We start from the raw sequence: 144,179 nt of genomic DNA, 5'->3' as shown, positions 1-144,179 counted from the left end.
AAAGTACAAGCTTGTGATGTGGACTTTTAATAATATGGACAAATGCAGAATTCCAAAATCTTTTCATTTTAATGGACTGATTTTTGAGGAACATTTCTAAACAGGTCTATGACATTCAGTTTGCCAGAAGAGAAAGATAAAGAGTGGGCAGAGGATGGGAATCCATTAAAATAATAAAGTATTCCTGATATTATAACCAAGTCCGTGAGGAAGATTCATCATCCATTCATTCATCATCATTCATTCATTATCCCCTATAATATGTGGGTCCTCCTGGGTACCAGGCACCACTCAAAGAATGGAGGATCAATCATCGGACAACACAGACAAAAGCCCTGCCCTCCAGAAGTTATATTCCAGTGGAAAACACCATGGAATTTCTAAATGTTTTGCCATGAATGTAAACAGTAGAAATGAGATTTAATGACAATTCAGGTTTCTTATCTTGTAGCTAACTAGCTGCCCTCTCATGCTAAGACTACTCAGCATTTCTTTTTCTTCATCTACAAAGTGGGAGCATTGCAGTTCATCCTTTGTATTGCACTGAGTTGTCATGCAACTCATTCTGCTTGAAAAAGCAGAGACTGCTTTACTCCTGAATATACCAAACAGGAGAAGGAGGAGGGGGCAGGGGAGAGGGAGAGAGAAGGGGAGAGGGATAGGAGAGGAAGAAGCAGCAGTAGCAACAGCAGTGGTAGTAGTCACAGAAAGAGTAGTAGTAGTAGTAGTAGCAACAGCAGCAGAAGTGGCAATAATAATAGTAAATGTTCTCAAAGAAAGAAATTTATCAATGGAACAGACTAGAGAGTCTAAAAATAGACCTACATATCTATGGTTGATTGATTTTTAATGAGCAGGCTGAGAAAATTCAACAGAGAAAGAATAGCTTTGGAAAAACTAGATATCCATATGAGAAGAAAAATAAACCTTAAATCTAAACTTACACCATAGACAAAAATTAACCCAGCATCGGCCAGAGAGCCAAATTTTATAAAGGCTAAAACCATCAAAAATTTTGGAGGAAAAATAGGAAAAAGTCTTTTTGACTTTGGCATAGGCAAAGATTTTTTAGAAAAAATGCAAAATACACTATCAAAGAAGAAAAAAAATGGATAAATTTGACTTCCTTAAAATTAAAAATATCTGCTCTTCAAAGACACTATTAAAGAATTGAAGAAGAAAGCCACAGACTGGTAGAATACACTTGAAATACAAACATCGGACAAAGCACTTGTATCCAGAAATATATGAAGAACTCTTATAACTCAATAATAAGCAAAGAAATGACCCAATTTTAAAAATAGGTAAAAGGGGCTTCCCTGGTGGCGCAGTGGTTGAGAGTCCGCCTGCCGATGCAGGGGACACGGGTCCGGAAGGATCCCACGTGCCGCGGAGCGGCTGGGCCCATGAGCCATGGCCGCTGTGCCTGCGCGTCCGGAGCCTGTGCTCCACAACGGGGGAGGCCACAACAGTGAGAGGCCCGCATACTGCAAAAAAAAAAAAAAAAAAGGTAAAAGATGTGATCTGATATTCCCCAAAAAAAGACATATTAGCGACCAATATGCACACAAAAAGTGATCGATGTCACTGTCAGAGATGCAATGAGATATACTACACAGGTATTAGAAGATTTATATACTTCAAAAGACTAATCATTCCAACAGTGAAGAGGATGTGGAGTAACCTGAACTCTCACATATTTTCATACATAGTTAGTGGAAATATAAAATGACAAGACCACTTTGGAGAACAGTTTGACAATTTCTTATATAGTTGAAAATATACTTACTTACAACCCCATGATTTCATTTCTTACTTAAAAGAAGTCAAAACGTATGTTCACACAGAGTTATAAATGGATGATCACAGGAGACTTATTCATAATGTCCGCACATTGAAAACAACCCAAATGTCCATCAACAGGTGAATGGATAAACAAATTATGGTACATCCATACAATGGACTAATACTGAGCAATAAAAAAGGAACAAACTAGACACAAAATAGAGATAAATCTCAAAAACTACACTGAGTCAAAGAAGTAGACACAGAAGAGAACATACTCTGTGATTCATTTATCTGAAATTCTTGAATTCTTGACTATAGTGATCTTGCTCCCCTGGGGGGCATTTGGAAATATCTGGAACAATTTTTGGTTTGTAACAAGTTAGCATATGCTACTGGCATCTAGTGAGTAGAGGCTGGGAATGCTGCTAAACATCTCTCTTTTTTCTTTAACATCTTTATTGGAGTATAATTGCTTTACAATGTTGTGTTAGTTTCTGCTGTACAACAAAGGGAATCAGCTATATGCATACATATATCCCCATATCCCCTCCCTCTTGTGTCTCCCTCCCACCCTCCCTATCCCACCCCTCTAGGTGGTCACAAAGCACTGAGCTGATCTCCCTGTGCTATGCAGCTGCTTCCCACTAGCTATCTATTTTACATTTGGTAGTGTATATATGTCCATGCCACTCTCTCACTTCGTCCCAGCTTACCCTTCCCCCTCCCTGTGTCCTCAAGTCCATTCTCTACCTCTGCATCTTTATTCCTGTCCTGCCCCTAGGTTCTTCAGAACCTTTTTCTTTTTTAGATTCCATGTATATGTGTTAGCATGCAGTACTTGTTTTTCTCTTTCTGACTTACTTCACTCTGCATGACAGACTCTAGGTCCTAAAATGCACAGTTCAGCCCCCCACAGCAAAGAATTATCTGATCCAAAATGTCCACAGTGCTGAGGTCAAGAACCCCCGGTTAATAATTCGAAAAGACACATGCACCCCAATGTTTATTGCAGCACTATTTACAATAGCCAAGAAATGGAAGCAACCTAAGTGTTCATCGACAGATGAATGGATAAAGAAAATGTGGTACATATATACAATGGAATATTACTCAACCACAACAAAGAATGAAATAATGCCATTTGCAGTATGAGATTATCATACTGAGTGAAGTAGGCCAGACAGAGAAAGACAAATATCATGTGATATCGTTTATACATGGAATCTAATAAACTGATACAAACGAACTTATTTACAAAACAGAAATAGACTCACAGACATAGAAGACAAACTTATGGTTAGCAAAGGGGAAAGGAGGGGATAAATTAGGAGTTTGAGACTGACATATACACACTACTATATATAAAACAGATAACTGACAAGAGCCTACTGTATAGCACAGGGAACTATATTCAATATCTTGTAATAGTCTACAAAGGAGAAGCATCTAAAAAAGAATATATATATATATATATATACACACATATATATGTATATGTGTGTATATATATATATACATATATATATATGGATCATTTTGCTGTACACCTGAAACTAACATAATATTGAAAACCAACTATACTTCAATTAAAAAATTTTTTTAAATAAAGAAAGTAAGATTGGTGATTGCTCCTGGCTAGGGGTGGAAAAGTGAAGCTTGACTGCAAAGGAGCACGAGCGTGAAGAAAATGTTTTATATCTTGATTGTGGTAAAAAGAAGCATTTTATTTGATGCAAATTGTACAGCCATAAAATTGATTTTAATAAATAGTAAATGCTCATCTTAAATGTCACTGCTTTAAACCCTCACTTTAGACTTGGTTCCCTTTTGTGCAATCTCAGAGCACCATGAACATTTCCTCGTAATTACATTTATTCGGGAAATCGTTTGTTGAAAGACTGTCTCCCCTGCTAGACCTTGCAGGTCAGGACATGCCTGTGTTGACAGTGCCAAGAAGAGGACCTGGCACAATGCAGGGTTTCAACACATGTTTCTTTTTCGTGAACAAACAAGTGAATAATTCCCATCCTTGTTGTTGTAAAGTCATTTGCCCTCAGGGATCTCGGATCCCTGATATCAGCACCCTATTCTGTTGAAATTTTGTTTTGTTTATTAAAATTGCTGTTCTGCTCTCTTGAATCTAGCTCATTTAAATCCGAGTTCCCTTCCACTGCCCCCAAACTCATGTGGGACAGAACTTAATGAATGCAGTTGACTTTATTTATTTATTTATTTATTTATTTATATTTTTTTGCGCTTTGTGGGCCTTTCACTGCTGCGGCCCCTCCTGCCGCGGAGCACAGGCTCCGGAGGTGCAGGCCCAGCGGCCATGGCTCACGGGCCCAGCCGCTCCGCGGCACGCGGGATCCTCCCGGACCGGGGCACGAACCCGCGTCCCCTGCATCGGCAGGCGGACTCTCAACCACTGCGCCCCCAGGGAAGCCCTGCAGTTGACTTTAGTAAGCACAGTTCCAAGGTCATTGATCTCTCTACTCTATCGGGGTGGCCGTGTTATGAAGGGGCAGGGGCATCGGTGTGCTGTAACAGTGATTAGTACTATTATTACCATTTGAAACAGAAGCTACCTAAAGCAGTTTCTGGAGACTTAGAATGTGTCTGGGTCTGTTGCTCGCTTTTAAATTTTATTCTGGAGTCTCCTAGATCCAATTGCCCTGAGACAGTAGAAGGACCCTTGTGAAACATCGTCAGCCTTGAGGCGTCTCATGACTGACACCTCTTTGCAGATAAGGACCAGCAGCCATCTGCCAGGTGGCCCCGGGGGCTCCTGCCAAGAGAAGAGGGAGCAGGAATTGAAAATAGCTGAGTTTACACAAACACACACATTCTTACCAACCCCCCCACCCCAGCATGCCAAGATGTCGAGCTGGAAAGACCCAATCTTTTCAGATTGGGTCTGAAAAGGGTATTTCAGAAATAATTGCACTGGAGCAGGCCCGTTGGGTCCATGCCCCTTAAAATCAACCTCACCCCCCATCACATATCCTTATCCATAAAGAATAGATGGGGAGCTCAATAGAAACCCAGTCTGTTTATACTGATGCTTTGCTCCCCTTGACAGGACTCTCCAATACCTGGTGGGATTGTCCTTTCCCTTGAAAGTGACTCTCAAGCCTGGAATTTCTGGGAAACAGCAGGAAGGTGGGCAGAGCTTCCTCCAGTCAGGCTCGCCTTCAGAGCACTCAAACCCAGGACCCTGTTCCAGTTCCCCTGGGTCCCCACTGAGGTGCCCACTGCAAATGGGTCATGCTCTGTATTTAACAGGTGTTGTCTTCATGCTGCCACCAGGACCAGCCCAGGCCTCCTGGGCTCTTCAGACATGTTGAGAACACAGACCAGTCAACTTCATATCTTCTGCAGATTTATTGACCTTCAGTACTTCCTAAAACCATGGAGGCAGGCAGCACTCCTTCTCCAGCAAGACCAAAAGAATCAGGAATATAATACCAATTGTGTATTTAATGCTTCAAGCAGTTTTCTAAGCATTTAATAAGCTTTGCCTTTCATTTAAATTCACAAAAGCCCTGCAAGTTATATATTTATTGCTGTTGTTATTGTTGTCATTTTACAAGCAGGTAGACTAAGGTTCAGAGCAGTTAATGAACTTGCCCTTCCATTGCCAGGTAAATGACAAAGCTTTATTGGAGCATGTATCTGCCTTGACTCCAAAACCTGAGCCCTTAAATGTATCAAAAATAACAATAGCTGACATCGAATGATCACTTTACCATATGCCAAGTGCTAAGCTAAGCATTTAACATGCCTTTCTCACTTCTTTCTTGCTAATATCCCGGGAGGTATGTACCATTATATCCATTTTAGAGATGAGGGCACTTAGGCCCACAGCAGCTAAGCATGTGGTCCAAGATTTCATGGCTGGTAAGTGGAGAAGAAAGTTTTCAGACGCCCAGAGTCTAAGCTCTTAACCACGGCCCTATGGAGACTTCTACGAAGTTTTCATAGAGAACTCTGGTCTACTGAAGTGTCTCAGAATGTCTCCCCATACAGCCCAATTCCTGTCACCAAAAAGCTTACATCCAATAAAAATAGCAAGTCAAAAGAAAGGAGAGAGAAAGAATTTGATACTTGTATCCTCAAGGATACAATTCAACCAGATGTATATGATGTGTATGATTCCTGATACTGAGGTGCATTTCCGATACCCCAGCCTAGGAAGTCATGGTTCTTGGAGCTGAAGAGAATGGTCCAGGTGGCCAGGTGAATGGGCATTGGGACGGGAGTTCCAGCGGTCCTGACCAGTGGCCTCTTAAAACGTCTTTCTCTTAAAACCCTTCACATATATTGAAACAACCTCCGATGGAGCCAAGTCCCAACAGCCCCAGCTATTGCCATACTTCTGTCTCCGAACTGTGAGTCTCAAGGATGCTTGCATTCTCCTCCAGCGTCCTCCATCAGAATCCCAAGTTCCTCATGATTTATATAACACTCAGAAAGCAATGAACCCCTCCTCTTTTCCCTACCTGTTACCCCATCACAAGTTCTAGAGCCAGTTCTAACTGAAAGAGGACACCACGTATCTCCAGCCCTTGTTCTGGATGAGTAGAAGTCAGCAGGAGAGAGAGCAGGGAGGTGAAGAAGGAAAGACCAGTATGTGCAAAGCCCTGATGCCTGGAACCACTAGGACATCAGCATGACAGAAGGGGGGTAAGTGGGCTGGGAGTGCCTTGCCATTCCTTTGTGGAAGTGCAGACTGCCGTGTGGTTGTCCCTGGTGTCATCGCTCTTGGTTAGGAACAGATTTCGCATTACTCACTCCGTCCATGCCTGGGCAGCTCTTCTACATAGCACCCGGCAGGAGTGACTGTCATGACTGTTTCCAGGGCGCCTGATTCGGCTCGAACTCTATACTCACCAGAGGCCACTGGTCAGGACCACTGGAACTCCTGTCCCAATGCGTACTCACCTGGTGATCTGATCAATTCTTTTCAACTCCAAGAACCATGACTTCCTAGGCTGGGGTATCAGACATGCACCACAGTATCAGGAATCATACACATCTTGTTGAAGTTGTGCCTCTTTCCCTTGCCAGCTGTATGACCTAGGACAAGCCACTGTCCCTCTCCAAAATCCAGTCTCCTTACAATGAATGAGGGATTATATTGGGTTGGCCAAAAAGTTCATTTGGGTTTTTCTGAACGAATGGAATGGACTGTTTACGTGGAATGTTTCGAAGATTCAGGTAGCCCAAGTACCTGGTGCAAGAAGATGCCAAATATATGGTACTTAAGACCTCTCCTAGAGAGTCTGGGATTGACATATACACACTCCTATATTTAAAATAGATAACCAACAAGGACCTACTGTATAGCACAGGGGACTTTGCTCAATATTCTGTAATAACCTAAATGGGAAAAGAATTTGAAAAAAAAGATAATATGTATATGTATAACTGAATCACTTTGCTGTACATCTGAAACTAACACAACATTGTAAATCAACTACAGTCCAATATAAAATAAAATTTTTTAAAATAGAAAGAAAAAAAAAGACCTACCCTAGATGACCCAGTGCACAGAGGGAGTGAGATAGAGATTTAGACTTTCTGAGGCTCGGGGCAATCTCCTCTTAGAAGGGGACACAGAGGCTTTACATCCCTTTTTAGACTTTTTTTGAACTTTGATATTTTTTAAATATTGTTATTATTTATTTATTTATTTATTTATTTGGCTGCACCAGGTCTTAGTTGCAGCATGCGAGCTCTTAGTTGTGGTGTGCAGGATCTAGTTCCCTGACCAGGGGTTGAACCTGGGCCCCGTGCATTGGGAGCTCAGAGTCTTAACCCCTGGACCACCAGGGAAGTCCCCCTTTTTAGACTTTCTGATGCATGGAAATCTTCTGTATAAATTTCTGAATGAAAATGGGGAAACAACTTCCTTTCTTTTCATACATGTCTTTCAAACATGCATCCCAAAAGACCATTGCTGTAAACCTGTCATAATATTACAGCACCTATCATACGGTCCTCTTTGTAATTATCAGTATATAACAGCTGTGGCAAAGAATCCAAATGGCTTGCTTTAGGGGACTCCAAAGGCAGCTCCCAGTGCTGTCAGAACTCCCTGAAGGGTTCCACTGGTGGAGAGATTGCCAAGGGAAAGGCACATAAAACCATGGCCTTGACCTTTCACTTGTCCCTGTTCTTTATATGGTGTCAGGAAGATGATAGTGATGAGTAAGGCCACAGAACAAGCTGAAACAGCATGGGGAGAATGCTAGCAGCAACGCAGGGTGTGTGGTGGGGTCTAGGTGAGTAATTGAGCAGGTGTTCCATGAAGGAAGACATCTCTTGGAGGGCCAGCCCTCCAAGGACCACCTTGTCTCCCTAATCCCAATAGAGTCTTGAAAATCAGATACTTCCTTCACATGCTGTGCTCCTAAGAGTTTGTAGGAGCCCTCCAAAGGTCAAGAAATTGTAAAAGTCTTGATAGACTCTGAAAGAAAGGAAAGCATTTTAAATCTCACAGAACTTGCAGTTTCTCAGAGCAACTGGAATCCTCTCCATGGTGACACAAGACCAGCTCCAGCAGCTCCCTTCACTTGGGATGGTCTGCAGCTGTTCTGGTCTCCCTCTCTGCCTCCTTTTCTTCCTCTCCAGTTGTCAAAGCTCCTGTCCTTGCACTGGGGTACAGGAACCAAGTTCTCTGCATTCAGACAGACCTGGAGTCAAACGGCCAAGGCTCCACCATCTCCCAGCTGTGCATCCTCAGGTTAGTTACTTCATTTCCCTGAGCCTCAGATCCTTATTTGTAAACACGCAGAGCATAATCATGGCATCACCCTCTTGGCTTGTTGTATGGATTAGATAAAATATGGATGAAAAATCAGTCCTTAATACATGCTAGTCTCCTAAGTACTCCCCCCAGGACAGTATTCAGTATCCATAATAGTGACGGTAATCTAGTATTAAGTAACCACTATGTACTAGGCTCTGTGCTAAACACGTCACAGTCTATTGTCTTACTAATTCTCACAACAGCCCTATGATACAGGTGCACTTTTAGAGTTGGGAAAACAAAGTCCCAGCAAGGTTATGTAATGTATCCAAGGACACAGATGGAAAATGACTAAGTAGGGGTTTCAACCAACCATCCGACTCCAGACCCCCTACCCTTAGCCACTACCATCATGGTGCATAAGGAAATAGCACTCTCTTCTCTTCCCTCCTTCCTTGATTTTCTTTCTTCCTTCTGATTTCCTCTAATCTACCTTCTTTCCCCGTGTTAACTATTGATCCAGGCGTCCTTTACACCTATAAAGCACTTTGGGATTTTTAAAAAGAATTCATGTAAAGTTACATTATTTGTAAATCATTCAACACACTTTTATGAACCATCTTCTGGCTGCCTGGCACTGTCTGGAGGCACTTAGTGACATCTGAGCCCCGACAAGTCTCCTGTCAAGCAAACAGAGCCAAACTCAAGATCCCCATCGGACAGAATTTAAATAAGAACTAAACTCAGAGAATTTGAGTCTCTAAACCACACAAGCTATGTGCAAGTTTGCAAGAATTTGCATTCTTTATAACTGACACCTGGATGCCTGGCTCTCCTCCCAGCATTTTTCACAACCATATCCACACAAATTAACAATAATGACCTAAACAACAAGGTCAGCTAAGCTCTCTTAAGCATCAACAATGTGCAAGAATTGTTCTAGCCACTTTAAATCCATTATTCTCCCGCAAAGAACTCCATGAGCTAAGTACTCTTTTTATCCCCATTTTACAGAAAAAAGAAACAGGCTTGGAGAGGTTAAATAGCTCATGGCTTATGTAGCTACTAAGAGGTAGACACAGCATTCAAACCCACATCTCCCTGATTCGAAAACATCCTTTTAACCTCTACACTCTGCCACCTCTCCAAAGCAGTTAAATAAAAGATAAGACTACATCTTAGTAAGCACCAAACGAAGAGACAGGCAATTTATATTCTGAAAATTCAAAGAGAGGAGACATGAGTGAAAGATGGCAAAGGTTGGAAACTGGCTCTGTTACCTGGGAAATTTTATTTCATCTCTAGGATTCTCAGTTTCTTCAACTGGGAAATGGAAATAATAGTACCCATCTCAGGAGGTCAGCATGAGGATTTAAGAGGGTAACATATGAAAGAGCACAGAGGGGCTTGGTGCATGTTTTGACGTAGAAGATTTGCACTGGAGAGCCTCTCTTTGGTCTAAGAAGCAATTTTTCTTTGGGGGCTGCCTTTCCCTTCCTGTAGCTGTGAATCCAAGTTAGGGACGAAAGGAGCCCTAAGACATGTCTGAATATGAAGATGTGTCATCTGACTCCCTCAGCTTGCCTGCGGGAGCAATCTGAAGGCCTCAAATAATTGTCTCGAAAGAACCAATCCAGAGAAAGTACATTACGGGAAGCAAGAAAATTGTCTCATCCTCGTGCTGCTGAGTCCTCAATTTGCAGAAGCTCAGAATCAAAATAATGAGTAAATAAGCATTGGAGCCATTCCAAGCCAGTTCCCCTGTGAATGCCTGCCTGTGAGTCACTTACCAGAAGGCTCCACCTTTCAGAGCAGAGAAGTTCTTGAGGCCACCTGGGAACAGCTATGAGGTCAGAAAAAGCAGAAATGGAGTGATAAGAGCACATATGGAGCCAGTAGAAAGACTTGGGGTCTGAGGGGGCTAAAGTCACAACTCAGCCACTCACCATCTGTGTGACCTCCAGATAATACTCTCCACCTCTCTGGGCCTCCCTGCAAAAGGATTATGTTGCTAAAACATAAAAGGAATCTGAGCACAGAGGGTGCCCGTGGTAGGTGTTACGTAATTATCAATGCAGCACTGTGATTAAGATGAGAGGCTCTCAGGTCCACATCCTCTCCCACCCCTTATTAGCTATGCAACCTTGGGCAGGTCACCTGTGCCTCAGTTTCCTCATCTGTAGAAGGAAGGCAGGATGTACCTACCTATGGGTTGTTGAGGGCATTAAATGAGAAAATGGGGGTAAACAACTTAGTAAAATGCCTAGCATATTGCAAGTAATCAATAGACAGTACTTATTACTGTTGTTGTTTTCATTAACCATTGAATCTAAATCTTAAGTCCTTTTGGTTAGTGGTTAAGTGCATGAATTTTGAGATCAGATCAACTCAGGTTTGACTCTAGGCATCACCCCTCCCTAGGTGGGTGAATAACTTAGGACAATTAATTTCTTGAGACCTTAGTTTCCTCATCTACAGAGGTGGGAATGATATTACTATTACTACCTTGTAGGGTTACTATGAGACTTTCATGGGACCATCTATGAGAAACCCAGGGTGGCTGTTGTTAAAAGGGGGGTTGGGCTTCCCTGGTGGCGCAGTGGTTGAGAGTCCGCCTGTCGATGCAGGGGACGTGGGTTCGTGCCCCGGTCCGGGAAGATCCCGCATGCCGCGGAGCGGCTGGGCCCGTGAGCCATGGCCGCTGAGCCTGTGCGTCCGGAGCCTGTGGTCCGCAACGGGAGAGGCCACAACAGTGAGAGGCCCGTGTACCGCAAAAAAAAAAAAAAAAAAAAAAAAAAAAAAAGGGGGGGGGGCTGCTCCCAGGCAATTCAGACCTCCTAGGTGAGGTTCCATAATGAGGGGAGAAAATCTCAGCGAGGTGGGGCTCAGGAAGGAGGATAGGGCTGGACCCTCTGTCCTTTGGAAAGTGACAATGTCTGCGTGTCGCTTTTGCAATTCAGTTCAGCAAACATTTATTGAGCACTGACTATGTGCTAGGGTACTAAGATGGAAACAAGGAGCTAGCAAGCAGTTCCCAGAAGCTCATGGGAACAATAAGACCCATAAGGATTATGGGCAGGAGGGAAACTAGAGCACACTGAGTGTCCACTAAGGGCTTGTACCTTGCTGGGTGTTTTATGTACTATGACCCACTGAATTCCCATAATAACCCTTTGAGATGGCGTGTTATTCTCCTAGAGTTGCCATAATAAAATGTCACATCATGGGGGGCTCACATGACAGATATTTATTTTCTCACAGTTCTGGAGGCTGAAAGTCCAAGATCAAGGCATTGACAGTGTTGGTTTCTCCTGAAGCATCTCTTCTTGGCTTGCAGATGGCCACCTTCTTGTTGTGACCTCACAAGGTCTTTTCTCTGCGTGTGCACACTCCTAGTGTCTACTGTACCCAAATTTCCTCTTCTTAAAAAGATAGCAGTCCAATTGGATTAGGGCCCACCCATATGACCTTGTTTGACCATACTTACATCTTTGAAGGCCCTATCTCCAAATACAATCACAATGTGAGATGCTGGGGGTTGGGACTTCAACATATGAATTTAGGGGGATATACATATATGTCATAAGAGGTGAGAAGTACTATTATTTCCCCATTTTACAGATTGAAAACAGTCTTGGAGATGCATAGGAACTTGCATCCAGTCACATGGCTGGAAGTCACAGCCAGGTCTTTATCATTTCAACTCTTGAGTTTGTTCTTTACATCCCTGACACTGCTCAAGTATGAAGGTTAAGGGGACACATATCCTAAGAGATGTGCAAATAGCTGTGATTTGAAGGGACCTGAAGAGCGTTTCTTTTCCCCCATGGCTGGGCACAGAGGCTAAAATACTTCTATGAGTGCACTTATAGGGATATCTGAGTTCACTTGGTTTTATCCCAAAGGAGTTACCAGAAGGCTGTCCTTGATTACCTCCACTGACATGGAGCTCATTTCCTCACAAGATATAAGGTCTATATCTTATCCCAGAGACCCCAGAGAAATTATAGCATTTAAGTAGGAAACTTACCAACATATTAGCAGGTTCTCACTCATCAACCCCCTACCTCTCATTAAGTAGCAGCACATTGTCACCTATCCGGGAAGTGTGGCCAAAGATTTCACAAAACTGACCATCAAACCCTCCTCATGTGAGAAAGAACAAGTGGTTGGGAGCCAGAACCACTTAGGTCTGAATCCTGGATTTGCCACTTAGTAGGAAATTCCCATGACCCTATTGATGGGAATGTAAAATGATGCAGCCTCTGTGGAAAACAGTATGGCAGTTCTTAAAAAAAAAAAAAACAGAACTACCATATGACCCAGCAATTCCACTTCTGAGTGTATACCCCAAAGAATTGAAAGCACTATATCAAAAAGATAATTGTACACCCATAACAACATTATTCACAATAGCCAAAAGATGGAAGCAACCCAAGTGTCCATCGACAGAAGAGTGGATAAACGGACCATGGCATGTACATGCAGTGGAATATTATTAAGCCTCAAAAAGGAAGGAAATTCTGACACCTGCTACAGCATGGACAAATCTTGAGGCCATAATGTTAAGTGAAATAAGCCAGTCACAAAAAGACAAATACTATATGATTCTACTTCTTAAATACAAAGTTGGGGGAAAAAAAATCCCATGACCTTCCTCAGTCTCAGTTTTCTCACCTGCAGAAAGGAGCCATGGAGTCATGGAATGGGAGATTGAACTAAACGACTTGTTGGAGTTAAAGAACTTGGTGGAGAGGGGATAATTTCCCCTCCCCCACCATGCTCTCTCTCTTTCTCTTTCTCTCTCTCTCCTCTCTTTCCCTCCCTTCTCTCCGCATCCCAGACACCCTCTGCCAGAGCTTCTTGCCTCACACCACGCATGCATATATCCTCTGTCATCGATCATTTCTCTACCTTGTACTCTCCTACTCTCCGACGCTATCTGAACGCTCTGCTGCTTGGCTGGCAGAGAATCATCTTAATCTCTCCATCACCGGTACATGGGCTGAGATTTGAATTATGGCAGGTGAGCACAAGCAGCTGGGATCAAAATCACAGGGCTTTGAGGGAAGGTTTTATTTTTTATCATGTAACAAGGACAGACATTTGAAATAAAGCTAGGAATATTTTTTAAATTCTATCCACAGAGATATGAAAATTGATTTAGTGTCCAATTAAAACCCCATAGGTTCAAAGTCCTCCTATGGACGGGGAAGTTTTACAGATGTGTATTTAATGCATAATTCATGGGAAAGTGGTATGATTTATTTTTGTTTATCTGTGAGGATGGGCTGAGCAGGAGCTACTTTAAACAAATAGTTTTATGGCCTTGAAAAATAAAAGAGGCTCCATTTATACATCCATAATTAAAGGGCCACCGATGACTGAGGATAATGTAGGCATGCCTCAGCCTGTCCATGTGGTTTGTGAGGAATGGTTCTTCTGGATTCCTAGGGATTCTGAGAATGGCCCTGGAGGGCTCCCAGGCTCACAGGTGACCAAGTGGCATCACATGGAGCTTTGCTGGAGTCTCTTTACTAAAAACACTGGGAGGTAATTTCAGAATCTGAAGCAGGAAAGTCCACTGGTTTGAGGTTAGGTCTGCAGGTGGGGATAACATCAGTGCCTGGACCTCATGGGACAACGTGGGGAAGATGCCAGCAGGCAGCCAGCACTCGGTACATGTGGCATAGAACTTGGAAACCTGGCAGCCACCTGGCAGCGCCGGCAGCACCGGCAGCACTGCCCCTCCCCCCACCTTCACAGCATCACCGTCAAGAGCACTGAACACATACCTGGATGTAAGCAAGTTCTTGACCCTGAGCCCGACATTGAACTTCCCTCAGTGCCAAGTTTACTCATCTGTCAAGTGGGGTAATAATAGCAATGATCTCATAGGATAATTGCAAGGATTAAAATAGGAACATATGTCTTAATTTGGGTCCCACTACATCACCGTTAGTATCCCCCCTTAGCAGATGGGTAAGGGAACCTCATGCCCCAGTCAATGCCATGATTCTGGCATAATTTAACAGTGTCCCATTCATGCCCCCTGTGTCCCTGTTCAGATAATTAATCATATGATTGTCCTCCAGAGAAGAAAATCGAGGTGAGAGAAGTAACTTGCCCCAAATTACATGATAAGGCCTGACGTTCAACTCCATTCCTTTCTGCTTCCAGTTTGGAAATGACCTCCCAGTGTTCTTGGTAAAGAGTTTCCAGCAGGGCTCTGTGCAGTGCCGGTCACCCGGAAGCCTGAGAGCCATGCAAGGCCATCCTCAGAACCGCTGGGGTTCTCGAAGCTTCACTCCTCACACGCCACATAGGTGGGCTGAGCCATGTCTACATTATGCTCAGCCACTAATCACCCTTCCCTTCAATTATGAACGTAAATACAACCGCCATCCCTCACCTGTTGAGGATTGTTCCTGGAGCATTAAATCTCCAGCATATTTGCCCACGAATGGCACAGGCCAAGGATGCCCCAGCGAGTGGATAGAGAAGTACCCCAGGGCACCAGAGGAAACCATCAGGACACACAGAGGCAGAGACCCCAGCCAAGGCCGAAGGGTGCGTGCAGGGCGCCTCCAGCATCTGCTACAACAGGTCCAGTGGCAGCATCTGTAGTCCAGCTGTTGTAGCTCCCCGGGAAGTACCTGTGACCTGAGCTACTGTCTTAAGTATTCCCTGAGCCAGCATTTATCTCACGTGATCCAGGGAGACCGTGGCCTGAGATGCTGTTGAAAGGACAGCAAAGCCTGGGAAGGCATTGATGGAGCTTCTGAGTTTATCCCAAGGGCAGTGGGGAGCAACTGATGGGTAAACCAGGACTGCTCATGATCTGATGTGATTTCAAGCAATCACTCTGCCTGTTGCATTGTAAAAGCAAAAGCCGGGCTTCTCTGGTTGCGCAGTGGTTGAGAGTCCGCCTGCCGATGCAGGGGACACGGGTTCGTGCCCTGGCCCGGGAAGATCTCACATGCTGTGGAGCAGCTGGGCCATGGCCGCTGAGCCTGCACGTCCGGAGCCTGTGCTCCGCAGTGGGAGAGGCCACAACAGTGAGAGGCCCGCGTATCGCAAAAAAAAAAAAAAAAAAAAAAAAAGCAAAAGCCCTAGGGATGATCAGTGCTCATCGAAGTGAGGAGGAACAAGGAAGAAGAAGGTGACCAGGCAGGAGATTGGCACGTGTGAAAGTTCTGCCTCTCCGTCACTACAGAACCTCATACCTGGGAGACCAGAGAACACACACAGCCCCAAGGGGCCCAGAGTTCAAGGGAAAGGAGCACCTGGAGATGGTCCATGGGCAGTCACATCTCCATGGCAACACACCAGCCTTCCTGGGCCCCAAAATCAGGAGGATGAGTTTGGACCTTCCAGTACCTTCTGGAGAATCATTCATTCATTCCTTCATTTGTTCGTTTGTTCATCCAATAAATATTCACTGAGCTTCTCCTAGGTCCCAAGCCCCATGAGAATTCTGGGGATACAATGACAAACTGAACACATAAGGTGTGTCCTCATGGAGCTCAGAGTCAGCCTTCACATCCCCACTGACGACAAGCCCATCTTCTAGGCCAGGATCCTGGAAGCTCCCAGGAGAGGGGGAAAGTCAGCCGCTTTGGGAACAAACTCCTGGTGCCTTTTTTTTTTTTTTTTTGCGGTACGCAGGCCTCTCACTGTTGTGGCCTCTCCCGTTGCGGAGCACAGGCTCCGGACACGCAGGGTCAGCGGCCATGGCTCCCGGGCCCAGCAGCTCCGCGGCATGTGGGATCTTCCCAGACCGGGGCACGAACCCGTGTTCCCTGCATCTGCAGGCGGACTCTCAACCACTGCGCCAGAAGGGAAGCCCCCTGGTACCTTTAATAGACTTCCCTGTGCTTCCTGAGGCTCCAGCAGCCTATCTTGCTGACCCAGCACTTTTTCCAGAAAGGGACAAAGTCTGAGCAGGGGCCTCAATGTCATGTGGACATTCAAAGGGCTCAGCACACGCGCCTGCTCTTGGAAATAATCAGTCAAGTCCCAGGCAGCATTCAGCCTAGTGAGGATGCAGAATCCAACTGCCACAAGGAAAACAAAACAGCACATGAGACGCTAGTGTGTGCCATGCTCTATGCCAGCCATCTGAGGCTCTTGACTGCATTTAGTCCCCCTAACTCACCCTGGCTGGTGCTGTTGGTGGATGCTGTGTGTACTACCCAGATCTCTCCTTCAGGGCTGAGGCACACATGCCTCCAGCTACTGGGGGTATTATTGGCCAAGTTCTTTCCCAGGAATCACATGTCAGATGGAAGAGAACGAGCTCATCCCTGGGAGCAGCCTGTATCCACTGCCTGGCCCAGCCCTCCTGCCTCCAGGTGGGACAGCTCTGCAGGGTCATCCCAGCTCCAAGTAGCTGATGATGTTACCAAACCAGACCTGAGTCCACTTGCCCACGCACAGTAAAGCCAATCTACTGACACCGCGTAGACGGAAAGTGCAGCATTTGCTGTAAAGGCGTCATACAAGGAAAAGGAGTGGCTCAAAAACCCTCAACTCCCCGAAAGTTTTCAGCAAAGCATTTTTTTTTAAGGCCAGGTGAAGGAGGAGCATCTCAGGGTAAGGGATCAGCTCGTGCACATCCTCTGAGTGGCTGGTGGAGAGGTAACAGGCCAGTGTGATGGGGGTAACATTATCAGTCCTTAGGTGCCAGTAGGTCTGGGGGCTGTGTGCTCATGGTCATCAAGTAGTTAATTTCTTCCATTTGTTGGTGGTTTTAGCATCTGTAAAACAACTCAGGAAATATGCCTCAGATACTATTATCTGATACTTCAGAGAAGAGCTAAAGCAGAGGGTATGGGGGGAGGGGTCTGCTCTGGGAAAGCCCCACAGGGTCCCGCTCAGTTACAGTGATGCTGTAATCTCCTGAGGTGCCGGCTGCAGCCGCCTAACAGTTCAACTCCTGCTGCCAGATCCTGCTTCCTTTACCCCCCAAGCAAGTGTTGAGCCCTAAAATTCTCCCCAGTAAACCTCCAGGCAAATCTCCACCTCAGAGTCTGTTTCCTAGGGAACCTGATCCTCTTATTATATCTATTCTGCACAAAAGAAAGCAGAAGCTCAGAGAGATGGTATGATTTGTCCAAGGCCACACAGCCAGGAAGTATCCATGGTGCTTGGGGTACTGGACCCCAAGTTCAAAACTCCTTCAAAGGGCTCCATCCTCTCACTGGAATCTACTCCTTTCCTTCTTATTCCAATAAATGCTGGTTCAAAGGCCCATGAGTTCCCTCCAATGCAAGGAGGAGTTCCCTCCTCCTTGCTAGCACTTCTGCTGGAAGAGCAAAACAGGGATGCCCTTTCTAACTCTCCTGGCCATCGGGTTATCAAGACAGATGCTTGGCAGACAGGAAATAATGTCAAAATCAGGTTCAGAAACGCTCTGCAGCCCTCGGGGGCAAACCGGTCAAAAAAATTTTATTTTTTCCAAATCAAATTGAATCAGACTCTGAGTTCCATTGGCCGAGGTAGTGAGAAATGAAGTCTCGGTCATGATTTGCTGTCCTTCCACTCCGTGAAATCCTCCAAGTTACTTGGTGCCCAGAGAATGCAGGAGAGGCATGGACCTGAGAAGGACGTGGGTTTTAGAACCAGTGCCAAGTTTTTTGTTTTGTGATGCCTGTTGAACCCAGTTCTCAGTGATCTTTGGATGCTGATGCCTCAATGGGCTCAAAGCAGCCATTGCCAGAGGTCCCCTCTCACAGACCACAAGTCCGGCCACAAAGGCTCTCAACACTTCTCTCATCTTTCACCCTTGCACAGGCAACCTGAGGGGGTCATAGATCTTCATCACCCACGGAATTGCCCTCAAACCCCGTCCCCTCTCTCATCCAGGGGCACCAACCCCATCACTACCCCCAGAGCCACTTCCATCTCATCCAATCCTTAAGACTTTTTCCCTTTTAGGGACTTCCCTGGTGGTCCAGTGGTAAAGAATCCGCCTGCCAATGCAGGGCACACGGGTTCAAGCCCTGGTCTGGGAAGATCTCACATGCCACGGAGCAACTAAGCCCGTGTGCCACAACTACTGAGACTGAGCTCTAGAGCCCACAAGCCACAACTACTGAACCTGCATGCCACAACTACTGAAGCCCGTGTGCCTAGAGCCCATGCTCCACAACAAGAGAAGCCACAGCAATGAGAAGCTTGTGCACTGCAACGAAGAGTAGCCCCTGCTCACCACAACTAGAGAAAGCCCGTGCAGCAACAAAGACCCAACGCAGCCAAAAATAAATTAATTAGTTAATAATTTTTAAAAAAACCACTCTGTCACCTCAAAAGGAGTTAGATTTAGAAAATAAAGTCTTTCCAGGAGCAAAGAAGCCTCACGCCTCCATTATTCAAAGGCTTGGTTGGTGTCTCAGTTTCTTATAACTGCCATAATACAGTATCACAAACCTAGTGGTTTAAAAACAACACAAATTTATTATCTTACAGTTCTGGAGGTCAGAAGTCTGAAATGGGTCTTACCGGGCTAAAATCAAGATGTTGACAAAGCTATATCCCTCCTGGAGGCTCTAGGGAAAATCTCTTTCTTTTTCCTTCCAACTTCTAAAATCCACCTGCATCCTTTGGCTCGTGGCCCCTTCTTCCATCGTCAAGGTTGGCAGTGTAGCATCTTTCTCGCTTTCTCTTTCTCTCTCTCTCTCTCTCTCTCTGTCTCTCACTGCTTTTTCCCTTGTAAATTATGGACTTTGGATGATGATGATGTGTCCATGCAGGTTCATCAGTTGTAACAAATGCAGGGGATGTTGATAATGGGGGAGGCTATGCATGTGTGGAGACAGAAGGTAAATTGGAACTCTCTGCACCTTCCTCTCAAGACTGCTGTGAACCTAAAACTATTCTAAAGATACAGTAAGTCCCCTACCTACATACCTTCAAGTTGCGAACTTTCAAAGGTGCGAATGTGCATTCACATGTCCAACCACATAAGTTAGTTCTATTTGAGAAGGCACTGTTAGTTTTTGAGGCACAGACCCCGAACGTAGAACTGTACACGAAGGTGGCAGCAGCCGTTCAGAATGCAATCCAGTGCTACTGTGTCATCTATGACGGGAAAAAAAAGAGCTACTAGCCAGACATCACTGTATCGTTTTTTCAAGAGCGTAGATAGAATTGAATACAGCAAGGAACCAGAACGTGTGCCATCACCGTCAGGCATGAGTGGAACTGCAGCTCGCCCTCCGTCTCCTATTGCTGTCGATCCTTCAGCTCTACCATCTCCCACCTCCTCTCCCTCCTCCAGTCAGTAACTCTTCTTGCCTGTTCACTCGATGATGCCAGCCCCCGTATGCCAGCTGTACTATCGTACTTTTCAAGGTACTGTACTGTAAGATTAAAAATGTTTTCTTTATTTTTTGTATTTGTTTTTTATGTATTACTTGCGTGAAAAGTATTATAAACTTATTATAGTACAGTACTATATAGCCGATTGTGTTTGTTGGGTAGCTAGGCTAACACTGTTGGACTTACGAACAAATTGGACTTATGAACGCACTCTCAGAACGGAACTCATTCATATGTCGGGGACTTACTGTAATGTCGATTAAAAAAAAAACAAACTATTAAAAAAAATGAATGATACCTCGTTGGAAATCTTTTATGTTGGTTCCATGTGGAGATGATAATATTTTAGATATATCAAGCTAAATAAAATACATTATTTAAACTTCATCTGTTTCTTTTTACTTTTTTCATGTGATTAAGAAAATTTGTTACTGTATAAAATTATATAATTCTGTAAGGATCTAAAATTACATTTGTGGCTCACTTTATATTTCTGTTAGTGCTGGCTGATCAACTGATTTCTACAGAGGCTTGCTTTACCCATAGGCCGCGCAGGATGCTGGCTGCTTCACTCATCTGTAACCCAATGCCAAGCACCGTCCCTGGTACATAACAGATGTTTTAGTCAATATTTGCTGAATGAAGGAGAGAGTAAGTGGGGGAGCACTTGGCCAGGCTGGGAATGGTTCTATGATGCTGCAGCTCCTGCTGTCGCTCATCTGAACCTTCTGTCTTCAACTCGCATCCTCTCTATGAAATCAGCATTCTGCATACTGGAAGGATGGAGGGATAGTTTGACATCCTCTTCAGGATCTATCCTGGAAACATGTCTCCCACTGCTCAGTCCAAGGAGCTTCCTGCACCCACTCCCACCTCCAGCAGAGCAGCCCCCAAAATTACCTAGTCCCTTCACACTCAATATCACATTGATGGCCCTTTCTACTCTCCTTCCAGTTCTGAATGGTACTCACATAGGAATTCATCTGTCCACGTATAAGGGAAAGACCCAGAAGAGAATTGTCAAGGAGCTTGCTGCAAGATCACAGGGCGTATTGAATTTCCCAGATCCCATGCCCAAGTGAAAAGTGCAAGCAGTCAAACATCTTTGTTCAACCAGAGAGAAGAAGATAGAGTGTAGTCAAACCAGATCTGTTTTGCTATATTATATTTTATTTCATTTTTCTGATGATAAAAGTAATACATCATCATTATAGAAAATTTGAAAGGTAAAGAAAATGTGAGGAAGCAAGGAGAAATATGCCCTTCAATCCCATCATCCAGTCAGAGTCAAAGGGTGGCATATTTCCTTCCAGGTTTTGTACTTAGGGTTCTTTACATAATTTACAGAGTGTTTTTCACACTTTTGCCATCCTATATTTGCATTCAATGTTGTAGCAAAAAAAAAAAAGGGGTCTAAAAAAGAGTGGATATATGTATAACTGATTCACTTTGCTGTACACCTAAAACTAACACAATACTGTAAATCAACTATACTCCAATAAAAAAATTTTTTTAATGTTGTAGCAAAAATATGTACAATATCATTTCAAACTCTTCATGGGACAAGTTAGATGCCATATATGGAGGAACCACAATTAATTAAATTTTGTCCAGATTGTGGGTCCCTGGGTTGCTTCCAGCTGATCAGTATGATAGAACCTGGCTCTGCATCTTTATTGAGAAATCTTTGTTCCATCTTATGCTATTTTTAGAGTAGAGAAGGATAGGATCATGTGTGAAGCCCTTGATATCCAGCAAGACTTGTAAGAAAAGAAATGGCCTTGCCAAAATCTGCCCAGTTGTCATATTTGTCCTTCAGTCTCCATCCCTAGGGGCGGCCGAGGACACTCATAAAATGAGTAAGAAATAACTAATTCTGCCTTTTCACAGGCCACACAAAGATCTCCTGGATCACTGTGCTCAGGACAAATCACTCCTAGAGAACAGAGGGGAGTGTCTACTCACCCTCAAAATGCATAGGGAAAATTGTGAGAGAAGCCAAAACTTTTTGTTGCAGGAAATGGTACCAAAACTAAACTCAAACTATCCTCAGGGGAATGGAATTTATTGGTTCACATGGCTTAGAAAGGATACTTTGGAAAGAGAAAGAAGAGCTATAGGAATGAAGAACCAGGTAATGGGACTGAGCTTTGACACTGCAAAGTACCTCTCTCTCTCTCTCTCTCTCTCTCTCTCTCTCTCCTTCCCTCATCAACTTCTCACCTCCATTTTTCTCTCCTTGGCTTCATTAACTTCCACTACAGTATGGGTCTTCTCTACATGACAGGAAAAAACGATACCTGCTAGCCCCTACAACTTACTCCTTGATATTTCCACCAGAAAAAAGACTGTCTTTCCTTCAGCATCAATTCCAGGAAAGAATGTCCATTGGCTCTGCTAAGGTCACATGCTCACCCACTGAGCCAATTACCAATGTCTGAGGAATAGAGTTCAATGATTGGCCAGACCTGAGTCATATGCCAATCTCATTGGCCAGATCTGTTATCCCAAGGAGAGAGATGCAAAAACTTGCTGGGTGGTCTTTCTTTTTTTTCTTTCAGTAGCTACTGTAGTTAAACATGCTCACCTGTACCCAGAGGCTCCAAGAACATCAGGTTATGACAACAAGGGCATAGACAGTTGATGAGAGTTGTCAAAGCTAGAAGATTTTCTTTAACTTTGAATTTCACTTTTAAAAATGAGAAGATGTTGGAAGTGTAACTGATAAACATCCGGACGTCCACCTTCAGTTGATTCCAAGCAGATAGCACATAATTATGCTATTTACCTGGAGATATCATGTGCCAGAAAACAAATGTTTCTCTGCAATTATCTGATTTTGTGCTGCCTAATTTAGATGTTCAAGTTGTCAGGAAAGAGCACGTATCTATACATATAAAATTATGTATGTATATCATCCGGTTATAAGACAATCAGTAAACAGGGTATTTAAGAAAAGTAATTACTAAGGCATGCTGTTTGGAGGCATATTACCTAACCAGGTAATGAAATAACTGAACATGAGTTTCTATTTAAATGTCGTTCATCTGCAGATAAGAAGATATTCTGCAGCTTTTAATTAAGTCATAAAATTTCTCAGCTTTACTGTGCATTAGGTGGAAGGTGGTTCTAGTTCTTTCTCTTGCACAACGGGAAGAACTGAGGTTTACTTCTCTGGCACAGAACCCAGAAAGAAGAGTTATGAAATCTTCAATAAAATTTTCCACATCCCTTTCACACTGGCCTTACACAAAAAATGAAATAACTTTTATAAAAATAAAAACCTGACTTAGAGTTGACCTCAGAACTGAGACAGAAGAGTGGAATGGGCAGAAATGTTTGCTGAGTGCCTACTATGTGCTGAGTACTGTGCAAAGAAAGCATTTCCCATATGTTATCTCACTATAACTACCCTGCCTTTTTACCCAAGCCTCAAAAGGTCACACAGCTTGTGAGTGGCAGAGCTGGACTTTGAAATCAAGCCTACATGGTCTCCAAGGCCCATGTTTGAGCTGCCACAGCATGGGTTCCTAGGCTGGCAGCTAAAAGGGATGGATGCCAAAGTTTCCTTCTAACTGTCAGTTTCCATGATTCTAATTTTTGTGGCTCTACCCATAAATGGCACCAAAATAGCATCTGTGAATCAGGGCTCAAGGGAACCAAATTCTGCTGGATAGTTCTGTCATCTGTTGTATTTTTCAAGGCAAAGCCTGTCGGAGCTATGTCATTTGCTGCAGACATTACACCCTCCCTTGAGGATGGCAGGCGGTAGAGCTTAGTGCATGGACCAGAGTCCACAGAGTATGGATTTTGGACTCCGACCACCCAGACTCCACTATTTCCCATCTGTGACTATCGCTGGGAATACAGGCAAGTAATTTCTCCCCTCTAAGTCCCAGAACTCTCACCTGTAAAATGAGGTCAAATATATTCCTCACCTCATATTTACTACTCTGAAATTACTAGACACAGTGCTAAGCCTTGAGTATACTGACATACATACTAGTGAACAAACAGATGCAGCCCTGCCTTCATGGAGCTTACAATCCACATGGTGAGAGAAATGTATGGGTTAGAAATGTGTTTGGCTTTAATTAATTGTTTTTAAAATCCCAACATTATCTTAAAACATAAGTGCATTTGTGGCTTGCAAAATAAGCTCATAATAAGGAAACCTAGCAGCAGCTCAGTGATATCATGGATCTTCCTGTCTTCTGTTATTCTCAGTGTGAGAATGAGGTCTTGCTTCATGGTCACAATACAGCTGCCACAACTCCAAGTATCACATCTCCACATGACTGTTTTCCAAAAAGAAGGAATCTTTTTTTTAATGAGGGAGAAAAATCTTTGCCAGAAACTCCTGGTAGAACTTCTCCTTAGATGTCATTGGCCAGAACTGGGTCACATGCCCACCCCAAAACCAATCCCAGGCAAAATGAATTGGAATTTCCACAAATAACTTGGACCAACTCTGATTCATCCCCTGAGGCTGAACATGCTGCCTCTTCCTTTTGCAAGAAAAAAAAATTAAAAAGAGGGAATGTTTGCTGGGCAATAAAAAACAGCAATCCAGCAGTACCTGCCACAATGGGCAGATGAGATGTGGCAGATGCAGCCTGGGTTGAGTGTGAAACAATCACCTGGAGATGCTGAGAAACAGGCTGGCTGAGGTGCCAAATGATCAGTGAGAAAAGGAGCCCAGAATATGTACCTGGCAGTCAGAAGCAAAGGAACAAGACAGGGAACATCAAACTCAGATGCCTACAGGGGCCAGGTTGGTAATAATACTTGGCGGAGCCCCTGGGCAGATGTCAAGGCAAAGAAAGGGGGCCTATCCCATTTGTCTGAAGGGGGCAGCAGCTATTCAATAATAGCCAATTACTGCCAGTGGGAATTCTGGCCCAGGGCTGCTAGAGCTTCTGAATTTTCAAGAGAAGCCAGAAATCTAGACTTCTAAAGGAAATCTCCCAATTTTTAAGTGTTGGTAACGAATTTTAAATAACATTAATAAATTGGCGATCCAGACAAAATATCTGCAGGCTAGATTCTCTGCATGGTCCTACAGTTTGCAGCCCCTGGGGCAATCTTATCTCGTCTTTTCCTGAAGGCACGCTCAGAGCAAAGCTGAGTATAGGTGCAAGGGTTCCCATCTCCTGCGTCTTAAATGCCGTCATGTTCCTGGCCCATAGTGATGCCCGGAAGTTATGTATTTCCACTCTTTTTAGCACCTCCCAGCCATAGAGCTATATTCCACTTCTGTATCATTCTTATCCTGATATCCAGAAGAATCAAGAAGGAAAGTCCTGGAGGCCACTCATGACAAGCTCTTGAAAAACCATAGTTTTTTTTAAGTCCTTTCATCATTAATATAACAAATATTGATGCAGCACCTGCTGTGTACCAGGCACTGCCCCAGGAGCTGGAAATACAGTGAAACCAAGACCAATGGCCCCTGCCCTGCCAGAGTTTTCTTTCTCTGTGTCTTTGGGGGCCCCTGACTCAACTCTCTGCATCATTTTTTCCAATGTGGTATGGTGCCCACCCAGGAAGCCCCAGGTTCTGACTCTCTCCTTGCTATCCCAACATCACTTCCTTGGTTTCCTGGAGAATTCTTTACCTTCTGGTCTACCTTTCTATGCTCATCTTCCTAACTTGGGAAAACATAAAGTGAATTTTTTTTTAATAAAAAGCAGAAAGGCAGGAGGAGAACATTCTTTCCATCACTCCTGGTTGATGCCAAGCCACAGGGGCCATCGTTATTCTTAAAGCCCATCAGTGCTCTGGGAAGAGACGCAAAGTGTGCTCCTTGCCAGCACTGCTGCAGCTCAGTGCAAGGTGTAACATCTACCGCCCGCTCATGGTTTAATAGAGCACAGCTGACGGAGTATTTGCATCTCGCTGGGGGATTCTCCAAGTCAGCAAAGACTTAACCCAATGCATCTCGACACTGACTGCACCTTGGAATCCTAAACTGATGCCCCACTGACATCAATTAAATCAAAACCCTTGAGGATGGGGCCTGAGCATCAGCATTGTGTAAAAGCTCCCCAGGCTGAGAACCAGGTTGCAAACCCAAGAGAATGAACCTGTAACAAAGCTGACATACATGAAGAAGAGGTTTACGGACTGGGGGCTTCCCCTCACTGAGAGTAACCTTGGAATTGCAAATCAGGCACAGATTGGACCAAGCAATTAACCTCTCTAGACTCAGTTTTACCATCTGTAAAATGGGGATAGTAATAAATAATAACTACCTTGCCAGATTAAGTGAGGTGATGAATGTGAAGGTCTTGATTCATGATGAAAACTATTATTAATTGCTTATTAAGTGGTTATCTCCCTACTCTCTTCATGGGGAATCATCTGTCAGGTAAGACCAGTCTTAACTCCCACATGGCTTAGGTGTGAGTTCCAGGCTCTGTGAGAGAGAGAGAGAGAGAGGGAGAGAGAGAGAGAGAGAGAGAGAGAGAGAGAGTGTGTGTGTGTGTGTGTGTGTGGTCTTTTATGCCTGTCTTTCTCCCTGATGCACCTCAACCAAAATTTCATCAAGTCCTGTCACAGGGAGAGGTTTGGATAATTTGGAAGATGCTCACGATTCAATGTGTCTGCTGAGATATAAGGCAGAGTTAGGAAAGTCTTTTCCCCTCCATTTGAAACTCTTTCTAGAATACGATCATGTTTTCTTTAAAATGAAAAGTGAAGAAAACTGCAGCTCAGTTATTTTTAGTCACCTCTACTGTCTACAGAGACTCTGAATGGTTTTGTCACCTCCAAGCAGAACTAAGAGAAGTCAGTTTTCTCCCAGAGAGTCCCGAGGCAGCTGGGGCTGATAGTTCTTAGCCAGCAAGGATTCTACAAGAGTGTGTGGAGTGACATGGTCGGGGAGAGGCCATTATTAAAGTCCAGTGTGAAGATTTTCAAAAAAATACACAATATTTTGGAATAAAAAGAGGAAAGAAAAAATTAATAGCTTTCTATACTTCCTGCTGCCTCTAATGTCACCTCTCTGATGACTCAGTCAATTTGGTGAAAAATTAGAGTTTGAAGTTGGCATTCCAGAATCCTCAAAGTCCAAGGGCAGAAGGTCTGCCTCACACAGGCCAGTGAGAGGCAAAGAGCATATTGGCCTTGGAGACAGACGGGCTTGGGTTTCAGTCTCAGCTCAACCATGGACCAAGCGAACCAATGAATCTTCCTAGACTGTCAGTCTCCCCATCTATAAAATGAGAACAGTTATAAATCATACCTACTTTCCCAGATTAAATGGGATGATGAATGGAATGGCCTTGACTGGTATTCATTGTTCATTTGTTCATTTATTCAACAAATAATTACTGAGGGCTGATATTCAGCATTCTTCCAGAAGCTGGGGCTTATAGCCATGAACAAAACACAGTGGTGGGGTGGAGGATTTTAGGTAACGTGGCCAGAGAAGTCTTCACCAAGAAGTGGGAGAGTGGGTCTTGCAGAAATCTGGCCAAGAACATGTCAGGCAGAGGAATCAGCAAAGATGCTGAAGAGGAAACAGATTAGGAGAGTGTGAGGACCAGCCGAGACCAGAGCGGATGAGGGAGGAGAGAGTCAGGGAGAAAACAGGGGGCGGGGCTCCATGAGGCCCACGAGACAGTTGTAAGGATTTGGCGTTTATTCTGAGCCGGGAGCTGTTGGAGGAGTTTGAGCCTAGGAACAGTGTGACCTGCTTACACTTTCATGTGGTCCCTCGGGCAGCTGTGGAGAACAGAACAAAGGGAGGCAAGGGAGGAGCCCACTCTAAGAATCCAGACAAGAGATGCTGGTGGCCAGGACCAGGGTGGTAGTCCAAGAGATGGCGAGAAATGGTCAAATTCTGGATATTTTGCAAATATAGGGTATGAGGAAAAGAGAGAAGTCAAGGGCAACTCCAAGGTTTGGGACTTGTTTTTATCTTTTTAAGTATTATTCAGAAATCTCTCAGCCAAGATGGAGCTACGTGAGCTGTTTATATATTTTAGAGATTAATCCTTTGTCTGTTGATTCATTGGCAAATATTTTCTCCCATTCTGAGGGTTGCCTTTTCGTCTTATTTATGGTTTCCTTTGCTGTGCACAAGCTTTTAAGTTTCATTAAGTCCCATTTGTTTATTTTTGGTTTTATGTCCATTACTCTAGGAGGTGGGTCCCCATGTGATCTTAGATGTGTTTCTTTAAACTTTCTGAGCCTCATTTTCTCCAGTTATAAAATGGGAATAATACTGAAGATAAAATAAGCCTCTAGTGGTGGTTGTGAGGTTAAGATGGGAAAATATATGTGAACTGCCTAGTACGGTGTCTGACGCATGGTGTGGATCAGAGAAAGGTAGTTGTGATGATCATGAGGATGAAGATGATGATGACATTTAAGGCAACCTCCAACATTCATACTTCCTAGGTTTGAACAAGCTGCACTTTCATACATTGTGCATCCCTATCCCTAAGTCAAATGTGTCCGCCAAACGTTCACTTTCACACATCATGGGACAAGTTACCTCTTTTCAGTACCTCTGCTTGCCAGCCAGCAGCTCCAGCACCATCACTGTCTTTGCTGAGATGATTATTTAGCTCTTTCATTAAAGTTTACTCTTATTAGTCTATAAAAAGTGATTGAAGACAGAAAACTAAAAGCAATATTAACATGGGATCATATCTCCACTGAGACTGAAATGAGACAATATTTAACTTCATCAGATTGAAGCCAGCTAATCGTGCCTTCAATTGTGAAGGAAGAGGACGAAATTAAAGGATATATTGATGCTGGAAATATTGCTTCCGAGTGTGTCTAATGAATGAAACGCAAAATCGTTATGCTAAGGGAAAGAAAAACAGACACAAAAGACCACACATTATATGGTTTCATTATATGAAATGTCCAGAAAACAAAAACCTATAAAGACAGAAAGTAGATTAGTGGTTGCTTCAGGCTGGGGGAAGGAATGGAGAGTGATGGCAAATGGGCATGAGGTTTCTTTCCTGGATGATGGAAATTATTTAAAATAAGAGGGTAGGACTTCCCTGGTGGCGCAGTGGTTGAGAGTCCTCCTGCCGATGCAGGGGACACGGGTTCATGCCCCGGTCCAGGAAGATCCCACATGTGGAGCAGCTGGGCCCGTGAGCCATGGCCACTGAGCCTGCACGTCCGGAGCCTGTGCTCCGCAACGGGAGAGGCCACAACAGTGAGAGGTCCGCATACCGCAAAAAAAAAAAAAAAAGAATCCACCTGCCAATGCAGGGGACACGGGTTCAAGCCCTGGTCCGGGAAGATCCCACATGCTGCAGAGCACCTAAGCCTGTGCGCCACAACTACTGAGCCTGTGCATTAGAGCCCGCTTGCTGCAACTACTGAGCCCATGTCCTGCAACTTCTGAAGCCCGCACGCCTAGAGCCTGTGCTCCACAACAAGAGAAGCCACCACAATAAGAAGTCCCCGCACCACGACAAAGAGTAACCCCTCCTTGCCGCAACTAGAGAAAGCCCATGCGCAGCAACAGAGACCCAACGCAGCCAAAAAAAATAATAATAAAATAAGAGTGTGATGCTGGTCGCACAACTCTGTAAATGTCCTAATAGTCACTGAATGGTACACTTAAAATGGGTACCTTCTATGGCATGTGAATAATACTTTGATAAAGAAAAAAAGCAAGGGGACAAACACACAAAAAAGTAGTAACTAAAAAATGTCATATTCATAAATTCTTTAGGGAGTGTCCTTATACATACACACACATATACATAATCTTATACCATTATGTCTGCTACCTGTTTTCCACATTTGGCGTTGGCAAGTGTTGGGCAGGGAAGTATTTATGTTGTCTTGGGCTATACATTTCTGGAGGGCAAGAATCTAGCTTTTTCAATTCTGGACCCCTAGCGCATTGCCGGACTCAGTAAATTTTGCTGAACTGAAGATAAATGAACTCCCTTCCTGTCAAGAATTGCTGACGGAGAGGCTTCAGACAAACAGGACTGTCGGTTCAAAGTCCGTGGTCTGCCCCAGTGTAGCTCCCTCATCCCAGTTCAGGTGGGTTTGCTCTTTAATTCAAGCACCAGGAGCAAATGCATTTGCAACAGCTTGGTTGGATCTGGCAGCTTTCTGGTTGTTTTATGTCCTGCCAAGCATAATCACCAAATGGACAAGTCACTTGCCTTCAGTGCTTCCATAAATGGTGGGTTTGCAAACAGCTTCCAGAGGCCACCATTTGGTGTCCATGTGTTGCAGGAAGGGGGACCCCTTCCAAGGCCCCAGGGTGGGCTCTTGTCTAACACTCGGAAATGAATTGTCCGAGGAGACACATGTGCTGACAAAGCAAGAGACTTTATTGGGAAGGGGCGCCCGGGTGGTGAGCTGTGGAGTCTTAACCCAGGAGAACTGCTCTGCCACGTGGCTCAAGGTCTCAGGTTTTATGGTGATGGGGTTAGTTTCTGGGTTGTCTCTGGCCAATCATCTTGCTCGGCCCATATTTGGTCTGACTCAGGGTGCTTCCTGGTGGACACACGTGTGTGTGCATCTCTCAGCCAAGATGGATTCTAACATGAGGACTTCTGAGAGGTTGCGAGGACATATCATCTCCTCCCTCCTCCTTTTGGCCCCTCCTGAATTCTTCTGGGTTAGTTTTACAAGATAAATTATGGGCTGATGTCTCCCCCCTCCTTTCAGCCCCTCCCAGATTCTCCCAGTTAGTTTTTGGTGGCGGCACCATGTTCATTATTGGGACCTCCTGTTGTGAGACAACTCATGCAAGTGGTTGTCATCATGCCTGGCCAAGGCGGGCGGTTTCAGTCAGTGGTTCCCTAACCATTCTCCATGGCTCCCCAAGCTCCTGTGAGCTTTGGATGGGCTTTGGGGAGCCTTTAAAGTGCCATGTTTGACTTTCAGGATCGACCACACCCCTCATCAGGCCCCCATCCCAGACCTGCCCAATCCCAACAAGCTCATCTGTTGCCATGAGGGCCCCATTCAATGATGTCTGATTAGGAAGGGACTTGTCTTAATTCTCCACCCTGCGCACCATTGAATCACAACCAGAACACACTCCACAGTAGCTCGTTTGCATGCTAACGGGGACTTCTGGGCCCAATTCTGTGGGAATTGCTCTAACAGAGCCGGGGCATTCTCTTTAAAAGATTGACATGGAGGAGAGACCAGTTGGTAGTTGAGAACATGCAGGATTTACACAAAGGAGTTACAAAGTTTAGCTCAACGTAAGGAAAAGTCCTCGAAACCAACAGATCTGTCCCCAAACTCAGGAATGCAGAGCGAGGACCAGGACCCCAGGGACGTGTGTGGTTTCACACTCCCCAGGCAGGTGACACGGGGCAATTCAATCCCCATCCCTGAGCCGCCACCTCCTCTTCCTGATAATGGGCGTGATGTCACAGCCCAGAGATCGATGCCCGGATGTTTCTTCATTCCTTTGTTCAAAGCGGGGCAATGTCTTTAGCAACAAAGCACTACTGCTCTCTGAGGATCAGCAGGGGATTAAGAACCCAGAGATTTATAAATGTCATGGCTCGCTCGGCCTGGCAGGAAAGAACCTGGGACTGAAATGTGGCCTCTACAGACGCAGCAGGATCTGTACCCACGCGTGTGTGCTGGCAAGGACTCCCAGGGGGAAAATAGTTGACTCAAACTCAGAGTCACTTCAGACAGAAAATTTGGCAATTAAGGAGCTCATTTGAAATAAGTAGTGATAATAAAAGCGAACATTGATTACACCACTCATACATGCCGGGTCTTGAGCACTTAATAAGCATTATATCGTTTACATCATCCATATTTATGGAGGGCCTGCTATGTGCCAGGTACCGTCTGCAGAGGCAGCCATGAACAACACAGACAAATATCCCTGCCTTTGGGAAGTTTATATTCTCCTGGTGTATTTCAGGAATGGGGAAAAGGAGAAGAAAGGAGTGGATAATAAAGAAAGTGCACAACCAAAATATGAAACATGTCAGGTTGTTCCAAATGCTAGAGAAAATATATCAGGAGAGAGGGACCAGCAGGGTGCAGTGCAAGTTTAAATGGGGTGTTCAGGAAAAGCTCACCCTGTTTAAGCAAAAACCTGAGGTAAGGGGCAAATATCTGGAGGAAGAAGATTCTGGGCAGAGAGAGCGTATAGTCACAGAATTGTGTGACCTTCATCACAATCCATTTTAGAATACTTTCTTTAGCCCAGAAAGAAATATTATGCTTATTAACAGTCCCTTCCTGTTTCCTCTCTCCCATCCAGCTCCTGGCAACCACTGATCTGCCTAAATGGACACGAGATTTCTTTCTGGATGACTTTTGTAGTTAAAGGATGACTCTAGCTGACATGGAGAGAAGAGATGGTGCGGAGGTGCGAGGTTAAATCTAGGGGACCAGTTACAAGGCTGTTGTAATAAATCAGGCAATCCTCACCTCAGGGGAGATGGGGACTCTTATTATGCCCATTTTACAGATGAGCAACCTGAGGTTCAGAGAGGTTGACTTACCCCAAGTCTCATGCTACGAAAGGGAAGGGAAACGCCAGGAATTGGCACCCAGTCTATCATCCTCTGGCACCTGACCATCACTAGTCTTGCCCCGAGGGCTGCAGCAGATTAGATCAGTGTTCCCAGTTCCCCCCTCCCTCGATCATGTGATTGGCAACGGCCAGTGGGCAGCTGGACTTTAAAAATATTTAAAAGTGGGCTTGTCCTCTTCCGCCTCTGCCAGCACAAATTGGATTAAAATTCCAGGTAGCTACTGGTCAAGGAGCACATGGAGATGTGCAGAGTCTCCAGTCTGGAGGCAGGCTCAGCCGAATCCAGCCTCCATTCGCCAAACCCGAGCGACCTACTGACCTACCTACTATTTTTCTAACAGAGTGAGAAAAATAATATTTGAGATAGTAAACTACCAAGATTTGGAGCATGTTTTTTGCATACAGTTATTGCAATAGACACTGTCTAATCGAAGAACAAACCCCAGATATTTGCAGCCTGTTCTGAATAAGAAAACCTCCAGCTTGCTAGTGGTGGGTGGTTTCCAGAGCTCTTTTGGACCCATTTTCTCACCTAGCCTGAAGAAGCAAACCTAGGAAGTAGTTGTTTCTTATTCCCTGTTTTATAGGTCGGGATGCTCGGGTCAAGGACAATGCAGCTGCCCCCCCCGCCTTTCATCCAGATTGACTGGGCAACCCAGGTCTCTAACTGCACATCTTCCAACCTTATTTCCAGCTCTCTTCTGCCTTTCAACCCCTTCCCTTCCCCTGAAGTGTTCATTATAATTATTTTATAATTAGTTAGCTAACATGCCAAAAGGAATCCAGCACAAATGTCTGATGGCTCAGACCTTAACAACTCCCACTAAACTCCATCATCCCCCCCACCCCGAGCTCCCACGGCTCCAAGGAATTTTCCACACAGCGCTTATTGCGCTGCATTTTAATTGCTTGGCTTCCACATCCACCTCCCCCACCAGACTGGGAGATTTTGAGAAGAAGAACCCAGCACTCTTCATCTCCAATACCCCGTGATTTTCACACAGTCTGACCCAGAGAGAAGACCAAGTACCATTTTTTAATAAATTCACACCAAGGCAGTAGCTGGCTTTCCAATGTTCAGTTCACCTCAATATGCATTTAATTAAGTACTAGTTGTAAAATGGAGACACCAACAAGCCAAAGAGGAATGTGTTAAGCCTGCTGTTTTGGCCCTGCCATTTTTATTTCCTTATTCTAGCACCAGAGACATTTTACTCTACACTGCAGTAAAGAGTTTACCAGTCAATATGCCAGTAAACTCTATGTGTACATGTGAGAATCTGTGTATGTGTTTATATATGTACCTGTCTGTGTTTGTATGTGCATTCATGTGCATGTGTGTACAAACATGTGTGTATATATGTGGCTATGTGCATGTATGAGTATTGCATTGTGTGCATATGCACATCTGTGTGTGCATACGTGTGTAGCTGTGTGTATATATGGGCATGTGCATATCTGTCTCTGTGTGTGCATATGCATGTCTGTGTACACACACATATGCACACCTAAATATGTGTGACTTGTGTGTGTATACACATGTGTGTCTCTGTGCATATGTATATCGGTGTGCACATGTGTGTTTGTGCCTACACATGTGTGTCCATGTGCATGGGTGTGCATGTATGTTCATACTCTCTCCATCTTCTCTTTTCTCCTCCCTTTCCCACCTGCCTCCACCTGTCTCTGTCCCCTAAAGTTGCTCATTGTTCCGATCAGACACAATCAGACAAACACAAACCATCAGTCTTTGGTTCAATTGTTAGTGAATTTTATTCATTCTACGTACAAATGTTTGTGGAGAACCTACTATGTCCCAGGCACTGTCCTAGGTCCTGAAGACAAGACCGGGTTGGGATGGGGGTGGTTAAAAAGATAGAAATCCTTCCCTTACTTGCATCCCGGTGATTATTTCTGCCATAGATTACTGGTAGAAAATAATAAGCCACAAGTAAAACTAATAGGACTGAAATGACACACACTAGAATTTGTAATGGGCTGAAAGTTGACAGAAGAAAAGTATTCTTGATACAATTTAGATCTGCAAAATTTGACCCAGGAGATTTGAACTGGATAGAAAGGCCACAAAAGAAGGAAACAAACAAACAAAAACCTTAAAACAGCAGAAGTTATCAGCAGCAGAAAGTCAGTATGAGGAAAAAGATGGAAGAATCACATACTTGTTGTAATATTTAAACAGAAGATAATTGATCCCATGAAAATAATGTTATGATAAATAAATATTTGATGGGGAAAAATGGAAATGTTTTAGTTGAGCTGTAGAGAAAATTAAACCCTGGATTAAAATGGCTTAATGGAATTTGCTCCATGAAACACTTTGTTGCAGAAAATTAATGTTGCAAGAATTGCCACATGGGTGTGTGTGTAAAAATGCACATGAGGTCAAAACAAAGGGGTGAGAATGGGGAATGGCACACAGTATTCTTCACCTATGTCACAAAATTCATTGATAGTCTCAGCTCCTTGGAGGACTCACAGCATGGGATTGGAGCATGGTCAGAGGCTACTAGTTTAGCCTCTCTACTCAGCACTTCTCAAAGGTTTTTGTGCATTCAAGTCACCCTGGGGCCTTGTTAAAATGCAGATTCTGATACAGCACGACTGGGGCCCTCAGGAGATCTTGCATTTCTAACAAGCTCTGAGGGGATTCAGAGGGCACTGGTCTACAGACCACACTGTGCATTGAGGTCTCTGTAGACACTGCTGCTCTGGGACCAGAGCACCCCTCACCCCTCCCAGGGTTCAGATCAGCTGTCAGCATTGAATCATCCATTCTTGGAAAAGCAGCTGCTGTAAAAAAGTCTGCTTTGGAGAGACCGGAACCAAGATGGCAGAGTAGAAGGACATGCTCTCACTCGCTCTTGTGAGAACACAACTAGCTGCCGGACAATCATCGACAGCAAGACACTGGAACTCACCAAAAAAGATACCCCACATCCAAAGACAAAGGAGAAGCCACAGTGAGATGGTAGGAGGGGCACAATCACAGTAAAATCAAATCCCATAACTGCTGGGTGGGTGACTCACAGACTGGAGAACACTTATACCCCAGAAGTCCAGCCACTGGAGTGAAGGTTCTGAGCCCCACGTCAGGCTTCCCAACCTGGGGGTCTGGCAATGGGAGGAGGAATTCCTAGAGAATCAGACTTTGAAGCCTAGTGGGATTTGATTACAGGACTTCGACAGGACTGGGGGAAACAGAGACTCCACTCTTGGCGGGCACACACAAAGTAGTGTGCTCATCAGGACCCAGGGGGAAGGAGCAGTGACCCCAGGGGAGACTGAACCAGACCTACTAGTGTTGGAGGGTCTCCTGCAGAGGTGGGGGGTGGCTGTGGCTCACCGTGGGGACAAGGACACTGGCAGCAGAAGTTCTGAGAAGTACTCCTTGGCGTGAGCCCTCCCAGAGTCTGTCATTAGCCCCACCAAAGAGCCCAGGTAGGCTCCAGTGTTGGGTTGCCTCAGGCCAAACAACCAACAGGGAGGGAACTCAGCCCCACCCCTCAGCAGTCAAGCGGATTAAAGTTTTATTGAGCTCTGCCCACCAGAGCAACAGTCAGCTCTACCCACCACCAGTCCCTCCCATCAGGAAACCAGAGGGGCAGACAGCAGAAGCAAGAAGAACTACAATTCTGCAGCTGGTGGAAGGAAAACCACATTCACAGAAAGATAGACAAAATGAAAAGGCAGAGGACTTTGTACCAGATGAAGGAACAAGATAAAACCCCAGAAAAACAACTAAATGAAGTGGAGATAGGCAACCTTCCAGAAAAAAAATTCAGAATAATGATAGTGAAGATGAGCCATGACCTCAGAAAAATAATGGAGGCAAAGATCTAGAAGATGCAAGCCATGTTTAACAAAGACCGAGAAGAATTAAAGAATAAATAAACAGAGATGAACAATACAATAACTGAAATGAAAACTACACTAGAAGGAATCAATAGCAGAATAACTGAGGCAGAAGAACAGGTAAGTGACCTGGAAGACAGAATGGTGGAATTCACTGCTGTGGAACAGAATAAAGAAGAAAGAATGAAAAGAAATGAAGACAACCTAAGAGACCTCTGGGACAACATTAAACACAACAACATTTGCATTATACAGGTCCCAGAAGGAGAAGAGAGAGAGAAAGGACCTGAGAAAATATTTGAAGAGATTATAGTCGAAAAGTTCCCTAACATGGGAAAGGAAATAGCCACCCAAGTCCAGGAAGCACAGCAAGTACGATACAGGATAAACCCAAGGAGAAACATGCCAAGACACATAGTAATCAAATTGGCAAAAATTAAAGACAAAGAAAAATTATTGAAAGCAGCAAGGGAAAAACGACAAATAACATACAAGGGAACTCCCATAAGGTTAACAGCTGATTTCTCAGCAGAAACTCTACAAGCCAGAAGGGAGTGGCATGATATACTTAAAGTGATGAAAGGGAAGAAGCTACAACCAAGATTACTCTACCTGGCAAGGATCTCATTCAGACTCAATGGAGAAATCAAAAGCTTTACAGACAAGCAAAAGCTAAGAGAATTCAGCACCACCAAACCAGCTCTACCACAAATGCTGAAGGAACTTCTCTAAGTGGGAAACACAAGAGAAGAAAAGGACCTACAAAACCAAACCCAAAACAATTAAGAAAATGGTAATAGGAACATACATATTGATAATTACCTTAAACGTGAATGAATTAAATGCTCTAACCAAAAGACACAGGCTTGCTGAATGGATATAAAAACAAGACCCATATATATGCTGTCTGCAAGAGACCCACTTCAGACCTAGGGACACATACAGACTGAAAGTGAGGGAAGCGAAAAAGATATTCCATGCAAATGAAAATCAAAAGAAAGCTGGAGTAGCAATACTCATATCCAATAAAATAGACTTTAAAATAAAGAATGTTTCAAGAGGGCTTCCCTGGTGGTGCAGTGGTTGAGAGCCTGCCTGCCGATGCAGGGGACACGGGTTCGTGCCCCGGTCCGGAAGATCCCACATGCCGCGGAGCGGCTGGGCCCGTGGGCCATGGCTGCTGGGCCTGTGCATCCGGAGCCTGTGCTCTGCAACGGGAGAGGCCACAACAGTGAGAGGCCCGTGTACCGCAAAAAAAAAAAAAAGAATGTTTCAAGAGACAAAGAAGGACACTACATAATGATCAAGGGATCAATCCCAGAAGAAGATATAACAATTATAAATATATATGCACCCAACAGAGGAGCACCTCGATGCATAAGGCAACTACTAACAGCTATAAAAGAGGAAATTGACAGTAACACAGTAATAGTGGGGGACTTTAACACCTCACTTACACCAATGGACAGATCATCCAAAATGAAAATAAATAAGGAAACAGAAGCTTTAAATGACACAATAGACCAGATAGATTTAATTGATATTTATAGGACATTCCATCCAAAAACAACAGAATACACTTTCTTCTCAAGTGCTCATGGAACATTCTCCAGGATAGATCACATCTTGGGTCACAAATCAAGCCTCAGTAAATTTAAGAAAATTGAAATCATATCAAGCATCTTTTCTGACCACAACGCTATGATATTAGAAATCAATTACAGGGAAAAAAACATAAAAAACACAAACACATGGAGGCTAAACAATATGTTACTAAATAACCAAGAGATCCCTGAAGAAATCAAAGAGGAAATCAAAAAATACCTAGAGACAAATGACAATGAAAACACGATGATCCAAAACCTATGGAATGCAGCAAAAGCAGTTCTAAGAGGGAAGTTTATAGCTATACAAGCCTACCTCAAGAAACAAGAAAAATCTCAAATAAACAATCTAACCTTACACGTAAAGGAACTAGAGAAAGAAGAACAAACAAAACCCAAGGTTAGCAGAAGGAAAGAAATCATAAAGATCAGAACAGAAATAAATGAAATAGAAACAAAGAAAACAATAGCAAAGATCAATAAAACTAAAAGCTGGTTCTTTGAGAAGATAAACAAAATTGATAAACCATTAGCCAGACTCATCAAGAAAAAGAGAGAGAGGACTCAAATCAATAAAATTAGAAATGAAAAAGGAGAAGTTACAACAGACACTGCAGAAATACAAAGCATCCTAAGAGACTACTACAAGCAACTCTATGCCAATAAAATGGACAACCTGGAAGAAATGGACAAATTCTTAGAAAAGTAGAACCTTCCAAGATTGAACCAGGAAGAAATAGAAAATATGAACAGACCAATCACAAGTAATAAAATTGAAACTGTGATTTAAGATCTTTCAACAAACAAAAGTCCAGGACCAGATGGCTTCACAGGTGACTTCTATCAAACATTTAGAGAATAGCTAACACCCATCCTTCTCAAACTCTTCCAAAAAATTGCAGAGGAAGGAACACTCCCAAACTCATTCTACGAGGCCACCATCACCCTGATACCAAACCAGACAAAGATACTACAAAAAAAAGAAAATTACAGACCAATATCACTGATGAATATAGATGCAAAAATCCTCAACAAAATACCAGCTAACAGAATCCAACAACACATTAAAAGGATCATACACCATGATCAAGTGGGATTTATCCCAGGGATTGAAGGATTCTTCAATATACGTAAATCAATCAATGTGATAAACCATATTAACAAATTGAAGAATAAAAACCATATGATCATCTCAATAGATGCAGAAAAAGCTTTTGACAAAATTCAACACGCTTTTATGATAAAAACTCTCCAGAAAGTGGGCATAGAGGGAAACTACCTCAACATAATAAAGGCCATATATGACAAACCCACAACAAATATCATTCTCAATGGTGAAAAACTGAAAGCATTTCCTCTAAGATCAGGAACAAGACAAGGATGTCCACTCCCACCACTATTATTCAGCATAGTTTTGGAAGTCCTAGCCAGGGCAATCAGAGAAGAAAAAGAAATAAAAGGAATACAAATTGGAAAAGAAGAAGTAAAACTGTCACTGTTTGCAGATGACATGATACTATACATAGAGAATCCTAAAAATGCCACCAGAAAACTACTAGAGATAATCAATGAATCTGGTAAAGTTGCAGGATACAAAATTAATGCACAGAAATGTCTTGCATTCCTATACACTAATGATGAAAAATCTGAAAGAGAAATTAAGGAAACACTCTCATTTACCATTGCAACAAAAAGAATAAAATACCTAGGAATAAACCTACCTAGGGATATAAAAGACCTGTATGCAGAAAACTATAAGACACTGATGAAAGAAATTAAAGATGATACCAATAGATGGAGAGCTATACCATGTTCTTTTATTGGAAGAAACAATATTTTGAAAATGACTATACTACCCAAAGCAATCTACAGATTCAATGCAATCCCTATCAAATTACCAATGGCAGTTTTTACAGAACTAGGACAAAAAATCTTAAACTTTGTATGGAGATACTAAAGACCCTGAATAGCCAAAGCGGTCTTGAGGGAAAAAAATGGAGCAGGAGGAATCAGACTCCCTGACTTCAGACTCTACTACAAAGCTACAGTAATCAAGACAATATGGTACTGACACAAAAACAGAAACATAGATCAATGGAACAAGATAGAAAGCCCAGAGATAAACCCACACACCTATGGTCAACTAATCTATGACAAAGGAGGCAAGGATACACAATGGAGAAAAGACAGTCTCTTCAATAAGTGGTGCTGGGAAAACTGGACAGCTACATGTAAAAGAATGAAATTAGAAGACTCCCTAACACCATACACAAAAATAAACTCAAAATGGATTGGAGACCTAAATGTAAGACCAGACACTATAAAACTCTTAGAAGAAAACATAGGAAGAATACTCTTTGACATAAATCACAGCAAGAACTTTTTTGATCCACCTCCTAGAGTAATGGAAATAAAAACAAAAATAAACAAATGGGACCTAATGAAACTTCAAAGCTTCTGCACAGCAAAGGAAACCATAAACAAGATGAAAAGACAACCCTCAGAATGGGAGAAAATATTTGCAAACGAATCAATGGACAAAGGATTAATCTCCAAAATATATAAGCAGCTCATGTAGCTCAATATTAAAGAAACAAACAACCCAGTCCAAAAATGGGCAGAAGACCTAAATAGACATTTCTCCAAAGAAGACATACAGTTGGCCAAGAAGCACATGAAAAGCTGCTCAACATCACTAATTATTAGAGAAATGCAAATCAATACTACAATGAGGGGCTTCCCTGGTGGCGCAGTGGTTGAGAGTCCGCCTGCCGATGCAGGGGACATGGGTTCGTGCCCCGGTCCGGGAAGATCCCACATGCCGAGGAGTGGCTAGGCCCTTGAGCCATGGCCGCTGAGCCTGTGCGTCCGGAACCTGTGCTCCGCAACGGGAGAGGCCACAACAGTGAGAGGCCCGCGTACCGCAAAACAAACAAACAAACAAACAAAAAAAGGACTCATTTGGTCTTTGCAAGGACAAAACAAAGCCAGTCTCGGCAGACACCAGCACCCATATCTTTAGACTGAAACTGACTAGTCCAGGGGCCTCAGGTTTGCTACCAAAATGACTTTAGAGACTCTTTATTTTTAATTAATTTATTTTTAATTTATTTATTTTTGGCTGCATTGGGTCTTCATTGCTGCGCATGGGCTTTCTCTAGTTGCGGCGAGCAGGGGCTACTCTTTGTTACGGTGCACGGGCTTCTCATTTTGGTGGCTTCTCTTGTTGTGGAGCACGCGCTCTAGGCGCACGGACTTCAGTAGTTGTGGTTTGCAGGCTCAATAGTTGTGGTACACGGGCTTAGTTGCTCTGTGGCATGTGGGATCCTCCCGGACCAGGGATTGAACCTGTGTCTCCTGCACTGGCTTGAGGTTTCTTAACCACTGCACCACCAGGGAAGTCCCTAGAGTCTCTTTAAGAAAGGGAAAAAAAGAGCAAGTCAAGCATATTTTTCCCTTTTCTCAGCTTCCAACAAATCTCAAATTAGTTTCAAAGTACTCAGACTTCAGAAGGGTGGGAAGCTCAGAGCCCTTGGTGATGGGTCTGAGTCTGCAGTTTTAGAACATCAGTTCCCCCCCGGGGGGGGTGGGCGGGTAAGGGGAGGCAGACGCAGGCCATAGGTGCAGGACAAAGGCAGTGCTCACTTGTGAAACTCTTGGTGAGAGGGTCCTCCATAGACCAGAGGACACACCTCCAGCACAAACTGGGACCCACTGTGCTCTGGTGGGGAATGTGATTCCAGGCAGGAAAGCAGACTCAGAGCAAGGCCTATGGAGTTAGACTGACCCAGGCTCAAACCCAATCCTGCCACTTCTGGGCAGTGTGACCTTGCCTGAATCACTTCTACTGTGAGCCTCTGCTTCCACAACTGTAAAATGGAGATAATAGAACCTACCTCATCAGGCATCATGAGAATTGAATGGGTTATTGCTATCTGCTGAAGATTTGTGTCTCCCCCCACGCCAGATTCATACATTGAAACCTAATCCCCAGTGTGATGATATTTGGAGGTGGAGCCTTTGGGAGGGGAATAAATCATGAGGCTGGAGCCCTTATGAATGGGATTAGTGCCCTTATAAAAAAATCAGCACCCTTATAAACGGGACCCTAGAGAGCTACCTCGCCACCTTCTACCATATGAGGACACAGTAAGAAGATGGCCATCTGTGAGTCAGGAAGTGGGTTCTCACCAGACACCAAAGCTGTTGGTGCCTTGATCTTAGACTTCCCAGCCTCCAGAACCATAAGAAATAAATTTCTGCTCTTTCTAAATCATTCAGTCTCTGGTATTTTTGTTATAGCAACCTGAATGGGCTAAAACAGTTATTATGCACAGAACGCTTCGTATAAGACCTGATCCATGGACGGACACTATCTCAGCCAGAGTTCCCACTCTGCCTGGAAGTAAACTCTGAAACAAGAGCTTTCAGGTAGGCCATTTATTTGGAGAAGTGACCTTAAGGAACAAGAAGAGAGGACAAAGGGTAGTGAAACAGTGAAGGGGAGAATTCTATAAAGTGTGTGTCCTCAGGTTGGTCACCACCATGCAATAGGGTTCAGTGTCACTGTGCTGCCAGCAGCCAGTTAAACCCCCATCCATGGATACCCCAGTCCAATGTCCAGTTCCTGCATGAGACCCTACAGTTTCACCCCCACCTTTCATGTCCCTATCTGCTCACCTTCAGAATCTGCCTGACTTCCAACACAGATGACAAAGAGGAAAAGGAATTAATATGAATTGAGCACGTGACAACGTGTCAAGTGCTTTATGTGTTTTGCAAAATAACACTTGCAGGTATTAACAATTACGTTTCCAACCCCCTCCCCAAACTTCTGTTGATCCTTCTGCAAGTCCAGGATGCTAAGGCTTGCCATGTTCATTGCTTTGGGAAAGGAGGTTATAGCGGAAATCCAGGAAGGGGAGAAGAATCTGTTCTCTGCTTTGGAGTTTCAGCACAAGATTTTGAATCTCGTGGCAGAAACAAGAGTTTGAGAGAATCATTTTCTGAGTTTCAAAATCCTAGGTTTTGAGCATCAGAAGTCAGGCCCTTAAAAGACTCTGGGCATATAAATGATGTCATTAATAATAGATTTAGGGGAATTTATAATCAATCGGAATGAGTTTTCCTGCCTTCAAGAAGTTGGAGATTGTCAGGGTCAAGGAAGGCAAGGAAGATTTTATGTTGCTGTATCTCTGAGAATGGGTCTTGAATCCTGCCCTATTGCTTTCCCAGGTCCAGTCCCAGGGGAATAGGATCAAACGAAAGAGGACTGGTTTGGGAAACTGAGAGCAGAGACCTATATCTTGCTCCCCAGGTGAAGGTTGGGGAAAAGCAAGTCCTAAAATGACCCCCAATAATTCTTACCTCCTGAAGGTCATGCCCTTGTGGAAACCCCTCCTCTTGACTGTGCGTTGGGATTATAGACTCATGTCTCATGAACAGAATATGGCAGAAGCAACGAGATGCCACTTCCAAGGTCAGGTTACAAAAAGACTTGCTTCTGTTCTGGGCTCTCTCTCTCTCAGAAGACAGCTGCCATGTCGTGAGCAGCCCCACGGAGAGGTCCACATGGCAAAGAACCGATGCCTCCAGCCAACGTCAGCAAGAACTTGAGGCCCACATTCCGTCAATGAGGTTGGAAGCAGAGGTTTCTGCAGCCCCAGCTGACACCTTGATTTCAGCTTCTTGGGAGACCCTGAGCTGGAAGTACCCAGCTAAGCTGCATGCAGATTCCTGACCCACAGAAACCATGAGTTAATAACTGTGTAAGTTTTTTAACTGATAAATTTGGGGCAATATTTGATGCAGCAATAGGTAACTAATACAGCATAAAAGGTATCCAGACTGAGGCTCTGAAGCAGCCTACGAGCCCACATTTTCCTGGGTTTGGCTCTGGAAATAGCCAGATCATTTCCTTTGGGATAAGATCAGTATAAACATGTCAATCAGAACAAGGAAAGTGAAGAGGCTCTGCCATCAGTATCAGGCGTGTGAAACAGAGACGCAACTGAGATCCAGAGAGGGAAAGGGGTTACAATGACTGCATGGTCAATTCCTAGTCTGAGATTCCCACCTGCCCCAAAGACATCATCTCTTTCACATCCTCAACAGTCCAAGGAGGTCGGTTTTATTAGTTTCACTCTTAAGGAAACTTTGTTCAGAGAGTTAAAGCAACTTCCCTAAAATCAATAGCTAGGAAGTGGGGAGCTGTGATTCAAACAGAGGTCATTGGCTCTGAACTCAAGTGCAGACCTGCTACACCATGCTGCTTTACTTTCCTTCCCTGGTCCTTAATGTCTGAGGGGTGAGGCTGGAATCTGGCTTCCCTATCCTGACTCTCAGGGTTATGCTTATGCCCAGACTCGATTTGGACTCTCATTTGAGGCACTAGCTTAGCTCCAGGCCTGAGACTCCAACTCTTGTTTTCTGGGACCGTTATTTATTGGCTAGCTGATTTACTCTTTTGTCAGCAAAATTATCCCCCTTTTCAGAAAGGAGAAGTAACTCCCCAGACACTCAGAAATCAAGCAGTTGCCTGGTTAGAATGATAATGGTCTTTGAACTTATTAACAGGGAACAGATCAAAACTACTGACTCGAAGGGTGATGTCCCCCAGAACTCGCTTGGTTCGTCTCTCCCAGTTCCCTCCTTGCCCCTTTTCAGAAGCCTCCTTGTCTAACTTCAGCCATTGACTGATGGAAAGTAGTGATAGATTATCAAGGCATTTGAGAGCTGCTCTAGCTGCAGCATGAAAAATATCTCTGTATAGAGTTCAGGGCTTTCAAGCTTATTGGAAAAGTGCCAATAAACCATTGCATGACTCTATCAGTCAGCATGGGTTAGATTTTGCTACAGTAACAAACAGACCCAAATTGCAGTGGTTTAACACGAGAAAATTTTATTTCTCTATCATACCACGTGTTTCCATGGGTTAGCAGGACTCTGCTCCATACAGTCACTCAGGCACCAGACTGTTGGAAGCCCCACTAGCTAGTAGCTTCACCATCTGGAATGTGAGGCCTCCTCATTTGCTACAGCTGAGAAAGAGAGAGAAGCACATTCCATCTCTAAAGCACTCAGCAAGCAGCATGATCCCTGCCAGCTCCAAGCAGTCTGGGAAATGTGGTTTTCCATGTGTCCAGGAAGGACAGGAGAGCCTGGCTTTGGGGAGCACCAGCAATACTGGCCACAGTGCCACCAGCATCTCCACCAGAGTCATAACCCTGCCTCATGAGGTGGACACTGCACATGCACGGGAGACATTCATAAACCTGAAGTTGCCCTAAAAGACCTTCTTTTTCTTTCTTTTTTCTCCACAACAAAACAAAATATCTCCTATCCTTGTGGAGCCATGGAACACACCCTCCATTGATTCAAGGATACAACCGTGCTTAGGCAACTGGCACTTTGTAAAATCAAAGAATGTTGCCACTTAGGGGGGCCCCCAGGATTATTAAGGCTTAAGTTTTATTGGGGGCAGTTGAGGACATAAAGATCCAGAAACAGATAGAACAAATCCAGAATTAAACTTTTATTCATCCCTTTAGCAAACATTTTTGAGAGGCTGCTACATCCCAGGAACTAAGTTTTAAAAATAGGGAGACAGAAATAAATAAGAGACTAGCCTTGTCCTCAAAAAGCCCGTGGAGGCAGGGTGGGGAAGATTGACATGGGAGCAAATAAATAACAGTGAACAGCACTGTGTGTGTGCATGTGTATGTGTGTGTGTAAGAGAGAGAGAGACCAATTCTAGGTCCCATGATGGAACAACGGAAGAGGAAGGAGGAGGGTACATCTACCCTTCAGGATGAGCATCAAGGGAGATTTGGGGGAAGAAGTGATGCCAAGTGAAGTTTTGAAGATTAGCAGAAGCTTGTTAGGTGGAGGTGGAGCCAGCAGTCTAAGCACAGGGCATGATGTGAGTAAAGGCAAATTTCAGACCCAGTTATTACATCCAGGTTTCTGACATCACGTTTGACGTTCCTTCCCCTACCTCCCAGGATCTAGCACAGTGCCTGATACACAATAAATGTTCAATCAACACATGTGAATATACCTCATATTTATCCAGCAAGTTGTTACTCTCGTGTTGTAGCCACAGGGTAAAGGATCTGAAATCTCATGACCCTAGCCTTCCCTATCCTGCAAGTTGCTTCTCAGGTGTCCTGGGCAGGTGAGGCTGGGGGAAGAAGACATCCCAAAGTGCTGGTCTGGGCATTTCACAGCATCCTGAGGCCTCACCTCTGGCAATCTCCCCAATCCCAGGGCTTCCATACTAGAAACTCAGCATGGACCACTCATGCATTTTCCTCCAGTGGAAAGGTGACTCATTTACTCTCACCTCTGTCTGCTTGTTAAGCCTTTTGTATCTGTATTTGCTGCAATTTAACACAAAATGTGTTGTTTAAACAGTGAAAATATAACACAGAAAGGAGGGGAAAATCTCAATTCAATCACATTTAGTCTGGTTGGACAGAAAAAAAAAGTGTTTTAGCTACTGAAGGTAAGAGAAAGGGAAATTGTTTTCATCACTGATTTTTTAAAAAATATCTTTAAAGGGACTCCCCTGGTGGTGCAGCGGTTAAGAATCCTCCTGCCAACGCAGGGGACACAGATTCGATCCCTGGTCTGAGAAGATCCCACATGCCACAGAGCAACCAAGCCCGTGCACCACAACTACTGAGCCTGCGCTCTAGAGCCCGCGAGCCACAACTACGGAAGCCCTCGAGCCTAGAGACCATGCTCCGCAACCAGAGAAGCCACCGCAATGAGAAGCCCGCACACTGTGAAGAAGAGTAGCCCCCACTTGCTGCAACTAGAGAAAGCCCATGTGCAACAACAAAGACCCAACGCATCCATAAATAAATAAATAAATTAATTAATTAATTAAATATCTTTAAATTATTCTTATTAGGAGTAAAACACAGTTGTTTCCTTCGTGCCAGGAGTAGACTAGAGGATGCAGCAGGCTGTATCTTTAGGACAGCAGAGAAAAGGAAACCCACTGCTTGGTTATTTAAAGGAAAAAACAATTCCCCTCTAGACTGAAGGGACTCAGTGCTGTGTGTCTACCTGAGCTCCAGGTAGGGTCTAATCTGTGTTAAAGGAGTTATTGACTTATAGCGATGATAGATGTTTATGGTGAGGGGAGGGGTTATTTCTTATTTAGAAGGAAAAGGAAACCCCTGTCCTCACGCCTTCATAATTTAGAAAGTGTCTCTCCCATCCCTCCCCATCCTCCACTTCATGTCTCTACCTCTGTCGTTTCTGGGCCATGTTCCCTACTCAGAATAGCCAGTACAGGTAAAGAGGTGTTATTGTTTTAAAAGAAAGAGATGAAGAGGATGCAAGGAAGGACAGAAAGACAAGGAGGGAAGAAAAGGGGGAGGAGAGAGGAGGAAGAAAGAAAGGGAGGGAGGGAAGAAAACAGAGAAGGAGGCGGGGAACTTACCACTTTTCAGGATCTACTGGAACCCAACAGTGTACATTGTACATTAAGTCCCCTACATATGAACCTTCAAGTTGCGAACTTTCAAAGATGCAAACATGCATCACTTGTCCAATCACATAAGTCAGTTCACATGTCTGGCGTACATTGTCATGTGCGTGCATCCTCTACAAGCGGTCGTGCTTTTGTGCACTTTACTGTACAGTACTGTACAGAGTACGGTAGTACAGTATCTTTATTTCAAGCCCAGGATGTGTGGAAACAAGCGTAAAAGCAGCAGTGATGTATTGATAGCTGGTACTGTACTATACTTTTCAAGGTACTGTACTGTAAGATTAAAAATGTTTTCTTTATTCTTTGTGTATGTTTTTTATGTATTATTTGTATGAAAAGTATTATAAACCTATTACAGTACAGTACTATATAGCCGATTGTGTTAGTTGGGTACCTAGGCTAACTTTGTTGGACTTATGAACAAATTGGATTTACAAACGCACTCTCGGAACAGAACTCATTCGTATGTAGGAGGTTTACTGTTGTTTAGAGTAGAGAGGTGCCTCTTGGCCCAGGCTCCAAATGACCTGTCAGTTACTGGCTGGTATCAAATGAGTCAGTAGCAACAAGGGCACAGCTGATGAACGGGTGTCTCTGCACATACTTGGCACACATACTGCCCTAGTGAGAGACATCGATATGCTTAACACAGAGTACACAATGACCACACTGGTGATTTCCACACCTGTCTTGCTCACGAGACTGGAAGCTCCTGGAAAGTAAGAGGATGTGTTACAGAACCAAACTTGGATCCGCTCGCCTATACACAGTAAAGTCAATCTACTGACACCAGGTTGTGATTAAGGAAAATGCAGCATTTATTTCAGGGCACCAAGCGAGGAGTCCAGGCAGCTAGTACTCAAAAAACCTGAACTCCCTGACAGCTTTCAGAGAAAGGTTTTTATTTTATTTTATTTTTTAATTTTTTTTGGCTGCACCACGCAGCTTGTGAGATCTTAGTTCCCCAACCAGGGATCAAACTTGAGCCATGGCAGTGAAAATGCCAAGTCCTAACCACTGGACTGCCAGGAAATTCAGGGAAAGGTTTTTAAAGACAGAGTGAAGGAGCGAGGTTACGGGGTGTGTGATCATCTCGTGCACATTCTTCTGATTGGTTGGTGGTGAGGTAACCAAGAGTCAACACCATCAACCTTCTGCTTCCAACCAGTCTGGGGTCTATGTGCTTGTGGGCAGCATTCAGTTAACTTCTTCCACCTGGTGGGGGTTTCCATATCTGCAAAACAGCTCAAAGGACATGGCTCAGAATACTATCTATAGTCCTTGAGGAGGAACTAAAGGTGCTTGACTTTGTTTGTTTGTTTGTTTATTGGAGTAAAATTGCTTTACAATGTTGTGTTAGTTTCTGGCGTACAATGAAGTGAATCAGCTATATGTATACATATATCCCCTCCCTCTTGGACCTCCCTCCTACCCCCCATCCCCCCCATCTAGGTCATCACAGAGCACCAGGTTGAGCTCCCTGTGCTATACAGCAGGTTCCCACTAGCTATCTATTTTACACATGGTAGTATATTTATGCTTGACTTTGTTTAATGGCTAAACTATTATTATTATGTTTAGCTTGACTGTTTTCCTTTGTTTCTGCATTTCCTCGCTTCTCTAATTAAATTTATTCTCTGGAACTTGGGGAAGGCCTAGGAGGCTAAAGTTTTTCCATAAACAAGAGGTGGGCAAGGACATGTGGGCATCTGTCCTGGAAGGCCCCTGAGGTCCTGCTTGGTTACAGATGGTCTTCCTCTCTGATTTGCTTAAGCTCCCTGAATGTCTCCAACAGCCCATGTCTCTTGTCTCAGCCCTGGCTGGTCCTTCTATCTGGGCTGACTTCCTTCTTCCCATCTTTGCCGCTGAGTTTTAAAATTCAACTCACTCATCATCACTTCCTCCAGGAAATCCATTCCAATCTTCAGGCTGAAAAGTGGACCTTCTGTGTTCTTGTTCCTACAGCACGTCAGCATGACCAATTTATTGTTCTATTTCCCCATCTAGACGATGCACTTGCTGAGAGCAGTGGCTGAATTCTATCTATCCTTTGGTGCATCGCTCCTAACCAGCTTGAAGCCCAGGTAGACACCTGATAAATATTTATTGAATGAGTAAATGGTGTCCTTTTCCAATGTTCTTTTTTCCCCAACTTTTGAATTTCCCTTCCTCTTGTCTGCCTCTCTTGCCCTCACCAAAATCAACCTAAAATTACCCTTTGTTGTGAAATTTGAATTCAAGATGCCTTCTCCGGTACCTTGGGGTTCCAGTCATTGGGAAGCTGGAGACCTTGTTTTTTTACAGACTTGGCTTATTCCATGTTCTTTATATGGGATGATTTTAGCAACATCCTTATCACGAGCCCACTTTCACTCTAAGGCTCCTCCAGCTCTGCAATTATTTCACAACATTTTTCTAATCAACGTGGGGCCCACAAGGGCTCATAAAGGACATTTGTCTTTGTGTTGCTCCTTTTCCTGAGTTTTCAGAATTAAACTCCTCTTGGAGTTCCAGCCCTTGTGGGGGAGAGATTACCTTCCATTCAGTGAGAGAATAAAGGTTAATCAGTAAATGGGTCTTCTGAATTAAGAAGATATTCACAGGGGAAAAGAAAACAGAATCCACGAAACAGAGAGTACATTTCCAGATTGATGAACTGCGCTTGTGAGCCTCAGAGAAAATGACGATGTCAGAAGCCCTTTCTGACTGTGTATGAGAGATTTAGCAATTGTCATTAAATAAAGATAAGGGCTAAAGGAAGGAATTGGGTGTCTGCTATGTGCCACGCTGAGATAGAAGCTTACAGACATTATTTTACCTGGTTATGATAGCCTCCAAAGTGGCCCCCAATGTTTCTTGCTTCCTGGCATTTATGCCCTTGTCCAGTCCAATCCCATATTGAACAGGCTGACATGTATGACCAATAGGGCTTTGAAGAAATTATGGAATATGACTTACAAGGCTGGATCTTGAAAGGTATTGTGGCTTCCTCCTCACTTTCTCTTGGCTCATTCACTCTGAAGGAACCCAGACACCGTGTTGTGAGGACACCCAAGCACAACAACCCGCAAGGGGACTGTCAGAACCAACAAAAGAGACTTGACCTTGAAAATACCTCCTTTGTTTTCATTTCAGGAGTATTTGATTCTGGATAATATTTTCTTCTTCTTATGAGCTCTTAGAATTTTCAAACTTGCAGTCTCTGAGCCCTGAAAAACTTCAGATGGACACAGATGTTACCCAAAATTTTGACTCCAGCATCATAGATTGATGAAACATGAAAATTACATAGATCCCACAAATTAGCTAAAATAAATAGGAAAGAAGAGTTTTATAAGACAGCAGAGGTACCAGCTAACCTTCTTTAATAGTGATTATCTATAAACAGTGCTAATCCTGTGAACTGAAAGGAGAAGAAAAATTCAACCAGAAAGCACTCAGTCTGACTCCCTGTTGCTTTATCAGATGGTCCAGGTTAGCTCCAAAATTATCACTGGATCTTCTTTAAATACATTCCACTACACCAGTAACTCTCAATCCTGGCTGCACATTGGGGATCATCTTGGAAGTTCTTTTAAAAACACCAGTGCCAAAGAAGATGTGGCATATATATACAATGGAATACTACTCAGCCATAAAAAAGAATGGAGTAATGCCATTTGCAGCAACATGGATGGACCTAGAGATTATCATATTAACTGCAGTAAGTCAGAAAGAGAAAGACAAATATTATATGATATCACTTATTTGTGGAATCTAAAAAATAATACAGATGAACTTATTTACAAAACAGAAACAGACCACAGACAGAGGAAACAAACTTATGTTTACCAAAGGGGAAAGTGGGGGGAGGGATAATTAGGAATTTGGGATTAGCAGATACAAACTGCTATAAATAAAATAGATAAACAAAAAGGGCCTACTGTATAGCACAAGGAACTGTATTCAATATACTGTAATAAACTATAATGGAAAAAAATATGAAAAAGAATATATATATATATATATAACTGAATCACTTTGCTCTACACCAGAAACTAACACAACATTGTAAATTAACTATACTTCGATAAAAATTTTTTTAAAGATTTCAAAAAAACACCCCACCAATCCGTGGTCCTCACCTCAGATCAATCAAACTAGAATCTCTGGGGATGGTGCCCCAAATCAGTATTTTCAGATTCCCCTGGAGAGTTTAATGCATGGCCAACATTGAGAATCTCTGCACCCTAAGATTGGGGTTGATATCTCTAAAAGGATAATTTCATACTGATTCCCTTTCTCTGAGAACTACCTCCCACCTCTAAGGTGAGCTGCTGGCAGCACGTGGCCCTGATAATTATCATACCAGGGGCAGACATCAGGCTCAAGCAGGACCAAATGGATTCTCTACCCCAGGAATCTTGATTTGGGATTGGGAAACAGTCACGTGACAAAGGCTGGGGGAGTGGCCGTCTTCTACTTTGAGCTCCTGACCTCAGACCTTCAAGTAGCCTTGCTGTGGTTGAATCCAAGAGATTTCCTGGGATCCTTCAGCATTCAATGGCATTCTTTGGATGGAAAGTGATAGAATTCAAACCAACTTGAGCAAAATGACGGAGTTACTGATTTACACACCCGTAAGTAGAGAGAAGGAAGTGACCTCAGGCACAACTGGGCTCAGAAAGGGAACAAAGTTATAATCTCCATCACTCGCTCATCTGTCATCTTTCCAATACCTATATCCGTGTGTGGGCTTCATGTTCTCTTCTGACAGACAGGTTTGACCCACATGATAGGAAATAGGCTGCAAGCAACAACACCCCATCATTTTAGCTCCAGAACCCCAGAGGAAAGCCCTTTCTCCAGCTCCACATCAAAAAATCCACAGAAAGTCTTTGGACCAGAATTGGAAATATGGTCACCCACCCATCCACCCACCACCAACCCCTGTTAGCAGGGAAATGGCTTATGGTGATTGGCCGGGCTTGGGTCACCTGACCAATCTCTATGGCAGTGGGAGAAAGATCTGTGATTGACAGCCTCACCAGAGTCACCTAATTCTTTTTTTTTTAACATCTTTATTGGAATATAATTGCTTTACAATGGGGTGTTAGTTTCTGCTTTATAACAAAGTGAATCAGTTATACATATACATATGTTCCCATATGTCTTCCCTGTTGCGTCTCCCTCCTTCCCACCCTCCCTATCCCACCCCTCTAGGGAGTCACGTGATTTAAAGAGAAGAAATAGAACAGGAGATGATGAGCAGATATTAATCCTTCTTTGAAGAAATCCCTTTTTTCCCTTGCTTAAGCTCTCCTGGGTGACTTTATTCCTTGCAATCAAAATACCTTAACTGGGTATGGCTATGAAACTATATCAGGAAGAATCCTTATGATAGAACTGTTCTACCAGTGACTCCATCAGGTCAGTATCCTGGTTGTGATTTTGTTTGAATTTTGCAAGGTGTTATCAGTGGGGGAAAGAGGGTGGAGGACACATGGTATCTCTCTGTATCATTTCTTACAATTGAATGTGAATCCAAAATGATCCACCCAAAAAGTTCAATTCAAAAAAACCCAAAAAACTAGAAAACAACATAAAACAAAATCTTGAACAAAGACCCTGCCACCAAAATTAAATCCAGGCAGAGACTGGCCTCTTGATGGAATCAAATGGAAACCAATTCATGGGCAGCAGAATACCACCAATCATCGGAAAAACCAGATCCTTTTTTCTCCTAGATCTTTTTCTTTAATGACAAAAAAATGAAGTCCTGACAGGCTCCCTGCATGGCAGCATCAATTCACATCCACACAGTGATAATTAGAGGGAAAAGTTCAAGAATGTCCCGAAGGCCACAGTTCACATGCCATAAGACATGCCAGAATGTGATAATCAGCTCAGAATTAGCACTAATCCTTCATACGTTTCTAAGCACATCAAATATTAAAATACAATTAGGCACTGGGTAAGGGCCTAAAAGTTTTGGTGTTAACTTTTAACTGGGTCAAGGAACCAACCAAAAGAAAAAAGTTAAAAGTTGAGGGACTTCCTTGGTGGAGCAGTGGTTAAGAATCTGTCAACGCAGGGGACATGGGTTCAATCCCTGGTCCGGGAAGATCCTACATGCCACGGAGCAACTAAGCCCGTGCGCCACAACTACTGAAGCCCGTGCGCCTAGAGCCCGTGCTCCGCAACAAGAGAAGACACCGCAATGAGAAGCCCGCGCACCACAACGAAGAGTAGCCCCGCTCGCCGCAACTGGAGAAAGCCCGCGCGCAGCAACGAAGACCCAATGCAGCCAAAAATAAATAAATAAATTTATTTTTTTTTTAAAGCTGATAATGAAGGATCAGTTTTTCCTTCTTAATTCGGGGGCAGGAAGGAGTGACAATTTAGTGGCAAGCAAAGATTTTGAAACCAAAGTCTTGGAGTCAAACTTTGACTCTCTCCTGGGCAAGTCACTGCTATGAATCTCAGCCATAAAATGGACATAATGCTAGTGATCCTTACCATAGGTCTATCATGTGCACCTAAAGCAGTTAATATATGTGTATGTATGTGTGTGTAAAATAATGTGTATATTGTATACACATATATATAATATATGTGTATATGTGTATGTTTGTTCATATATGTATATATATAAAATGCTTGGCACACAGCAGGTCTTCAGAGAATGGTTAGTTTTTCTCCCACTGGGAAATAGCACAAAAAGCCTCTTGATGTGATGAATGTGTTTTATGAAAACATAAAAACTGGGGTTACACTTCCCATTTAATTAGGAAAGATGTTAAATATCCCTGTTGCAGATATTCACACATATGACATGAAATATTATGATGGCATTTGGTCTTCTCCTCTTGGCAAGGAAAGAAGGAGCGTATACCAGTAAGAAAAATTAAGAGACTATAAATCCTTCTAAATACTTGCATAGCCATACAACTGGCCAGCAGAAAGGTTCTTAGTGAATAGCCTCTTAAGAAATTAAATAGTTGATGGATGATGCAGATGTCTTTGTGGCTGACTTATTTACAAGGGGAGAGAGCCACAGGTAGGACTTCTGCATACTTTTCTTGTCCCCAAATTTTATTGGAAACACTGCAAGTGAAGCAGTGGCACTGCCATTTCATAGGAGCCAAGTTGCTGCCTCTCTACCCCAAGTTAGTAAAGAAAAAAAATGAAAAGGGAGGCGCCATCCACAAACCATTTTCAACTCCTTGAAGCACCGTGCTTTAAGAAATAGAATAAAGCAGCAGGAAAGAAATTTCTTAATGCATCATACCTTTTCCCCTTCTCCTCACTAATAGGGCCCTAACTTTATCCAGATTGGCCACCTGCCTGGTTTAAAACTACATTCCCCAGCCTCCCTTGAAAGTGAATTGACCATGTGACAGTCTAACCAATAAGAAGTAAGCAGAACTTACTGGGTGGGTGAATTCATCTCTTGCTGGATAACAAATTACCCTCAAAACTTAGCAACTTGAAACAATGAACATTTATTATCTCATACTTTCTGTGGGTCAGGGATCTGGCAGCAGCTTAGCTGGATGCTTCTGGCTCAGTCTCTCATGAGGTTGCTGTCAGCTGAATATATTTATATATATTCGTATCTGTCCTGCAGCTAGAGGTTATTCTACCCACTTTACAGATGAAGAAACTGAGGTTCAGATGCGTTGTGACTCACCTAACTAATAAGTTGTAGAACCTGGATGCTAACTCAGGTCCATGTGACTGCAGTGTTCCTTCTACTACACCAAGCAGTTGATTTGGGACTGAAGCAAGTACTTATCAATAATCACAAAAAATTGCCATTTACTGAGCCCCCACTCTTGGTCCAGCAATGCACTGGCTTATTGTTTTATTTAATCCAAACCACAACTCTGTGAAGTAAGCACTATTTTTATCCCCATTTTGCCAATGAATAAACAGAGGCTCAGACAAGTTAAGTGAATTACACAAATCCTCACAGCTTTGCAGGGCTGCAGCCGGGATTGGATCCAAATCCATTAGATGCTCACAGACCAGGGCTCATGTGGCCCTCGTGCCAGTATCTGGGGTGTGGCAGCCACAGAGGGACAAGAGGAGGCGAAAGTCTGCTTAGCATGCAAGCTGTGTCCTAGCAGGCTCTTTGTTCGTGGTGACCACCTGTTTACTGATGACCAAAGCAAGAGGTCAAGGTGCCCAATCCAGCCCTAGTGAGAAACCATCAAGACCACATCTGAGAAGTTTAATATGTGTTATGAGGTAAGGAAAGAACTTGTCTATCAATGGCTTTATTATTATTATTTTTGGCTTGTATAGGGTGTTCTGAAATTTGACCTGCTCTTGACTTCCCATGTCTAAGCAGGAGACAGAAATAGATCACTGAAGACACCAAAGAAACACAGGTGGATTCAGCTCCTCTAAAAGGGCATTTTAAAGTCTGCATGTTAGCAGAATTTTTCTCTGACTTTTTTTTCAAGCCCACCCTTCTTCCTATGATTTACTGATTGCCTATTGGGAAGAATTCCCAATCATGTGTCAATCCCAATCCACTGTAGACTGCTGAGGTGGGGTACAGATCCAGCTTGCATATCCAAGTGCAGCCTCTTGAACCCAGACCAGACAATCCCATTCTTACTCCTGAAGCCAAAGGGCACATTGGGAGGCCAGGTTCAGGGGGCAGCAGGGGCATCGCGTGCTCCTACCCTGTGGCTGTGGTCACTTCTCTCCAACCTCCGAAGCATCCTTGGTTCCCACCTACATATCCACTTGGTCTTCTAATTCTGTGAGGCCCTGGCATCCTTCAAAAGGTTAGTCTCTTTGCTTAATTCAGCCAGCAGGTATTTCTGTTGCTGGCCTCCAAGAAGGCTTGTTGATAGAACGTTGAAGCTGGACAGCACACGTCTTCCTTCCTGGGAGCCAATTCCCTCTCACAAGTCATGACGCGGCTGCCCCTCTCCCGCACTGAACCAGTGGCTGAGTGTGTTTTCCAAGACTCTTTAGTTACACAAAATAGAAACCAATGCAAGCAAGAGTAAGCACAAATACACGACAGGAACATTTATTAGAAGGGTACAGTGGTGTATCATGGGTGCCGGTGGATGGCAAGTCTTCGAAAGCTGTTCAAATAAGACATCGCTTACTGGTGAATTTCACTCAATGATTCGTTTTGGCTCCACCCCCTCCAGGAAGTCTTCCTTGACTCCAGAGATGCTATTCTCTGTCTCTGTCATTCCTTGGATACTTCCCAGCCCATTCAAGAAAGCACAAGATCTGTTATCTCATATGTATATGTGTATGTATATGTATGTATATGTGTGTATGTGTGTATGTGTATGTGTGTATATGTATATGTGTACATGTTTCTGTGCATATTGTATATGTGTGTATGTGTATATGTGTACATGTTTCTGTGCATATTGTATATGTGTGTATGTGTATATGTATATATGTGTATTGTGCATATGTGTGTGTTGTGTGTGTATATATGTATACATGTGTGTGTATATGTTTGTGTGTGTGTGGCTTTGTCTATCATCCAAATTACCCTGTGACTCCCCTCAAGCCACAGTTTCTCGTGTGAAGAGTTTCAGGGCTGTGACACATACGGATGGGGTTATAAACCTCACAAAGTGTGGAGAAGGGAAAATGCAGGGGCCCCTGAGAGCATATAACAGGGAGACCCGGCTCAGTTTAAGAGGAGAGGGAGCCTTCTAGGAGGAGGTGATGTCCCCCGCTCAAGCTTGGAACAGCAAGTAGGAGGCGGAGGGGGAGGGGATGGTGTCACACGGAGGAGATGGATGGTGGAAAGACCAGGATGCCATCAAGAGAGAGGATTGCATGTCTTCACCTGGAAGCAGTGTGCTGAGGCTGGCGCCCAGGCACAGAAGGGAAAGGGGTGAGGGGTCGGCTTGGGAAGGGCGGTAGGTGCCGTCAGGGAGTGTGGAGCAGTGCGTTCACGTTTGCATTCTAGAGAGTTTGCTCCGCCTGCCTTTCTGAGAGCCGATGAGAGGGGAGCAAGGCTGGGGGGACCCAGGGGAACATGGGACCTCCCGGGACCCAGACCCGCAGCCACAGAAGCAAGGCAGGGAGTGCGCCCCCCGCACATGGTGGGTTCTATGAAAGGTCTGATGTTCCTGCTACTGGAAACCTTAGCAAACTTCTACTTTTACCAGAAGCAAGCCCACCTTGTCCAGAGAGCACAGAAGTTCAGCTGCCGCTGGTCCCCAAGGGACAATGAGAGGAAGCCTGCCTGCTTCCCCACAGCTGCGGGGAAAGGCTCTTGGAGACTGCTGGGTTTCACTGCACCTCTATAACCCTCTGTACCCGCCCACCGAGGGGTCCCCGATCTGGCTGCCTGGCCCCAAGCCTCAGCTGCTCAGCTGTTTCCTTTCACCTGAACAGTGTGTATGATGTGAAAACGTCGGCAGGAGAGCGGGGTGGGGAAAAGAGCAAGTGGTAAAATCGGACGTGAGACAGAGCCCCTGGGGTCCAATCCTAGCTCTGCCACGAGTTCACTGAGTGACATTAGGCAAGTTATGTACCCTCTCCATCTTCTCGTTTATCAAATGGGGATAATAATAGTACCAACCTGTGGGGCCGTCGTGCAAAGTAAGCCGTACATGAGAGCACTTCGAATGTGCCCGGCATTCAGTAAATAAATGCTCAATAAATGTTAGCTACTGGTAAACAGGGGGGAAACGAGGAGAGAGACAAAGACAGAGAAAGAAGAGAGAGAGAAACTACATGGGAATGGTACATATTGCATTTAAGGAAAAAATTTTGCTTCTTCCAACACATGGGTTTACCACATTTTAATTCAGTGAGTACTTTATTCAGTATCTACTATGTTCACATGTGTTATTTAAGTTATCCTTCTAAACAACACCTGTGGACGAGTTTTATTATTTCTATCTTACCACATGACCACACTGGGACACAGACAGGTACGGTGCCCAGGGCCCCATAGCTCAGGAAGATCGGACGGGGCATTCATGCCCTCCAGAGCCTGGCTGTGTCCATTGCTGGCTGGTACCACGATGCTTCAGAGAACTGACACCTAGGTGGTTCTAATTCCTCAGCAAGTGAGCAGGGATATACTCTAACCTGTCATTTTGTCACCAGCATCCCTGAGCACTGGATTGGTCATTGGTCCATGAGTCCTCTCCCAAACCCCACCCCCAGCCCGTGAGCCTCAGGAGGGCAGGGGACTACAACGGTTCCATCTGGAATTCCCTACAATCTAATACAAGGTAGAGGCTGAATTGACATAACAGACTTGAGTTGAACAACTTCTTCAGAGTCAGAGTCAAACAACAACATCCATCTGTTAATTTGCCAATCTCCATGGTATGAATACTCCTGCTGTGGCCATTTCAAGCTACTTGATTTTGGTACTTACCAAGCACCAAATAATTGTGTGCCTGCCCCTGAGCCAGAGACAGAGCATCACCCAGAAGTCAAAACGGACATGAAGTCCATCCTCAAGGAGCCTAGTTATAGCCTGATTGTAGTCTTTGCCAATTTCCATGGTGTGAATGCTCCCACTGTGGCCATTGCATGCTACCCCTCACCAAAAACAGAGTTGGGAAGAGCTGCTGGTTCCAGCACACCACCCCTTTACAGGCTTGTGGGGGAGATAGACAATAAACAAGCAAGTGAGGAAATTAAATGAAATTAACTAATAACCAGCTGGTCTATGAAGGACGTACACAGGGCACTATGACAGAGAGAGGGACGTCGCATTGAAGCTGAAAACTATGCAGATGACTCTTTACTTTTCAAAGAGGCCATAATGCAGTTTTTCAATCCAAATTATCCTCTGCTATTTATCACAGAGACTTATTGGAACCGACAAATCCTTTTTCCATCCTCCCTCCAGCGGCCGCCTCCCCAGGTGGGGCTGTCATGGAGGACCCGACACCTGTGGGCTCTGTCCTAGAGGAGAGAGGATCCCTTCCCCCCACAGGACTTGACAGCTGAGGGATGTTAAACTGATTATGGTCCCCCCCAACCCGCTTCCTGCCCTTCCTCTTTCGCACCGACTAATGTCTTCCTCTGATGGCCACGGTCGTGGGACTCGCGATGAATCAAATCAATAGTGTCACTGATTAGACTGATGTCAAACCCGAGAGGAGCTGGGTTTTCTTCCTCTACTTTTAACAGGTATCATGTAACTATGGGGTCCCAGAGAAACGCTTTATATGATTTAATCTTATGTATTTACTAGCACTGGGAAATGTTCCCATTGGCCTTATTCTGTTCAGATTAATCCAAAATGAAGACTCAGAGAAACAGTGAAAACTTTGATTTTTTTTTTATTCCCTGTGAGAGTCAGTGGCCTGAGTGGTTACTCCTGTGGATGCTGGCAGCACATGATCTAGGTTTTCATTCTGGCTCCACCCCTTACTCATGGTAAGGATGTGAGTAATCCTTTCCCATCCTCATGCCCTTGTTTTCCTCGTCTGTAAAATGGGGATCATAAAATCCAGCTCATAGGGCTGTTGGGAGGATTAAATGAAATAATACATGCACAGTCCTTAAAAGAATGCCAGACATATTTGGTATTATTATTCCATTTCCCTTCTTGAGTTTGATTTCTCGAATACCTACTACATGCCGGGTCCTGAACTAGGAGCTTTGCTTATATTATCTTACTCAAAAGTTTGATATTTTGTTCATCATGGCTTTTTCTGCATGAATTTTTTTTTTTTTTTTTTTGCAGTACGCGGGTCTCTCACTGTTGTGGCCTCTCCCGTTGCAGAGCACAGGCTCTGGACGCGCAGGCTCAGCGGCCATGGCTCACGGGCCCAGCCGCTCTGCGGCATGTGGGATCTTCCCAGACCAGGGCACGAACCCGTGTCCCCTGCATCGGCAGGCGGACCCTCAACCACTGCACCACCAGGGAAGCCCTCTGCATGAATTTTGATTTGTTAAAATATTGCATGAAAGTATGATTTCTCTTGATTGCTGAGTTTGGGGGCACCTCCTTAAATTCTGCACCCAAAACAAGTGCCTCACCCACCTCCCCCTCATCTCGGCCCTGGTAGGTACACAGTGAATTTGAGTCTGCATTTCGATGCCTCTGCATTCCCTCTCCCCGCTGCCGTCTACTCTTCAGACACAATTTTATTAATCACACCGAGTTCCAGGTATGAGAAGAGAATCGACAGTGAAGTTGGAGCGGGCAGAGGAAAACGTTCATCCTTGGCTCCCTGCTCCCAATTCGTTGCTGGGAGCTTCAAGAAAAGGTGACTTCGAAGGCAGAACTCCTGCCTGATGGGGGTCTTTGCTGTGATGGATGCGGCTGCAGCACAGACAGCCCTGCCTGGAGCCGGGCACAGCCCTCCCTCCACGAGGGGGTGTGTGCAGGAGACCCAGAAGTCTCTTTTTCCCTCTCAGGTATAGTCGGCACAGGGCCGATGGTCATGGCCTAGTGGAATGTCAGAGTTCTTAGGATGTAAAGAGATGGTCGTGGCCAACAGTAGGGGCTCATTCATTCTCTGGTTCATTGTTTGCTGCTCCGTGGAATGTAGGCTCCGGACAAATAGGGACTTGGTCCGTTGCATTCACTGTCTCAGCCCCCAGTTGGCTCCCTAGAGTATGGCACAGAGCAGAAGCTCATATATTTCCCGAGTCAATGTTGAATGAATCGTCCAATCATAAGCAGAAACTAACAGAGTTAAACATGGGTGTGGGACTTCCCTGGTGGTCCAGTGGTTAAGACTCCACATTCCCAATGCCGGGGTCATGGGTTCAATCCCTGGTCAGAGAACTAGGATCCCCCATGCAGCACCATGCAGCCATAAAAAAAAAAAAAAAAAGTAAAATAAATAAATAAATAAATCTTTTTTAAAAGACCCCAAAAAACATGGGCTGGATCACACAAGGCCATGTAGGTGGAGGGCCTGATGTGCCCTCAACATCCCCACCACGCACACCTCCCCCAGTCTCCTTATAGGGCTTTGTGTGGGGAGGTTCATAGGATGATGCGACAGAGCTTGGGAACTGATTATAATTGGGAAACATAGAGTCTTTAGAAAAGGCTGCCTCTGTCCACAGTTTAGTCCAGAACGCTACTTTGACTCCCCATATGGGAAGGTCATCACACAACCACTGAACCCTCCTAAGAGTCTGCCAGTGAAATAGTCTGTCTTCACCTGAGCCCCAAGGTGGGATGGATTCCATCAGTGCAACCCTGGGTGGGCTTCACAGGTGATTTTGTCCATCTTTAAAAGGATGAGCTTGAGCCCACATCTTAATACACATAAATGCACCAAACACAGCGTGTGCCTGTAAGACGAATGAAGCTGCTCTCTTCACATTATTATGCGTACAGTAGGGCCTCAGGGGATACTTGTGGGAGGCATGTGTCATGGGTTGAATCGTGTCCTCCCCAAAAGATATGTTAAAGCCTTAGCCCCCAGTACCTGTGATGTGACTTTATTTGGAAATAGGGTAGTTGCAGATATAAGCAGATTATGATGAGGTCATTAGGTCATATGATTTAACTGTATTTATAATTATCCAATACTGGTGTCCTTATAAGAAGGAAATTTGGACACAGACACCAACACACAAGGATAGATGCCACGTGACGACAGAGGCAGAGATGGGAGTGAGTGATGTGTCCACAAGCTAATAAGGAATCCTGAGGATTTCCAGTGACACCAGAAATGAAGAGAAAGGCACAGAGCAGACTCTCCCCTAGAGCCCTGAGAGGGAGCACAGCCCTGCTGACCCCTTATTTCAGACTTCCAACCTCCAGAACAGACAGAAAATAAATTTCTGTTGCTCTAAGCTACCTTGTTTGTGGTCATTTGCTATGGAGCCCTGAGAAACTCATACAGCATGTGAGTTAATATTAGCTCTTGTTAGGATTTGCGTGTGCGATACACGCACTGCTTCAAATGACCCCCACAAAGGCCAGGACACAAATATTCACGCCTTTGACTCCTCCACAACCTTGAGGCGTAAATTCCTGACACCAAAGCTAATTTTACCTTTTGACCTGCATGAAGCTATTTTTATTCCAACTTCCAGGCCTGGTTTTGCTGGGCTCGGGTTAACGAGGTAGCTGAGCGCTTCCAGAAGGTCTCTACAGAACTGCATAATTAGTCTCCTATGTTTGCTCGAAGGCAGCATTAAACAGAGCTCCCACCTGGCGTCCTCACTGTGGGGTTGGGGGACCACCTACAGCAGCGGCCTCTGGGATGCTTGCTCCAGCAGGGACCCCTGTGTGGATGCCCTGGACCAGTGTCTAAAGGGAGAGTTCAGGCAACAGCATCTTCAACAGATTCCCCCGGAGATTCTGGGGCTCCCCAAAGCCCCACCTCATTAACCCTCATGCACAGAGCTGCCCAGACCTGGTGCCATCTGGGCTCTGGCCACAGCTCATGCACTTTTGGAAAAGAGGATTCTCCCCCAGAGCTTTTCCTTCCTCCCTGTGGTACTGGCGTGGATGGTGGGGCGGGCTGTTTCCGAGGAGTGACCAGGCTTCCCCAGCACGGTTTACACCGCGGGAGGCTGGAGACGTGCTCAAGGTGCCATGAGGGGTGAGATGGTGAGAGGGGACGAACAAGGCAGGACCACCTCCAGCGCCTTCCCAGCCTCCCTTTGGGAGAGCGCCTCTACCTTGTCCTTACAACCAGCCAGTAAGAATGCTTTCTAGACCTGGCTGATCCTTTGATTAGATTTCCAAAGATCTGGGGCGGTGAGCAGGCTGGGGGTCGCTTGTTTGTTTGGTACCGTGTCTGTACAGCCACTGTCTATCGGAGGCAGAAGAATCCACCCAGTAAATCCATCCGCTTAGCAAATATTTGTGGAGGACTAAGAACATGTGAAGGCCTGTCCTAGATACAGTGGACACACAGTGAACTGGTTTATCCAGCCTTTGCTTTAGTTGGACAATGGCGGCAGAGGACACAGCCTGATTTCTGAGTGAGAAGCGCTGGGGGAGGGGATGGAGTCACGGGAGGGGCTGGTCTGGAGGGTCTCGCCGAGAAAGTGACACCTACCAGAGACCTGGATAAATCGAGGCTGGGGCCCTGGAAATATGTGGCTGAAGAGAATTCCAGCATCAGGGAAAAGCCAAGTGAGGGCCCCGAGGAGAGAGCCCTGGGCATGTCTGGGGACCAGCAAGGAGGCACGTGGCTGGTGAGGAGTGAGGTGGGGAGAGGCGGGGAGGACGTCAGGTCCCGGAGTGGACAGAGCTCAGACCACGAAGCGTGCACTCGTCTGGGTTAGAGGCCGTCCGGGAACGGGCGAGGACGGGGGTCACGGCGAGCTGGCAGAATGGATGGATTCGGGATGGATCTTGAGTTGTCAGGAAGCCAGGCAGGACTCGCTGATGAATGTGGGAGGACGATAAAAGAAGAGGAAGCAATTAGAGTTCCCAGACACTGACAGGCTATGGGATGATATTAACGAATTACTAATTTCTTAGATGTGATCATGGTAGTGTGGTTATGCATTCTTCATTGTTCTTACCTTTTTGAGATCCACACTGAAATCTTTATACATGAAATGACATATTCTGGGATTAACTTCAAAATTATAGTGGAGGGGAAGACTTTAGGGGGGTGGACGTGAAACAAGATCGGCCATACGCTGATCACTGCTGGAGCTGGGTGATGGGGTCATGAGTTTGCCTTGCACTCTTCACTCCATTTCCGGGATGGATAAGCCAGGGGAAGGAGCTGGTTAAGGTCCTCCTGTAGCATAAATTCAAATGCTGGTCCCAGACCTGAGACATCAGAGAGAGGGTTACGCACCTCCCCCACTCTCCCCAGATGCTTCAGCCCGCCGCCCCTTCTAACCCCATTCTCAGAGGCTTCATTGCTCACAGCCTCCTTCACACCCACACCCCAGGACCAGCCACGTAATTTGTAGGACCCAGTGCAAAGTGAAAATGCAGGGCCCTTTTTCAAAACTTATTAAAAATTTCAAGATGAAAAAAAAAAAAAAAAAAAAAAATTTCAAGATGGTGTTAGCATAGCGCTCGACTGACCCTTCTAAGCCTGGGGTCCTGTACAACCGCACCAGTGCCACGCCCACAAAGCCAGCCCCGCCCCACCCTCCACGGATTTGGAGAAGTTGCTCCTGGGTGCCCATCTAAGAAGTACTGGCACCCCTGGCCACCATGACTGAGTGACTTCTTTTCTTCATCCACGTATTCAACAAGCGTTACAGTGTATCTATTATGGGCAACAGCTACTGGGTGAGGGAGTTAGAGCAGGGTTCCCCCGCCTCAGCACTAGTGACATTTGCGACCAGACACTTCTTTATGTGGTGACTGTCCAACGCACTGTAGGATGGTAGCAGCATCCCTGGTCTCCATCCACTAGATGCCAGTAGCACCCAAACCCCAGGTATGACAACTAAAATGTCTCCATACACAGTGAAGTGTCCCCTGTGGACAAAATCACCCCCTGCTGAGGACCTTGGTTACAGTAATTTTTAAAACTTTGCAGGAGCTCATGGTAAACTTTTCCTTTGTTGAACTTTTCACACTTATAAATGATTTGTGACTTACTTATTTGTTTAATGTCTGTCTCCCCCAGATAGACTCTCGTTTCCAAGAAGACGGAGATCCCATACCTGTTTGTTCTCAGCTGCATCTCCAGCTCCCAGTACAGTTCCCCTGATGTGGTAGGAACGCCACACATATTTGTTGAATGAAGAATATTGGAGAGAGAGGCAGATGTCAGACAGAAAGAGTCGAATGTCTCAACATGGGAAACCAGAACAGATGAAACATGTACGAGGGAGCATGCGTACAGGGAGGGATTTACTCCTGGGAGAGAGAAGGCTCCAGGAGTCTACACAAAAGACTGAACAAATTTTTTAAGGGCAAATAGAGGTTTGGCTGGTGGACTAAGGGGATGTGCATCCTGACAGTGGGAACACATCTGCAAAGGACGAAGGTGAGAAACAACAGATGTGAGCAGGGAGGTGCCCACAAGGGCGGAAGGGAGTGAGCCGGAGAGTGGACAAGGCATGTCCAGCCCACGGGGGGCCTTGAATGCCACGCCGAAGTGCTTGCTCTGAACTCTGCAGGCGCTGAGCACCCAGTGAAGGGATTTAAGGGCTCTGTGTTTGCAGTCGTGTGCAGAACAGCTCAAGAAGGTGAGCTGTACGCCGGCAGGCAGCCTGGAGACGCAGTTTCATTAGGAGTCAGAACTGGGGCACTGCCGCTTCACCTCCCTCCCAGGCCGTGAGGTCCTGGAGCTGCTCTGTCCTTGACCTTAACCAATCTTAGTAGGTGCTTGAACCAGTGGTGGAGGCATCCCAATCAGGGAAGGAAGAACTTTCGACACAGGATGTTGGAGAAATCTCCAGATCCATGTGATCCAATGAATAGACAGAGAAAACAGATCTAGAACGCCATGGGAAGGAAGGCAAGGGGTCGGGGAGAGGTGTTCAGGCTGTGGTTTTCCAGGGATGGGTGCTCATGAGCCACAGGGACCATTCCGTGTCCAACCAGCAGCACTTTGGAGAACAGTCTCTGATTGGAGGAGGGGGGTGGGTTACAAGCCTCGTTTTCCTTGAAACAGCTGTGACATCGCAGTCTAGTTGCTCCTTTAGGTGGTGACCTGCGGCTCGTAGCTATCTGGAGACCTGGAAGAATATCTGAGGTGGGGAAATGTCAGGCGGGGATGTGACGATGTTTGTTTTTTGCTTTTTATTTCCCCATCCCACCACCACCACCAGAGAGCTATTGCCAGTGGGAAGCTTTGCTCCGCCCTGAGCCATGATAACTTCAGCAAGCCAGATCCGATCCGGGGTGAGGGTGCCTCTTGCTTGGATCAACCACCTGAGAAAAACTGGCAGGGCAAGGGGAAGGGATCACAGGATTTGACGGGCAGTTTCCTTTACAATGGGCTTTGCTAAGGCGGGGAGGAAGGAGGCGGTATCATGGAATACGAGTCACCGTGGAGCAGGCAACGATATACACTTGTTATAACATCCACCTCCGTCTGTCCAGTATAATGCTTACTGGTGCCAGACCCCAGGATAAACACTTTACAGAAACCCGCTGTATAGCTTTGCTCGGGCTGCTAGGACAAAGTACCACAGACTGGGAGGCTTAAACAACAGAAGTGTATTGTCTCACAGTTGTGGAGGCTGGAAGTCCAAGATCAAGGCGTCAGCAGGGTTGGTTCCTTCTGAGGCCTCTCTCCTTGGCTTGCAGTCGGCCGTCTTCTCCCTGTGTCTTCACACTGTCTTCCCTCTGTTGCGTCTGTGTCCTAGTTTCCTCTTCTTATAAGGACACAGTCATATCGGGTTAGGGCCCACCCTAATGACCTCATTGTAACTTGATTCCCTCTGTAAAGACCCCATCTCCAAATAAAGTCACATTCTGAGGTCCTGGGGGTTAGAATGTCAACGTATGAATTTGGGGAGGACACATTTCAGCCTGTAACACCCTCTTATTTAATCCTTACAACAACGGCAAGAAGAAACTCATATCAGAGTCATTTAAAGATAAGTAAACTGGGGGTCATAGAAGCTGCGATGCTGGCCTCAAATCATGCCAGCCTCCCTTGCTTTATTTTTTTCTATTTGCATACTACACATGCTACTTGTTTATTTTTATCATATGTTATACACACACACACACACCCCACACTAGCATTTAGGCCCCAGGAGGGCAGGTTTTTTCCATTTTGTTCACTAACGTGTCTCTAACATCTTCCACAGTGCCTGGCCCATAGAAGTAGCTCAATAAATATGTGTTGAATATTGGCATTGCACTTAAAGTCCCAACTCCACACCCCAGCTCATCTGACGCTATGTGACTCAGCCCTCATCCTCCCGTCCCACCTCATCCTCCAGTGCTGCCCTGTCTCTCACCGTGCTCCACAGTCACAGGCTCCTCAGTGTGGCTCAAACACATGAAGCGCATCCTGACCTCAGGGCCTTTGTACTTGCTGCCTAAACATTCTCTTCCCCTGCCACCCTCATGGCTTATTCCCTCCCTTGTTCATTCAGGCCTCTAGTCAAAAGTCACGTTGTCAGAGCAGCCTTCCCTGACCCCTGCATCTAAATAGTCCCCCCAGCCCTAACCCCTCCCCCTTTCCTGTTTTATGTTCCATCCAAGCGCTTATGTCTCACTAACCTTAATGGACTATATGAATATGTATGTTTAGCATATCTCCCCTTCCATTCGCTACCAGAGACACGAAAGCACTAAGCTGGCAGAATTTCTCATAATAAAGTGCAAGATGCTAAGACTCCAGAATATCCTGAGCAGGACCTCTCCCCTTGTTATCCTGCTTCCATAAAGGATGTCAGCGGAAAGGTTGTCTGAGCCTCTCCTGGGGAAGATTTGGCCCACCGTATTCCACAGATTGTCAACATGGTCACGTGGAAAGTGGTCCAGCGCCCTTTTGCTGCTTCTGCAGGACTGCCCAAGGGCCTCTGGCAGCCACTGCTCAGCCCCAGCCATAATGGAATATGCGTGCAAGGTTGCCAGATCTTTGGGCTTGGGATTTTTTTAAGTTTGCAAGTCTAGATTTTTATGTGGAATCTTCTAATTTTTAATGCTGAACCTACACACTGCAGGGCAACAATCAGCTGGAACTGAGAGCTGTTGCCTGCTCTGAAAGGGGCATGAACTCTTCAGTCTACCACAAGCCTCACCCAGAATGTTTCACTCATTTGCCTTACCTGTCTGACCTCTGACAGTATTTGTCCTTTCAGCTCCTGATTTAAGAGTCTTAGTCAATGCTAAGCTAGACATGAACTAGCCATATAAAATGGCTGCCACTAAAACACTGAAAATGAAAAAATTGTTAAGACTTATCTTAGGTTGCATCAATAGAGGTATATTGTTCAGGAAAAAGGAGGTGATAGTCCAAGTCAGGTTCCCACCAGGGAGATCTCACACCTGGAGTCAAGGCCACGGTTTTAAAAGAGATAAAGACTACCAGAACTTGTTTATAGGAGAGCAGTCAGGAAGGATGAGGAACTGTCTTTATTCTTTTAGGTTACAAAAAAAAAAAAAACTTTCAGTGATATAAGCACTGTCTTTAGATGTCTGAGCAGCTCTCATGTGGAAGAAAGACAAGAGTTATCTTGTGGGGCCATTGGGGGAGCACAATTAGACCCAGTAGGTGGAAGATACAGAGAGAGAAATTTCACATCAGCAATTTAAAATTTGAATTTTCTCCTCATCAGAGCTGAGCTGCTTTAGAATGAGAAGGAGTGACTTCCTTGTCACTGGCAGTATTCAAACTGAGGCTGGACACCATTTAATGGGTATATTGTAGAGATGATTCAGGCATCAAAAATAAGGTGGGGAGGAGGACAGGGAGGGAAGGAGGAAGAGAGGAAAGAACAGAGAATGGAGAAGGATGGATGGACGGATTTACTGAGTGCCTACTATGTGCCTGGCATTCTGTCTATAGCTAGATAATCTTTCCTCCCTCTTCCAACATCTAGACTCCGGATCAAAACTTTTCCCATCTGATCGCAATTAACATACAATCTCAGGGGAAAGCGTGTCCCACATAGCCCATCAAATTGCAAATGCAAGTTATACACACATTCCAAAGGGGTTACAGTTAGGTGTCTTTCGGAAATAGCAATGGGAACCAGAGTGGAAAGCAGGTCCAAAAAGTCTCCTCCGCCTCATTCCCGCTTCCCACTTCTGCTTCCCACGACAGCGGGGAAATGACTGCTCACTTGAAAGCTGGGCTGGTAGAGACACGGCCAGAATACTCCATTACAGCAGCACATGCTGCTTCCCTCGCTCCGATCCTGAGCTCCATTAATGGGGAAAAAATTGTCTTGTTTTGTAAGACATGCTTGACAGCTGTTCATCATGTCTGTCGGCGAAAAAAGGTAATGAGAATTACTCAGCAACTGAGTGCTAACTAAGACAGTCTACAGCATAACAAGAGGTCCCTAAGATTCATGGGGAGAAAATTGCATCTTGCCGAGCCTGGTGTGCATCTCGCTCCATCCCCAGGGCAGAACTTGGCCTCAGATCATGAATTATAAAAAGGAGAAGGGGGCTTCCCTGGTGGCGCAGTCGTTGAGAATCTGCCTGCTAATGCAGGGGACACAGGTTCGAGCCCTGGTCTGGGAGGATCCCACATGCCGCGGAGCAACTGGGCCTGTGAGCCATAACTACTGAGCCTGCGCGTCTGGAGCCTGTGCTCCGCAGCGGGAGAGGCCGCGACAGTGAGAGGCCCGCGCACTGCGATGAAGAGTGGCCCCCGCTCGCTGCAACTAGAGAAAGCCCTCGCACAGAAACAAAGACCCAACACAGCAAAAATAAATAATAAATAAATTAATAAACTCCTACCCCCAACATCTTAAAAAAAAAAAAAAAAAAAGGAGAAGGACCACTGCAATCTGTCTCCCTGCAACTGTTTTACTGCCCTATGAGCTGCTGTCCAAATCACTGCCAATGGGATCCTGGAAAAATGAGTATCAGACATCACTCCCTGCTCCAATCTTCTCATAACACTCAGGATTAAACCCAAACTCATCCATCTGTCCATGAAGCCTTTCATGATGTGTCTCCTGCCAACCTCACCATCTTCATCCCAAGCCCCTCTCCACCAGGCTACCGCTGGCTTAAGGGGCATCTGTCTGAGTTTGGATTTCCCCAAAGTAGACCCTAAGACAAGGATTTGGGCATAAGTAGTTGATTTGGGAGGTGATCCCAGGAAGCAAAGGGAGGGAGTGGAAGAGAGAGGGAGAAAGGAAAAGAGGCAGTATAGAACCCACTGGGTAACAGTGTGATGGGGCTGGAGACCACCGGAGATTACGGGACATGCCTTAGAGTTTTCCCATCCGAGGACGAGGAAGCTGGGATATTTACCTACAGTATTCATATCCTAGTGCTGCCATAATGAAGTACCACAGAAAGGGTGGCTTAAAACAACAGATATCCTCTCTCATTTCTGGAGGCTGGAAGTCCAAAGTCAAGATTTCGGCAAGGCTATGCTCCCTCTGAAGGTTCTAGGGAAAAATCCTCCCCTACATCTTCCAGCTTCTGTTTGTTGCTGGAAGTCCTTGTCGTTCCTTGTCTGGCAGCTGCATCTCTCCAATCTCTTCCTCTTTTGTCACATGGTGTGTCTCTCTGTGTCTTCACATCATCTTCTTAAAACAACACCAGTCATTGGATTTAGGGCCCAGCCTGATCTACTTAACTAAGTACATCTGCAAAGACCCTATTTCCAAATAAGGTCAAACTCTGAGGTTCCGGATGGATATGAATTTGGCGGGGGGACACTACTGAACCCAGTACCTCCGCCAACTCCCTTCACCCCTCATCCAGGCAACGCCATGTAGTACACCAGCCCGATGGCCCGGTTCTGCCCACCTCTTCCACTCGCTGTGGCCAGACTGGCTTCTTCAACTTAGTGCCATCAAGCTTTCTCTCACCTCAGCCCCTCACTCATGCCATTCCCTCTGCCTGCAACACTCTTCCTCCCAATATCTCTGTGGTTAATTTCTATTATTTTTCAGATCTGTAGTAAGCTCCTTTCAGAGACAAGTAACAGAAACCCAACTCAAATTAACTTAGCCCCCCCACACACAAAAGTGGGAAGCACAGCGGTTCCTGTAAAAGATCAGGCTTCAGGCAAGGCTGGATCTGGGGTTTCAGAGTATGCCATCAGTGCTCAGGTTTTCTCCATCTCTTGGACAGTCTTACTCCATGTGAATCCAGGATGGTTGTCAGAAGCCCAGGACTCACGTGGTTATGGGTGGAACCACATTGGGAAGACAGCATCCTCCCTTTTGTCTCTGGACAAAGAGCCCAGAACAGATTCTTGTTTCTCTCAGACCACGTGCTTGTCACTGAGCCATCGCTGTGGCCACAGGAGTAGAGAATTCTGATTGACCAGGTCCGGGTCTCACGCCCACATCTGAGGCTAGGGGGCAACCACATCCAGTCCACATGGAATGAATGGGCTTCCCCAAAAGCAACTCTGTTATTAAAGAAAGGGGTAAAGGCCAAGCAAAAATAGCAGGTGTCAACTAAAAACTCTCCACTCATATGTTATTTCTTCAGTGAGCATTCTCCCAACCCTCCCTCCTTACCCCAGATTAGCCCTATGTCAGTCTTCTCATGAATCCACTGCTTTTCCCTCTTAGCTATAACTTGTTTATTATGCATTTCTTTAATATCTGCCTTACTCCCTGGCCTAGGAGCTCCCTGAGGGCAGGGATGCTGCCTGGATCCCACACCTATCAGAGCTGGCCTTGACCACAGCAGATGCTCAATAAACACCATCAGTGACTTTTGTAAAGGAACTAAGTAATTACTCATTTAAATAAGTCACAGAGCCAGGAGCAGCATTCAGGTCTCGTGAGTCCCAGCCCAGCACGTGGAAATTTTCAGAAACAGCCCTCCTGATCGCGGCTGTGGTCGGCATTGCTGGAGCATCACCAGAAACCCAGCCTGGCATCACGGCTCAAAAGCCCACCTGCAGACTGTCCCCCCTGAGGTTTGACCTCCAGCATCTGTCTGTCTCTTCTTGTCATTCAGACTGGCTGAATATAAACATCAGAACTTTTAGCAGCCGAAAGAGCCAGGTTCAAATCGCAATTCTGCTACTTAACACTTCAATGTTTGCAGGCAAGATTCTTAAAGGCAATGAGGCCCCACTTCAGTGTTGCTTTTTAAAAACTATTTTCTCTACCTTCACCTTTCATGAATATGCTGTATTTTATGACTCCTTATAAAGCCTTCTATAAGCCTTCCTGGAACGTGGCGGAGTATAAATAAAATGTATCTGCAAAACAGAGATAACATTTACCATGCAAGGCTGCTGGGAGGATTAGAGATAGTAGGCAAAGCAACTGGCAGCCAGGAGCTGCTATTGTCATTATTATCATTATTTTGTGTGAGGCTGAATCTCAGCACCTGCCTCCTCAGACATCAAGCAGGAAGCCAATTTCCTTGAAAATAAAGGTTACAGATGTGTAAGGCTTATCCAAAAATACATAAATCATCTCTCATCAGGACAAAATCCAGGGGTATCGTCAGGTCACAGGAGAGGCCCTGTGCTGGTCTAGTTTGACCTCCCCCCCAGGAAGGTCAGAAAGGTGTTTTTAAAAAAACAGAGCTCAAAATATGTGAGGCAAAACTGATAGAAATGCAAGAAAAATAGAAAATTTATAATTATAGTCAGTCTCTCAAAAATTAATATAACAGGTAGACAGGAAATTAGCAAGCATATGGAAGACTTGAACAATACTATCAACTTGACCTAACTGACATTTATAGAAAAACTGGGTAGTCTTTCATACTCAAAAGAATTTTGATCCACATGTCACACCATATGCAAATATTAACTCAAAATGGATTATAGACCTAAATATAAAACCTAGAACTATAAAATTTTTAGAAGAAGACTAGATAGAATCTCATTTTATCCTAGAAAACTAAAATAAAATCTTTGTAACCTTGGGTTGGGCAAAGATTTCTTAGATATGACACCAAAAGTATGATCGATAAAAGAAAAAAGTTTGATGACTTGTACTTTATCAAATTTTTAAATCTTGACTCTTCAAAAGACACTGTTAAAGAAACAGACTCACATACATAGAGAACAGATTTGTGGTTGCCAAGGGGGAGAGGAGATGGGGGAGGGAAGGATTAGGAGTTTGGGGTAAGCAGATGCAAACTATTATATATAAGATGGATAAACAACAAGGTCCTACTGTATAGCACACGGATCTATATGCAATATCCTGTGATAAACCATAACAGAAAAGAGTATGAAAATGGACGTGTGTGTGTGTGTATATATATATATATATAAATACCTGAATCACTTTGCTATACAGCAGAAATTAACACAACGTTGTAAATCAACTATACTTAAATTAAAAAAAAATTTTTAAGACAATGTTAAGAAAATGAAAACCCCAGCCACAGACTAGGAGAAAATATTTGAAAGTTATATATCTGATCATGGACTTGTGTCCAGATTATACAAAGAACTCTCAAAACTCAAAACTAAGAAAGTAAACAACTCACTCTGAAAAATAAGCAAAACATTTGAACAGACATTTCAATAAAGAATATATATGGATGCACACACCCTCTCACCATACACAAAAATAAACTCAAAATGGCTTAAAAACTTAAACATATGACATGACACCATAAAACTCCTAAAAGAGATCATAGGCAAAACATTCTCTGACATAAATGGTACCAATGTTTTCTTAGGTCAGTCTCCCAAGGCAACAGAAATAAAAACAAAAATAAGCAAATGGGACCTAATCACACTTACAAGCTTTTGCACAGCAAAGGAAACCATAAACAAAATGAAAAAGACAACCTACAGAATGGGAGAAAATATTTGCAAATGATGTGACCGACAAGGGCTTAACTTCCAAAATATACAAACAGCTCATACAACTCAACAACAAAAAAATGAACAACCCAACTGAAAAATGGGTAGAAGACCTAAACAGACATTTCTCCAGAGAAGAAATACAAATGGCCAATAGGCACATGAAAAGATGCTCAACATTGTTAATTATTAGAGAAATGCAAATCAAAACTACAATGAGGTACCACCTCATACCAGTCAGAATGGCCATCATTAAAAACTACAAATAACAAATGCTGGAGAGGGTGTGGAGAAAAGGGAACTCTCCCTCACTGTTGGTAGGGATGTAAGTTGGTACAGCCACTATGGAAAACAGTATGGAGGTTCCTCAGAAAACTAAAAATAGAGCTCCCATATGATCTAGCAATCCCACTACTGGGCATATATCCAGACAAAACTTTAATCCAAAAAGATACATGCACCCCTATGTTCATAGCAGCACTATTCACAATAGCCAAGACATGAAAACAACCTAAATGTCCACTGACAGATGAATGGATAAAGAAGATGTGGTACATATATACAATGGAATACTACTCAGCCATAAAAAAGAACGGAATAATGCCATTTGCAGCAACATGGATGCAATTAGAGATTATCATACTAAGTGAAGTAAGTAAGAAAGAGAAAGACAAATACCATATGATATCACTTATATGTGGAACCTAAAATATGGCACAAATGAACCTATCTACAAAACAGAAACAGACTCATGGACATAGAGAACAGACTTGTGGTTGCCAAGGGGGATGGTGTTGGGGGAGGGATGGAGTGGGAGGTTGGGGTTAGCAGATGTAAGCTATTATATATGGAATGGAAAAATATATATATATGGATGCAAATAAGCAAATAAGCACATGAAAAGATGCCATATCATTAGTCATTAGGGAAATGCAAATTAAAACCACAAGATATCGCTATATACCACTATTAGAATGGTTAAATTTAAAAGATTGACCATACCAAGAACTGGCAAGAATGCAGAGAAACTGGAATCCTCAGACACTGTTGGTAGGAGTTTAAAATGCTACAACAATTTTGAAAAACAGTTTCTAGGTGTCTTAAAATTCATACATGCCCCTAACAGATGATTCAGTCCATTCTACTCCCACGTTACTCAAGAGAAATGAAAGCATACAGCCATACAAAGACTTGTACACAAATGTTAATGGCAGCTTTACTTCGAATAGCCAAAAACTAGATGTCCATCAATGGGTAAATGGGTAAACAAATTATGGTACATCCATGCAATGAAATACTATTCAGCAATAAAAAGAATGAACTATTGGTACACTCAACAGCAGGACTGAATCTCAAAATAATTATGCTGAATAAAAAACGCCAGACAAAATAGAGTACTTACCCTATGATTCCATGTATATAAAACCCTAGAAAATGTAAACTAACCTAGAGTGACAGAAAATGGATTAGTGGTTGCCAGGAGCCAGGAGTACCAAGGATGGTGAGGAGAGAGGGGTGAAAAGAGGGTACAAGGAAGGCTTTGGAGGTGATGGATATGTTTGTTATCCTGATGATTTCAAGGTGTGAATATATGTCAAATTTTACACACTTGTACCCTTTTTCCCCCAGATTTATTAAGGTATAATTGGCAAATAAAATTGTATATGTTTAAAGTATAGCATGACGATTGATACCCATATATATTGTGAATTATGGAATTGTGATTATGGAATCAAGTTAATTAACATGGCCATCACTTCTCGTAGTTTCCTTTTTTTTTTTCCCTTGGTGAGAATACTTAAGATCTACTCTCTTAGGGAATTTCAAGTATACAATACAGTATTGTTAACTACAGCCCCCATGCTGTACTCAAGATTCTCAGCACTTACTCACCTTCTAACTGTAAGGTGGTACCCTTTGACCAACATCTCCCCATTTCTCTCACTCCCCAGCCCCTGACAACACCACTCTACTCTCTGTTTCTATGAGTTCAGCTTTTTTTAGATTTCACCTATCAGTGATACCATACTGTATTTGTCCTTCTCTGTCCGACTTATCTCACTTAGCATAATGCCCTCCAGCTTCATCCATGTTGTCACAAATGGCAGGATTTCCCTTTATTTAATGGTGAATAATATTCCATTATATACATGTATATGAAATATATATTTCACATTTTCTTTATCCAGTCATCCATTGACAGACACTTAGGTGGTTTCCATATCTTGGCTATTGTGAATAAAGCTGCAATAAATATGAGAGTGCAGATACCTTTTCAAGATACGAATTTCATTTCTTTGGATATATACCCAGGAGTGCCGTCACTGGATCATATGGTAGTCCTATTTTTTAATTTTTTTGAGGAGCCTCCATACTGTTTTCCATAGTAGCTGCACCAACTTACATTCCCACCAACTGTGCACCAGGGTTCCCTTTTCTCCACAGCCTTGTCAACATTCGTTATCTCTTGTATTTTTGATAAAAGCCATTCTAACAAGTGTGAGATGATATCTCATTGTGGTTTTGATTTGCATTTCCCTGATGATTAGTGATGTTGAGCAAGTTTTCATGTACCTGTTGGCCATTTGTATGTCTTCATTAGGAAAATGTTCATTCAGGGCCTTTGACCAGTTTTTAATTGGAATATTTTGAGTTTTTTGCTATTGAGCTGTATGAGTTCCTTATGCATTTTTTAGATATCAACCCCTTGTCAGATATATAGTTACAGATACTTTCTCCCATTCTTCAGTTGGCTTTAGCTCCAGCGGTTACTTCACCGTACCAGACTCCACCCCACTGTATGCTTTAAATATGTGCAGTTTATTTTATGTCATTTACACCCTGTAAAGCAGTTGACAAAAGTCCCCCTCAAAAAAGTTGTACACTTAGGACTTGTGCATTCTATGTACTAAAATTACACCTCAATAAAATCCTATTTTAAAAGAAAGTCATAGACAGAAACTCAAGCATACAAGAGCTCAGAGAACACAGCACTCCTGAGCTTCACAATGAAATGTATTCAAATAAGAAATGAATGCAAAGAGCTCAAGAAAGGACACGCCTGGGAATAAACATTGATTTGTTTAAATGTAAAACTAAGGCTAAACAGCAGTGAGAATCATGGTTACAGAACCTAATTCCAATGCCATGACCTTGAAAATGTAAACACGTATTTTACGTAATTAAAACCATGGGAATGGGAACAACAGACAAGAGAAATGTGAACATGTTTTCTCACCTTTTACAGAAGAGCCCTCGATAAAGTGAAACAAGTCACTGAAAAACAAAGATTCTAACCTCGAAATGATTCCATAAATTTCCCCTTCACTTTAGAGGAATAACTTTGGGATGAGAGTTATTTCTGGTAAAGGAGTTGCTATCTGAACTTTGACAATTTCCTCAAATTCCATTTCCGTTTAATTTTCTTCAGGTAAAATTTAAAGTAATTATTTTTGTTAAGAATAAGGTGAAGAACAGGCTCGCACTTAGTAAAATAATTCCCATCTATCTTTTCACTGACCTTCCTATTCCGATGTCTGTGTGTATGTGTGGGGAGATGTCTACAATGATATTCACTAAATATTAATTATGTTTTTCTGGACAGGGTGAAACGAGGTGAGTTATTTTCCTTTCTTCCATATATTTCTCCAGTGGCTTGAATTTTTTATAATATGGGTGCAACATTTTTACACAAATCATAGTTATTAATCTTGTTTAACAAAACAAACAACAACCAAAAAAGAAAAAAAAACAGGTGCAGCTGTGAAGTCAGACAGAGAAGTGTTCCCATCGCAGCTGTACCACTGACTCCTGGTGGGAATGGAAACACCTTTCAATCTCTCAGTGCCTCAGTTTTCTCATCTGTAAAACGGATGTAACACAAACACTGAATCCTTTGGGTTGAAATGGGTTTAAACGGGATGGTGTGTGAGGTACTGAGCAAAAGACCCTAGTGGCAATTCCACTAGCCAGTGGAATCCTGGCTGGAAATGATGTCAAAAATCCCATGATGGTCTTAGTTCACAAGACATGAGGCACAAATCATATTTGAATTTTAGGGAGGAGCTATGGACAACAGAACGAAAGCAATATTTAACTGAGACCAATAACATCTTCAGAACTGCATCCCATCCACTTGGGGGCGCCAGAGATGAAGATCCCTGTTTCCTTTGGGTTCTTATTCCTTGGACCGTGAGTAGAGTTTCTGGAGTTGTCACATGCACACATCAAGCTGGGGTGTTATTGAAGATAAGTCTGACAAGTTCCCACCATGGGTGACTAGCCTCAGCATACGGAGGTATTTTTAGCAACTGATCTCCAAACACTGCCAGATGTTTCCTTGATGTTCACAATGGGCCATCTCCTTGAAATCTGCCCTGGTACCCACTCTGGGTCTCCAGAACAGCTTGGAGAAGAAGTGACAGTCAGATGACTGTACTCTAGACCATTGCAATAATTTTGACGTTGGAGCATCTGATTCTTATTCATCTCCATGGAGGCATCTTGTTGCCTTAGCAGGTAGATATATTTCAGGAAAGTGATTTTGTAAAGTAAATACAACTTTTTCATTGACTTTCTTATACAATTGTAGAGAGGTTTGCCCTGGAGACAAACCAAAAAAGCAATTCAGTATTGAAAAAAAATACCTCGGTGGCCAGGTCCCAGGCTTTTCGTTGTTGGCATTACAAGAACAGATGATTTTTGAAGAGTTTTCAGAGCTTTGCAGCACTTTGTATGAAATCCTTTTTCTCTTGCCAGGCAAGAATTACCTTCTTCAGGCAACAAAATGATCTCCTGGACCACATAATCTCCTGATAACTCCGTTTTCAAATTTTGATGTTCAGCTCTATTTCTTCATTTATATGAAAATTGCTGGCTCTACCAGAGGTACACTGTACCAGTAGGGACCACCTTTGTAAAAATGTGCTCCAGTGCCCCCAATTTTTCAGTGTGTGTAAAAAAAAAGTTCTAGGGCTAATTGCCAATTCCATGTGCTCTAACTTTCATAAAACTGGTTTTCTTCAATGTAGGAATACATGTGTCTGAAAAGGTCAGTTAGAAATTCAACAGAAGCTTAATCAAGTCAAACACCCTAACATCGGGCATCCAGAGACCTGACATAGCCCAGGATTGGGCATATCAAGAGAAGCCTTGTATAGAGACTCCAAGAAAAAAAAAGGAATTTAACAGCTTCAAGCCCCCTTCATTCTGCAAACAAGGCGATGATAGGAGTCCTCAGGGCCTCCCTGTGGCAGGTGACAAGACAAGAGGGAGAGGATGAACTCACGAATGGAAGCTCTGTATCATGTTTCGGGAAAGCTAACAATGTTATGGATTGAGGATATCAACTTCTGGTGGAGCTGAATCACAAAACTAGGGGGCGTGATATAAAAAAGGAAGACTTCTTGGCCCCCAAAGAGCCCCAGCTAGGGGCCACGATATTTACAATTCCGCCCCTCAAGAGGCAGGGAGGAGACAGGCATCCAACGGTGCAAACGACCTCAGAGAACAAGGGAAAGTAACGTGGCAGAGCGGGGACCAGCTGTTATCCAACCCCACTGGGCATCGTGACTTGATCCTGGGTCCGCTGCAGTTTGAAGTAGTCTCCATTTCTGACCGTCCATAAGAGACGGTTTCTTATGAAAACACACTCGCTCCAAAGCACACGCCAAGTATCACACAAACGTGCCTGCACCTACACTCTGCTAGTGGGTCAGCTCTGTTCCCAACTTGCTCTCCACCCTCCTCAAACTTCGCCCACTTCCTTGGATCCCGGGTGTCATGTGCACACACCATTCCCTCTGCCGGGATGTTCCATCCCCACAACTTAGTTCTGCATCCCTTCCTCCGCACACCTCCCCGACCACACTTCCCACTGTCAAAGAGAAACACAGCCGGACCTTAGCTGAAGCAGTGAAAACAGCTTTTATTTGGTAAATACTACTGAGAGTAGGAGAAAGAACAGAGCTCCATCCCCATTTGTGCAGAGGTAAGTGGATTTCTAAAGGGAGAATGAGGGAGTGGGCAGGAGGAACGGAGGGAGCTTGTGCAGAGACAGGGACAAGAAAATTCACAAAAAGTGGGAGGGAGGGTTGGTCCACGTAAAACCCATTCGGGTTTGCTGACTGGCACTGCTGGAAGTGAGCCTCCAACCCTCCCACAGAGGCGGGGGCCCTATGTTCAGGTGTTGGCTGAAACAAACAGTAAATTCTGTTGGCATCCTTAAGTTTTTCTCAGGCAGTTCTTTAAGGAAAACTGCATCCCAGGGATGCAGCCATGAGCTGTTAAAAAACTATGGTGGTGCTTGTTCAAGTCCAAGGCTAAGTTTGTTCAAGTTCAAGGCCAAGGTTGAGGCCTAATGGGGAAGAGGGCTCAGAGTAGCCCGGCTAGAAAGTGGTCAGGAGAGCTCTTTGTCCCCATCTCCTCTGGGTTAAGTGCCTCCCCTCACTCCGTGCTCCCCTCCAGTACTACCTCCTATGCCAAGAGGGCCTGTGGGCAGTGGCAGGCTCCTACTAGACCTTGAGCTCTGGGGGGCGGGGGAGAGGCACTGGGTCTGGTTCACTATTCAATTCCCCACTTCCTGGTCTTTTGAAATGTTTATTTCTTCTGCGTGCACCATCAAGGACACACATGCAATAAATGGATAATCCCCAGAGCGGCTGCAGGGGTTTCCCTCCCCTCCACCCCACACCCAGCCAGACAGACACTTCATCCTCTGGTCTCTCCACTGTTCCATTTGGGTCCAGCTCTGTGACAACAACCTCTAGATGCAATTGTCCCTGCCTGGGCAAACCTAGGCCAAGTATGTGCATTAAGAGGATGGCAGTTTTCTTTTCTTTTTTAGCTGAGATGTGAACATTATGGTGAAAGCGTCTGATAAAATCCAAGAGGGCCCAAAGCTCCAGGAGCAGAGTGGGGCTTTCTGCATTTTAACAGTCTCTGAGAAGTCCACAGGGGCAGACAAAAAAACGCTAAGAAGCAGCACCGTATGTCTGGGTAAGAAGAAGGACTTCACCGCCATTCTCAAGAGCCAAAGCTGAGAAATGTAAAGCCCCTGAGAGGGGTGGCACTGGGAGAGAGAGGGGCCCAGCTGGAGGACAGTGCAGGCGCAGGCGGGACCAGGAACATGGGCGGGGCTGCCTCACACACCTGGGCTCAGGTGTCACTCTGCTGTTCATTGTAAAGGTGTCCCCCTCTTTCAGCCCCTGTGTCCTTCACTGTTAAACTAAACAGGGAGGACAACAGTTATGTAGCTGCGTGGTTGGGAAGATAATAAGAAAGGAAAACCAGAAAGCACCCAGCACAGTGACATGTCACCCACCCTCCCATCCTTCCTTCCGCTTCTGTTCCTTGACAAATCCCCAGGCCTAGACCCCCATTTCTGCCCCCCTAGAGTGTCAGGGAACCCATCTGACCTTTTCCTAAAAGAGAGAAAGAGAAGGACAAAAAGAAAAGAAAAAAGGAGAAAAAAAGATGTATTTACTGTGTCTTTTCTAGTTTTAAAATAGTACATGCTTATTGTAGAAGTATTTTAAAATATAATAAAGTAAGAAAAAAAACTCTCATAATTCTTTATACATTTTTCTGTAGTTCCTTCTCACCTTCCCAGTCACATATAAGAGATTTCATACGAGTTTTTAGTTTGCATGTAGCTCTTTAATCCATCCGCAATTTATTTTATATGTGACAGAATGGAGCTCTGATTTTTTTTTCTACCAAATAACCAAATGTCCAGTACTATTTGAATAAGATACTATTTCTTTTGTATTTTTACTTTCCCCAAAACTTATGTGGTGCTACCTTTTTAAAAAAATATTTATTTATTTATTTTTTATTTTTTTATTTTCCTTATTTTTTTGGCTGTGTCGGGTCTTAGTTGCAGCCCACGGGATCTTTCACTGTGGCATGCGGTTTCTTCGTTGCTTCTCTCTAGCTGTGGCACGCAGGCTCCAGGGCGCGTGGGCTCTGTAGTTTGTGGTACACAGTCTCTCTCGTTGAGACGCGCAAGATCAGTAGTTATGGCTCGTGGACTTAGTTGCCCCGTGGCATGTGGGATCTTAGTTCCCTGATCAGGGATCAAACCCACGTCCCCTGAATTGGAAGGCAGATTCTTTACCACTGGACCACCAGGGAAGTCCCGGGGGTGCTACCTTAATTATCAGCTGCATTCTTGTTATCTCCATACTGTTTTCTGGTTTATTTACTCTACATTGTAGCCTCCTGCCTGTAAAGAGCAAAACTCTAGAATCAGATGAGCCAAGGTTGGAAGCCCAGCCCGCTTACTAGCTCTGAGAGCTTGGGCCTGTCCTGTAAAATCTCTGAGCCTCTGTTTCAATATCTGCAAAATAGGTTGATAATAATAATCCATAGGCTGTTGATGATTAAGCATTTTGCACAATTCCTAGCATAGTCTGAGAATTCAATAATAATAATTCACTAAAGTTATTATTATCCTATTGCTTTGTTCTAATGAATGATCATAATCATTTGTTCAAAAAAATATTTTTTCAATACCTACTATGTACCAGAAACTATGCTGAGCATTGGTGTCCCAGGAAAGAGCAACAAAATGCTTCTTGCCCACAGCTTGGTATCTGTTACCCTTATGGTATTTTAGGACTGCCACGGCCCCCATATACACACACTCTATTCCTTGATAATTCTGCTTCCCACTGGAACTTGGCTAAAGTACCTACTAGGGTGTCCCAGCTATTTTGAAAAGCATTGGGGGCTTTGTTGCCAAGCCTTTGGGAAAAGCAGATGAGAAATAACCATAAGAGACACAGGCAACAATATTTACAGAAACCTACTATTGGCATTATTCATCGTACTGGGTATAGAGTTTCTGGTGCCCTGGATCCATTGGAGCTAGAAGCACTAAAATAATCTCCTCCTCCCAAAAGACACCTTTTCCCACAAAGATTTTACTTCCTGGTACTTATGCTGAAAGAAATCATACAAAATGCACATGATTCTCACACTCCCAGTCAGAAAGGAGCTCCCACCTGGATGAATCCCTTTTGCCTACAACCCCAGAGACCAGGAACTTATCTCTGGGTCCCAGGAAAGATAACATGATGGCATTTCATCCCAGCAGGTACCCCACACCCATACAAACAGCATGGGTTCTCTTCCAACTTTGGGAGAAAAGACATAAGCTCTGGTCTCTTTGTGTTGTTGCTTTCCCAGGAAATGGAGCCCCAGCCATCAGTGTCTCTACCATATGCTATAAACTGATGCTTAAAATCAATGCAAACATGGAACTCACCCATGCAAACTCTCCCTGGGGGCTGGCTCCCTTCTCTCCCCATGAAGCTATTGTTTATAAATTAAACCAATTGGAAAGGCAGTACACTTCTGCAGAGGGAAATCCCTACCGTTCTGATTTGTATGCACCAGAAAAGCCAAATGGAATAAGGCCCAAACTTGGTGTCAGAGGGAATTAGCCCAGAATGATAAACCCAGCTGGTGAGCTCAAAGGCATACGTTGAACAAAGGTGAAGCACAGGTCCAGCTGTGTTTATGGTCCTCCCTGAATGGACAGAAGCCTCAAGAATCTGGCTCTGGGGCAAATTTCTACCTCATCCTGCACATACAAGAGAAATAAACAATTGAAAAGAATGAATTGAGTGGCCGTTTTCCCATTGTAGCTTTTCACATTACAGCTCAGTAGAAAAGTACCATCTTCATATGACGCCTGGCACCTGGAAGGCACATATGATGCCTTCAAGCACCTCAACGAAGACATTACATTTATGATTTCTCATTTATTTCTCTTAAGAACCTGATGGCATAAAATGAGGAAATGAAGTGCAGAGAGATTATGTAACTTGTCCTTCCTGGACCCTATTTGAATGTTTCTGGAATCTCCAACTCATCTTTGAAGACTCAGTTCAGACACCCCTTCCCTGATTTCCTTGTGCCTCTGAGTCTTATAGCTGTTATATACACCCTGTAATAACAGATTCTGTGGTAGACTGACAGCCTGGGTTTGAATCCCAGCCTCACAGCTTCCAAGGTCTGACTCTTTGAGCGAGTTACTGAAACTCTGTAATTTTATTCTAAACTATGAAAAGGGGGTGATTTTAATAATCCCTATCTCATTGAGTACTGATGAAGATTAGTTGAATTAATACATGTAAAGCACTTAGGATACAGCCTGGAAAATAGTAAGCATTCAATAAGTGATGACGATGACGATGATGGTCATTAAAGAATGCATTATGCTGAGTTCCCTGAGGACAGGAACAGTCTCTTAATCATGAGTGCAGGACCTTGTCAGTCCTCTTACATACATTCAAGTGCCTAAAACAGTACCTCTCAAGAGAAGACACTAAATATTTGTTGAATCATTGGACAAAGAAGTTAATGAACTTGTCTCTTTCTCTCCAGTGCCCAGCCTCAAGTAGGTGCTCAATCAACGTCAGTTGACTTATTAAATAAGTTCAAAAATGACCAACCTCATGGGTGTCTTAAGCCCTCAGACACTCCTTACATATCTCCTCTCATACTGGCAGCTCTTGTCAAGAAGGGTAGAGACTTTCACTCCCTGACAAGGCATTTGAAAGGAACAACAGCCCAAATTTATGTGTATTTCCAAAGACCCAGCCGTGGCGAGCACCCCAGCTTTAATAAGCACCCTTGAGTCTAGCTGGACTCCCTCTGTGAGAAGTCATAATTAATTTGGTGCTCTTTGGCCTTCTAATACACTTTCAATAGGAATAAAGCAACTTTGATCTCCCTTCAAGCCTATAAATAATTCAGCCCCATTTGTGTGTCACTGAATCTCTTTTAGCGGGAATCGTACAAAAGTCAGAGCCAAATAAATGTCTCTTCAATGTTTGTGCATAATGTCAAAGAGTATTTTTAGGGCAAATGGTGTTCAGAGAAGAGATGAAGAGAAACAGTACGTTAATTGTGTTCAAGTGCAGATATTCTTGAATGCGTAAGTGTGGGTTCCCCTGACAGCCCCCAAGCTACACAGCTCCTGCCTGCATTGCTGACCTGGAAGGACGTTAATGAGGACCACACTGCCCTTAAAATGCAATGGTGCAGCTTAAGCTCTTCCTAAATCCAGAAGTGGTGCCAGAACAATTTTCATCCTAGTTCTTAAGTTTGCAGATTCTAGCAGGACTTAAAGAAAAAGCCTCTTCCTGCCCAAGAATTAAATGCCCGGAGAGTGCAGTAGACAAGATCGTGGGCTATGTGTGAAGCCACATAGCCAGACATCTTGGCTTGTCACTCTCTGGTAGTGTGATCTCGGGCAAAGTACCTGAACCCACTGAGGCTCAGTTTCTCCATCCATAAAATGAGATAAGAACAGAATCTAAGGTTCCCAAAGGGTTATGATGAAGATTAAAATAAATAATGCAAGTACAAAGATTGGCACAAAGTAAGTGCTCCTTAAAATTAGATATGCTTTTAAATATGTTTTAGGTTGTGATTTTCAATGGCTGTTTCTCCAAATACGTGATCTGGTTATGATGTGTCAAGAATTTCTCAAGAATTCTGGTTTGTTGGTGCCACTCTTTCTTCTTTTCCAGACTGTTACTTTGTATATATTTTCATTTATATCCTCTGTTTCCCTCTCCCTCTCCCTTTCTCTTGTCAATTCATGGGACTTCGGGCCAGAGGAGAGACAGCGGGTGTGCTCATTCCTTACCTTGGTGCTATCCCTTGAAATCCATTATCCAGGGAATCAGAGTCCCACAATGGCTGCTCACCTGAGGATAACCAAATCCCATGCTTAGAAAGAATATCAAGGGCAAGGTACCCATTTTGCGAGTGAGGATATTGAGGCTCAGGAAGGGATGTAACTCCCTTAAGAAAATGCAGCTAATGCAGGGGTCTTAACCTGGGGTCCACAGACCCTCAAGTGTCCTGGGTAAAATTTAGGGAGTCTGTGAACTTGAATGGGAACAAATTAGAAAACGATTTTCAATAACCTCTAGCTGAAAGTTTATTTCCTTCAACTGAATGTAGACAACCAAGCACAATAGTATTTACCTTACTGTGACTGTGTCACCAAAGGAAACCACAGATATTTTTCCCATCACAATTGTTGTAAACATTGCAAAATATTATTTATGCTCAGCACAAGTCTGAAATATTGACAGTTATTAAATCTGCCAGTAGATATACAATATATATACAATAGATAGTTATTTAATGCACTAACAAAGAAGTATGTGTGTTATTCTATCCCATATTTGTATTTTTTTAATGTCTTGCCAGCAATAAAATTGGTTCCCTGTGTAATTCTGATTATTTTATTCATTTAAAAAACAAATTTTGGGGGGAGCGGTCTATGTCTTCACCCTACTTCCCTCTGGCCCACTCATGCTCCCCGAAAGGATAAGAGAGCTAATGAATGGCAAAGCTGTGATCCAAGTGAGTCTGCCAGAAACTCTGAGCACAAGGCCCCTCCATAGAGTAGGCTGGAGCCCTCTCTATCTCCAGGCACACTCTGTCTTATTCATGCTACACTTACAATCTCCTAGCCTTCCTCTATATTATTATTCAGGCCAATTAGGAGAGTAGGAGGAAGAGGAGAAAGAAGAGGGAAAAAGCAACAAGAACCCTGATGGTACACCTTACAATTGACCCAGTTCTTCCATATGACTTAGTTCACAAAAACCCCATCCAGTAGGTACAGAGGATCAGAGACACCAAGGGCTTTGTCCAAAGCCACACAGCTAATGAAGAGTAGACCCAGGACTCAAGCCCAGTCTGTTGAACCTTAGACCACTGCCCTGTGTTCCGTCATCCCTAACAGTTATACTCATCTCCACTAGCCCACGTGGTCTCTTCCCTTAGCAACCACTCTTGCCTCACATAATTGCACCTAAATTATCTTATCTTTATCTTTACCCAGGATAGTTTCTACTGTGTAGTCCTTGTTATTTCAAAACTACACAGAAATTTTATGGAGAAGTCATAATGTCAAGAGGGTCCTATCTGTGGCACCTGGGCAGGAACCTCCTTTGCTGGCTGGGGAGTGCATCAGTTAGTGTAGGCTAGGTGATGCTGCAGTAACAAATGACCCCAATAGCCCAAAGCCTTGACAATAACAAATATTTGTATCTCATTCATCCCCTCTATCCACCATGGCCAGCAGAGAGCTATGCTCCACATCTCTTCTCTCTGGGACCTAGGCTGCTGGAGCAGCCACAAGCTGAGACATGGCTTTGGCAGAGGGAAAAGAGAACATGGCTCTTAAATCTTCTGCTTGGAAGTGACTCATGTCACTTCTGCTCCCATTTCATTGGCCAAAGCAAGTCAAAAGTATGACATCATTGAGGAAGGGAAGCATCATTCTCCTTCAGGGAGAAGGAGTGAATATTCCAGTGAATAATTCAACTAGCATACGGGAAAAGCCCATAAAAAGGTGTTATGTTTTGACTACAATCTAGAAATGTCTGCAGGCTTGACCTCTGATGCATCAATCACATATTTACAAGACTGACACTTTCCTTGTCTAATTGTATGCGTCATAGTCTTAACTACTGTTATGATGACAAGTTGCCTTTTAAAATTATTGAAAAGGTACAGCTTTTAGAGAATGTGTTTAGAGGAGAAATTACTCTCTCCTGTTCCCTTCTCCCTATAGTTCTGGCAATGCCTCCAAGACTCTGACACTCCTTGGTCATATTTTCTATTATCCCAACCACAGCCAAGGACACACAGTAGGTATTCAACACAGACACAGCCCCTTGCTCTGAAATGCTGCCGACGAGTGAAGATTGCTTTCTGTTCAGCCAACACTGGGAACAGAGAGGCAGCCTGCAAACACTCTTCTGAAACCCTGTTCGCTAATGAAGGAACTGTGCTGGGCTAATATTTGTCCCCTCTGAATTTAAATATCATGTAGAGAGAGTGTGGATGTAGCAAGATGGATTAGCAGATGGAGCTAAGGAGCTGTGTCGCCAAAACGGTTTTCTTCTTTCCCCTTGATTGATGAGAAGGAGGCAGGCTCACTTTTATCTCAGGCAGGTCATGTTGGAGAAATGTTAATGATGTAATCAGGTGATGGATTTTCTCATACCTTCACTAACTGAACCGTGCCAGATCTATCAAGCCCTGTGCAAGGTGGATAGCAGAACAAAGAGCTTGACTGCAGGAATGATCCCCTTATAATCAACTTGCTGAGACAACACCATGTAATGGGGTGATGGGGACGCATGATGGGACAGAGCAAGAGTCTTGAAATTGGTGCCCATGAGCCCGATCTAGCCCACAGGGTTATGTGTGTGTGTATGTTAAGCTCACACATAGTTTCTTATTGGTTTTTATTTTTGCTAATTTTTCCCAACATTTTATTATGAAATTTTTCAAATGCACAGCAACACTGATTCATTAACATTTTACTAAGCTTGATGTATCACATCCGTATCTTTTCATCCATCCCTCCATTCATCCTTTAATCCATCTTATTCTTAGTTCATCTCAAAATAAATTGCAGACATCCATATACTTCCTCCAAAATACTTCGGGATCATTGTCATTAACTAGAGTTCAATATTTGTTAATAGATTTTTGTATACAATTTACAAACATTGAAATATACACTTTTTCAAGTGTACATTCACTAGGTTTGGACAAATGCAAGTATCAGTATAATCCAAACCCTATGAAGATATAGAATATTACTACCATGCCTGAAAGGGTACTCACTCCCTTCCCAGTCAATCCCTGTCCTCATCGTAGGTTAATTTTGCTTGTTCTAGAATTTCAAATAAATGGACATATGGCAATGTGCTCTTTTATGTCTGCCTTCTTCTACTAAACACAGAGCTGTTGAGATTCATTCACATTTTGTACGTGTATCAGTAATCCTTTCCCTTCCATTGCTGAATCAAATTTGGTTGAATCAATATCTCTGTTTAATACCCTCTCTACAAGGAATCTTTTAGAACTAAGTATTGAGTTTTAAAGAACATACATTGATTTTTCTAATTTGATGACATCTAAAAATCAGGAGGTTTCACCTAAAAATCTGGATTTCTGGTTCCTTTTGGGAATCTGAAGATTGGGCAACACTAAACTCGCCTTCTCCCATGGCAACAATGCTCTGGGCTGCGGGACAGTACCAACTTTAGATGTGACAGGTGCTCTTTCATTTGCCACAGTCTTTACCACTCCCCATTGTCCCGCATCTGGGCAACTTCATTTATGTCACCTGCTTGCCCCTGGAGACATATGATTTTCTGACTCCTATTTATAGTGACCAAGGGCTCCAAAGTGATTATGAAGCAAATTAACAAAGGAGAGAATAAGTGAACAAAGTGTGTTTCATTGCCTACGTTGTGCCAGAGATCCTGCATTACAGAATGGATAAGAGTCCTAGCCTTGGAATCAGTTACACCTGGGTCTAAACCCCTCCTCTATTTTGTATTGTCTCATAAGTTTCACTTCCCTTCATATCCTTCTCGTGTAATATGGGGATAAATATGCTAATTTATCAGTTGTTGGAAGAATCAATGAACTAACATATTTCAACTGCTTAGCACCACCAGGATGGTAGTTTATAATCATCTATATTATTGTTATTATCATCAATTGGTCCTCCACAAGAGGGAAGACCAACTCATCTTTCATTTCATCTTTCCAATGCATCAATTTAAAGCCTCTGAATCCTGAAAGAGTATGATTGCGGCTAATGATGGGGAGGAATTTCCTGATCCTTATGCCCTACATTCTAATTAGTCAGCATCTCAAGCAGGAGTTTACTCCCAAGTAGAAGCCTTCGCAAAAGTCTAGAATGCAGTCAAAAGAGCAGGAATGTCCTTTTGTGTTTTAGAGGACTTGGGACAAAGAGCACTGGAGATCACCAAAGACCGAATAAGATACCTCAAGGGGTAAAGAGTTACGAAGAAAAGATCCAGAAATAGACCCCAGTACATACATGATGTTCATATATAATGGCCTCACATTCATATAAGTGGGAGAAAGACAGATTACTCCATAAATGGTAACAACTGGAAAACCATCTGGAGAGATATAAAGTCGAATTCTTATTTCACACCTTTGAGCTAAAACAAATTCCAGATGGAGCCAAGATTTAAACGCAAAATAATAGAACCATTAAAATACTAAAAGAAAACGTGGGTGGTCTTTTTATAAACTCTTGATGACCAGAAAACATTAAGGACAACTTAAAATTCAGAATCCACATATTTTAAAAGGTATATTTGAACAAATACAATAAGCAATTTCTGCCTTTAAAAACCACAAAGTTGAAAAAGATACAACAAACTGGGGAAAACAGTTGTGTGAACCAAAGGAAAAGGCCATTTCCTAAATATAGAGAAATTCTAGAAATCAATAAGGAAAAGATGCACAACTCAATAGAAAAATGGACCAAGGGTCCTTCATTTGAAAAGAAAATATGAATAGTTCTTAAACATATTAAAATGTGGTCACCCACACCAATTATAAGGCAAACATAAATTTAAACTATAATAATATATTTTTAACATCTAATTGGCAAAAATCTGAATGTTTCATAATGAATTGTCACTGAGGTTTTGGGAAACAGTCATTTTCACAATTGCTGATGGGAAGATAAATTGATAAACCTCTATGAAGTGCAATTTGCCCCACACCCTTTTTTTTTTTTTTGATACAGGTATATATTGAAAAATGGTTTCCACAGTAAGGTTAATTAACACATCACATAATTACAATTTTTGTTTTGGTGAGAACATTTAAGATCTACTCTCAGCAACTTTCAACTATACAATTTAATATTGTTAACTATAGTCACCATGCTGTACATTACATCCCCAGAACTTGTTAATCTCATAACTGGAAGTTTGTACCCTTTGACCAACCTCTCCCCATTTCCCCACCCTCCAATCCCTGGCAACCACCGTTCTACTCTCTGTTTCTATGCATCATCTGGCTTTTTTCTTTTTTAGATTCCACATATAAGTGAAATCCTACAGTATTTGTCTTTGTCAATCTGATTTATTTCACTTAGTATAATGGCCTCAAGGTCCATCCATGTTGTCACAAATGGGTGAATTTCCTTCTTTTCATAGCTGAATAACATTCTAGTGTGTGTGTGTGTGTGTGTGTGTGTATAACATTTTCTTTATCCATTTATCCACCAATGGACACTTAGGTTGTTTCCATATCTTGGCTATTGTAAATAATGCTGCAATGAACATGGATGGTCAGATATCTCTTCAAAATAATGACTTCATTTCCTCTGGATACATACCCAGAAGTGGGATTGCTGAGTCATCTGGTAGTTCTATTTTTAATGTTTTGAGGAACCTCCAGACTATTTTCTATTGTGGCTGAACCAATTTACATTCCCACCAACAGCGGCACAAACTTTTTAAATTAAAAATGCACATACTATGTGACCCAGAAATTCCACTGGAAAAAGTTATCATATTTGGACTTGTGTGAAATTCTGTAAATACAAAGATTATTTGCAATATTGCTTGCAATAGTGAAATAGTGAGCATAACCTAAAAACTATAAATAAATTATCAGTAAGATAGATTATGGTACGTGCTTAAAATGGAATACTGTTTTTGTAGCAATATAGAACAGTCTCTAAGATACATTGTTAAAATTGACCAGGAGGGTGGGGCAGGTACAGAACGGTGAATATAGTAAGCTGGTGTAGGTGATGGAGGGGGAGGCACAGATAGGGCACAATGTATAGGATGGAAGTGCACAGAATATATCTGGAAGGACACACAAGAAACCCAATATCAATAGTTGACTCTGGAGAGAGGAACTGCATTGCTAAGGCAGCATACCCTTTTACATACCACGTGCATGTATCACCTATTCCTTTTTTTATTTTTTAAAATTTATTTAAAAGGTAGTGCAGGGAATTCCCTGGCAGTCCAGTTGTTAGGATGCCACGCTTACACTGCCAGGGCCCTGGGTTCTATCCCAGGGCACTAAGATCCCACAAGCTGTGCGGAGCAACCAAAAAAAAAAAATGTAGTTCAACTGCCATCTCTGGGTCATTTAAAGAGGGATGACTATTTTAGCCAACTACCATAAAGAATAACCAAGCATCATTAGAATGGTTCCAATAGAGTCCTTTATAACTTGGGAATTCTAGGAATTTCCTGAAATACGTCAGCAGTAGCTAATTTAATTGCACTCGAGATGAAGGAAGTAGTTCTATTAGATTTGTAGAAGCATAACATGCTTTTGAACTTCAGGTCCCCAAATCTATTAGCAGATGGCTGAGGGAGACTCTCTGGATCACCCAGCCCCCTGCCATGGCCTTGGGAACAGGCAGAACTCCCTTCCTCATGGCACTGATGACCACCCAATTCCCAGGGGCCATCTCACACACAGAGATAGAGAACAGAATGCAGTTCTTAACATAAATGGAATTTGGAGCTATTTTCAAAGCTAGAACACATTCACACTGTAATGTGAAGGCATTTTTAGCTTCCAAATGGTACCTGACATTTCAGGGTTTACTATCTGCCAAGCCTTTACATGGATTATCTCTTCTAATTCTCACCAAGAGATTGGGGGGGGAGGGGTCTGTCATTATTTCCACTCACAGGTGAGGAAACTGAGGCTCAGAGATGTTTGTGTAAGGTCACAATGCAAGACTCAAAGCCAGGCAGTCTGACTTCAGAAATCCAGAAAACTTTATACTGCTTTTCTTTTTTTTTTTTTAATAAATTTATTTATTTATTTTTGGCTATGTTGGGTCTTCGTTGCTGTGTGCAGGCTTCTCACTGTGGTGGCTTCTCTTGTTGTGGAGCATGGGCTCTAGACACGCGGGCTTCAGTAGTTGTGGCATGTGGGCTCAGTAGTTGTGGCTTGCGGGCTCTAGAGCTCAGGCTCAGTAGTTGTGGCGCACGGGCTTAGTTGCTCCGTGGCATGTGGGATCTTCCCAGGCCAGGGCTGAAACCCGTGTCCCTTGCATTGACAGGCAGATTCTTAACCACTGCGCCACCAGGGAAGCCCCCTTTATACTGCTTTTCAAATCACAAAGCCTCACCTCTCACCAGTCACTCATCCTCTACACACATGAATTTTATGTCTTTTTTTTCTTTCTTTTTGTTGCGCTGGGTCTTAGTTGCAGCAGGTGGGCTCCTTAGTTGCAGCATGTGTGCTCCCTAGTTGCGGCTCACCAGCTCCTTAGTTGTGGCATGAGAACTCTTAGTTGCAGCAGGCACGTGGGCTCTAGTTCCCTGACGGGGGATTGAGCCCCGGGCCCCCTGCACTGGGAGCTCGGAGTCTTAACCGCTGCACCACCAAGGAAGTCCCTATATATCTTTTGCTGTGCTTCTTCTAGTACACTAGATGGGGTGGTAGACAGAATAATGATCTCCCAAAGATGTCCACACCCTAATTCCCAGAACTGGTGAATATGTCATGTTACATGACAAAGGGGAATTAAAGTAGCAGGTGAAATTAAGGTTCCTAATTAGCTGATCTTGCGGGGGTGGGGGGGTTCTTATCCTGGGTTATCAAGATGGGTCCAATGTAACCACAAAGATCCTTAAATGTGGAAGAGGAGGCAGGAGAGGAGGTCAGAGTTACGTCAATGAAAAAGACTCAGCTGCCCATTGCCGGCTTTGAAGATGGAGGAGGGGCCATGAGCCAAGGGATGCAGGCAGCCTCTAGAAGGTGGAAAACAAGAAAACAGATTCTCCCCTAGAGCCTCCAGAAAGAAATGCATCCCTACTAAAAACCTTGATTTTGGCCCACGGAGAGCCTTTTCAGACTTCTGATCCCCCCAGCCTCAAACCATAAGATAATAAATTTGTGCTTGGCAGTTGACCACTTGAAATGTGGCTGGTGTGACTTAAAGACTGAATTTTTGTTTAATTTTAATTAATTTAAAGTCATACAGCCACATGTGGCCCGTGACCATCATGTTGGACAACAAAGCTCTAGGTGACTACAATTATGGGTAGGTCCCCCTCCTATAATATGAATCACCCCCTCCTCTCTGTTCTCCTAATGCCACTTAAGTCTCCAAGCAGCAGGGTTAGAGTCAGCCCTGGAAACACAAGAGGGAAAACACAGTGGTCAGGAGCTAATATTCTGTGACACCTACTTCCCTGCCGTGTAACCTGGTGTATCAGTCAGGGCTCTCCAGAGAAACAGAACTGGTAAGATACAGATAGAAATATACAAACGGAAGTTTATTATAAGGAATTGGCTCACGGGATTATGGAGCCTGAGAAGTCCCACGACCTGCCATTTGCAAGCTGGAGCCCCAGGAAAGCTGGTGGTGTAGTTCAAGTCCAAACCCCAAAACCTGAGAACCAGAGAAGCCAGTTGTATAAGTCCCAGTCCGAGTCCAAAGGCCAGAGAAGGAGGCTCACCGATGTCCGAGGACAGGAAAAGATGGACGTCCCAGCTCAAGCAGAGAGAGCAGATTCGCCCTTCCTCCGCATTTTCGTTCTATTCAGGTCCTCAACAGATTGGATGATACCCGCCCACATTGGTGAGGGCGATCTTCTTTCTACAGTCTACTGATTCAAATGCTAACCCCTTCCAGAAACACCCTCACAGACACACCCAGAAATAGCACGTTACCAGCTATCTGAGCATCCCTTAGCCCAGTCAGGTTGACACATAAAATTACCATCACACCTGGAGCAGATGACTTAGCCATCTTAGAATGTGATGGTCCATATAAAGGGCCTTGCACACAGTAGGTTGTCAATCCAGGTTATCCACTGTCAGGAATGTTATTGTTCTCTTTTACGATGCTTCTGTCTTCTACAGTTGGATGGTGGGAGTTCTGATTCATCCTGGCTCCTCTCTCATCTCCACCATCACCTAGCACAATGCCTGGCACACAGTAGGTCCTCAGTTTAAGTGTTTGAATGGAATTGAACCCATTTAAGTCTCGATACCTTTAAATGATTAATGTTGTATGTGTGGTTTTAGGTATTAAATATGCTGAGAGTAAGTATGCCGGTGGAAAAGATGCTTTCCTGTAGCGAAAAGATGCTTTCCTGTAGCTAAAAGAGGCTGGATCGAGTGTGCTGGGGGGAGAGGTAATTTCAAAGGCACCTAGAAACTCTCCTTCTCCCTTTACCATCACCCCCACTCCAAAAGTTATCTCTCCTACAAGCCCATGCCTGTAATAGCTTTATCCAAAAAAAAAAAATGATTTAAGGTTTTTATTCCACAAAGAAGATTAAAAATACCAAAGAAGGGATGAATTGACTTAAATTCACACTTAACAGGGAAGCATAGAGTTGGCAGGAACCTTACAGGTTGTTCAGTGATTCGGAACCTTGCAGCAGGTTAGAATCTCCAGAGCAATTCTAGAAATTACTAATCGAATCAGAATCCCTGGGGGTGGGCCTGGCATCCATATTTCTAAAGCTCCCAGGTGACCCGAATATGACACCTGGGAATGAGGACCACTGGAATTGTCCTTTTTTCTTTTTCTGAGGGAAAATTTGTCTAACATAAAATAATGAACCATTTGAAAGGGAACAATTCAATGGCTTTTAGTACATTCACAGTGTTCTGCAAGCAACACCTCTATGTATATAGTTCCAAGACATTTTTCATCACCCCAAAAAGAAGCCCAGATCCATTAAGCAGGCACCCCCATTACCCTCTTCCCCCAACCCCTGGAATCACTAATCTACGTTCTGTCTCTGTGGATTTACTTATTCTGGACATTTCATAGAAATGGAATGACACAACCTGTGACCTTTTGTGTCCGGCTTCTTCACATAGCATCTTGTTTTCAAGGTTCATCCACGTTGTCACATGCATCAGTACTTTATTCCTTGCAATGGTTGAATGATATCGCATTGTACGGATGGACCACGTCTGTCTATCCATTCATCTGTCAATCGATATGTGGATTGTTTCCAGTCACCTCCTTTTAAAGATGGGGACGTGAGGCCCAGAGGGGAGAGGGGCTTACCTGAGTCACACTGTTCTGGGAGGCAGATCAAGGCTCAGACCCTCATCTCTGGAGGCACTGTCAAGGCCACTTCCAACTACACTGCCCCCCGCTCCCAAGTGAGTGTGTCAGAAGGCCATCTGTGTGTGCTCTGAGAGGCACTCCAGCTGCCCCCCGGCTTCCCCACAAGGAGGATCCAGAGGAAAGGCAGCAGGGCCGGGGAAGGGGAAGAGAGGCAGGCGTGGCCCCCACTCCCCCTCCTCGTCTCTCTGTCCCCTGCCCTGGGTCGGCTCACGTAGCTCCTCTGCATCAGGCTGGAGCCCCCTGGGCCTGAGATAAGACCTTCAGAGTGACTAGTGCATTTGGGGGTTGGTCCAGGGTGTGAGGCAGGAAGGAGAGGAGCCCAGGAAAAGTGCATTAAGAAGCAGGTCATTGCTGTGGGCGCCTGGGGTCCACACCTGGGCAGCCACACTGAGCAATGGTGTAGGAGACACCTCTGGGTTGCCCCACCTGACATGAGAAGACCCTGGAGTGTTTAGCTTCCAATCCCCATTCATCATTCTCCCTGGGGCTTTACCTCCTTGACACTGGTGCCTCACATGGGGGCTGAGAGCCAGGCCCCAGGCAGAGAGCTACAGGTGCCGAGGTGGGCACAGGAACAGAGTAGGTGACAGGGGAAGTGATGGGTACTGATAATGTGTGCTCTCCCCTCTAGTTTCCCATCTGTAAAATGGGTCTTAAAGGGAGATAGCACATAAAGCACAGAGGCAACCCTCAACAAGGGTTCAACACTTGTTCTCACCTTCACCCCCATTTACTCAGCAAACATTTATTGAGCTCCTACTATGTGCCAGGCATCTTACTAGAGGCTCTAGATGCAGAGAGAGCTCAGAGGGTGTCTTAGTCCATTTGGGCTGCTGTAACCCAATACCATAGACAGGGTGGCTGAAACAACAAACACATATTACTCACCGTTCTGGAGGCTGGGAAGTCTAAGATCAAGGCTCCAGCAGATCTGGTCTCTCGTGAGGGATTCTTCCTGGTTTGCACTGGCTGTTTTTTCATTGTATCCTCACGTGGTGGAGAGAGAGAGAACTAACTCTCTTCCTCTTCTTATCAAGACACTAACTCCATCATGGGGCCCTACCCTCATGACCTAATCACCTTCCAAAGGCCCCACCTCCCAACACTATCACATTAGGGCTTCAACGTATGAGTTTGTGGGGGACGGGGGGTGGTGGTGGTCACAGGCAGTGGGTCTACAGCAGAGGTAATCCCTGCTCATCCCAACAACTTCCTTCTCTACGTCCTCTCTGAGCCAGTCGCTAAGAGGAATGGACTTGCTATAGCCACAGTTCCTTCACCCAGATCCACAGATCACTGCCAATCTCAGCTCAACTGTTCTGATGGTCCATGGGCCCCTCACTCTCCCCGCAAAACCTCTGAAAGTTAATTCAGGGCAGATGGGAACGGTCAGCCTTCAGCCATTTTCAATCTTGGAAACCTCCCAAAATAGCTAAACTCTAATGCATATTTCAGGTTAGACTTGTTTATCTTCCCTCTTTCTGAGCCAGCAAGCTAATTTCCCCAGAGGGGGAAGGAAAGAAAAGGCTGCTTTCAGAAAACAGAAAAATCAGCTTTAGCTTCTCCCTTGATTGCCCGTGGGGAGATGCCTCTTGTGCCCCTCCATCTCAGTGCTCTCAAAGAGGCCCAGAGAGCATGGTCTTTCTTCTCTGTGGGCAAGAGGTTTGAAAACACCCAATCCCGAAGCCCAGTGGATGCATGACTCTGGGCACAGATTTCCAGACCTCCTCAGCTTGCAAAGGGAGAAACAGGAGGCAGCAGCTAGATGCCAGCCTTGGTCCTTTCTCAATAGCCAGATTGGGGAAAAAATAATAATAATTACTGTGCTTAAATCCCAAAGTGAGGAAGGACCCTGGTAGACCAGGTGTCTGCACAGCTAGGGCCAAGGATGGAGTGATGATGAGTTGGTCTTGGGCACAGTATTAGCAGAAAAATCTACTGTTTGGATGTATTACTAACACAGAAGCTCAACTGTATTCAACCAGAATGGAAGGTGGTGAAAATACAAGCAAGAACCCTTGACTTTTCCATCTATTAACTGTTAGCAATTTGTGAATCACCTGAAGGCAGAGAGGGTTGTAGGCCCAGACATCTGCACAGACTTTCCTTCTGCTACAGGAGCTACTGGGATAAGGACTACCCTGCCAAGCCCCCCAGGTCCTTCCACCCTGAGGCCATTTATGGCAATGATGGAAACCTCATTCTCCTATAAGGGTTTCATGACTCCAGAACATCAAAAGTGACATGCAGAATGTGGCTCCAGAAAAAACAAGACAGTGAGAAAGTTATCAGGCAGTGGTCCTTACCTTGGAGTTTCATAAAGACTTGGGGTGGGGTGGGCAGTCTCTGTCTCTCTCCCAACTGCAGAAAATCAAGAAGCTAAACTCAACATCCAGGACATGCATAAGGAAGGGGATTCAATGATCTAGGCAGTCTGGCCAAATCATCACTTTTGGGATCAACTCAAACCACCACACAACTTTTTCCTTCAGAGTCTCTTGAAATTCACAAGGGTGATAAAGTGACCAAGGCCACTAGGATCTCGAGCTGTCTTTCTGTTTTCTAAAGACATTCTGGAAAGCATGACCTCTGAGAGGAAGGGTTCCAGAACCTTAAGGATAGGAGCAAAAGCCAGGGTAGTCTGACCCTAAATGGATTGTTCCTTTTTGAATTCATATTATCAGACATACACTACGTGCCTGACACTGTACTAGTCACATCCACATGTGCTGATTCCACATGGGAGGTATTAATATTCCACTCTTGGCAAACCTCATAAGTTAGGTAGATTTTGTATTTTCAGTCTTAATTTACATATGAAGAAAATTAGGCTTGGCATGTTCAAATGACCTGTCCAAAGTTACTTAGGTAATATGTGATGGGGTCAGTGTTTGAATCCATATCCAAACTTCGATGAACACTTTCCACTTCACGGCTCTAGAAGACATGGAAATTCCATGAAAATCACAGAGCCATGCTTGGTGTGTTTCCACAAAGCCATTTCTTTTATACTTCTGCTCATCATTGCTGGGTGCCAAAAGAAAGAATTTGCTCTTCTTTCTCTTGTCTCTCCTCTGCCTGAAAAACTCATTTGCATTAGGTCTTAAACAATGCAGTTGGCTCATTCTCTTCGGCAACAGTGGAGGATAGGGACTAGCTTTTTCTGGAACCTGACAATGTCTAAATCAAAACTTTTCCTCCAGTAATAGGCGGTCAGGGTGGACCTTGTCCAATTCTTTTTTACTTCCAGGACAGTTGGTGTCTGTTCCTCCCACCCTGCTTTTCTAAACAACTTCCTCTTGGAGAAGGGATGACACATATGCATGGGAACTGTTTCCTCCTTTGCCCATGGCAGACATCTCTAATCAATCTTGACATTCCATTTCACTGATCCTCACCTCGACCTAAATCTTCTCTGTTAAGTTCCAGGCATCCACTACCAACCCAAAGGAATTGACTTTCCATCCTTTTTCTTTTTTTTTTTTCAGTTTTTTTATTTTTTATTTTGAAATAGGTTTGAACTTACAGAGAAGTTGCAAGAATAATACAGTTTCTCATACACTCTTTATAGATTCATCAATTTTTACTATTTCTTCACATGATTTAGCATTCTCATTCTCTACACACACACATACACTTTTTCTGAACCATCTGAGAATAGATTAAATATATCATGTAACTTTATCCCTTAATACTGTAGTGTGTACTTCCTAAAAACAAGGACCACCATACACTTATCAAATTCAGGAAATTCGACTGTGTTACTTTAATCTACAGTCCAGTCCATCCTTTTTCTACAGCAATGTTCCATCTAACGGTGTTTCCAAACCACCCTTTCGCACCGGAAAGATAATACCATACCTCACCCCATCAATCTGCTGAATGCCGGGCTCATTTTAGAAAAGCCACTTCCTATAATAGAATCTGAGTGTGGAGTACTCTGTTAAACCATTTAACCTGACAAGTATTAATTAAATACGAACAGAATTCGTCCCCATGTGAATTCATAACAAGTTCATTCCATGTGACTTCACCTAAATGTTCGAATTTCCTATGAGAATCTGAGGAGAATTTCAAAACATCTCGTGAGATAAAGGCCATTGCCAAGGGCATTTTGAAAGCAAGTGTACCAATTATGGGTTAAAATAAAAGTGTGGTTCTGAATCTTCCCACCACACAGGTCTGCATGGAGCATCACTTAAGTTACGTGATGCAGCAAATTACATGAGCTCCAAACTCCAGGGCAGATGTGGCTGCATTATTTATAGTCTGTGTTCAGCATTCCTCACAGACAGAGGCACCCGCTCACCATGACCTGTGTGGGGGCTTCCTGCCTTCCTTTCCCAACCACAATAAGAAAACAAAACTCCCACAATCAGAACTTGTCACTACCACTTAGATGAGACCCAGAAGCCAGAGTTCCTGGAGGTGGAGATCACAGACTTGGAAAGGACTGTGATAAGACTCAGCGTCATCAAAACCCACCCAACACAGAGGGCCACCATGACCCAAAAGAAGGAGAAAAAGAAGGAGAAGGGGAGGAGGAGGAGAAAGCCACTCAACACACTCCCTCTTCTCTGTGGGTTCTACTCAGTAAATCGTGTGTTGATTTTTCTTGTCTTTGCCTCTAGGGAGTTATAATAAAGCTGTAATTTTGCATATGGCCTCGGTTTAGCCACATATGTTCAAATGAAAGATAAACTCTCAAGGAAAAATCATCCTTTTCAAAAGTGAAAGCTTACTTGAAATGTAAATGTTGCTTCAATCCCAACGGAAAGAATTCTTCCGACTCATACAGGAATTCAGTCTGTTCCTCCATGTGGCCTTGGTACCCACACTCTCCACTCCTGCACCCCAGGCAGACATTACTAATCAATCCTGACTCTCTTTCAATCTGAGGTGGAAAGCAGCCTCGGAACTGCCCTCTACACAGGGCTCCAAGAAGCCACTATCAGTCAGTGAGAGTTGGCATGTAAGATAAAAGCTGTTTTGCCATTCCACTATCTAGAATTTATTTATGTGGCTGCCAGGTGCTCAACTTTGACTGCTATGGACCACATATAATCCCTCTTCCTACTTCCAAACTTGTCTATCACATTCCTTGGCTATTCTCCAACACCCAAGCACCAGACATAGACTGTCAGCAGAGGGACCCAGATCATTCCTGCTTTTTCCAAGCTCATTCTTGAATCTATTCAGCCTCATCTTACTCTACTGATAAGATCTCCCCTATCCCTAGACCTGATGTTTTCCCATTGTCCTCTCCTCCCTTGGACTCCTTACATTAGCACTCTCCAACTATCCCCTCACACCCTTGCCCTTGTTGACTTGTCCTAACCCCCTTGGAAAGAAATCTTTTGACAAAGTCAGCCCATTGTAGAAACACAGTGATGACAACTGAAATTCCAGTTTTTGCAAAGAATCTTCACATCCATGATCTCAGGGGATAATCCAAATCCTCTTGGGAGGCAAGTACTTAAAGATCATGAGATTTGACAACAAACAGAAATGGGTCCAAACCTTGTCTCTGCCAGTGACCAGCCTGGGGACCTTTAGCATATCACTTCCCCTTCTGAGCCTCAATTTCTTCATCTGGAGATTGGAGCAGAACTTACCTCCCAGGGATGCTGTGAAGATTAATGAGATAATGCACTCAAGGTGCTTATCACAATGTCAGGCAATCAGAATACAATGGCTGCTGTGGTTTTTAGTTAACAGAACCTGTCTTAGATTTGGGGTCTGAGAAGGGGACCCTAAGATAAGGATTTGAATGCAAACAATGTATTTGTGAGGTGATCCCAGGAAGCACCAGAAGGAAATGAGACAGGGAAGGAAAGGAACCCAATAAAGGATGTGTTTTGAGTAGGTCTCCACTGTGGGCAGCTGGGGCTCCATCCCAAGCGAGACTCTAGGAGATGTTGTAGAACATTCCCCCAGAGTTATCCCACCCGAGGGGCGTTTATGCACCAACTCCTGTTCCTATTGGTTGAGGGCTGCTTCTGATGGTGTTGTCTCCCCCAACTCCTGACGCCTTGCACACAGGACAAGCATGCTCCTAAGACTGGGGGGAAGCCCTCAGGCACAGCTGCAGGCTCCTTGCAGACAGAAGCTGTTGCCGGGAAGAGCGAGTGGTGGTGGTGGGGAGAGGCCAAAGCCTCTGCCCCAGATACCCAAGGTCACACAGACACCGAGTGGCAGTGCAGCGGGAAAGAAAAAGTATTGTTCCAGGTTCAAACTGTAGCTTCACCACTTGCACAGGTGTAAAATGATGATATTGATACCTATCTGGTGACGTTTTATGGGGAGTGAGTATGCTCAAGAAATGTGATGGCAACAAAACTGCTCAGTGACCTTCCCTTTTCTTCTAACCCCAATGTTCTTCCACTAGGATAGGTAGCCTCCCTGAAGGCAGCGAAACTTGTTTTCTCCATCCATCCACCCACCCACCCATCCATCCATCCATCTAATAGCTACTGAATACCTCCTGGATACAACTCCCACATAGGAGACAGAGGTACTCTAGTGAATAGACATGGTCCTGGCCCTTCTCCTGGATGAAGATAAGCAATCAAATGAGCAATTAAGGACTGCAGGTGATGTAGAAGCAGTTTCTACAGCCGTGCTTCTCAAACTTTCACGTGCCTGGTCTCGAATGGGGCTTCAGATTCGATGTTTCCAACATGCTCTCAGCTAATTCTGATGCCGCACAGTTTGGGCAGAGAAACTCTGCAGAATTCATCGGGGAAGCAAAGGAGGAATTCATCCATTCATTCATTCATTCACTCATTCATTGCCTACTCATCAAGTTATCTAGACATTGGTTTCCTCTGCTTCTGGAAAGAGGAAGAAGCTATGACGCTCATGAACTGGAAAGGATCGTTCAAGATGATTTAATCCAGATGCATAGGAAGGCGACTCTCTTACCATCCCCAAGTGAGGGCCGTCTAGGCTCTTCATGAAGCGGTAGAAACACCTCCCCTCTCTGGATACTTGAGTGGCCAAGAAAGTTTTCCATGGCCCCAGGTCTTGCATGGGGGTGAGTAGAGGAAACTTTATAAAACTAACACGCCTCCTGTAAGCTTGGAGTAATCTCTTGCTTGCACCTGTGGGACCAGAATCAGAATGCAAGCTCAGTACAAAGTGGGCATGCACTGGGGCTGCAGCAACTGAATATCGAAGCCGGGTAATGAGGGGAGCAGACTTCACCATGCAGATTTCCAATCCATCCCCTATATCTTTTTTCCAGAGAAACTTTCTAGTTCCTTCCCTTTTTTTGAACACATCCATCTAATTAAACCTAAAAGAGCTAGCTGGAAGTGCATGCAAATGGGGTGAGATTTTATTTGAAGCTCCCTGAACCTAAATATAATAACAGGAGCAGAGAATCTGCCCTGAATAGGCTGCAGAGACCTTCAGGGTCAGTGAAGATTTTCAATAAGCAATGTGTGTATTGTTATTAAACATTTCATCATATAAGATTATGACGTAATTTGTGGGAGAATAGGGGATGACACCAAGAATCCTGTACTCTTAGAATAAATCTCCTCCTTTTGTTTTTGCTCAAATTAGCTTGAATAAGTTTCTATGTCTTGCAACTAGAAGACTCTTGATTAAGAGATGGGTTTCCAGATGGTCCAGGCCAGGCAATGTTCCCAACTCAATGGACATTTATTAATGAATGAATGAGCAACACTGTAACCCCAAAGAAAGTAATTATGTGAAATTTTTGGTATCAGCAAGACACAAAGGAGGTCCTCCCTCACCCTCAATATCTTACTCTGCTGGTACTGCCCAGCCTCTGGCAAAACGAAGATTACAAATTCAGCACTGGCAAAAGGTGAGGAGAATTTGATGTTTGGAAAGATCTCTGAATCCAAAGATGTGAGTCTGGGTTTTAGTCTCTACTGCAATATCCAGTGACCAAATGACCTTAAATAAATGACTCAATCCTCAGGGACTTCTCCGGCAGTCCAGTGGTTAAGATTCTGCCTTCCAATGCAAGGGGCACGGGTTCAATCCCTGATCTGGGAACTAAGATCCCACATGCCATGGGGTATGGCCAAAAATTAAAAAAAAGAAAAAAAGACTCAATCCTCAATTTTTCCTATCCTAACATGGATCTGTAGTAGAAATGTGTTGACTGCCTATTCAGCATCTGTACCCACTGCCTTCTCCCTAGCAGCATCAATATCCTTCATGGGAAATCGACTCCAAGCCAATCAGCATTTTTAGAGCCCCCTCAAGCCACTGTCCCCAGTTCAGGAGTGGGCATGTGACCTCTGCAGGTGCAATTGAGGTGAACCTCCAGGCTGCTGCATGGAATGTGGAAACAAAAACACTCTTTCTGCTCTGTGGATGTGAATGAGAAAGCATAAAGTATTGTTTGTTGTAACCATATTGCAATCAAGAAAGAAGCCAGCTTGAGAATGAATCTGACTTGCAAAATAACTGAAAAAAAAAAGACAGAGAAATTAAGTCATAGTAATGATCGCACAGCACCCAAAACTGTTTCTTCCTTTGGGTATTTCAGTTCTATGTCAGTAAGTTCCCTTTATTTTTATGTCCATTGGAGTTGAGCTTTCTGTTACTTGAAAATGAATGCATCCATCCATGGATTCCCAATTTTTTTAAGTGCCCTTATACATCACAGGATGGTGTGTAATGTCTGGACCAAAATCATATGATTTATATGAAAGGACTTTGTAAATCCTAAAGTTCTGTAGAAAGGTAAGTGAGGGTTGCTATTGCCCTGAAGACATCTGGAAGGAAAAGAGTTAATCTTTCCCCTGAGACCCAAAAGATAATTTAGTTCAATGTAATGAAAGAGGCAGAATGAAGGATTCATTTTGATAACAATTAGCTTTGAGAAGCAAAAGCCAATTATTCGAAGCTTACTGCTTATTTATTTGGTTCTGTTTAAGAGGATCCAGCAGGCTGAGCAGGATTTGCCCTAACTGGATTGGTTCAGAGAGAGCTGGGAAGCAGCAAGTTCACTCTCTGGAAAATTCCATCTCAATATACAAGTTGGAGGAGGCAACCAGGAATTCCAGCTCCTGAGAGATCCCCCCCACTCCCGACCCCACACCCCGGGGGAGGACCCACCACCCCTGCTGTTCAGGGAAGCTCTGGTGTGAGGACGGTGCCGAAAAGTCGGTGGGGGTGGGCTTGCTGTTGGTCTTCCTATCGGTGGAAAGGACTCTGGTTCAAATCCACACTCTGTCACTAAACCTGCACGAGGGCTTCCCTGGTGGCGCAGTGGTTGAGAGTCCGCCTGCTGATGCAGGGGACACGGGTTCGTGCCCTGGTCTGGGAAGATCCCACGTGTCACGGAGCGGCTGGGCCCGTGAGCCATGGCTGCTGAGCCTGCGTGTCTGGAGCCTGTGCTCCACAATGGGAGAGGCCACAACAGTGAGAGGACCGCATACTGCAAAAAAAAAAAAAAAAAAAAAACCTGCACGACCTTGGACATCTCCAAACCTCAGTTTCTTCACCTGCAGAATGGGAATGATAGCACTTGCTCTGAGCCACATCATGGGATGTGTTAGCAAGAAGTGGGTGCAGGGCTTCCCTGGTGGCGCAGTGATTGGGAGTCCACCTGCCGATGCAGGGGACACGGGTTCGTGGCCCGGTCCGGGAAGATCCCACATGCCGTGGAGAGGCTGGGCCCGTGAGCCATGGCCGCTGAGCCTGCGCGTCCGAAGCCTGTGCTCCACAACGGGAGAGGCCGCAACAGTGAGAGGCCTGCGTACTGCAAAAAAAAAAAAAAAAAAAAGTGGGTGCAATTCCATCCTTCTTGCCCTTCTATGGGAAAGGAAAGCGAGAGGCAAGACCTAGAAAAACAAAATCATGGGGGAAGTGAAGGATGCAGGTGACAACTGCGTGGATTTCATATTATACCTTGGACAAAACTTCTGCCAGTGCGTCTTATCTTGACAATCATTTCACAAAAATCCACTGAGTTCCTATGATATTGCCAGGCACTGGGTACAGACAGAAACAAGACAGAAGAGACCCTGCCCTCATAGATCTTACATTCTAGAAAGGAAAAAACAAGCGATAAATATATACACAAATAAAAAATATTATCTCATCTCTGGAAACTGTCCTTGCTCAAAACTCATCTCTGAAAGAGGCCGCCCTATTTAATACGTAATCCCGCCCACCCCACTGGTATCCCAATCCCCTGCTTTTTTCTCCATAGTTCCTAACTCCTTCTAACATACCAGATAATTTATCCACACATATATGGTATATTTTCTGTCTCTCCTGTGAGAATGTAAGCTCCATGAAGGCGAGAATTATTGTTTTTTTTTCTTTTCACCAATGTAGCCCAAGTTCCTAGAACAATCCCTGGCACATAGTAGGTGCTCAGTAAATGTTTATTGACTGCAAAGGTGCTACAGAAAAATAATGCAGGGGTGATGGGATGGAGAGTGATGAGACAGAAGTGGGATTGGGGGCTTCATTTAGATAAAAGTCCAAGAAGGCTTCTCTGAGGAGGTGTCCCTTCAGTTGAGAGCTGCCTGGTGAGAAGCATGCAGCAGATACGAAGACCTTGGGAAAGCGTCCCAGGCAGTGAACATGGCATGTGCAAAGGCCCTGAGGCAGGGAGAAGCTTGTGTGTTGGAGGGCTAGAAAGCCAGAGAGGCTGAGGAAGGAGGGAGAGGGGAGAGTGGTGGGAGACAGGGCTGGAGAGGTACAGGGGGTACACGACTTTCAAACCCTGCTAGTTGAACATTCTACAAATCCTCCACTGAATTGCAAAGAGTTATAAGCCACACACATGCTTATCAAATTGCCTGGAATATAAAGAGGAGGTTCTTTGAGAAATACTTATTAGTCCAATTGACTCTCCTTTTTGCAATGGACAGTTGGCTGAAGAATCAAAGGATATTTAGCCTTTCAAAGAAATGACCCAGGTAAGTTATGGCAATCTCCATCTTCACATAACTAAAGGGCAGTTGTGGAGAAAGAGGAACAGAATTGTTCCAGGTGGAAAGGAAGTTCAATGGGTAGAGGCCACAGGGAGAGAAATCCCAGCCCAATATGAGATGAACTTCCTTACAAACTCCACAATGGTGAAATTGGGGTAGTGAGTTTCCCACCACTGGAAAAGTTCAAGCCAAGGTTAAACTTCTACTTGGTAGGAATGCATAGAAGGAGCCCAGGCACTGGGTAGACTAGATAACCTCCCAGGCATGCAGTTTGATGACTTTATGATAATCTCTTAATCTTGCCATCCAAACACACTAGTGGTTGATCTTGGCTTTGTTTACAAACCCCATCAGTAAAATCCTCACAGAACCCATCTACCAATAAGGTAGCAAAGACTGGAATGCATAATAAGGGAGGAATGCACCCATCCTTTGTTCAATAATATAATATTTCTCTTGAATAATGCATGAGCTGCTTTTCATTTCGGAAATGAAAGAGTCTATAATCCCACTGTGTGTCAAGCGAATATTTTTAAACATTTATAAACGGGAGGCAAAGACAGTGGTAAGAAGCTTAAGGACAGCAGAAACATGCATAGCTGAGAACCAGCACCGGCAGCGGGGCTTCCATTAAATCTCCCACTGTTGAGGTCCCCAAGGTCATGCAAGCAAAGACAAGAATCCAGGTCAAGACACCCACTCTACAGGGCTTTCCCCAGGCCATGCTGATTTCCAGTCTCCAAAGAGGACTGGAAGAGGAGAGTCGAGGGTCAGCCCTAAAGTTCAGTGCTTTGCGTCTGAGTGGTGGGTAAATTCATGGGGAGAGTGCCAGAGCAGCAGTGCCTACTTGATGTTCCCTTATTTGCTAGTATTGGAACATAGATCCAGCACTCAGCTGAAGAACTATATCTCCCAGGCTCCCTTGCCAGGTATGGCCACATGAGATGCAAACAGATAAATCAGGGAATGGAGACAGGGGACTTCCAGGACAGCTCTTTAAATGGAGTCGACTCCCCTACGAAGTGCCCCCCTTTGCTCTTTCCATCCTCCCCTTTTCCTGGTCCACAGGAATGGACCACTCTGATGGATGGTAGGCATCAACCCCAACCTAACCCCATGGGAGAGGGGCGTTGCCAAAAGAAGAAGGATGATTGTTTAACAAGGTCAGTGTAACAGACATCCCCTCTGTGCGGCCAGGCCTGGGAAAATGCAGAGCAAGTGAGGGTGGATCTGTTTGGATTTATGAATGAGAGGGGAAAGAACATTCCAGAGGGTGGCCACAACGTGGGCCTAGGCATGGAGGTGGGAAGTGTGATGCTGTATACTCACCCTTCATGCCTGTGAGCGGGAGCAGAGGCCCAGGAGGCCGGAGGCAGGTAACGGCCTGATCATGGAACGTCTCGAACACCAAAGAGTCTCCATCTCTCCTTGGCTGGTCTCTCATGCTAATGACACTGCGGTCCCATCTGAAAGCACTGGACCACTTGAATCTTCTCTATTTGAAGAGGAAAATGACAGGTGATGTCGTGGTTATTCTTTGGCTTCCAAGGCCAATGGAGAGTGATGCTTTTTTTTTTTTTTTTTTTTTTTGCTGTACACGGGCCTCTCACTGTTGTGGCCTCTCCCGTTGCGGAGCACAGGCTCTGGACGCGCAGGCTCAGAGGCCATGGCTCACGGGCCCAGCCGCTCCACGGCATGTGGGATCTTCCCGGACTGGGGCACGAACCCGTGTCCCCTGCATCGGCAGGCGGACTCCCAACCACTGCACCACCAGGGAAGCCCGAGAGTGATGCTTTTTACTTTGAATATTCTCTTAGTGAATCTCTTTGTGTTCCATTTTAGAAGATGTTAGTAAGATGGGTGAAGTAGCAGTTGGAAATAGGGTGAAAGAAAGAAAGAAAGACAGAAAGAGAGAGAGAGATAGGAAGGAAGGAAGGAAGGAAGGAAAGGAGGGAGGAAGATGGGAGGGAGGGAGGGACACAATAACAGCTGACATGGAAGCCTTAAGCTATACACTTGTTTGACCTGCAGTTCATTTATTCCTTATGACAATGCTACAGGGAAGGTAGGACTGTTCTAGCTCTTTTATTGCAGAGAAAACAGGCTCTGAGAGGCTATGGATTAACTAAGAGTGCACAGGCGAGGCTGGAGAGCTGGGCTGCAAACTCAGCTCTGCCTCATGCTGTAATAGTCAATTCTTCTAACCACATGCCTCTCTCTAGATCTCTAAATTCTGTGCGTGACCAGAATAGCTACGTGCAAGAAGAGAAACAAGGAGAAGATTGTTGAGTTGACCAGAGAGAGGACAACTCATCTCCCATGAGCCACATATTATTATAAATCCAGACTTGTTGATTTCCTGCCCTCTACTGCCCTGCCTCTCTGAATCAAAGTTTATGGTCCCATTTTGCAGATGAGAAAGCTGAGGCCAGACTGTGTTAAGCCACTTGGAGTCCGTATCCAAGTCCATTGTTCTCTTTCCTGCACCCCAGCTGTTCCCCACACTGGCCTAGCGCACGTGACCCAACTCCCCAAAACCATGGGTGTTGTTTATTCTCTGCCTGGCGGTTCCTGAGCGCTAGTCGGAGGCCAGGTTCATGGACCAAAGGTGCACACAGAGTGATCAGCCTGGAGATGGTGAGGCTTCCGTGCGGGGGGAGGAAGCCCATCCTCCCTGCTGGCTTCATCAGTCACGATGCTGCAGTGCTCAGTGGCACCCCAGGAAGCGAGGCCTCCTTAGCAGGAGGAAGCTGCAGCCGGTGCCTCAAGTGTTGGCTGCAGAGCGAGGTGGTTTCAGCAGCTGGTTATCCTCCTGACTGCCCTGTCCACAACCTTGTCATCACACGGCTTTTTCTCTTCCTTTCTAGAAAGATCAACAGGCCCCCAGAAACTGTTCCCCCTGACAACTCAGGATACAACTAGGACTGGAGACACCCTGGGTGTAGATCCTACTGCTGAGATAATATGACAACTTCCAAATGTTGAGCCCCAACCTCTGCCCCAGACTACCTTCCAGACACGGGTAGGGAGGAGAAGTGTAAGTTTCGAGAGCTGGGGTCCAGCGGAAAGGAGATAAAGAGAGCGTTGGAATCCACTGAGCCTATTCTTCAGCTGTTAAGGTAATACCTTGATAGAATGAGTCAGGTGCTTTGCAACCCTCCTGTTATTTAATCCTCTCAGCCTATCCTATGATGGTGACATCATGCCCATTTAACAGACAGAGAAACTGAGGCCATCTGACTTGTTTATGACCACACAACCGTGAAACAGCAGAGCCAGGATTCAAACTCAGGTCTGTTTTAGGCCAACATCTTTTCTCTCTCTCCCTCTCCCTTTCTCTCTCTCTCCCCATCACCACACTGGAGGAGTTTAGTGAGTTACCATCCAGGTACACTGCCAGGTACCTCCAAGGTACTTAGTAAGCATTACTTAGCTAAGCAGCTGAGGATATTTCCACATCTGTGTTTCCCAGGTAAAATGCCTTATGATGGTACAGTAACTTTCTGTTTCCAAAGCACTTTCACATGTCTGAGAAGCTGGCTACTCAAAGTAGCGACCAGGAACCAACAGCACTGGCATCACCATATACTTGTTAGATAGCCATGCAGAGTCTTGGGCCCCACCCCAGACCCACTCACTCAGAACCTGCATTGATCCCATATGATCTCAGGCACGAACTTAGAACCCTTGATCCAATCAGCCGAGGAGAACGTCCTTGTTATAACCAGAGCCGTTAAGTGACTTATCTGAAGACACACAGAAACAGCATGCCCCGAGTTTGCACGCCCACCCCTTACTGCCCTGCTGGCCTCCTGAGCTCCGTTTCATTAAGAAACTTGCTCCCCTACTTGAGTCCAGGCTCCCATTCACATCTTCCAAGTAGAAGGAAGCTAAGTTGTGGGGGACACTCAACTAGTCTCATTAGCCATCAATGAAATAAAACAAAGGGTGGCACTTAGGATACAGTGACGGAGCCTCTCCCACAAGACAGGCAGGGGTTTGGTTATTAAAAACAGCTTCCACATTTCAGTATCGGATTGTGTATAACGTATGTATCATAGCAACAGGGAGATGGGCTGCGTCAGCATTTCTCTCTCGGAACCAGCTTTTTCCCAGGGATTATAATGAACCCAGCACGTGGCAAATGCAAACTCACCCTGTCCTTCACTGCAGACAGTGCCTAGGGTTCAGCGACTTGTGGATGTTCATCTGCAGAGTATGGATAAGTAGCATTTTTTTTTCCATTTTAGTCTTTTTCTATTTGCAAACAGAAAAGAATAACTCAGGGAACATTTTAAGTGGAACGAGAAGTCTTGTGAGTGATTTTGAGTTTTACTGCTGCTTGGAAATCAGTCACAGGATTTTCAGCGTTTATGATGGTGACTTGGCTGCGAGTCAGGCAATGCATTTGCTGCTTCAAACTGAATCAGAGAAAGGAAACACCAGCGATGAGCCTCGCGCTTTATTTTCATACCTGAAATCAACCCTCCCAGTGATGTCTCCTTTTTTCAGATGAGGAAACTGAGGGTCAGAGAGGATAAGCAATTTTTCTCAAGGTCACACAGCTAATGGGCTGGAATACGAGGCCAGGTCAACGTGACTCTAAAGCCCAAGCTTTTTCCTTTGCACCACAGAGCCTTGTGCTTTCAAAGCACTTATCAACATTTGGTTTAATTAATTGTTCCATGTGTATTCAGCAAGTGGCCTTGCAAGAAGAACAAGAGACAGCCTTTGTTTCCTTGCCCACTGTACTACGTACCATCTATTGACTGCCTTCTGGGTGCCAAATCCTGGAAGGGCCTTTGCCTAAAAGCTCATAAATCCAGAGATAATAAGTACCTGTACATGTGTGCCACCTCCCCTCCATCACCCGTGGCAGACAGTCATAAACGCCTAAGTCATTCTTTTCCTCTGTACCCAGACACAGCCTCAGAATCTTTCTTAACACCATGCTACAGGAAGCCACTGACAAACAAAGCTGAGTTATTGTAAGAGGCTTAACCAGATGTGCTGGGGTCAGTTCATAGTCACTCATAAGAGCAAACTGCGCATATCACTTCCCAATTCCATAACAGGATTTCTTCAATCTGTTTATTCAGGGCTCAGAAGTTTGTTTAAGGTTGGGATTTTTACTCAGATTTTAGCAGCCACTCATACACAGTGTGACTACTGAATATCACAATCCTTTTTTCCACAAACACTTATGAACACCTACTGATAAATCTAGAAATGCCCTTTGCAACCAGGGTCTAGCAGGTGTGATGGAGTGGTGACAGGGAAGAGGGGGGGACAGCAAATGAAGCTTAATAATAATAACAGCTAACGTCAGTTAAGCAGCTGTTATGTGTCACCTACTGTTCCAAGTACTCATACGCTTATTATCTCATTTAACCCTCAACATCACTGTAAGAGTAATACTGTTATCATCAGCCCATTCTTTAGAAGGGAAACTGATGCAGAGAGAAGTAAAGCCAACTGCCCAAAAACACACAGCAAGTAAGAGGCAGAGGAGGATGCAAATCTAGATGCCTCGCTTCAGAGTCCATGCTCTTGACCACTTGACAGAAGAGGGTTTGCCCGAACTGGGTTTTGAGAGATGAGTAGGAGTTTATTTGATCAAGGAAGGGAACATGGAAGACTTCTGAGCTCAGAGGCAGAAAAGTGCATGTCCATTTTGGGGGCACTCTGGTACTTTGGATAAAAGAGAGAAGGGAATGGATGCTGAGCATCCCGAACACGACAATCCTGATTCCAGCAGACACTACACACCACTCAACATGTACCGGGCATTGCTCTAAGTGATGTGTATGCTGTCTCATTGATCTCCACAACAGTGCTGGCCGGGGTCTATGCATGTCCTCATCTTACAGTCAACCAAAGACCACCAGAAACACACCTGCAGTTAGAAGGTTGGCCTGACTGACTCACTGCAATGAGGGAGAACACACACCACGGGGAAACATAAGGTTCGTCTGTAACAAGGTGTTAGAAAGGATTTATTATAGGATTCAGGCTCATGTTGGGTGATTTGGGGAAGAGTTTAAGGAAGTGGGGCTTTATTCTGGATTGGCAGTATCAGGAAGTGAAAGTAATTCTATGACAATTTTAATAAGTCTCATTGGAAGATGGCAGGAATGAACTGAGACTTAAGCTGATTGGCAAAGAAACATCAGTCCCTCAGGTCAGCCAGGATAAGGGATTGTCTGGTCATTTTTGTGATCTGGACAATGCTCATGTTTTGTCTGTGTTTAGACATGATTACAAAGTGGTCTTGTTTTTGTCTTGACCCATTATGGTTACAGAGGTTCCTTTTCTTTTTTTGTAATTCATTAATGTATTTTATTGAGATGCACCTGACATATAACGTCATGTGAGTTTAAGATGTACAGCAGTGCTGGTGTGATACATGTATATGTTGCAATATGACTGTCACTGTAGTGTGAACTAACACCTCTACCAGGTTGCGTAATGATCAGTTCTTTTTTGTAGTGAGAACAATTAAGATCTAGTCTCTTAGCAACTGTGAAGTTTACTATACAGCATTGTCGGCTGTAATCACTGTACTGTGTGTTAGATCTCCGGAACTTATTTATCTACTAGTTGCAAACGTGTATCCTTAAACAGCATCTCCCCAATTCCCCCTCCCCCAGCCCCTGGTAACCACCGTTCCACTCTCTGTTTTTACAAGTCACAGAAGGCCCTTGTCTGATGCTGACGTCCTGTGAAATTGTTCATGCTCAAGCAAGCACACCAGGGTCTAGCTGTGAGCCGGGCCAGCCCCAGGTAACCCCAACATTTGCTCATAGTACAGGCCAGGTCCTGGATGTCAGGGGCCACTTTTCTCTTTCTCAGAACTTGCCCCAAATCACATAATGGAGCTAGGACAAAAGGGAAGGCAGCCTGCCTCTAGAGTGTTTGGTTTAAACCACTGCATCCCCTTGCTTCTCTTCCTTGATGTTGCAGGATCCCAAGAACTATGACAGAAGGAGGGGGACACATTCCCTAAGTGTCTACTCTTATCAGGCACCGACATAGGTCCTTTTAACTCCTTAAAATCATCCACCCTTGTGTTAGTTTCCTAGGGCCACCATAACAAAGCACCCCAAACTGGGTGGCTTAAAACAATAGAAATGTATTCGCCCACAGTTCTGGAGACCAGAAGTCAGAAATCAAGGTGTTATTAGGGCCTTGTACCCACTGAAGCCTGTAGGGGAAAATCCTTCCTGCCTCTTCCACCTTCTGGTGGCCCTGGGCATTCCTTGACTTGTGACAGCATCACTCCAGTCTCTGCCTCAGTCTTCACGTGGCTGTCTCCCCTCATGTCTCTGCGTGTCTTCTCCTCTTATAAGGACACTAGTCATTGGATTAAGGGCCCACCCTACTCCAGTATGACCTCATCTTAACTTGATCACATCTGCACAGACCCTATTTCCTAATAAGGTCAGATTTACAGGTACCAGCGGTTAGGATTTCAGCGTGTCTCTTTGCGGCTTACAATTTAACTTGTAACAACCCTTGAACAATGCTCTTCATTTCACAGAATCAGGTTTGGAGTCTCAGAGAGGTTTAGTAACTTGGGCAAGGTCTCACAACTAGGACATAGCAGAGCCAGGATTCAAGCACCAAGACCTTCACTCCTCAACCACCACCTCAATATCTCAGAAAACCGCACCCCTGGAAGTGAGATGTGGTGGGGACGGAAGGTGAGGAGGCACCTCCTTCCAAGGACTGAGAGTTTGTTTTATTTTCTTTTGTTTCTTAAGAGTTTCCCTGCAGGAGAACAGTGTGGACCCAGGAGGAAATAGGCCGGCACAGACACACCCTGGGCACCAGCAAGTTCCCAGCACAGCCCCGAGCTGTGCAAGAAGGAAGCCTTGACGGCAGCCTGACATTGACAAACCGCCGGCCCGCTTTTCCAAAGATTCCCAGAGCTCGCGTCTCCTACATTTATACAATTCAGTTAGGAATCCCGAAATGTGTAAACCTTGGCATTCTTACTGCACCATAAAAGAAACAAAGTATTAAATGCAGGCACATTTCCTTAAATATTGGCACTTTAGGGACTTCCCTTGTGGTTCAGTGGTTAAGAATCTGCCTGCCAATGCGGGGGACACGGGTTCGAGCCCTGGTCCGGGAAGATCCCCCATGCCGCGGAGCAACTAAGCCTGTGTGCCACAACTACTGAGCCGGTGCTCTAGAGCCCACGTGCCACAACTACTGAAGCCCGCGCACCTAGAGCCCGTGCTCCGCAACAAGAGAAGCCACCGCAATGAGAAGCCCGCGCACCGCAACTAGAGAAAGCCCGCAAGCAGCAACGAAGACCCAACACAGCCAAAAATAAATAAATAAATTTATTAAAAATATATATATATATATTGGCGCTTTAGTTTCCATTTGCTTCCAATATGACAGGCAATCTTTTATGATGACTCCTCTGAGGATGACAGATCCCGTCACTCCAGGGAGGCCATTGCGTCGGGTGTCGGGGCGTCACTGGGATTCCAGGGGGAGGGCACTGAGGGTCAGCGTAATTCTAATTATTATGATAACAATGGTTTTCTCTGGTGTGGTTCCCTGTCCCTCCTCAGCTCCCCATCTCCCTTCCCCGACCCTGCTCACGGCTGCTGCGGCCAAATTCAGCAAAACCCCATTTTCCTCTTGCTGTTTTCCTGCCTACAGAGATTGATCCCAAAGGTCTGTCCCACCATGAGACAGACCAAGATGGCTGATAGGGAGACACAGCCACGATAAAGCAGCCAGCAAAACAGAATAAGGCAAGCGAAGCTTTAATACATCATTGAGCATAATGCCTCCCTTCAAGCCCCTGCATTGGCCCCTCCAGGTTGTACGACCTTGGACAGGTCATCCAGCCTCCTGGAGCTTGGGTTTTCTCCTCTCTAGAAGGGCGGTGACAGCGCCTGCCTTGGAGTTCAATGAGCTCACTCATACAAAGGGCTCCACGTGGCATCTGGCACACAACCAACATCCACTCGACACCAGCTCCCTTTCTCAGTGACTGAAAGCCGAAGCATGGGATCAATCCAGCCAGGAAGCAAACACAGATCGTGTAATTAATCTCCACCACTGCATCTCGGCAGCCCACGGTTCCAGTCCATTCTATCCCCTGCCTATAAACAGGTGACTCACCTAGGGCAGACGAGCAGCACTGGGACATGGTAAGCTGGACTGTCTTCTGCTACACCCCTTGGCAGGAAGTCCAGCTCATCGATACAGGGCCATGATGTGTGCCTCAGGATGCCCTGATCTCCTTTAGAGTTCCCATGCAATATAGTATGATGGTTAGGAGTCGCCTTGCCATGTTCAAATCCCAAACCCACCACTTACAAGCTGTAGGACTGTAGCAAGTCACATGGTTTCTCTGAGCCCTCGTGAATCAAATGAGGATGAGAGAGTAAGTACACGGTGAGAGCTGTGCTAATACAGTAGCCACCAGTCAACCCTGGCTCTTTACACGTTAACTCATTAAAATTAAAGAAAATTTGAAACTCTATCCCCCAGTCAAGGGAGCCACATTTAAGCACTCGATGGCTATGTGCGGTTAGTGGCTACCCTATTGGATAGCACAGATAGGGAATGTTTTCATCATGGCAGAAAGTTCTACTGGGCAGAAAGTTCACAGTCTTAGGTTATTGTGAGGTTGAAGTCAATTGATGAATATATGGTGCTTAGCATACATCTGGCAGATAGGAAGTGCTCAGTACAATGGAGCTATGGTGCTATTAGATCACTTAATCCTGTCTAAGGGGGAGGGAGCGTTGCCCCCACTTAGCGGATGAGAAGGCTGAGGCTCAGAGAAATGAAAATAACTCGTTCAAGTTTTTGCAGCCAGTAAGTAGTAAAGCCAGATTTAAACCCTGATGTGGGGACTGCCCTGGTAGCACGGAGGTTAAGAATCCACCTGCCAATGCAGGGGACATGGGTTCGAGCCCTGGTCCAGGAAGATCCCACATGCTGTGGAACAACTATGCCCGCGTGCCACAACTACTGAGCCTGTGCTCTACAGCCCATGAGTCACAATTACTGAGGCCGCATGCCACAACTACTGAAGCCCGCACACCTAGAGCCTGTGCTCCACACCAAGAGAAGCCACCCCAATGAGAAGCCTGCACACCACAATGAAGAGTAGCCCCTGCTCGCTGCAACTAGAGAAAGCCCGCACGCAGCAATGAAGATAAATAGAAATTAATTAATTAATTAATTAATTAATTATTTTAAAAACCCTGATGTGTATGATTTCAAAAGCAGTGTGTTTTCCATGGGGCAAGGGACCTCTGTGCAACGGGAGGAGAGGTTGGAGAGAAGGGTGGCAGTGATGCAAAATGCAAAAAAACCACAGCTAAATCCTCAGAATCCAAGAGAATACAGTCCGCTCGGCCTCAGAGAAGAGAAACCTAACACCACCCCCCTCCCCAGGACGTTTGGCCTCAGTAATAGGACCTTGGGCTGCTCCCACCCCCTCTCTAAGCCTCAGTTTCCTCTTCTGTAAGATGGGTTGCTTTGAGGATAAAGTGGGACAACACATTTCCAACCAGAGTAGGTATTCAAGAAGGGTTTTTTGAATCTGTAGAATGACAACCAAGGAGCTGAATTTTAAGGACCACCGTTGGATCTGGTCCTACCCAAGAGAGCCACATTGACTTTTTGACTGTCTGTAAGAATCAGAAAGTGGTCAGGTCTGCGCTCTCCAGGAAACAGAAAAGTTCACTGCCTCTTGGAGCCTGGCCCTTTAATTTGTTAATCTTTGTAAATCAAGGTTCCAGAGCTTTGCAAAGATGCGGAACCATCCAAGCTCTCTACAGAAACAATTCCTTGATTAAAATCTGACAGCTTAATTAATTACTGCTTAATAGTTCAACCTTAATTATACTTAACACCATTATTTGATAATATTCATAGATTTCCCACGTGGCTACACACACGTCTTTTATCAACTGATTACAAATGCCTGAACTTGACCTCCATCCTCTGGAAGACGTCTGAACATGAAAGACTTCAGTCAATACTAATGCTGACCTCACCAAGGCCAGCTCCCAATCTAGAATTCTCTGATTAGAAAGTTCTTCGAGAATCCACCAGAAAGAGTTCTCATCACATGGTTTATTCCCTTTCCACCTCAACACTTTTGCAAGTTTTAGAAAGTATTAAATAATATCACTGGAGCTTATTTTCACCTGAATAAGATACTCGTAGCTTTTATTTTTAACCAAGAGAATGGGTTGGTTTCTAAATGAGGTGAGAGTCGCTGAAATTCTTCAGATGTGGTGGGGGAGTTGTGAGAGTTACCATAGAAGCAAAGGAAAAAATATGAGCCTTGAAGCCATGATGACCTAGGCTTGAATCTTAGGTGCTTTTTTTAAAAAAATTTTTTTTTGGCTGCATCTGGCGGCGTGTGGGATCTTAATTCCCCAACCAGGGATCAAACCCACGCTCTCTGCTGTGGAAGGGCAGAGTCTTAACCACTGGACTGCCAGGGAAGTCCCAGAATCTTAGGTGCTTTTGAGCTGTGTGATCTTGGTTCAGTTTCTTCACCTCCCTGATCCTTCATTTTGTGAAATTTTTGTAAAATGATCCTCTTCATTTATAAAATGGGAACAATAATTCCTAATCCTCGTGTTACCAAGTCGGGTCCCGTTGCTCACCGCTTACATTACTCTCAGGTTGTTGATGTCAAGTTTAAGGGGATGGGGAAGTGCCTGCCATATAGTAGGTGCTCAATAAGTGTCACACAGGAAGCCAGCAACTGTTGCAGAACTCTGCTTTGTCCAGTTGCCCATGGAGGCCACTCAGTGGGAGGCAGGGGTTGTATCTCTGTATTTGGGGGCTTCTGGGGAATCAGCAAACAGAAGGGCTGTCAGAGCTGATAACACCATTAGATTCTGTCAAATAAGCCAGCCCCTCCATGGATATGTCTTTGTGAGGGGTGGCCTGAAACCCTCCCAGAAGTTTCCAGAACTACTTCATGAGCTGTGGCCTGGCCCAGAGGGGAAAGCCTACACTTTGAGTTGAGATACCAAGCCTCCAGGCATGGATTTGTGTCCGGTGGCATTAAGCAAGTCCCTTACCTCCCGGAACTGAGTTTTCTTATTTGTAAAAGACACCAGCCCCTTCTTTCCAAAGACCTGCTCCTATTATAGAACCATCTGGAATGTTTTTTGTCTTTTGGGGTTTTTTTGCCATGCCATGTGGCATGTGGGATCTTAGTTCCCTGACCAGGTATTGAACCTGCACCCCATGCATTGGAAGCTCAAAGTCTTAACCACTGGACCTCCAGGGAAGTCCCTGTTATGTATATTTAAATTGAAATATAGAAGATATTATATAGGATCACACACACAGACACAAACACAAAGCAGGTAGTGACTATTTTGACATAGGAACTTTTTTTATATACTGATTTCTGGGCCTCAACCCCAAAGACATTGATTCCATGGGTCCACAGTGATTTCCAACAGTCTGTTCAGTTTTCCAAGGAAATCTGATGGGCAGCCAGATTGGGGAACAAACAGGGCTGCCAACTTCTGGTTTCCCATCCAACTGGAAATATTGGCTTTGATTCTTTGCCTAAATCAGGAGACCCATGTTAGTCCCCTTCTTTCCCTCAACTCACAGTACCCGCCAAGTGAGTGAGATAAGGAGATAAACTAAGATGCTGAAAAGGGCAGGGAAGGATTAACCCACAATCCCCCACTCCCTGGGCTCTGCGACTACTCAACTCTATAGATTCCTGTTGCTGTTTCCAATTAGTCTCAGTATTAACCACACTCATCATTGACACAATGGAAAGTCTACCCAACACACGGGCCATTTCCAGGAATTAGATTGCTCTCATCAGTGGGGGATTTTTGTTTCTCCCCAATATTATTTCCCATTAATTTCGAAAAGCATTTTCGCTTGATTTTTTTTCCCATTATTTTCCCAGCATGGACCTAACAGAGACCAAGAAGTACTTGCAAAATCCCACTAACTTTATCTAATGGAAATTCTCACAATATCACAATTGCCAAAGGCCTTTTTTATTCTGGAGTTAACCTGGGGGAGCTTTTAGATGCTCTTTGGGGCAGGCACAGAGGGCCGAGGAAATCTTTCACCTCTACATCCCCGGAGAGCTTGGCATGCTTGGCTAAGTATAGAACTGCTCATTCCTAATTTGTTTCTCTGGGTGAATATTGATTTGACTGTTGTATCTCACAAATGCACACCAACCTCCAGCAACACAGGGCACTGAGGGTTTTTGTTTAATATTCAACTTGGAGCAACTTGAGTGCTCACACAGTTTTTTCTTTGTTTTGATCACTCCACCTATGTCTCCCCCAGATGGCTGAGTTAAGAACACTGTATACAGAAAAGTCATTGTTGTGGCTGTTAAATAATACAGGATCAATTTTCCTTGCTCTGCTGGGTATCTTCATGATCCCCTAGAGGTCAAGCTTGGAGAAACTTCCAAACGGAGCTGCTCATTTGGACCTGGGCAAATTCAGTGGCCACTCTTGTTATGTAGCAAACCTGTCAAGGTCTGCATTTCCAATATATTTGTTCTTTTGTGCTTTTGTGCTGGTTAAGTCAACATTCAGGGGCATCTAATATTGCTTTTTTCCCCCTTTTTCAGCATCCTCCATATTTATGGGGAGGCCTTCTATGCTGCATGTTGGAGAGAACCTCTACGGTTCTGAGCAATATCTCTGGTGCCTAGATGTTTGTAGTCCTTTGATTTGAATGAAGGTTTTTAAATGATAATTATTAGGGCCAATGTTCTATTTTAAGAATCCAAGGATGTATAAAAAGAACATAAGATTCTAAGGGCAAGCATGTTTGATTGAGGGGGAGGGGGGAATCCCTTGGTTACTAGTTTCTCCCCTCTTTCCTGTTAATACCCCATTGCTTATTGTGATAGCTGGGTTGTCAAGGTGATGGGAGTGATTTAGCAAAGATGTCACATTGAAAAGGCATTGCCTATCCTCCTGGGGCAACTGGGAGGCATTAAGAGGGCAGTAAGTTTCCTAAGATTTTGCAAAATTGATGGGATCCCTATTTTGTTTTATCACCTAGGGACGCCAGGGGGCCCTCAGCTACTGGGATAGGGGCAGGAATCACAGAGCCAGCAGACACTTGCAGTGATGTGGGCACTTTCAAAGTGGAACGAACCAGATGTTGATGGCGCACAAGACTGCACAGGCAGGAAATGAGCAATAAGACAGGTGTCAGGAATTGGAGAGGATGCAGGAGATGCAGCGGGGCCTGGGAACCCTCCTTTTCTGATCCAGCCTGGGGAAGTGGGAGGCATCTTGGATCCTGAGCCAAGCCTGCCTGATGCAAGATGGCTCAGGTGGGGGTAGATGACAAACCGTCCCACTTTGCCTGGGACAGAGTCATTTCCCAGGATGCAGGGCTTTCCATTTTAAAATCAGAAAACCAGGATGCGTGGGTCACCCTAGGTATGGGAGACAGTCTACCGTAGTTTATAAAGCATTGTCTTTAAAGTCAGACAGACCTAGGTTTGAATCCCACCTGTGTTAGCTAAGTGACCTTGGTCAGGCTACTCCCCTTCCCTTGTCTGTAATATGGGGATGAGTAAGGTACATCCATCACAGGGCTGTAGTAGGATAAAAATGGATGCAAATGAAATATGTAGATTCAGGGAGGAAGACATTTTTCTCCACCCTTCTAGATGCTTTTGGCTGATCTAAGAATTAAACTGACAGAGAAAATGAAACAAAAGTTTAATAACATGTATACATGGGAGAGACCCAGAGAACTGAGTAACTCACCAAAATGGACAAAACCCTCACCTTAAATACCATCTTTTAGCTAAAGACAAAAGAGGATGTTGGGGGTAGGGGCTTGGGACTTCAAAGCAGAGGAAGGCAATTGACATGGAGATGGAAAAGCAGACGTTTCGTAAACAAATGTTTGCTAGGCCAGCAGAGACAGTGGGATACAGAGAGGACTCTTAACAGACTTTGCTGGCTTCCTCCCCGTCTGCACACCTAGTTCACACTATACTGATCTCTGGTGATGCTTCCTTCTTGGATCAGGTCCTCTAGCTACATTCTTTTAGGCAGTTAGGGGGAGGTCAAAGGTTCTTCCTAAGTCTTTTGGGCCTTGATTGTTTTCAGGACAAAATAATCCTCAAAGAGACATTTTGGGGTGACAAACTGTGCTCCCCTATAGTAGCATAAGGCCTGGAGCTGAATAAGCATCCAGTACATGTTTATTCTCATCATTCTGAAGAAGTGAGCTACCAGGGTGCATTCTGAATGCCTACTAAGCTCAAAGGGAGGAATCAAGCCCAGATGTGGGGATGCAGCCGGACACTGAGAGACAGGGCAATCAAAAGGCCATGAATGAACGCAAATTTGTGCTGAGACTGGGCCACATAGAGATCCAGGTTTATACGGGGAAGGGGAGTAGAACTTGTCACCCCAAAATATGCCTCTCTGGCATCCAGATTACTTTAGGCTGATTTTTTTTTTTTTGCGATACGCGGGCCTCTCACTGTTGTGGCCTCTCCCGTTGCGGAGCACAGGCTCCAGACGCGCAGGCTCAGCGGCCATGGCTCACGGGTCCAGCCGCTCCACGGCATGTGGGATCTTCCTGGACCGGGGCATGAACCCGTGTCCCCTGCATCGGCAGGCGGACTCTCAACCACTGTGCAACCAGGGAAGCCCTAGGCTGATTATTTTTAAGCAACTGCAGACACAGGAGGAGCTCTGAGAACCCAGTAGTCCAAGTTACCTTTTGCAAGAGAAATTTACATTTATAAGGGAAATCTCCATTTGTAAAGGTGTCTCCCTCTCTGGACCAAAAGAAAGATGACTAAATCTCCAGAAAATCTTATTAATGGGGAAAGCAACTGACTTAAATCTGCATCACAACCTTACCCTTGTTTACTGTGTTTTCCTGGTCACCTCCCAGAACTGGCTCCCCCATCCTCTTCCCCAACATATTCTTTTGTCTTTAGCTGGTGATGGTATTTAAGGTGGTGGCTTAGACCATTTCAGGGAGTTACTCAGTCTTCCCTGCGTCTCTCCCATGTGTACAGCAGGTATACATGTTATTAAACTTTTGTTTCTTTTTCTCCTGTTAATCTGTCTGTTATTACAGGGGAATCTCAGCCAAGAATTTAGAAGGGTGGAGGGAAAATTATTTTTCTTTCCCCCACTACAGGTTACACTAAGTACCATTAATTAATGTTCACAAAATGCTGCCTAAGCTCCAGGCATTGAGTGCCTATTTCAATAGGCTGATTGCATTGATTGCCTCAGTTAATGATCTCCCTGCTTGCACATCTTTCCAATGTGACTTTGCAGCTTCTCCCATCAAGAGGTAGATTCTATTTCCCCACCAGCTTACCCAGGCTGGTCCTATCACCTGATCTGGCCAATAGAATGCAGGGGGTCGGATGGCATTCTAGTTCCGAGTGGAGGCCTTAAGAGGCTTTGCAGTTCCAACTGTCTCTCTTGGGCCCTTGCTTCCACCATGAGAACAAGGCCAGGCTAGTCTTCTGGAAGACCATGCGGAAAAGAACCAAGAGACCTCAGCCAATAGCCAGCCAACCTCCAATAAAAGCCACCAAGCTGACCCTCAGCTGACCACAGACACAGGACAGAGACCCACTGGGAGTCAAAGAACCGCCCCCCCCCCAAATAGCTAACACACAGGATCATGAGCAAAAATAAATGTTTATAGTTTTCAAGCTGCTTAGTTTTGAGATGGTTTGTTACACAGCAATATCTGTCTGCTACACTTAGCAAGTAACCAATGTTTCAAATATATTATTTTTATCCTTGCAACTAAGAATTTCTAATTCTCTTTGTTCTAATAGGTTTCATGGCAGAAAGGAAACAAAATGACTTGCCTGAGGTCACTCATCTGGTTAGTTCCACAGCCAGAATTGAAATTAGTTCCATTTAATTCAAAACCCATCTTTCTATGTGCCTCACTCCATGCTGCCTAAGACGATGCCAAATCTGCCCACACCCAAGGTTGTCTCTGTATTTTAGGAGAGCTAATAGGACGGGTCTGGACATGAGCTACTGAAGCCAGACTCCTCAACGTCCAGGCCAACACAATGGGATCACAGCCCAATAGGAAATAAGCATCTCATGAAGGCTGGGCAGAGTATTAAACCTCATAAAAAACACTACAATGTTGAGAACAATGAGAGGTGTGGGAATCGGCAGAGCTGGAGTTGCCAATGCAAGATTTATGGAAGATAAACAAAATCCATTTGCTCAAATGGGAAATGAAATTGCAGAGTGTAGCAGAACATTTCCAATAAGAGGTAAATAGACACTCTCCAAAACCTGTGAAACAGGATGGAAGTCAGGGATCTCTGTTTACACACTTCCTCACTGTTGTAGTCATTCTACACATATACACACACACACACAAACACTCACATACAGAGAGAGGCAGAAATAATCGTGAAATGTACAGCACCTAGACACACAAAAATACACATGCAAAGACATATAAATATTCACAGAGACATGCCCACCCTGTTATGCACAAGCACGTGGGCTTACACACACATGCAAACACATTCACCTGCGTACACGCACTCACATTCACCTTCACCACCCCAGACAGGCAGGAGGAAATACCCTGCCTACTTGGGAGTGAGTTTGTCCCTAGAGGATTTGTCCTCAGAGTTAGAGCATTTCACTTGCAAACCATGCCAAGGGAGAATCTTCCAGTTGATCCTTTGACCCTCCCCCCTCCCCCAGCAAGAAAGCTCAGCCCTCCCTGGCACCTAGGGCCAGTCCTTACCTCAGCAAGAAGGGATTTTTTTTTTTACAAGTAATAAATTTTATTAGAAGTTGAGTACCTGTTAATTAGCAGGCAGCTATATAACTCACTATAAAGCCACTACAATTCAAACATTGTAGCATTACTACATGAATGAACACATATACAAATTAAACAGAAAAGAATATCCACAAATAGTTCTAAGTATGTCTGGGAAGTTTGATTGTGATAAAGTGAAGTTGTAATCTTTAAAACTGATGCCTAGGAAACTGCACACCCATTTAAAACTAAAATCTGTACCTCACACTACATACCAAAATAAATTACACCAGAGCAAGAAGGGATTTAAAGAGCCCTGGGCTGAACTATATTCAATATCCTGTGATAAACTATAATGGAAAAGAATATGAAAAAGAATATATGTATAACTGAATCGCTTTGCTGTACAGCAGAATTTAACACAACATTGTATATCAACTACGCTTCAATAAAATATTTTTTTAAAAAAATAAAATAAAATAAAGAGCCTTGAGCCAACTGCAGGGACTAATTGTGAAGTAAGCGCTTTGGGTTCCCTTTTGGGAAGTTATGCCTGTGCCCCATCCTCAGGCTGAAATGGGAGTAAAAACATTAGCTTTGACATCAGGAAGACCAGGGTTCAAATCCTGCCTCCGCTACTTCCCAGCTTCATGAGCTTGGGGCCAATTACATCAATATGCTGAACTTCAATGTCCTCTGTTATAAAATGGGGACAGTGATTCCTACCAAACAGGGATTTGTAAGGATTAAAGGTGATCGTGTGTCTAAGTGCTTGATTCAGGACCTGGCACATACTTGGTGTCTGTAATTCCTGGGAGAGGGAGTAGATATTTTCAAGGCCAATTGCTCCATCCACGTACAGCCTTAGTTTTTTTTTTTTCTTCCAATTATAACATAAACCTAGGCTACTTTGCATTTATATTCAATAACTTTTTATGCATCATTATTTGGATATTTTATCCAAAATGATCCTTTTTCCTTTAATTCTCTCCATGTAAATGTCTTGGGTATGAACATAGGCTAATTTCTTCTGTCCTTGGGCATCCTCTTTTCTGGGCGACCATATATGTGGTTATGATCATTTAAAACCATTCAGCAAATTGATTTTCCTAAACCCAAATTCTCTTTATAGGCAATATTTCAAGACCCAAAGCCTCACGAAAAAAGAAATTTAAAAGCTGCCATCTCAAAGTCGGAACCAGACTTTGCTCTTAAGAGAAACCTGTGTTTAAAGGTGGTCCTTAGGGACTTCCCTGGCGGTCCAGTGGTTAAGACTCCAGACTTCTAATGCAGGAGGTGCGGGTTCAATCCCTGGTTGGGGAACTAAGATCCCACATACCACGCGGCCAAAAATAAGTAAGTAAATAAAAATAAAGGTGGTCCTTGAAAAGGCTGGTTTTAAATTCTCATTTTAATATTTATTCAGTCAACACCACAGACATTTCTGAGCACCTACTATGCGCTAGGCCCCATAATCGGAACCCAGTTCACAAAGATACACAGCGTCAAGTGCCAAAGCAAAGTATATAAGTAATCGTAATTCAACATGGCCAGAGAAATTATTTGTAAGATATTAGTTTTTTTAATGTACAAGATAAAGACCAGAAGAAGGAATAATAACTTCTGCAGCAGAGAGGTCAAGAAGCTGCAGCAGAGAGGTCAAGAATTCCAATTTCCTTTGGTGGATTCTCCCTCCCCATTTACAGGCAGTCTTTCTGAGGCTGCCAATCAGGTGGCCTCCCCAGGGGTGGCCATTTGACTCAAGTCTAGCACATCTATCTCTCAACCATCTCTAGCACAAGCCCAGGAATATTAAACAAAGTGATTAAGCAAAGTGATACAGAAGCAACAAACAGTTGGCACTTGTAAGAGACGCATCTTTGAATTCCTTGACTTAGATTCCCCAGAGTGGCCCTGGCTCTGTCTTCCAATAAATTCTTTTTTTCTCAGGTTATATAGAGTTGAATGATTATCGTCAGAGATAGAGAAATATCCATGGAGGGAGAGATCTGACTTGAGTTTTGAAAAAAGGAAAGGAGCTCACCAGAGGCCAAGGGGAAGAAAGGGCAGAAAGCCTGGTGCAAAGGTGTGACACCAAGCAGCACATCTGGATAAGGAAATCATCATCATCACAGCATGGCTGGAAAATGCAAGACGAGAGCCATAAGGACCTGGAAGACAAAGACCACTGTCTTCCAAGTCTCCAGCACCCAACGTAGAGCCTGGCACACAGAGGTGCTCAATAAATGTCTGTGGAGGGAATGCATGATGGGAGAGCAGCAACAGTGTCAGACAGAGAGTGCTGTGACCCACACTGGACCTTGAATGGACCAGAGGGCAAAGTGGAACCCCTGAAGATTTCTTTAATCAGAAGAAAGATATAATTCAGAAACGACTTTTCTAAATATTCATTTTTAGTTGTGTGACACTATTGAGGTGTTCGCTAACCCTATGGTGGTAATCATTTTGCAATACATATGCGTATCAAATCATCACATCATACTCCTTAAACTTACACAATTCTTTTTACAAGGTAATTCTATTCAATATTCAAGGAACAGATAATTTCAATGGCACACAAATTCTTTCAAAGAACAGAAACTTCTCAACTACTTTTATGAATCTTATGTAACCCTGATACCTAAACTAGATAATGACAGTATGACAAAGAAAAAAAAAAAAACCCTACCTTACTCACGAAAATACTTTAAAAAATAATAAATAAAATAGTAGAGAAAGAGTCTCATGTTATATGTGAAAGTTGGCTTTGTGAGGTTTTTTGCTTTTTAAATTTTTATACAATTTTTTTTTGGCTGCGCTGTGGGGCATGCAGGCTCTTAGTTCCCCGACCAGGGATTGAACCTATGCCCTCGGCAGTGGAAGCGCGGAGTTCCCATCCACCCTACGGCAGGCAAAGAAGAGAGGAGAGTGTGGACCTTCCCAAAGCTGCTCCTCAGGTGGCCGGGGCACTGGGCCCTCTCAGTCCCATGAGATATCAGCGCCAGAGAAGGAGCGAGACCAGGGAGGCAGCTTCTTGCTTTGCTTCTTGTCTCTACCTGTAGAGGGCGGTACTGCTCCTCCTGGCCCAAGGAAGTCAAGCTCCAGCTACTGGAAAAACCGCTCTTCTTTGCTTAGTGAAGAGGGAGTATGGGGTGAAGAAGGAGGGGAGTACCCCTCTCCAGGATCTCCCTGAAAAGGTGAGGTATTGGCAAAATCCCTATTTCAAGGGCCCTTAGTCAGCTTGGGCTGCTATAACTAAACTCCATGGACTCCAGGGCTTAAACAATAAACATTGACTTCTCACAGTTCTGGAGGCTGGAAGTCCAAGGTCAAGATGCAGGCAGATTCTGTTCCTGGCACGAAAGCTCTTCCTGACTTGCAGATCATGGCTTCTCACTGTGTTTCCATGGGGGGGGGGGGGGGGGGGGGGGGGGGGCGGGGAGAGAGAGAGAGAGAGAGAGAGAGAGAGAGATTGAGAAAGAAAGAAAAAGAAGAAGGAAGAGGAAGAGGGAGGGGGAGGGGAGGGGAGGAAGAAGAGGGATGGAGGGAAAGAGCCTTCTAGTGTCTTCTTCCTCTTCTTATAAGGACATTAATCCTTACAAGGATTTCCACCTTCATGACCTCATCTGACTAAACCAAATCACTTTCCAAAAGCCCACCTTCAGGGCTTCCCTGGTGGCGCAGTAGTTGGGAGTCCGCCTGCCAATGCAGCGGATGTGGGTTCGTGCCCCGGTCCGGGAAGAGCCCACATGCCGCGGAGCGGCTGGGCCCGTGAGCCATGGCCGCTGAGCCTGCGCGTCCGGAGCCTGTGCTCCGCAACGGGAGAGGCCACGGCAGTGAGAGGCCCGCGTACCGCAAAAAAAAAAAAAAAAAAAAAAAAAAAACCCACCTTCAAATACCACCACATTGCAAGTGAAGACTTCAATATATGAATTTGGGGGGGACACAAACATTTGGCCATGACAGGCCCAGACAAAACATGAGCTAGGAGGATAAAGTGCTGTCCCCCCCGCCCCTGCCATTCCAGGAAAACAAGTCCCCGTTACAAGAACTGCTCAAGTTGGAGACAGCTTTTAGAAAACCCAGGGGATGAGGCAGCTGCCTTTTATGATTTTCGGCACCAGCAAACCCAAGATCCATCATCAGCCTCCCTGGGGGCAAGTCTGTTGCTTTTTTAATTTTGACAATGGCTTTGATCATCACTTTGATGCCAAGGTGCGGAGGATAGAAGAAGGATTTCGGGAGTTTGGGAAGATGGCGGAAGAGTAAGACGCGGAGATCACCTTCCTCCCCACAAATACATCAGAAATTCATCTACACGTGGAACAACTCCAACAGAACACCTACTGAACGCTGACAGAAGACCTCAGACCCCCCAAAAGGCAAGAAACTCCCCACGTACCTGGGTAGGTCAAAAGAAGAAAAGAATAAACAGAGACAATAGGATATGGACGGGACCTGCACCAGTGGGAGGGAGCCGTGAAGGAGGGAAGGTTTCTACACACTACAAGCCCCTTCGAGGGCGGAGACTGCAGGTGGCGGAGGGGGAAAGCTTCGGAGTAGCGGAGGAGAGCACAGCAACAGGGGTGTGGGGGGCAAAGCAGAGAGATTTTGGCACAGAGGATCGGTGCCCTCAGGCACACACCAGCCCGAGAGGCTTGTCTGCTCGGCCGCCAGGGCGGGCGGGGCTGGGAGCTGAGGCTCGGGTATCGGCTTTCGGAGCGCAGGGAGAGGACTGGGGCTGGCGGCAGGAAGAGAGCCTGAAGGGGTTAGTGCTAGCCCGGAGGGAGTCCGGGGAAAGGGTCTGGAGCTACCGGAGAGGCAAGAGACTTTTTTCCCTTTTGTTGCCTGGTGCGCGAGGAGAGGGCATTCCCCTCCCTCCCCTCTGCCTGAGTGAGCCAGAGCCCCCGAATCAGCGGCTCCTTTAAACCCGTCCTGTCTGAGCGAAGAACGGACGCCCTCCGGCGACCTACGCGCAGAGGCGGGGCCAGGTCCAAGGCTGAGACCCGGGAGTTGTGAGAGTAGAGAAGAGACAGGGAAATCTCTCTGTGCAGCCTCGGAGGCAGCGGATTAAAGCTCCACGGGCCATTTGATGTGCCCTGCGTCTGTGGAGTGCATGAATGGACAGCGAATCATCCCAAATTGAGGAAGTGGACTTTGAGGACAAGATTTAAGACTTTCCCCCCTTTTTTCCTCTTTTTACAACGAATTATCTCAAATTAAGGAGGTGGACTTAGCAAGATTTCAGACTTTTCGCCCTTTTCCTCTTTTTACAACGAATTATCCCAAATCGAGGAGGTGGACTTGGAGAGCAAGATTTTTGATTTTTCCCCCTGCTCTCTTTTTGTGAATGTGTATGTGTAATCTTCTGTGTAAGATTCTCTCTGTATAGCTTTGCTTCCACCATATGTCCCAGGGTTCTATCGGTCCGTGTTTTTTTCAATAATTACTTTTTAATTTTAATAACGCTACTATATTTCATACTTTATTCTATTTTACTTTACCTGCTCTTTCTTTTTTTCCTCCCTTCCCTTCCTCCCTCCCTCCCTCCACTCCTCCTTTCCTTCTTTCTTTTTCTTTCCTCCATCCCTCCCTCCCTCCCACCCTTCTTCTTTCCACTTTCTTTTTCTTTCCTTCCTCCCTCCCTCCCTCCTGTCTTTCTTTCTTTCTTTCCTTCCTCCCTCCCTCCCTTCTTCCATTCACTCTTCCTTTTGCTTTCATTCCTCCCTCCCTCCCTCCTTTCTTTCCTTCTTTCTTTCCATCCTTCCTCCCTCCCTGCCTCCTTTCTTTCTTTCTTCCTTCCTTCCTTCCTTTCTTCCCTTCTTCCTTTCTTTCAATCTCTCTTTCTTTCTTCTACTAATTATTTCTTTCTACTTTTTCTCACTGTTATTCTGAGCCGGGTGGATGAAAGGCTCTTGGTGCTGCAGCCAGGAGTTAGTGCTGTGCCTCTGAAGTGGGAGAGCCAACTTCAGGACACGGGTCCACAAGAGACCTCCCAGCTCCACATAATATCAAGCAGCGAAAATCTCCCAGGGATCTCCATCTCAACACCAGCACCCAGCTTCAGTCAACGACCAGCAAGCTACAGTGCTGGTCACCCTATGCCAAGCAACTAGCAAGGCAGGAACACAACCCCACCCATTAGCAGAGAGGCTACCTAAAAACATAATAAGGCCACAGGCACCCCAAAACACACCACCAGACGTGGACCTGTCCACCAGAAAGACAAGATCGAGCCTCAACCACCAGAACACAGGCATTAGTCCCCCCCACCAGGAAGCCTACACAACCTACTGAAACAACCTTAGCCACGGGGGACAGACACCAAAAACAATGGGAACTACGAATCTGCAGCCTGCAAAAAGGAGACCCCAAACACAGTAACATAAGCAAAATGAGAAAGCAGAAAAACACACAGCAGGTGAAGGAGCAAGATAAAAACCCACCAGACCTAACAAATGAAGAGGTAATAGGCAGTCTACCTGAAAAAGAATTCAGAATAATGATAGTAAAGCTGATCCAAGATTCTATTTCCCAGATCCAAAATCTTGGAAATAGAATAGACAATATGCAAGAAACAGTTAACAAGGACCTAGAAGAACTAAAGATGAATCAAGCATCGATTAAAAACACAATAAATGAAATGAAAAATACTCTAGATGGGATCAATAGCAGAATAACTGAGGCAGAAGAACGGATAAGTGAGGTGGAAGATAAAATAGTGGAAATAACTGATGCAGAGAAAAATAAAGAAAAAAGAATGAAAAGAACAGAGGACAGTCTCAGAGACCTCTGGGACAACATTAAACGCACCAACATTCGAATTATAGGGGTTCCAGAAGAAGAAGAGAAAAAGAAAGGGACTGAGAAAATATTTGAAGAGATTATAGTTGAAAACTTCCCTAATATGGGAAAGGAAATAGTTAATCAAGTCCAGGAGGCACAGAGAGTCCCATACAGAATAAATCCAAGAAGAAATACGCCAAGACACATATTAATCAAACTGTCAAAAATTAAACACAAAGAAATCATATTAAAAGCAGCAAGGGAAAAACAACAAATAACACACAAGGGAATCCCCATCAGGTTAACAGCTGATCTCTCAGCAGAAACTCTACAAGCCAGAAGGGAGTGGCAGGACATAATTAAAGTGATGAAGGAGAGAAACCTGCAACCAAGATTACTCTACCCAGCAAGGATCTCATTCAGATTTGATGGAGAAATTAAAACCTTTACAGACAAGCAAAAGCTGGGAGAGTTCAGCACCACCAAACCAGCTTTACAACAAATGCTAAAGGAACTTCTCTAGGCAAGAAACACAACAGAAGGACTATACCTACAATAACGAACCCAAAGCCATTAAGGAAATGGGAATAGGAACATACATATCAATAATTACCTTAAATGTAAATGGACTAAATGCTCCCACCAAAAGACACAGAGTGGCTGAATGGATACAAAAACAAGACCCATATATATGCTGTCTACAAGAGACCCACTTCAGACCTAGAGACACATACAGATTGAAAGTAAGGGGATGGAAAAAGATATTCCATGCAAATGGAAATCAAAAGAAAGCTGGAGTAGCAATTCTTATATCAGACAAAATAGACTTTAAAATAAAGACTATTAGAAGAGACAAAGAAGGACACTACATAACGATAAAGGGATCGATCCAAGAAGAAGATATAACAATTGTAAATATTTATGCACCCAACATAGGAGCACCTCAATACATAAGGCAAATACTAACAGCCATAAAAGGGGAAATCGACAGTAACACAATCATAGTAGGGGACTTTAACACCCCACTTTCACCAATGGACAGATCATCCAAAATGAAAATAAATAAGGAAACACAAGCTTTAAATGATACATTAAACAAGATGGACTTAATTGATATTTATAGGACATTCCATCCAAAAACAACAGAATACACATTTTTCTCAAGTGCTCATGGAACATTCTCCAGGATAGATCATATCTTGGGTCACAAATCAAGCCTTGGTAAATTTAAGAAAATTGAAATTATATCAAGTATCTTTTCCGACCACAATGCTATGAGACTAGACATCAATTACAGGAAAAGATCTGTAAAAAATACAAACACATGGAGGCTAAACAATACACTACTCAATAACGAAGTGATCACTGAAGAAATCAAAGAGGAAATTAAGAAATACCTAGAAACAAATGACAATGGAGACACGACGACCCAAAACCTATGGGACGCAGCAAAAGCAGTTCTAAGGGGGAAGTTTATAGCAATACAATCCCACCTTAAGAAACAGGAAACATTTCGAGTAAACAACCTGACCCTGCACCTAAAGCAATTAGAGAAAGAAGAACAAAAAACCCCCAAAGTTAGCAGAAGGAAGGAAATCATAAAGATCAGATCAGAAATAAATGAAAAAGAAATGAAGGAAACGATAGCAAAGATCAACCAAACTAAAAGCTGGTTCTTTGAGAAGATAAACAAAATTGACAAACCATTAGCCAGACTCATCAAGAAAAGAAGGGAGAAGACTCAAATCAGTAGAATTAGAAATGAAAAAGGAGAAGTAACAACTGACACTGCAGAAATACAAAAGATCATGAGAGATTACTATAAGCAACTCTATGCCAATAAAATGGACAACCTGGAAGAAATGGACAAATTCTTAGAAATGCACAACCTACCAAGACTGACTCAGGAAGAAATAGAAAATATGAATACACCAATCACAAGCACTGAAATTGAAACTGTGATCAAAAATCTTCCAACAAACAAAAGCCCAGGACCAGATGGCTTCACAGGCGAATTCTATCAAACATTTAGAGAAGAGCTAACACCCATCCTTCTCAAACTCTTCCAAACAATATCAGAGGAAGGAACACTCCCAAACTCATTCTACGAGGCCACCATCACCTTGATACCAAAACCAGGCAAGGATGTCACAAAGAAAGAAAACTACAGGCCAATATCACTGATGAACATAGATGCAAAAATCCTCAACAAAATACTAGCAAACAGAATCCAACAGCACATTAAAAGGATCATACACCATGATCAAGTGGGGTTTATTCCAGGAATGCAAGGATTCTTCAATATACGCAAATCAATCAATGTGATACACCATATTAACAAGTTGAAGGAGAAAAACCATATGATCATCTCAATAGATGCAGAGAAAGCTTTCGACAAAATTCAACACCCATTTATGATAAAAACCCTGCAGAAAGTAGGCATAGAGGGAACTTTCCTCAACATAATAAAGGCCATATATGACAAACCCACAGCCAACATTGTCCTCAATGGTGAAAAACTGAAACCATTTCCACTAAGATCAGGAACAAGACAAGGCTGCCCACTCTCACCACTCTTATTCAACCTAGTTTTGGAAGTTTTAGCCACAGCAATCAGAGAAGAAAAGGAAATAAAAGGAATCCAAATCGGAAAAGAAGAAGTAAAGCTGTCACTGTTTGCAGATGACATGATACTATACATAGAGAATCCTAAAGATGCTACCGAAAAACTACTAGAGCTAATCAATGAATTTGGTAAAGTAGCAGGATACAAAATTAATGCACAGAAATCTCTGGCATTCCTGTACACTAATGATGAAAAATCTGAAAATGAAATCAAGAAAACACTCCCATTTACCATTGCAACAAAAAGAATAAAATATCTAGGAATAAACCTACCTAAGGAGACAAAAGACCTGTATGCAGAAAATTATAAGACACTGATGAAAGAAATTAAAGATGATACAAATAGATGGAGAGATATACCATGCTCCTGGCTTGGAAGAATCAATATTGTGAAAATGACTCTACTACCCAAAGCAATCTACAGATTCAATACAATCCCTATCAAACTACCACTGGCATTTTTCACAGAAGTAGAACAAAAAATTTCAAAATTTGTTTGGAAAAACAAAAGACCCCGAATAGCCAAAGCAATCTTGAGAACGAAAAACGGAGCTGGAGGAATCAGGCTCCCTGACTTCAGACTATACTACAAAGCTACAGTAATTAAGACAGTGTGGTACTGGCATAAAAACAGAAAGACAGATCAGTGGATCAGGATAGAAAGCCCAGAGATAAACCCACGCACATATGGCCAACTTATCTTTGATAAAGGAGGCAGGAATGTACAGTGGAGAAAGGACAGCCTCTTCAATAAGTGGTGCTGGGAAAACTGGATAGGGACATGTAAAAGTATGAGATTAGATCATTCCCTAACACCATACACAAAAATAAGCTCAAAATGGATTAAAGACCTAAATGTAAGGCCAGAAACTATCAAACTCTTAGAGGAAAACATAGGTAGAACACTCTATGACGTAAATCACAGCAAGATCCTTTTGGACCCACCTCCTAGAGAAATGGAACTAAAAACAAAGATAAACAAATGGGACCTAATGAAACTTCAAAGCTTTTGCACAGCAAAGGAAACCATAAACAAGACCAAAAGACAACCCTCAGAATGGGAGAAAATATTTGCAAATGAAGCAACTGACAAAGGATTAATCTCCAAAATTTATAAACAGCTCATGCAGCTCAATAGCAAAAAAACAAACAACCCAATCCAAAAATGGGCAGAAGACTTAAATAGGCATTTCTCCAAAGAAGATATACAGACTGCCAACAAACACATGAAAGAATGCTCAACATCATTAATCATTAGAGAAATGCAAATCAAAACTACAATGAGATATCATCTCACACCAGTCAGAATGGCCATCATCAAGAAATCTAGAAACAATAAATGCTGGAGAGGGTGTGGAGAAAAGGGAACACTCTTGCACTGCTGGTGGGAATGTGAATTGGTACAGCCACTATGGAGAACAGTATGGAGGTTCCTTAAAAAACTAAAAATAGAACTACCATATGACCCAGCAATCCCACTACTAGGCATATACCCTGAGAAAACCATAAATCAAAAAGAGACATGTACCAAAATGTTCATTGCAGCTCTATTCACAATAGCCCGGAGCTGGAAACAACCTAAGTGTCCATCATCGGATGAATGGATAAAGAAGATGTGGCACATATATACAATGGAATATTACTCAGCCATAAAAAGAAACGAAACTGAGCTATTTGTAATGAGGTGGATAGACCTAGAGTCTGTCATACAGAGTGAAGTAAGTCAGAAAGAGAAAGACAAATACCGTATGCTAACACATATATATGGAATTAAAAAAAAAAAAATGTCATGAAGAACCTAGGGGTAAAACGGGAATAAAGACACAGACCTACTTGAGAATGGACTTGAGGATATGGGGAGGGGGAAGGGTAAGCTGTGACAAAGGGAAAGAGAGGCATGGACATATATACACTACCAAACGTAAGGTAGATAGATAGTGGGAAGCAGCCGCATAGCACAGGGAGATCAGCTCGGTGCTTTGTGACCGCCTGGAGGGGTGGGATGGGGAGGGTGGGAGGGAGGGAGATGCATGAGGGAAGGGATGTGGGAACAGATGTATATGTATGGCTGATTCACTTTGTTATAAAGCAGAAACTAATAAAAAAAAAAAAAAAAAAAGAAGAAGGATTTCGGGGCACTGCAAAGATCCTGTGAAAACAGAACCCATGGCCGTCATCATCATCACGTCCCTACTGTTACTTGCAGACTTACTATGTCCAAGCAGTTAATATATGCTATTGGCTCTCATTTTCACAAAATCCAAGCTTACATTTATAGAGGGTTTGCTGGGTACCTGGTGCTGTGCAAGGTGCCGTGATGCCTCTGTTTTTAAAACAACCGCCCAAGGCAGGCACTGCTAGGGAACAGAATATTGACCAGGTTAAGTGACTTCTCCCCAAGCTGGTTGGCCATGGAGCTGGGTCTCTCAGCCTTAGCACTGCTGATTTTTAGGGCTGGATATTCTTTGCTGTTGGGGGTTGTCCTGTGTATTGTAGGATATTGAGCAGCATCTCTGGCCTCAACTCACTAGAGGCCAGTAGCAACGCTCCCAAGCTGTGACAACCAAAAATGTTTCCAAACCTGACCAAATGTCCCCTGGGGAAGGAGGGTACAAAATCACCCCAGGTTGAGAACCAGTGCAATAGAGCAAAGATTTGAATCCAGGCTGTCTGACTCCAGAGCCAGCTTCTCTAACTGCTACGTGACACAAACACCTTACTGTTCATCTCCAATCTTCGCCAGATTATTCCCAGAGGGAAGTCAGTCCCCACCGTCACACGTGAATCCAGGTCTGACCCCAAACCAAACCCTCTTCCCAGCCACCATGCAGCATCTATTTTGAAAAGAGACCCTTGATGCCTGTACCAAATCCTGGGCTTGAATTTGGGCAGGAACTAGGAAGGATTCATGCTTATAGCCATGTCCCAAATCACATGGCTAGGAAGTGGCCAGCCTTGGATCCAAACCCAGGTCTGCTGTTTCCAAACACGAGCAGGTTACACTCCGCTCTGCTGCCCCCAACTCACGGCAGCTTCCTCCCCCCCACCTTTCCATTCCCTTCCCTGGTCAATTACAGCCAAGTTTCACATCCAGCGATTTTGCAAACATCCTCTTTTCTTGTTCAATGGCTGATTCCAATTGCCAATACCTTATTTGGGTGGTAAAAAAGAGAGTCCATGTGACTTCAGGGATTCAAGAGTGGCAGGTTGGAAACTTCAGTGCTTGGCTGGATTTTTTCTTTTTTAAATTTTTTTTCTATTTCTTTATTTATTTTTGGCTGTATTGGGTCTTCGTGGCTGCATGTGGTCTTTCTCTAGTTGCGACGAGCAGGGGCTACTCTTCGTTTGGTGCGCGGGCTTCTCTTTGTGGTGGCTTCTCTTGTTGTGGAGCACAGGGTCTAGGCACGGGCTTCAGTAGTTGCAGCACGTGGACTCAGTAGTTGTGGCTTGCGGGCTCTAGAGAGCAGGCTCAGTAGTTGTGGCGCACGGGCTTAGTTGCTCCACGGCATGTGGGACCTTCCAGGACCAGGGCACGAACCTGTGTCCCCCGCATTGGCAGGCGGATTCTTAACCACTGCGCCACCAGGGAAGCCCACTTGGCTGGATTTTGAGCTGTACTGAGCAGGAGGAAATCTATGGCTTATCAGACGTCCTCCCCCCACCCCACGATGGTGACTGAAGAGGGAACCGTGCTTGACAGTTCAGTTAGCTCTTTTACAAAGAAAGCAGAGCCCTCAGAAGTTGGTCAATCAGTAGGGGAAGAAAGAAACAAGTCTGGCTTCTAATCAATGGCTGTTCCAGTCTCTTCCATCAGAGGCTTGATCTGTCATTTTCTATTGTCTGGAGTTAATGAGTCAGTTTGAATTAGGCTTTCCATGGCTCCCTGTGATAAAGGGAATTTGCTTAACTCTGGGGACTGCTCTGTCCTTGATAGCATCACTCTGTATGTTTCTTGGAGAGCTTATAACTATGACAGTTGCCTGCGTATCAACCATGTGTTGGGTAGTACCTCAAGGACCCTGCGTGTCTTAACTCTTCTGATCTTCATGTCAACTCTGGCCTCCTGGTCCTGCCACTTACCGACCAGAAGGACTGGGGCCTTCCATGTCCTTGTTTTCTCATCTGTAAAATAGGGATCATAATAGTTGTTGTAAAGATTCAATGAGTAATTTTTGTAAAGTGCTTAGAATGGTGCCTGGCACATATAACTGCCTGTAAATGTTTATTCCGTTTATTACCGTCCCCTTTTTACAAGCAAGGAGACTGACGTTGATGGGGGTTAACGAACCAGGCTGAGGCTCAAAAGTAGGCAGCCAGAGAGCTGAGACTTAACCCTGATCCGTTTGGCTTCAAAGCTGAGCTCTCACCACTGGACCGTGAAAGGGTGAGGGAGGGAGGGATAAAGAAGCCGTGCGAAGCAAATGCCAAGGAAGTGGGAGCAACAGAACTGGCCCCCACACGAAAGCCAAGAGCAGATCCCCAGCAGACGTGCTGCACTCAACCGGAACAGCTCGACCCAGAGGAGGGAGCCCCCGTCCCAGGGTCAGGGTGACCTAAAGGGCTGCCACAGGAGCTCCACACACCCCTGAATAAAGTCCGACCTCTAGCTTGGCGTGAAGGCTCTCCTGGACCCTTTCACCTTCCTGGCTTCATCCTCAGGTCCTCTGCGCCCTCCAACCACTCCCTCCTCACATACATACACACTGGACCAGCATCTGTACTCAGAGCCACCAGTCTTTTGAGCTCCATGTCTGTTCATACGTCCCCTCCATTCTATCTGAAGTGCCTTCCTCTTCTCCATCCCCTGAAACTCAGTTCAAGAGTTACCTCTTCCAGGGAGCCTCTCATGACCACCACACCACCAGCTAGGCTAGCCACCTTCGGCAAGCTGCCACAGTGCTCCCTTCCTTATCTTTCCAGGTTGTAATTGCCCTGTAATTACAATTCCCGATGCAACTGTCTGACTCCCCTATGGGCCCTGGAACTCCTCCAAGGCCCAGCCCGGAGACCAGCCCATAGTGGGTGCTCAGGAAATGTTTGCAGATAAATGAATGAATGAGTTCTTGTGGGATGGGTAGCCTATTTGGATGCCCTTCTCTATGAAAGTGAGATTTCACTAAATCTGTGGATCCAAACAGGGCATAAAACCCACTAGCAGGTAGTCTCCGAGGGAAATACACTGACACAGAGTAGGTACACTCAAGCACACCACCACAGCCAATGAACTCCCCGAGACTGGGCGTATCCAAGCAGAAAGGACACTTGTTGGGGGAAATCATAGTTAATTTCTGAATTACCTAAGTGATGGATGATATTCTAATGCTTTCAGTCTGCTTTGATTGACTCCAAATCTTCTGAGACAACCTTAAGGATGATGATGATGGTGATGATGATATATGGTGATGGTGTTGATGATGATGGTGGTGATGATGATGGCAATGATAGTGGTGGTGATGATGGTGATGATGTTGATGATGATGATGGTGGTGATGATGATGGTGGTGATAATGATGTGATGGTGATGATCATGATGATGGTGTTGATGATGATGATGATGATGGTGATGATCATGATGATGGTGGTGATGATGATGATGGTGATGATAATGATGGTGATAGTGGTGATGGTGATGATAGCCATAATTTAAGAGGCACCTATATATACCATGCACTAAGGTTGGTCATTTACATATACGGAAATCACCAGCCCTGTGGGCATATATAATGCACAACTGCAAATGTCTCCAAAATTTGAATAATCAGTTCCTCTGTTGGGGGAGGGAAAGATAATCTTTGTATACAGTCTTTAATTAAACCTCACTTTCCTGATGCAATCTTCGACCCTATATTTCTGGCATTTTCATACATATTCTTCCATTTTATTCTTTTCTCTCACAACTGAGTGACAGACAGTAAGCTAAGCCCAGAGATCTTCCAGCTAAAGTTAAAGATCAGCTGCGCTGCATGGCTTTTATGATTTTATCTTCATTTTGTTTTCTCCCTTTGGCTCAGTTGTGTTTGTTTATGAGACTCATGCTCCTTTACCAGTAGGATCAGCACTTCTTCTTTCTGCTTGGTTTTATACAGTAATCACAAAAATCCAATAAAATATTAAAGTCCTTGGCATAAACTGCTGTGCGGACAAAGGTAGAGACCCTCCTGGAGAGGAACTGCCTGCCAAGAGGCATCGTCACACAGATGTCAAGATGGATTTGTCTCAGCTGATGTTCAAAACCCCAAACTCACACAGAAGAAATAGTGTATGGGCTTTAGTGTAAATGCCTACAAAGCACAGTTTGTCCCAAAGATGGATATAGGAAAATCAGAACTTCCAGTATTGTTCTTATATCCATTTGTCTGATAAGATATTGTAGCTCAGAGCAGTCAAGTCACTCACCCAAAGTCACACAGGCAAGGAGAAACAGAGCGGGATGTAAATCAGGGTGGAATCCAGCACCTGTGTTTACCAACAGTTGATGATGTTTATTGAGCACTTTCTATGTGATAAATACTGTTGTAAGCACTGTCTGTCTTTGACTCAATCATCACAGCAACCCCAGAACAAGTGCTCCCCTCTTACAGATAAAGAAACTGAGATGCAGAGAGACTGAACAACTCACTGCAGTCACCCTACAACAAGTTGTGGAACCAGACCTTGAACCTGAGAGTCTGGCCCACAAGCCTCTTTCTCTCTTAAGGTTTCTCCAAGTGCATGGGCAAGCCAAAGTCTCAGCACAGACCCTGAGCATAAAGTGTTCCCCCATCGCAGAAGAAAGACTGAGGATGTGGCCGAGGGGAACCACGTGCCCTGGCGCTGGGTTCACTGCAGGTGTTTTCCTGCAGGGAAGCAGCTCCACCATCAAAGTCTTGTGTATCAGAAGCCGACCTTGCAGCTCAAGGACGTCTGAGCCAGGGCCGGAGCTGCTTTGCTAAGGGCATTGCTCTGAGAAAACCCTTCTGGAAACGCTTCTCCTGCACGTCCCCTTCTCATGAGAAGCCGTCAGGCTTCGAAGAACTGAATCAAGAACTTAATTTAATGCTGCAGAAAGCAATGCTGTGTGGGTCTCTATAGGCTCGACTATAATAGCATTTGTGCTTTGACCATTAAAGCACCAAATGTAAGCCACTGGCCTCTCGGTGCAAAAAAATAACAAGGGCTTGGAAGTCGGGAGAACTTAGATCAAGTTGGGGCTTTGCTACTGGCTCTGTGTGACCAGGGACCAGTTACTTAGCCTCTCTGAGCCTCAGGTTTCTTTGTACACTGAGGGTGATGAATCAGGGCTTTTTGAAGTTCCCTGCTGCCTCCAACATCCAGGGTTCCTGTGCCACTCACTGAATATGCATCATGAACTGGCTTGAGCTTCTGTCTGCAATTGCGGTTTAGACTGATGTGACTGGGACCCAAATGTGGTGGTGGTGGGGAATCCTGAGAAAGAAAAATAATACCCTGCAGGACAGTCTAGAAAAATCTCTACCCATAGTAGTGATTGTGCAGTTACCTGAATGGCCCTCAATATCTGACCAATTACGTGGAATTGTTACCGAGTCCAAGCTCACTCTGCTCGCCGCAGGACAGGCCAATGAATCAGAGAAGAGGTGTTGAGGCAAGGAATACCGGAAAGCCAGCAGACGGAGAAGATGGCAGACTAGTGTCTCCGAAAAAACATCTTATCCGGGTTTGGATGACAGTTTCTTTTATAGCACAGAGACCGGGAGGAGATCAGGAAGTAAAGTAAAAAGACCATAAATTTTACAAATATCACTTGGAATGGCCAGCCTCAGGGCGGGGATGTGTTAATTTCTTCTTTCTTGTAGCCATCCACACGTGGACAGGGTCTGGATGTTTCCCTGAACAAAGGCACTTTGGTTTAACATTCAGGCAGAGGGGCAGGGTTCCCCGAGGCAGGCCATTATGTATAGACAGTATCCTTTTAGTGAACAAAAGCAGGGTTCCCTGAGGCAGGCCATTATGTATAGACAGTATCATTTTAGTGAACAAAAGCAGAGGAAAGCAAAGGTTAAAGTAAAAGAAACAGGAACTTCCCTGGTGGTGCAGTGGTTAAGACTCCACCCACCAATGCAGGGGACACCGGTTCGATCCCTGGTCCAGGAAGATCCCATATGCCATGGAGCAGCTAAGCCCACGCGCCACAACTACTGAGCCTGCACTCTAGAGCCCGCGAGCCACAACTACTGAGCCCACGTGCCACAACTACTGAAGCCCGTGCACCTAGAGCCTGTGCTCCGCAACAAGAGAAGCCACCGCGGGCCTCCCTGGTGGCGCAGTGGTTGAGAGTCCGCCTGCCGATGCAGGGGATACGGGTTCGTGCCCCGGTCTGGGAGGATCCCATATGCCGCGGAGCGGCTGGGCCCGTGAGCCATGGCTGCTGAGCCTGCGCATCCGGAGCCTGTGCTCCGCAACGGGAGAGGCCACAACAGTGAGAGGCCCGCGTACCACAAAAAAAAAAAAAAAAAAAAAAAAAAGAGAAGCCACCGCAATGAGAAGCCTGCTCACCACAACGAAGAGTAGCCCCCGCTCACCGCAACTACAGAAAGCCCACGCACAGCAACGAAGACCCAATGCAGCCAAAAAGATTTTTTTAAAAAGTAAAAGAAAGAGATCCAGCGTGTAGTCAGATTGGCTATTCCCTGTTACAGAATGATCCACATCACGTGGTTGTCCTGTTATTATTAATAGATGTCACTTACTGAATGCCCTACTGCATGCTAATCGGTTTACTCTGCCCCAAAATCTGGGAGATAGATGCAAATTAGGCCCATAAGAAAAATTAAGAAAGTGAGGCTTAAAAAGGCCAGTGTGCCCAAGGGCACATGGATAGTAAATGGTACATATAGGTCTAGACCCCAAGTTTGTGTGACCCAAAGTCTGTGCTCGTTCCACAACTTCTCCCTGTGATCTCAAATCTTGGTCTGGCAAACCAAAGCTTTAGAACAGCCCATATGTTTCGTATTCATTCAGCAGGTTTCCACTGAGCACCAGGTTATGGTGCCAGGTGCCATGTGCCTCATTAGAGACACAGCAATGGTAAAGACGAATCAGGATCCCTGGGTTCACTGGACCTCGACTGCTCCCACAAGGGGGGGACAATGCAGTTCGAATAAGATACAATCGTAGTCTGAATGTGAATGAGATGTCGGCAGATATACGCGGGAAGCATTCGTTTCCATTCCCATAAAAGAAGACCCTTGGTGGGTGGCAGTAAATGTGTCACAGGGTGGGACCGAAGAAAATTGTGTTCAAGCCACATCCATAGATTTACTGCAAAATGGAAAACATTACTGACTGCGAAAGTGCTGAAGATATGAAATTGAAACTGAATCACGAACACAAATCATGTCTGAGTTTCAGAAAAGTTTGAAGTTTGTCTGCATAAAATTTATCCGGAAGATGGGTGAGATGAGGAAGAAAGGGAGAAATGTGTGTGTTAACACGTCATTCCAGAGTCTTTCTCTCAAAAGAGCATGGGACCTAAGAGTAAATCTTTTGAACACTTATTTCCTGATTATTTTACTCATTCATCCAACAAACACTTATGATATTGGGAAAAGGGAATAAACAAGACGCGATACTGAAGAAGCCTGGAAACGGACTGGGGTGGAACATGACATAGATTCTGTAATAATAATACTTACAACACTATAATGTCATAAAGGCTGTGGGCTCCAAAAGAAAGAAGCAATTCGTTCCTACAAGTCTTCCTGGAAGGAGAGACATATGAAATAGGTCTCAAGGGTGAATAAGAGGGTGTTAGGGCAAAAAGAGAAACAAAGAGTAATCCAGAAAAAGGCAATCAGAGATGCAAAAAGAGGGAGGCATGTTCAGAAGTTAATGAGAGAGTCAGGACGGTGCCGTGGATGGTGGAAAGATGGGAATAAAACAGGGCTTATCAGCCTCAGCACTAATTGATAATTGAGGGCACATAATTTTGTGTTATGGGGGGCTGTCCTGTACATGGTAAGATGTCTAGCAGCATCCCTGACCTCTACCTACCCACTGGATGCCAACGGCACACACACACACACACACACACACACACACCAGGTGTGACAACCAAAAACGTCTTGAAACATTGTTAAATGTCCCCTGGAGGTGGAGGTGCAAAATCACCCCCATTTGGAACCCACTGACTAGAAGCATCAGCAGACCAGCCTGGGGAAGGACCTGAGGTCACGCTCTAAAATTTAGACATCAGAGTGTCATCAACATCTATTATTAAGCAGAGGATAGAGACCATTTTTATTTTTAGGACAGTCAATCTGTCCACAGTTGGGTGAATGGATGGGGTAGAAAAAGACCAGTGGCCGGAAAATGGACTTTGCTGGCAGAGTTCAGACAAGGTATGATGAACCAAGGTCTTGGCAGCAGGAATAAAAAGGGAACTTTG

The sequence above is a fragment of the Hyperoodon ampullatus genome, assembly GCF_949752795.1.
Source record: "Hyperoodon ampullatus genome assembly, chromosome: 14".
Lineage (NCBI taxonomy): Eukaryota > Metazoa > Chordata > Mammalia > Artiodactyla > Ziphiidae > Hyperoodon > Hyperoodon ampullatus.
This window is presented reverse-complemented; position numbering follows the sequence as displayed.